Here is a 121,666-nt window from a genome sequence, read left to right as displayed (position 1 = left end):
ATCAACGCCCATACGAATTTTTTTTTAATAAATATGGTTTTATCAAAACGTGCAAAACTTTTTTTTGCTAAAAGATGTGCATGTTTTTATGATACTGAAAATTATACGTAGTTTCTACATTATTTTGTTTTTCGAGCTGAATTAAGCCTGCAAACAAACTGAACTGTCTAGGACAGATGCGATTTCATTGAACCCCCTTATAAAACTCAACCACTGTTAACAATATGACGTTTTAGCACGTTAAATGCCAAGCTGGGGCATCAGGGGCAACGTGATGGTACAATTACGTAAAGAATCACTGTGCTCTGAATATGTCCTTTTAAACGAACTGTTTGAAAGAATCGATTCGTGGAAATGAATCGGACTTCCCAGCAACTACTCTCTCGCACTTCTAACCGCCCGTTTCCGGTGTTGTTTCCCTGATGAGAGAGTCGTTTATGCAAGGAAATGTAAGGTAAGGTAAATGTACAATAGTTTGCTATAGTCGTCTATAAGGCCTGTGCGAACATTGATAGGTGAATTATTAGTTTAGATGTGCAAAAGGTCTAATATGAGCGCTGCGTTACGGGGGTGGGGCTATAAAATATAAAGACGGTTAGCGAGCGCGAGGACTGCTGGTGATAGGGCATGATCGGTACGCGTGACTCGAGTCGAGCTGTCTTGGGCTGAGTCTGAGGAATATAACCATAACGCGGGAAAAAACGGTATATAGAAAACCTGTAAATATAGGCTAAGGCAATGACAATTGTGCTCAGCCTCTGATAAGTCCTGGAAATCCATAAAATCCTAAAAGTAATGGAAACATGGAAATTGAGGCTATTTAATGAATGTGCAAATGTCTTATAATTCTGACGACCATGAGAGTTTATTGTCAGAAAGTTAACCTTCAAATATAGGCATATTTAGATATGCCTATATTTGAAGGTTAACTTTCTGACAATAAAATATATATATAATTATTAAAAAAATATATATATAGCCTATATATAATTTTTTATATAAATTGGCAACTATATAAACTTCTATAATGGGAGTTTCACTCCCTCATAGGCCGTTTTAATAACTTGGACGTTTTGTGGGCGTGTAGCCTAGTTTAAAATGTCACACAATAGCCTAATTATAATGCAAATATAATACAACAATAATGGCAAGAGGTAAATCTTTCTATGTAGGCTATATAGCACGTAGGCGTGCTTGAGTTTAAATGGATTCAGTTGCGAGCTCAGCACTTTTAGCCGGCTCAGGAGAGCGTGGCTCTGGGAAACGGCCAGATCTGGGAAAAAGATCCACTTATGGCGACCCCTATTTCTCCTGTCCCCTGTCTTTTGAGGACGGAGAAAAAATATGTCCGAGGACAAGTGAGACTGCCTGACGTGAACGCGGACCCAGGTTGAACACGCACGCAGCTTTGAGATGGACGCAAACTGTGATTAAAAGGCAGCGGATATGTTTTGCGGTTTAGACGAGATGATAAAGAGCATGATTCTTGAATACATTATATCTGCAGGGTCGTTCTTTACGTGCTTTAATTAAAACGGGTGCAGTTGCATTAGCTCACACGCTAATTAAATGAGTGATTAATTGAGTCGCATTCAGTAGGTCATTATTGCCCCCTGCTGGTTAAACTATATAACTACATTCACAGGTATAGAGGTTGATTATTATTGTTCGACTTGGCCGAGTGAACGGTAGACAAGCACATAGTATAGGCTTATGGTTGAATTTTTAAATTACATTTTAAGGTAAGGATCGAATCAAATAGCAAACATGCCAGCTTTTGAGTTTAACAATACAAATATCAGCTGCAGTATGTGAGAGTGAGTGAATGCTGGTCAATACTATTGTAAAAAACACTTTTCTCTTTTTGCAAGAAAGCTACTAAGAAGAGTTAATAGGCTCAAACACAGTTTCCATTCAGGTGCAGCAAATATACAACCTACACTGGCAGAACTCCGTCCTGGCAGGATGAAAACACAGATTCGGCATATTCTCTCTCTCTCTGAGGTGGGGGGTCCGGGGAATCAGAGGGCATATAGATTTAGTCTCCTTCACCCAGAGTGTATATTATAAGGCATATTAAATAAAAAGTAAACTTTGCATCTGTTCATCATTATTTGAAATTCTCAAATGCAGCAATCTCTTTCAATCTAAATATTAAGCATGTGCATGCATTTACACATACACTCCCCTATTAATAAATAGCAGTTAATTAAATAGCACTGTTTAATGCCACATATGAATGGGGCTCATGAAAAATGGTAAATGGTAAATGGACTGCATTTATATAGCGCTTTCACAGACCCAATGGCCACCAAAGCGCTTTACAATATTGCCTCACATTCACCCATTCACTCACTCATTCATACACCGACGGCGGTGTCAGCCATGCAAGGCGATCCAGCTCGTCGGGAGCAGCTGGGGTTAGGTGTCTTGCTCAAGGACACCTCGACACTTGGTCAAGTGGAACCAGGGATTGAACCACCAACCTTCCGGTTTGTAGACAATCTACATGAACCACTGAGCCACTGTCGCCCCAAAGATATTAATATGCATAATGCAACAAATCCATACTGCTAGTGTTACTAGCAGTATGGATGATAGCAGCTATGTGTTTGAGTATTTTGGTTAAAGAAAAACCTCTTTAAATAATTCTTATGTCTTTATAATCAAACAATCAGTTTCTCAGAGTAGCCAATATAACAGCTTTATTTAAGAATGGAATTTGTCTCTGCAAAACATATTCAGTGTTAAATTATTTGTTTCTACAATGCTTATGGTGCATTGCAATATGATGCATAATTGTAATGTGATGCATAATTGTGGAGAAAAAAATATACCGTAACATTTACAATTATACAGTTACTCCGTTATTTTATATTATCATGGAAAATGACATGAATAGAGCAGAATCAATATCTTAAAAAGATATGGAAGCAAAAGAACAAAATAGCAAGGATTGTTATTAATGGCACATCCTTTATGTAAGCTGGGAGAATATTTCTCTGTAGTCACCACGTTTTGCTGCTTTTAAAAGAGATTATAGATTAAATTTCAGAATGAGTACAGGTTTACATAGAGCTTGTCAGGAATGACATGTACTTGAACAAAGGCCATAATGCTGTATCATGGAATAGGAACAAACAAAGAATAAAGTAACAGTGCAAATAAAAATCCTGTTTTTGCCTCTTTGCATAAAGACAACACAAATTAAACCAATGTATTGTGTCTCTCGGATGTATTATGGAGTCACCGGTCTCCATAAAAATGCAATTCTTTGAAAGTAGAAACACCATTACTGCAAACCTAACAAACAACAGGACGTATAATTAAAGAACCTTGACGAAAGGTCAAAGCACAACGTCCGATGCGGGGTCTCTATCTCTCTGTTTTTAACCTTTACAGCAGAATGGCTGGGGTAATGACGGCTAGACAGAGAGATAAACACTCAGTAATTACCATTTGCTTAAAGGCAGATGAGATTCATTCAGGAAGAATGACCTTTAAATATCCACTGAAACATGATCACTTCATTTTGTTCCACTGGGTCTGAGATAAAATGCCCCTACAGGGCAATTATACAGGGGCATTTATTACAGGGACACCTTGTAAAAGCCAGTTCTGATTTCAATAACTGTAGTTCTGGTCATCTTTTTTTTTATTAGTTCAGATGTTATGGTAGCTGAACATACAGCGTGGTGACACTACTGTTCAAAAGCTTGGGGTTGGTGTGATTTAAAAAAAAAGTAAAAAAAAAAAAAAAAAGTACAAACTGAACATTTGATTCAAAATTTGAAGCTGAAGACTTTCTCATCAAAAATGAATTGTACAATAGAGAGAGTGTGTGTGTGTGTGAGTACACTATAAATTGAGAGTAGCAGGAAGGATACACAGACTGGGAAACAAACTCAGACTGACAGATGTTTAAAAAGTAGTTAAACAATGAAGAAACATTATTTTCCATCATATTTCTGTTTGAAGCGCTACCTTGCATGACAACACAACAGATCAGTGAATTGAACAAAATTATAAATATCTTTATATATGTGCATGTATGAATGTCTCTCTCTACATATAAGATTCACCATCTAATTGTTACAATTATAGTGCAAGATTTGCTTGATATCTAAGTATATATATATATATATATGTATATGTATATTTATATATATATATATATATATATATTTATCTTCTTCCATTCACTTCCCATTAGAAATCCAATAAAAGTCAAATATTTTTCAGTAAAACATTAAAATACAGTATATTTATATAAACCAGAAGCTAAAATGGACATTATAGACCTGCATGCACAAACTTATCATCTGACCATAAATGATAATTCTGTACCAATCCAGATTTGAAGTTTATGTTCAACACGAGTTTTGGCAGCTTTAAAGTACTGCTTATCAATACTACTGTAAAGTTTACTTCCCTTCACACTCATTTCAAAAGATCAAGATTTCACTGGCCATATGCTATGCTAATATGGTAACAGATCAAAATACATTTCACGTTTACTAACACCAGTGGACACAGCAATACAAGTGAAAGTCATGGCCAAAAGTCTGCAATTAAACATATTGAAAAACTTTTATATAACCTTTATATTAACCTTCTTTGACAAAGGCCAAAAAAGCGAAAAACTCCTGTTATTGGTCTTGAATGCCTCATGCTCTTGTAATAGAAGACAAAAAAAAAAAAAAAAACTTACATCTTAACCATTTAAAAAAAGAATGAGTTCAATTCAGTATTATCAATGTTGATATGAGAATGAAAAGTTAACTTTCTAGCGCGTTTGCACGCTTGTGGCTATGCCAGTAAAAACTGAAAAGAAAAGAATTGGCTCGAAGACAGAAAAGGGCTTCAGCACCTAAGCACATTATATACATGACAATTCCCTATGTAAATAACTAAAAAAACAATAAAACGTTGGAAACCTAAGCATTTCGGCAGGTGTCCATATCTGAGATTGCTGAGGCTGCAAACCCTTCTCTCATGGGTGAGGGATGATCGGAGCTCAACTCCATGTCCAGAGTGAGGGATTCTGGGTGGGGGACAGAAACACTATTAAACAGAAGTATTATGAGATATTAAAATGTCTGAAAAAAACAGAAGAAAAAAATCTTCAGTATGCATTAACACCATGTTGTAATTACCATAATTACAAAATCTCAACCTGTAAAATGCGCTAACATCCTCGTAAAGCACATGATTACAACTTGTAGGCTGGGAATTTTCGGAGAGCTCCTATTTGTGCCACGTGACCACAGTAGATTCATTTAGGCTTTGATAGTGTCGGCATAAAAATGCTGAATTCCCAGTCCGAGAACGTCACTTGTCGTCAACTCGAAATTATGGTAATTACGACAAGGCGTTAACGTGCAGCACATGTGCAGAAAGCTGTTGAAAGGAGTCATGTGACTCACCGAGCGGTCCCGGATTGGCCTCCGTGGCTTCATTGTGCATGAGAGAGTCGAGTGTACGAGGGGACATCGGGAACAAATCACTTGTGTTGCCAGAGTTAGTCCTGCAGAAGAAAGGCAGCGTACATTAGACATGACACACAGGCAATCATTACGTCTACCATCACATATAGACGTCATGATTTAGAAAGATCTGAAAGGTCATTGACCACATCATCAGTTAACCTTCACTCCAATATTCACATGTATCATAAACACACACATACCCACACTCAAAGTCACACACATCACTTGCGTAATATTAGGTAACTTAAAGGGATTGTTCACCCAAAAAAAAAATGAAACCTCATGTCGTTCCAAACCTGAATTACTTTTTTAATACTGTGGAAAATAAAATATATTTTGAGAAATATGTCTTTTTGTCCATCCAATGGAAGCCAATGGGCTCCACCGTTGTCATGGGGTTGGAACCACATAAAGGTGAGCAAATGATGGAATTTTCTTTTTAGGGTGAACTATACCTTTAAGAGATTTTTGACAACTCAGTCAGGTGTTAGAGGCAGTGGATTCAACACAGCGCACTGAAAATGTACAGTACTACATAGTTGACGAGCTGTGATGTAATATGAATCTGGAGTTGTAGTTGTTGCTTGTCCACTTTTATTTCCCCGTCCTTTTCACCTGAGCCGTAAATGCCGTGATTGATCACTCTATATTAGAACATACTATACTAACATTACATTTTTGCCATTCATATGTTTGAAAAAAAAAAAAAAAAAACATTTTTGGTGAATACATGGCTACTTTATAATGGCCATTGATAGAGGAACATGATTTATGCTTTTCATAGGTGGCTGAATTTACTCAATAAATACTGACATACTGTATATCATAGCCTACTTAAAATCTGACCTCTTCTATGGTGTTCTGCTCGGCTACCCATTGAAGCATCAAGTCTTAACCTGGCCAATGGTTTACCAGAGGGCAAAGTTCACCCATGCCTATTTGTTAACACTACAAACAGCTCATACGGGCAGTTTGTTTTGGTAAAGCTGCATTTCTACACCATTTCCTGCTTGTGTTGAGACAAGAGAACAAGCACAAAACCTCTGAACCTGAAGTCTGCACTTAAAACACTAGCAGAGGTGCAGAAGTCTGATCCAACGGCAATGGAAAAGGCAAGAGTTCATACTTGTGGGTAAGTCATGAACTCACAAACGATACACCAAACTAATCAAATGTTAAACTGTAGTATTTTCAGATCACTCAAGACATTTAGTTGTTGATCATGTCTAGTATGTCAGGTTGATGGGAAATTAAACCAGGCGTTGTTAATATCATGGGATCGATACTTGATGCGTGTATTTTCTGTCTAGACGAGATCTCAAACAAAAGTTATACTAAAAACACTTTTTTTGCTCTAATTTTGGTTTAACCAAGTGTAATTTAAAACAAAAGGTGGTCAATTTTCACATCAAATGTTATATAAATATACCAGTCCTGAGATGCATGCTGCCCAAGAACAAAATCATCTGTCTTAAAAAACATTAGGCACATATTATATTTTCAAAAAGTGCTACGTTCTGCTCATATTGCAAGTATGAGAAAGGGTATAAAAGTTGTGAGGGAGATTTACAGTATTTTTACACTAAACCATTGTAGCCATATTAGACTTTGTTAGTGTTTTTCCAGAAACACTTTCTCACGCCAATACCATTACCAGGACCAATCCGGAGAACTCGCTGTCAAAGATAAAAGAGCACTAAAACTTGTTTTGCTTCCTGGATCATGAAGCCCTGACTATCTTACAACATCCCGAGCAAACGCTAGATGATGTGGTCATCTATTACCACACAAGGAAAGAACATTGAAATTTTAACTGTACCAACATTCAGACTTAGCACCATGGGGGCTAGAGCCTACAGCCGTTCTGCCCCACGTCTCTGGAACTCTCTCCCACTTCACATTCGCCAATTGGACTCTCCATGAATTCAAATCACAACTTAAAACACATCTGTTTAGATTAGCTTATCCTACATACATTTTATCATTCCAATTCAACTTACTGGACTTAATGGTTTTTAGCATCAAGATCGTACATATTCATTTGATTTTACTATTGATATTATTGTTGAGCTTGTATTAATGTCTTGTTTATTTTTTCTGTAAGGTGTCCTTGGTTGTCTTGAAAGGCGCCATCAAATAAAATTTATTATAATTATTATTATTATTAACATCTCCAAATTTCATTTGTTCAGATTTTGACTGCTTCTTTAACCTGGAGTCTCATAAAATGTGAGTTTGCTAATAGAGATGTAACCCATTGGGGAAGTTATGTCAGTTATTGTTGAATTCACCTATCCTGAAAAAAAGGTGAATAATCTCTGGATGCGGAGCACAAAAGAGTGCAGATAATATTCTTGCAGATGCTGAGGTTTGGTTAGCATGGTCCAGTTAGCCTCTGTTGGTAGATGAGATATCACAACTAACTTTCTCCATTGACACCCATTCAGAAGTAGCAAGCAATGCATGTTTTTTTTGCAAGCAAAACATAAATCACAAATAATAGAATTAATGTTAAATAATGTGATAAAACTCTCCAGATGGTCCTGTGGCCAGCAACATAGTCACAGGTATTATAGACCTCACTGGTTCAGAAATTCAATGTGATGATGTGAAATAAACCGTGACAACAGTTATGAGTGGATGTGCTACATCTAGTGAGGTCATTTGTGTGGTTGTTCCTCAGTATCATTGTCTTCTCTATCAACAGCCTCACTGTTACTTTGACTGATATTTTGGGTTGAAATGGTGTTTTCATCATATTGGGGATACATAGAAATTTTCTGTGGACACGGCCATAATAAGAGTCAGATGTGTGACATGAGTCTCGGAGACATCATTGTTAAACATACTGAGGGACCAAACCATTTATACATCACATAAAATGCAACACTCCATTCATAGCACTGTCCTCTAAGGGGGTAAAAAGAAAAAAATGGAAGATGGGGAAAAGAAATGAACATGGGAGAGAAGGTAAACACTTTTTTAGTGAAAATATTTTACATACTGATACAGAAGAGAGAAAAAAATCCCTTGTCTACAGCAGAACTAGTTCACCAACACAAAACTGAGATTCAGAGACATGAACAACAGCCATTCCAGCCTTTTAACTTGTGCAAAAGTACCAGTGACATCCAGACCTCTTGTTATAAAGGGATGAAGTGAGTAAAACAGAAACCCTTGGTCAAGCTCTAGAGATGTTAAAAGGAATGATCTATGTTAGCAGACAACTACAGGAGTGTGTTTGACCACAAACGTTCACGTCTCATACACACACATAGAGCAGCTCCCTAGTGCCTACCCAGGGAAGCCGTTCCCAAGCAGCTCACTGTCCGGGAAGTCCATGAAGACAGAAGGACACCTATGGAGAGAGGTCAGTTTATAGCCTGCCTAACACACACACACACACACGCGTACATACATGACCTCCAGTAAATCCAACCCCTCTATAAAGACAGAAAGCATTTGTGATTCAAGTAAGACTGAGTTTGAAGCCGCTTTTATTCCATCCAAATGTTTTTCTTGTAGCCAAGCATGTTACCTAACATGGCATGTACATGTTGATGTATTACAGTTTATATACCATGTCCATTAACCATTGCTCTCATTATCTTAAAGTCAACATAAAAAAAAAAAACATTCAAAAATCTGGTGCCATTTCAGAGGCAGAGCAAGTTATATTTTGAAAGTCTAATATGGATATAAATATAAATATAGGAATATGAACGATTACAAAAAACAAACATTATTTGGAATAATCTACACTGAAAACAAGGAATGGTTGAAAATATCGTCCAGGAACGCATATTAAGGTAAATAGCGTAAATTGTTATTTCATGTTAACAGTGAAAATGTATTTCTTCATTTAGATTTTTTTTCATTAGATTTCTACATTATTCTTTTAAATGTATTAAATTTAAAAACTAAGTCCTGAAATCACATGGCTACAAAGTGTTTCCACAACAGTTCACCTCAAGTTGTGCGCTTAATACATGTTAATGACAACAGTAAGCCTGAACCTCCTTTAATTAGCGGTTTTGCTGATCATGTGCTTTTTAAAGCATGGTTTCTCTCTCTTTCTGTCTTCTTGTGCAAGATTGTGGTTTAAAGGGTGGTGTGAAGGGTCCTTGGAGGATTCAGTAGTGGCTACATCCCAAATCCATGTTGAAAAGAAAACTGAGAGGAGTACTTTGCATGTGCTCCTGCCTGAAGAGTCACCAGAGATTTCAAAGTTTACAAGAGGACAGAGAGAGAAAACAGAGACCATCATTCACACACATACTGAGGTGAGGAAGAAAGGAAAGCTACTTACGGGGTGACACAGATGAACTTGGTCTTCAGGTAGGGCTGAATTACTAAAAGAAAAAAAAACAATCGCAGCGTTATTAAACAGGGAGAGTGAATGGGATTTTTTTGATGACTAGGAAGTTCAAAAGAAAATAAATAACTATGTAAAAGCCTTCACTGTCACTTTTGATCCATTTAATGTGTCCTTCATGAATACAAGTATTTCATTTCGTACACTACCATTAAACACAAATTAGGATCAAAATAACCAAAGAATAAAATCCTGCTTTTGCATTCTCTCTTCCCTTATTCTTAGGCGATTTCCTCAAAGGGAGAAAGTTTCTGGTAAACCACACCCTTTCAGTGCACTTCCAATACAAAAATAGTCTCCAAGATAAATGACAATGAAATGAGACACACTTTTGCCAAGCAACAGACAGATGTTATTCTATTCCCGCAAAGGACACTCACCACATCCAGGGTCAGGGAATTCAGTATCAGGCTGGGCCTCGGGGCGGCAGTACTTGCCAAACGCCTCCTCTTTGGGGATATCGGGGTAGAGGTAGACCAGCGGCGAGACGAGGATGTTGGTGGCATCCATGATCTTGTAGCCCATGATGATCTCAGCGAAAGACATGCTGTTGAGCTGCTGCTTAGTGTACGGTTCAACTGACTGGATCTGGGTCTTACCTGCACATACAGGAGCACAAATGCCTCACATATTCAACTATACTACAGAAAAATTAAATAAAGTAAAAACATTTATGAATTAAAGTATACAACTTTTATTTCAACATTGACTTGGTACCGAAGTACTGACACTTTTGACGTGTACATGGAAATGCATTCACCATTGATGTCCTTCTCAACCCAGGTGAAGGTAATTCCTCCCTCTTTGCTGCTTTCACTGAAGCGTAGCAGGAATGTCCCAGGAGGCTTTGGACTCAGGATTGCCCTCTCTCTTTCTTTACTGATGAAGCCCATAATATACCTGACGCACACAAGAGCTTGATGTAACCACCCAAGCAGTGATTGATGTAATGAACTATAAATACCGCATGGACGCACACAATGAGTGCAGCAGGAGTTCTCACCCTTCATTCCATAGAGCCAAAATATATTTCTTCACTAGGTCAATAATGTTGTCTAGCCACACCCAGAATGAGAAACCTTTTCCTGCCATGTTCTCCTGGGAATCACAAACAGAAACAGAACAGCAATGTTTACGCTCTGATTTGAACTAAAATTAACTCAGGACAGGGAACAAAAAGTTGTTATAGAAACATACTTTGCAGAACTTGGCCCATGTGATTTGGCAACCGGAGTAGTTTACACAAGGACCTAGACAAAAATCAGAAATGCGTAATTAAACAGATGCACAAAGAATGTTAAAATATATACTGTATACACACACAAAGAGAGAATGAGAAAAATAGTTTTGGGTCAGTAAGATATAGTAAGATATTATATTTTTTTATAATAATAAGAAATGTTTCTTGTGCATCAAATCATCATATTAGAATGATTTCTGAAGGATCATGTGACACTGAAGACTAGAGGTAATGATGCTGAAAATTCAGCTTTGACATCACAGGAATAAATTAGATTATAAAATATATTAAAATAGAAAAAAGTTATTTTATTGATATAATATTACAAAATATCACTATTTTACTGTATTTTTGATCAAATAAATACAGCCTAGGTGAACATAAGAGACGTATTTCTAAAACATTGACAAATCTTGCCGACCCCAAACCTTTGATCTGTTGTGCATGTTCAGAGGAATATTTCAGCCATTTAAAATCATGTGATCAATAATACAGAAACCACTGATATTTTATAAATATATAAAAGTTTCATATAAAAGTATGAAAGTTTCTTTCTTTTTTTGTCAAAATCCTCCAGCATATTTATTCATTTATTGTTTATTTATTTAAATAACACACACACATACCCAAAAGTTTCTCTGCAAGTGTGGTGAGCTGCTCAATTGTAAGTCCTCTTTTAGTTGTGGATGAAAACTGCCAGCTGAGCACCTCAGCCACCTGATCCCACGTTCCCACTGGAGGTTTGGTGAAGAAATTCACATTCTGTGAAAAAAAAGGAGGGAAAAGAAAATCATTCTTAGTCGCTTATACTGAAAAACCTCTTGTGCTAACAGTAAGCATGTCTTGCTGTGGATCCATTTCAAACCTTGGGATGGTTGGTCAGCATGTTGTACCACAGGATGGACGCCCATGCATTTGGCATTTGACAGATATTAGAGATGACCACCACTGGGAGAGAGTGCGTCTGGACAGAGATAAGACATTTATTTATAATTAAGAATAACAAATCCTGCTATCTTTGTACAGCACGCTCTGTTAGAAATCTGATTAGTGCAAATAGAGACCTGAGGTTGAATAATTAAGCAAACTGAGCTGAACGGCTTAAATGATCTCGTTTTAATTAACGTGTGTAGGTATGTTACGTGACCCTATTGTGTCCATCCACAGAAAAGGAATGATTTTGCTTGTACTCTTATCAACTCATAATAAGGATCTAGGCAGCGCTGTGTGCGGTTATGGGTTTGATAAGAGACAGATTACCCAAGAACACGCTGCCTGGCAACACATTAATATCCTCCTACTGCTGGCACCATGGCAACAGCCTATTACAATGACCTTATTGGCTTTCAATACACTGAATCAATCACCAGTAGCAGTGTGATTGACTTAATCAGTAATGAGGGTTTAATAATATTATCATCTTTGATTTGATATACAGCTCAACAGGACAGCATCTTTGTGATAGGAATCCTGTCACGATAAGACATGTTTGGCATTTTATTTTCCTCTCAATTCTTGATAAAAATGAAAGAGTCATTTTTAGATGAACTAATCCAGTGCTGCCACCAGAAGTGTTTATGTGTAGTTTTTCACCTCAAGGTCGATCTTTAGTCCTTGGTGGTAGACCTCTGTCTCGAATGTGATCAGGTGAAGTTCTTCAGTCACTATCAGAGACGCCTGTAGTTCAGAGGGCAAAGCTTAGGTGCTTTCACTGACTTCATCAATAGAAGCCCTAAATCCAATACAAATACTTACGTCACTGTTGGTTCGGCCTCCGTTGCCACATCTCTGCTCTCGTAGAGTCTGAAAGACAGAAGAACAAGTCAGGACTATAATGCATTTCAAGCAACATACAGTCAACAGCTGATCCAGTCTTCTTGAAGCTTGTATGGCACATTCAATTACAGTGCTATGCATAAGTTTAGACACCCATGCTAAAGTTGACTAAAAAGAGGAATAAAAAATCATCTTTTGGAGATTGAACTTAATGCCTTAATTAAAAAAAATAGGAAAAATCTAACCTTTAAGGACACCAATTTTCTTTGTGAATGAATAATGTATCGTAAATAAATAAATGTTCTTCCTTAAAATACAGGGTGCATAAGTTTGGACACCCCTATGTTAAATTCCCATAGAGGCAGGCAGATTTTTATTTTTAAAGGCCAGTTACTATATGGATCCAGGATACTCTGCATCCTGATAAAGTTCCCTTGGCCTCTGGAATTAAAATATCCCCACATCATCACACACCCTTCACCATACCTGGAGATTGGCATGGAGTACTTTCCATAAGATCATCTCTCAATGCAAATCAAACCAGCTATTAGGCTAACTGAAATAAAACCATGCCAATCTCTAGGTATGGTGAAGGGTATGTGATGATGTGGGGCTATTTTAATTCCAGAGGCCAAGGGAACTTTATCAGGATGCAGAGTATCCTGGATCCATGAAGTAACTGGCCTTTAAAAATTAAAATCTGCCTCCCTCTATGGGAATTTAACATAGGGGTGTCCAAACTTATGCACCCTGTATTTTAAGGAAGAACATTTATTTATTTACGATACATTATTCATTCACAAAGAAAATTGGTGTCCTTAAAGGTTAGATTTTTCCTATTTTTTTAAAATTAAGGCATTAAGTTCAATTTCCAAAAGATGATTTTTTATTCCTCTTTTTAGTCAACTTTAGCATGGGTGTCTAAACTTATGCATAGCACTGTAATTATATTTTATATTACAAAATTTTGTTGAGGCACTTTATGTCCCAGAAGTTGATTCTTATGAAAGAGCATATTTTAACTATGATTATCTAAAGAAAGAGTGAAATAAGCCGTTTATTGAGTGTGAAAATAATTTTTTATTGCTCACGCAAATTATGACTGTCTCACAGTCAACAATCAATTTAGCCTCTAATAAAGTTGTTTCAAAAGTTAGTGTACTTATTTTTCTGAGAATAAAATAACAGCGTAGAGCTTGAGATGAAAGACATTCAATGCTGGACTAATTTGAGTTAATTTAAGTGTGTTTTAAGGGAGTTTACTTTGGTTCAGAGGGCCAAACAGTGTCCACAGTTGAAGAAACACACAAGTCCAGAGAACATTCGGTTTTGAAAACATATTGGCTGAGCTTACCAGATGTTTGAACTCTGCTGACAAGCTGCCATTGTTGGATTCCTCCATGTTCATCACCTTCGTGTTGGTGCCAAGGATGTTGAACTTGCGTGAACTGGTGGAAAAGAAGCAGAACAGTACAATATAATTTAATGATAGGAATGAAACTTCTACAAAATGGCTCAAATATTTATTGTACACAACGGTTTACTTAAAATAAGCTGATAATAATAATACTACATGAATTATCCATTAATAATGTAAAAAATCTGGCCAATTAATTCGCCAGCCCAACATAAATTGGTCTAGAACTACAAATAACCATGTGAAAATGGTAATGGCATCTTTTTTAACCTCAAAACTCACCCTCGAATGGCTGCCACGTCACCTGACTCCCTGCAGGACATGGGTGTAAAAAAATGTCAATTGGCATGTCAAAATACAACTCAAAGAGTCATTTCGTTCTGATGTCATAGACAGGAAGTGAGACGTACTTGTCAATGCACACTTTGATTTTCAGCTGGTAATTCAACTCCGGGAATTTCACAAGTAACCTGAAAGAGAGGAGGGGGAAAATTTCACAATTTGTGTCTAGACCTCCTTCCTTTATGACTCACCTTTGTGTTTACCCACCTGACTTTGGTGGTGAACTGAACTCCTGTTTTGATGACAAGGGGTCTGTCAGGGTGCATGGGCATGCAAGGCTGTCTCTCAACAACAAATGCACTGCAATTAGACAAGCGCACCACAGAAAACATCATTGATCAGATCCTGTTTCAGTTGTTTTTACAGTTTAACACATGAGTGGGTGATTTCACACCTCTTCATAAGGTTGCGGAACAGGTCTACGATCTTCTCTTCCAGAGCAGGGCGGTGCTGAATAATTGGATCTCCTTTGTACGAGACCTTCTGTTGAAGCTCCTCCAGTTTCTTGATCTGCTGTCTTATCTGCAACTGTGACTCAGCCAAAGAGGTGATCCTGAAAGGCAAAGATTGAAAAGAAGGAATTAAAAAAGGTGGGATTCAAAAGCAGGACTGTCTGTGAACTGACTGTGTACCATGTCTCTAAGCGGTCCAGGCAGATGTTCGGTGGTCCTCCGATGCAAGCGATCTGCTGTCTCCTCTTCCAGTCAGCCAGTTCTTCATCTGTCAGATTCTTTTGCACAAAGTCCATGGCAGACAGCAGCCCTGCCATCTCAGTCACTATTTGCTGCAAAACAGACAGCAGACTTTTGACACATTTGTAAATGCTATGTAAAAGTTACTGGTCATTATTTTCAAGATTCCAGAAGTCAAGGCCGTATTTTGTGCAGTATCTCACCCTCCTCAGCTGATCCAGAGCGCTCAGCATCTGCTCCAGCTGAGACATCTTCTGCCTGGTAGCTGCTGCCTGGCTGTTTCCATTCAGGTCCTGGGACAACTCTGCATGGTGACATAGATTTTAAGCGATTTTATCAGTGATTAAGACTAGTTAGGAGACAAAAAAAAGACAGCAACATGTACTCATCATACCTCCAGCACTCTTTAGAGTTTTGTAGTTGAAGTCAAAATCATCTTGCAGATTTTCCAACATCTTCATCTTCTGCTCCATATCCTGTATAGAAAGAGTACGGCAGCTGAATGAGTGAGAGGGTGTACCCCAAAAAGGACAAAATATGAAACCCTCATTTTATGCTCGGGCAATTTGTTAAATAAAGGCCTTTTAACCTTGGGCAATAAAGGGTTTAGGGCTGCATAACGATTAATCGCAACTAACCGTTTGCAGAATAAAAGTTGTTTACATCATATATGTGTGTGTATTGTGTATAATAATTATGTATATATAAATACACAAACATGCATGTATAATTTTAAGAAAAAAATCTATTTATATATTATGTATTTATAATTATATATAATATAAATTGAAATATAAAAATGTATATAAACATGTAAATATTTTTTAAATGTATTTAGCATGTTTGTATATTTATAAATACATAATTATTTTACACAGTACACACATATATGATGTAAACAAAAACTTTTATTCTGCAAACGATTAGTTGCGATTAATCGTTATGCAGCCCTAAAAGGGTTGCTAGATGGTTCGTGGAATGTATGAGTAACTGTAATTGTGAACAAAACGAACCAATGATTTTCATTTAAAGTGCGATTTTATGTACTAACCTGTACTCTCTTCCTGATGTCCTGCAGGTTGTGTTCCAGAATCTGCTGTTTTTCTGTCACCACAGTGCCTGTGGGATGGGCAACCTGGCCATCCTACAGAAGAGAAAGAAATTGGAGAAACAGAAATCTAAATGCATGTCCTTACAAAGCAGAATCCATTTCCAACCAAAGTGTGTTAGACTTGAAAGGACCTGAAAACTGGCCTGGTGAATAAAAATATAAGGACACTATGTGTATTTTAACAATTTATTTATTTATGAATGAAATCTAGATGGAACCTTTAATAAAGTAAACTAATTTTCACTCTTTGTATGGTGGAATTAATTTATTTACCATAGAAGTGCAACAAATCTGAAATCTCACCCATGAGTAAATACAGCATTCGTCTGTGTGTGTGCGTGTGTGTCTCTACCTGCTGCACAGTGGTGGCCGTCTGCAGCAGACGCTGCTCTTCCCACAGGCAGCGGGCCACGATGCGGGCGATCTCCATGGGCTTCTCCAGATACTTGCTCTGCAGGTGCTGTTTGATGCGCCGCAGGTTGTGCTGGTACAGGACGTTGTTCTCCTGCAGGAAGCGGCTGTACTGCTGATCAATCTCACCCAGCAGGTTATGGAACACAAGCGTTGCGTGAGACTCCTTGTTTGCTGCATACGCCCTGTGGCGGACAGAAGAAAATGGCTCATGTGATAGGTAATGCACAGCTTCCTCCATTCCATTCATGCATTCATTCCAATTGATAATTAGACGTGCCATTATTTATAGAATAAGCAACATCTAATATGGTATTTTCCCGTAAATAAAAAAATACGAACCCTGGGTTATATTGCAGTTCGATAACCAAGTCTTTTCGAGCATGTACAACTTCAAACTAGGATAGGGTTTTAGTTAGTGGATGGCCAATATGAGTTTAATATATATTTATAAATCATTCCAACGCTATGCTAACCAAAGCTTTATTCAGACATTGTATTTGTCTAAAGATGTCAAACTGCAAAAACGGACAAATAGTGAGTATTCTGAAAGTCCTATGTAGTCTTGTGCAGGTGTGTGACAGTGCAGCTTGCTGTCATCATCAGACACATGATCTCACTTGTTCTGCTGTTAGCAAAAAATCCAAACTGATGACCTCATCCCGCAGCAAAGAAACAAGTCATCGCTCTATCCACTACGCATTGGCAAGGAATTCAAAAAGATCAGGATAATGTCCTAGCACCAAAAAAGCTATGCTTTGTCCGAGCAGACTAAAATGTTGTATAAATAATGTCTAACGGCTAGTTCAGTCGCTTTAGCTTTTGCCAATTTAGCATTATACACATTTGCCAGTGCCAACAGTAGCCCTGCATAATATCCAATTATGTGCCTAAGGTAAGCAATATAACATTTTTATTTGATATTAAGCTATATATATATATATATATATATATATATATATATATATATATATATATATATATATATATATATACACACATACATACATATGTATGTATGTTGTGATGCAGTTATTTGCAGGAAATGGGATAAATAAATAAACATGTTGTAAAAAAAAAAGATAATCCAGTAAATTAAATAATTATATGCGTATTGCTTTACTTAATTCTTTTTTCCTCTTGATGTGCACAAACCACAGGTAGGATTATTCCAACCAAATAAATAAGGTTGTAATCAGTGCAAAAACTGATTTTTATTACATTATATTACATTACTTTTTCCACAGGTATCTATCTACTCTGGTATAAAAAAAAATACATCAAAATCTATTGGTTCTTTACTGTCAAACAGTACCGTCATACAACCCAGGCATATATGTGCCACGCTTATTTTAGCTTCTCTTTGACAACTGCAAATTTAATGATATCACGTAATGGGTGAGGACTGTTTCTCAATATCTACATAAACAATGGTTTGTTTACAAGCACAACAATCGCCAGCAGTCGTTGACCTGAAGTTTTTAATCAATAAATTACTGGCTTCATTATACCACTGATGTTTGTCCCTTTGGGCGATCAAACAAATTATCTATTCAGAAAGTTCTGTGACACTGCCAGTAATGACATAAACCAAACATGCCGAGGGCTATTTGTATTGTTGTGTGTTTAGGCCTACTTCGTTAAAACTAACTAAAGAAATTAAGTGCATGAGATGGCCATGTGAAGGACAAAGACTTGGAATTTCCAACTAACAGCAAACATTTTTTTTAGCAATATTCAGTTTAGAAAATTTCAAAAGAAAGGGAAAGAGACATAATTAATCTATTAAAATAAAAAGCAGTATGCATTAAAGCAGTGTTTCTCAACTGGTGGGTCGCGGGACCATTTTCAGTGGGTCGCGGAGTGTGTAGTCACTCAAGAAACAAACTAAATAATGTTTTTCTGATGCAAGACTTTTATTTTAAAAGGCGTGCATGAATGCTGACACAGTTTGTAAGTAAAGCATGCCAGAGAAAAGCGCTTTGTCCTGATTCAGTACAGGCGGTCAAATGAAATGTCGTCAGGCTAGATCACTGTCATTATTCTGACATTCTTTTTGTAACTTGTTACAAAATGAAAAGTTTCTCACTTCAGAAAAATGAACTTTCGTGTCCTGTCAGATGTTATACTGTGCTCTTAATTTGCAACAGCAAAGTGGGTCCCATGGCCAAACCAGTTGAGAACCACTGCATTAAAGTCAACATGAAACGAAGTGGCGATCATCTTGTCTTCCCTATTGTGATGTATATTTGAGTGAAACGGCTTCTCGAACAAGAAAAAGAAAAAAAAAACGTGGGGCAGGACTTGACTTTATCCACTGGTAATTGACTGAATCATTGTCATTGCCATATTGCTGTGATCTTATATGAGTGACAGGTCGTCCCACCCACGGGACACGTCAGAGAAGAGGAGTGATGTCACTGCGGGGGAAGGGGAAGTTATTTTGATTAAAGATTACAAGGTCACATGGATTTAATAAAATATTTAAAACGCTGCAATAATCCAATTGTCAATTTAGATTTTAAGGTGACTTTAAAGAGGTACATTTCGGCTTCAGCATTATATCACTTACACTTAATACACCACGACTCAAAGTGTCTTTAAGTGCAATGCTGTCCCCTAGGACTCCTCAGAGGCATTGAAAGGCGGTATGGGATAGACTACTTCACTAGTTCAGTAACTAAATGTACTGACACAATTTCATTTCCTTGACTACATTTACCTCTCCATTTAAAGATGCACGCTGTGATACAGAGACTGGGAGAATGAAACCGGACATGAGTCATTTCAGAGTAACATGTTATAGTCCACAACAGAATCATAAAGAAGCCATTCACACTGATGCTGTGAAAAAACTCAGAGAACAAAAATGGCACTGGTTCTTGTTATTGTTCACAGCAGACTTTTCCTGGATCACTTTACGGGCAGAGGAGTGACATCACCACAGATGATTCTAAGAATAAGGAAGTTGTAGGAAACACCGAAGCGAAGACCAGGAAGCTCGAGTGTATCTTCAGCAGGACTCTTTATTGAGAACTGCAGGCATCAAGTCTAACAGAGGGAGCTATACACTATTTTGTGGACATTCGATGGGCTGACACAGTACTCAGGGGTGACATCTTTAGATCAAATTAACAAAAGAAGAATGCAGGAAGTTACCACCGAATGTAAACTCCAGTAGAGCCATCTAAAAAAAATATTATAATGACTATCAAATGAGTTCCCCCAGGTCAAGGGATCTAAGATTATGTTAACATTCACACATAGTTTGACTCTCAATAGTAAGATCAGACACAGGCAGAAACCCCTGGAAACTCTATTCAATCTAATCAGAAAACTGATGCCATCATGTTCATCTTGAATGCCCAATTAGGGCTGTGCGATATAGCTAAAAAATGTATCACGATATAATGTTTCATATCATTCGGTATCGATAATTATTGACATTTTTTATTGCCTTTTTTTTTTTTAAGACAAGTAGAAAAGTTTGAATTTAAACCACAGTTTTTTTTGTTTTTTTATCCACATTATTAAAAGGCAAACAACAAATTATATTCGTTTTACCAGTCAAAAACTAAACAAAAATATAAACAAAAATATCTTCTTTATGTCTTGTATTAAGATAAAAAAAAGTAGAAAATGGCAGAGAAATTTTCTTGATTTAAAAAATATTTATATTTATTAAAAAAAAAAATATTTTAAATAAGCAGAGTTAGTTGATCTTGAAACTTGAAAATGGAGGTAATCTGTGAAGGATGAACTTCAAAGTATGCTATCAAGAATGCTTTGGGCATCACATAAATAACATTTAAATATAATAATATTTTAGTTTTGAAGCGCTGGAAAAAGATGTGTGACGCACTTAGACCATTTAACTATTCCTGTCAAACTGACAGTTAGTGTTACTAGTCAAGTCAAGTCATCTTCATTTATATAGCGCTTTTAACAATGTAGATTGTTTTCAAAGCAGCTTTACAGAGATAAATGTATAATTTAAGGTAACAGAGATTGTTTTGGCTTTATAGAGGTTCTTTAATAATGTTATTTTCCAGCTACATTAAATTATTAATGTACTACATTAAATCCATGGAGAATGTTGCTGATCTGTGGACTTAAAGCCTATAAATAGTTCATTCATGGCACAATGTTTCTTCTGGTTTCCACGTCAGCGCTGTTTGATACATTAATAACGGAGAAATTTGAATGCTTCTAGATCTCGCAGCGATGTTACTACTCAGTACTCAGTGGCGAATTCAAACGCCTACTTTACTGGATCTCTTAGTGCTGTGTAGTAACAGTGTCACTTGATCAAGATCGGCTTGAGCTGTATTGACATTGGACTCCAAACTGATAAACGGTCTGTGAAGCACAAAATAATGAATAGCGCAGTTTCGTTCCGCTTTCATTACATTTGCCATTTGATGTTGGGCAAAGTCGTGGTGGTCGCACCAGCGACGCACGCGCATTTTAATGAAAATATCGAGCGCTATATCAAAAATGTTTTATATCGTTACCAACAATAATGTACCGTTGATAAATACCGATACCATTTTAATCGCCCAACACAATGTAGTTCAACTTAGTTTTTCATGTGATGTTATGTCAGGAGGACATAGGATCAACAGATCTCAAACAGATTCTTAAATTTGTATTCCCACAAAGTGCACTACCAAACACAATATTTAGGAGAGTGGCCAAGCGATTAACATCTCGACTCTTGGTGTCTGAAAGTCTGTTGGCTTTAAAATCATTCTGCGAGAAGCAATCATCAGGAACCGACTCTTTCAAAATAGCACTCCTAAAAGTCAGCATGAAAATAATATTCACTATTTTGTAAATGCATGTTATAGATCTTATTGTGAACCGATAAACTTAAAACGTATCTTAAAGGGGTCATGACATGGTTTTTTTTATTTTATTATTATGTTCCCTTAGGTGCAATTATAGTATTACTATAGTTTTTTTTACCAAAAACTTTTAAAATGTAGTGATTTATGACCTTTTCCCACCCTGTTTCTCATCCTCTGATTCAAACAGTCTGTTTTGGGGGTGTTTCCCCTTTAAGAGTTCACTGTTAACGCCCACTGATATGATTGGCTAACGTCAGTGCCTATGCATCAATATTAACGCCCCCAGCCAGAACATTTGCGGATTCGGCGCAACTGTTTAATAGCGGGTGATGCATGCGAAGCGATGGCTCTTGCAATGATAAAACCTTATTATGTTTGAGCCGGAATCAGAGGAAAATGAAGCATCACCACAACAACGAAGACTGGATCAGCCCGTGTCCACATGGAAAGTGAAACTATTTTGAATTAATAAAAAAAAATTAACACGAGACACTTGAAAACGGATTATTGTTGCATAATTATCCAATAGCTTCATTTGCTAACAGTTTAACATTATTTAACTAATTCCAATGAAATGATAGGGTGTACCACGGACAAAAATGCATGCACAGACAGGCCATCTTAGAAGATGCAGCATTGATAAAGGCAACATTTTTAATTTTCTATCACATGTAGGCCTACTAGAAAGGCGACATATTTGCAAGATTCTCTTATACAAATGTGTTTATATTAGCCATGGTAAAAAGTAAGTTTGCGTCGTCGTTATTGAGCCCATAGTCGGCACGGACTTATCTTTGAGCAACCGTTTTCTGGCAAAGCCAAGCATCATATTGGGATTTTTTCCTCAAAACAGTCATCCTTAAATGTATAGAACAAACGCTTAAACTAACACTGCCGTGACTGGGACGTCCGCAAAAAATAAAGTGCATCCATTTTTCCCTGACGACTGGATCTTTCAGCGTATTTAAAAAGTAGTTTAAAGTTTTAAATACATTACTTACAGTTTGCGTCGTCGTTGTTGAGCCCAGAATAGACGGCACAGACTTATCTTTGAGCAACAGTTTTCTGGCAAAGCTCAAAACAGTCATCCTTCAGAACAAACGCTTAAACTAACACTGCCGTGACTGAGACGTCCGCAAAAAAATAAAGTGCATCCATTTTTCCCTGACGACTGGATCTTTCGCAGCGTATTCAAAGATGTTGTTTGTCCACAGCCAGGAACAGCACATCTGCGGCGTCGTAATCTCCCTGTACACAGACCATAGACACAGACCCACTCGCTGTCCGTCCACTGAACACTTGTGAGGCGCGCGGCGCGCGGGCGCGACAACGATATACGAAGTGAGCGTAGTTGCCTTGCGCTTTAAGCGTAACTGTCTTCTGCTGGAGGCGGTCATTATGCAAACGCTGGTACGTCACTTCGTACCGTGACGTCACTTCTTACCATGGATCCAGAACGAGCTGTATTTAGAGCTTGATTAAATAAATGATTCGTTTATAATGGGGTGGACGTCTTAAGCTATGAAACTTGCAGGACGTTTTAATGGTACAAAGACCTCTTATATACCAAAAGATCAAGGCAAATTTGGTTTCTCATGTCATGACCCCTTTAACACCAGAGTAAACAGGACTTAAATGTATTCTCAATCTGCAGACCTCTCTGGGGACAATGTCGAATTTCTCCAATCATTTAGTGCGCTTAAACCCAACCCCTCCAGAGTTGACTGCAAACTCGCACTCATTTTTGAGTGTAACGCTTGCATCTCAAAATCCAATTAACAACTGATGCATACAAGTCCCTCTGTCCTAATTTTTTTAATTTTTCGATAAGCCGTTAAACTCGGATGTAGATCACAACAAGGAAAAGATCTGTCGCTACTTCAGTTTCATTGCAACTTTAAAAATACACAAAAATAATCAAAACAAATGTTAAATCTTGCAACTCAAAAAAGCAGACCTCCACATTGCCAAGGTCCTTCTCTTTTATGTCACATGCTGTCTACTGCTGGCAACTCACCAGTCCTGGCTCTCGATCCAGGGGGCCAGGAACTGCCGCAGCTCCATGGGGAAGCTGTCACTGTACAAGTGATACAACTGCTCCAGATACCGCGTCTCCAACTGCTGTAACTGATTCCACTGGGCCATGTTGACCTGCAGGACAGAAAGAGAGAGGGAACAACTAAGAACTCATTTGACAAAAGGAAACAAAAGCAAACAAAACTGGTCCGTTCAGCTCGTCAAGATTTTCCCCCGATTGTTACTTCCTCATAAACAGTTCAAAACAAAGGCGAAGTCAAAGAGTGAAAGTACCTCAGCGGCTGTTGAAAACAGACATAAATATCACACATCAAAGAATACTGCTTCTATATGCAGTTACATTCACAAAAAGAATACCTAGCAGATAAATGTTTGGACGACGGTCTTTGCTAGCAACCCAGTCTTATCAACAAAAACAGACAAACATCAGAGATGTCAAGGAAGTGAAAGATCCCTGTCTGCTACCAGCGTGTCAAGGCCACAGAAATCAGTGGCTGTTGATCGTAAAGCAGCGAGAGCATCCGTTCAAAGAGGAAAACCTCAAAAGCCCATGGACACCGTGTCTCTCTACATTACCTCAATATGCTGTGGAACACACACTCACAGTTTACCACATCCACACACAGAGGTTTGTGCTGACAAACAGCCTAAAAAAGACCAAAACATATTTCTTTACACAATATCTCTCAGGTTTGCACACTGAATAAGGATAGAGAAAAAGGACACAAGAAAAGGGAAATGCCTCCTCAAGTCCGAGTGAAAAAAAAGACCTCATGAACGAAACTTGACTGCTTTTCTTTATTTCACTTCTCTTTAGACTTTCATTCCAACACTGAGCAGTAAATTAACCAAACAAGAACTGTAAAACTTATGTTTCCTTATAAAAATGTATAATTCAAATTTACATAAAGTACATACAAATTAATAAATAAATAAAGGACCCAATTATACATAATTATAATTTATATTTAATAAATAATACATCAATTCTAATCCAATAATTAATTTATCTATTACATACCCAAACTCATTCTTTATAGAGTATATATTTAATAAACTACTAAAGAGACTATTTACAAATTTTCATCAGATAACCTTTTAAATAAGTATAAATTGAAATATGAAATAAAATAACTGAAACAAAGCAAACTTACATTGTTATCCACAAAACGAACTGCAACCGTGCTTGCCATGTCTACCTGCTGTGTGTGCAACAGGGAAGTGAACTACTTTATTCATGCACAGGTGAAGCTATAAGAGTATGAGGTGGAGGGTTGGACTTGGAACCATATAGAAATACCAGATATGTTGAAAGCACCGCCATCTTGTAAAAGTATATAGTTAATAAAGGTCAAACAATCCACTGTATTTACAATATAGTCCATCATAAATAGTTTGTTTTGGCTGGATAGACTCATTTATGCTTTACCTTCTCTAGGTTACCCGTTGCATTTATGACTGTCATATGTGATAAGGTTATTTTACTGGGTAATCGGGAAGTGAACTACTTTATTCATTGTACAGGTGAAACTAGAAGAGTATGAGATGGAGCGGTAGGACTTGGACCTATAGATAAGAATGCACAAACGCAGCATTGAACACAGACCAATTACCAATGTGACGCCTCATTAAGTACACGCTGGTTAGACAAAAGACAAAACTGGACATCTTTGTCTGGATCAGATGAAGAATGAAGACGGAGTGCGCAGGGCCAGTTGGCAGGACTGTCGTGTCACTTGTCCTTTCAGGTAAGATCTGAGTTGCCACTAAAAAGTTAGCATTCATTCATACTGCACATTCATTTTTATGCCTCATAAACAGACATTTGGATTCATGTGCTGTATTCTACACTGTTATTGCAAACTCTGCTGATTTGTCACCTAATTTATTATCTAGTTAGTTAACATAGGTTGTCAAAATTACTTTTAAAATAACAGTATTGAAAGTGTCTGAGTGGTGCTATATAAAATGTATTAATATTATTTATTACTATAATGTTGTTTTGTTTTATATGCCACCATTATCCAGCAAACAGGTTTATTCATTTATATAGTTACATTATTACTGTATAATATTCAACTTCTTGTATTAATAAATAAAATAAAAATTATATATATATTTCTTTAAGTATTAATATGAAAATTCTGTGTTCAAAATATATATTATTTTTTTTGGCAGAGCAGGGTTATGGTTTATTACAAAAGGCATCAGTGTTTTTCAGGAACACTGCATATTGGATTAGGCCTATACACATCATCTTGGATCATATTTCCAAGAACTTTAAGAGTATAGGAGGAAACCACAAAGCTTAAGATCGATGTGCTCCCTGAGGGAAGATTCAGTTGTCTCCCACCACCTGGCATCCGTTCTCAGTTTACAGCTACACAATGCTCCCAAGAACCATAATAAGGAAAAAAATTCCCAGGAAAAATAGTGATGATGACCCAAATGATCTCCTGGAAAACAAACAGCAGTCAGAAGGCTTTAGATAAGTGCACATTAACAATGCTCTTACTTCCTGTATCAGCTCTCACGCTGCAACCTAAATGTCAGCTGATAACTTATGCAACCTGGGAGAGGCTCAAAACAATACCATGGTGCTCAATTTTGGTTAGCCTTCCTTCCTTGGTGTGCTGAGTAACTAGATGCTTTTCTCAGAGCTAGTGTGAGCTTAAATGATGTTGGCTGGTTTTGTGGCTCAAAGTGCAAAGAGAAAATGTCATAGACACAGAGGATGAGTCACAGTGAGATGAAGATTAGCAAGCGTTCAAGGTTGAGCTGAAGGAGACGAATAGGCTCAGAGATGGGAGCAGTAAAGTTTGGAGGAAGTTTATATTTCAGCTCTCAAATTAGTTACCATAAATGAGAGTGTATGCAAACAACCCGAAACCCCAGAAGGTACACTAAAGTCCAACCCTGGAGATTAATAGCCTGGGGTCTCGAGGTATAAAGATGTATTAAAGTGAATTTTCATATCTATAGAAAACAACTTCCTGTTATGTCAAACAACTTCCTGGTCGACCTGGCCACACGTACAGATTTTGTGAGTATTGGGCTGTAGGGCTGTGCGATTAAGCAAAATTTGATTTTGATTTTGGCTTTCAACCATTACGAAAGTACAACAATCCAGATAAAACGACTATTGTGTCCCATTCCATTCCTTTCCTTAACAGCGGTGCACTTTGGCTCCTCCTTAAAATTCCGAACTTAATGTGCAAATCAGTAAACTCCTGTACCATTTTGTAAAATGGAACGTGATTGATATTAAAAGAGTTATTAAAAAACCACAAAACTCACGCTGTTCCTCAGGCGGCTTTCTGTGCGCCCTCCAAAACGGAGCGGAACACGGACCAAAGTGAACTTCTGAGCTTCTGGAGTGCGCATACATACAAACATGTGTCAAAATGCAGAGCTTGATAATAATTCACGTAAACCCAGTCATTTATGTCCTTAGTCTGGTCATTTATGTCCCTAGAATTTTGTATCAGTATATTGGATCTGTGCATTAGGTCTGAAAGTGACAGCGGCCGAATATACCTGCTGCTATCTGTGTCAATGTTAACCAAACAACTAAAGAAAATAAGAAAATCACTCACTGCTCTTGACTAAATGACTGCTGTAGCAAGTTTAATTCTTATAGTGAAGATATGTTATGTCTTATTTTCCATTTATTTATTAAATATCTGTGGAAGGCTGTTAGCCAAATACTTACAAACTTGAATGAAAAAGCATGTGTGTCTTCATTTGTGTCTTTTTCTATTGTATTTGTGCTATTGTTTATATATATTTTTTTTTTATTATATTACTGACTGTTTAATTACATTAGTTAGCCTAATATTCTGCTAGCATTTTCAGCAAATGAATATTGCTATCGTTAACTAAATTACTTTTATTACTTTTTGGTTATATGGTCCACTAATAGTGTTAATTGTGATTACAATACTGGCCAAAATAGTCATGATTATGATTTTTGCCTTAATCGAGCAGCCCAAGTATTTAGCCTATTAAGTGCTACAGAGATGACATTTTTGTCAGCCAAAACCCCAAAACTAGTTTTCAGTGCTATAGCATTTCTGGTTCCATCAGGTTTTTTTTAAATTGGCTTTTGGTTAGACGCATGGAATAAGCTCTGTGGTGAAATGTTTTCATGCTTTCTACGACATAACATACATCAGTAATACCCCCTTAAGATTTTACCAAAGCTTTTACATTTCTTGAATAAGGTGGTTGCTATCAAGGGGCTAAATGGGACTATAAAGGTTGCTGGGGACATTAAGGGTGCTTTCATATTATAGGGAGTTTAGTTCGAAACAGGGCATGGTTTGCATGAAAAATTGGTAATGTGCAAGCTGTAGGTAGGGACACACCAAACCGACATCAAAGATCTAGCGCTGAGGAAAGCCGACTGTGTTGTCGCCCCGCAGTTGGGGCAAGAAAGGACTACAGCGACTGTCAGCTAGCTAGCTCACATGCTCTGCGCCTGCGTATAAAGGAGATAAATCATATTTCTGCAGATATATATATTCACCTATATTCGTCATTCAAAAAGGAAAACTGACGCTGCAGGCTGCAGATACACAAACCCACCGTAAACAAAGCAGCGTGAGCTTAGTTTTGAATATTAATCATGTTGATCACGTTCTTTATTCCACTTAGAACAGCCTTCTATCTTCACCGTTGAGTCCAGACTTATTTTACTTTTTTGCTATTATTCTTATTCACTAAGCTGAACAGCCAATCAGAGTTCTCTCTCATCTCTCCGATGGCCCGATGCAGATTCTACATGCTGAATCAGCCCAAAAAACACCCCAACGCCGTCCGACTGGAGCCAATGGTGCGGAATACACAGAGAGAGATAAAAACAACAACACACAAACAAAACAATTAGCCGAACAGCTGATTGTCGGCTTGGTGTGTCCATGGCTTAATGCAGACCCAGGAGCGCACCAGGGTACCGAACCTGAGATCACCTGAATGAGGTGGTCTGAGTTTGGTTGCATTGGAACTGAGGCGCGATTCACGTGATGTGAAAGAATCTCATATTCGGGTGAGCACTTGTTCAGGAAGTAAAATAAGGTAGACTTTTTAGCTGATGACAACATCATTAGTTCAACAAAAAACATGTAAGGGATGACAGTGATGATCGACCTTGGATACAAGCAAGAGTGAGCGTGAAGCGTAACCGCGCACACTGAGTGCAATCACTAGCTGCAAATGAATGGCTCACAATCAGCTGTCTCCTAAAAAGAGTCTGTTTCCAAGCAGCAGAAAGCCACATTCATGTGACGCACGTAGCCTACAGACGCAAGTGTTTCTGCGTCACTCTGCTGTGCATATTAGCACCAAATTAATTTAAAAAACAATATATTGACTCGTGACCTGTTTTTTTTCATGCACCGTGCATGTTTCCAATGACAACATGAGAGCAAATGCACCAGGGTTCGATAGAATTAAGAGAGTGAAGCCAGTCATGCGATCATGATGTAGTTTGTTTAGCCTACATGTAGCTTTTAAATTCTGGCCATTGCATTTAAGCTTTAAAATACATCAAAGTTGTGTTCCATTATAAAGAACATCATGAGGAACAAAACAAGCAAGAATCATAAACTTTTGGTGGTCGGGTCACAGAGCTTATTTTCTGCAATTATCCAAATGCCAATGGAAAAATCTTATTGGTTTTTTGTCGAGGGAACCAGGGTGATGCTACAAATATATGCCATTACTGCAGGACTTTATACTGAATGAATAAGCCACTTGTTTATATAATGCAATAGCATTTTAGAGATCAAATGATGTAACACTCACAGATGAGGCCAATATTCAGACAATATTAAAAGACCCAGACCTGGCTTTGAACTTAGCCTCCTTTCCATTTCCGTGGAGGTTGAGGAAGGAGCGAGCTGTCATTCGATCTCTGTCTTTAACAATGTCTCTCACCTCCTACCTGCCTCCTACAACACATTCATTCAAACTTACGGGGTATATGTGAAGAGATGCACAGTTTAGTTAAGTGGCATTTCCTGCTGTTTCCAGTGAATGACATTGATTTTATGTTATTTCGAAAAATGTCCACGTCTGAATTTACCGTAACACTTGGCACAGGATCAAATCAAAACATTCAAAAGGAGGTAGATAAGCAATTGTGATTTACCTACAATACAATATACAAACACTCATTAAAGAACACACTTAAAGAAGCCCTATTTCCAAGAGACAGGACAATGCAACTTTTATCCAAAGTGCCATACAGTATATTTCCAGTCGGTCTACTGGGATAATAGGCTAACCCAAAGTATACTTTGGTTTTGATGCAAATGTTTAGCATATGCGTGCAACAAAATCTAGGTCTAGTCTCTGCGCTATTCCTCTCTAGAAGTGACTTCAGACCTTGTGGACCAACTAATTAGTTCAAAACAATTTTAGGCTCATGCGCATTCAAAGCGGATGATGAAATTAAAAGCGGACCTATTATGCAAAATTCACTTTTACATGGTATTTGAACATAAATGTAAGTCTAATTCGTATTTGTTTGAGTGACTTTGTATCATTTGGACACTGGTCTGCTTGTTAACGAGGATCAGATCAACACTTGATTTGCACAAAAGTTGCTTCTCAAAGGCTGCGTTTACACTTTGCATTGACATGCAATCAACCATGATCCGATCAAGCATATCGGATCATTAGCCAGGACACCGTGCGTTTACATTTGTTCATATTAGGCTAAGTAGCCTCTGTATCTGGATAACCGATCGGATTTCTGTTTCCTGCATAATATTTAAATTAGGCTAGGTCTGTAGCACGACACCAATAAGAGTAAAGATTATACAAATTAAGCAATGTCCCAATTGCTTTCACTCACTTACTCAACTTTCCTGTGCAATCTCCATCCTTAAATCAAATTACGTTTTTTGAATGAAGGAATATTTCCATACAAAAAAAAGAGTTGATCATACAAAAATAACCATGGTTAAGTCACATCATCGATCATCGGGGTTTAAGGTTATAGCGTGCAATAACTATATGGGAGATTAATAACCATGCTGAAACAATAAAAACATTCAACATTTAAAACATAAAAAAAAGTTTATTCCTATTGTTTCTCTGGCAAAGCAGCGCACACTCTTCATTACTGTACGTTCACACCGCAGGCGGCGAGAGCGTCAAAGTGGCCAGAAGCCATTCATTTTCAATGAGAGCCGGCGGCGAGCTCCGGCGAGAGCGGCGCGGCGCGTCTTGGACGGCGAGAGCGGCGAGAAGAGTTGAAATCAAGTCAACTTTATGGTAATAAGCTATGACGCGGTTCGGCGGGAACCAGCGGCAACCAATCGGAATGTAGAAGTCCTCCGCCTGAGAGGATACCAGACAACACAATCCTGTAAACTTTGGTTCCGACCACATTAGTTCCTAAGCAAAATGGAGGAAAAGTTAATCATTTCTGTTGCGGGTTTCCCTTTATTGTACGACTTGTCCCTGTTTACATACAGGGACATTAATAAAAAGAACGACGCATGGAAAAAAGTGTCTGAAATTGTTGGTGTTTCTGGTGAGTTGATGATTGGCATTAACGTTGTTATATATTTTCAAAAAATATATAGTTATCTTGCATGATAACTTTAGCGCCATATCACGCAAAACAGTTGTTTATGCAAATCAGTCAGTAAAGTTAATTTTACGATTTTTACAAGATCAGTTTTTGTCTCTACATAATTAACTGAGCAACTATGATATGGCAATTTACTGATGCTGTACAATAGCCTACTTTAGCCCGCCAAATTTCATTAGATATAATTATCAGCTGTTATAATCATAGTTATCTCATTTTGAAGTACAACATATTTCTTACATATTTTAAAATGAAAGCAGTCAGTTCTGCCAGAACACATATATTTGTTTTGTCTATAATTGTTAAGTTCTTTCAATCTGTCATTTTGTTACTTTCACATTTAAAATATATCATAAGGTTAACTTATACCCTACGGGTGGCCAGTCTGCACAAAATAGGATACTGATTTATATTCAGTTCTTATTTGATTTGCGGCTCCTTTAAATACAGTTTTTAAAAAAAATCACGCATTCTAAAATCTACGTCAGAGCGTCAGAGAGTCCCCGAATCTCACGGCGTCGATGGCAGGGTGGCGAGAGCGAATTTTGCCGCTCTCGCCAGCGGCGGTGTGAACGTACAGTTAGGATCTCATGACTCACAGCTGTGATTGTACAGGCGATCGCCTCGTTCAGATAATGTTGCACAATTAAAATGAAAAATGACACACAGTATCATGTAAGTCTAAATAAACTGTTTTAATTATGAGAGATTCAACCCGGCGCTCAGGTAAAGTTAAGAAGTCCGTGATAGTTGCTCTTGGGGTAGGGAAAAAAATAACAGGAACAAAAAGCAGGTCCCAGGCACTCAGTCAAAATAAAGATGAAGAGAAGGAAGTTAAAAAGCCTTTATTAAATATGGCTTAAATCATAATAAAAATTACACGAGCCAACATGTTTCGACCAACAAGTGGTCTTCCTCAGGGCAAGGTAACACAGAGAATGCAAGTGACACCAAATTGTAAGTTAAGTTCCACCCATAATCAGACAGCATTCAATTAGCCTAATGAGGCCATCTACACTCAATTAATCCAATAACGCAATCAAGTCTACAGGACAGGGGAACAGACATAGGCCCCGTTTACACGTACATGGTTATTTTGAAAAACGGAGACATTTCCCTTTGGTTGTGCCCCTCGTTTACACGCAAACGGAGAATTCTCCTCTGAAAACGATTCTTTCTAAAAACTCCGACCAGAGCGGAGATTTTGGAAAACTCCGTTTGCACGTTTGCATGTAAACTGAGAAAAACTGAGTTTTAGGCAGTCAGCGTCACAGTATGCGACAGAACTTGCACTGCGTCAAAAGTGCGACCTATATTTTCGGGATTCTGATTGGCTAACGTGGGCTTGAGCTTCTCGTTACACTGCCACCTATAGGTTTGGCATGCTCTTGACGGCATATACACGGGTTCGTGTAAACGAACACTTTTCTGAAAACGGAGAGGGTGAAATGTCCGTTTATGAAAATAACCGGCCACATGTAAACGTAGCCTAAATGAACAACACCGTAAATAAAGACAACAAAGAAACAACAAAGATAAATAAAAAGGAAAAGAAAAATATCTCCAAAGAAATCGTCCTCAACGTAGGTTAACTGGAGAGGAAAACAAGACAAACTGTTTTAATTATTGAGGTTTATTGTAAGGTTCAAATAAATTTAGTTTATTGTCTAAACTGCGTCTGGGCATTATTTTCTGACAGCACGTGGGGAGACTAGGCAGGGATTTATATGACGTCCACCTGTGAATGCAGACACGATGGCTGGATTGCGTTTACATTACACTGAGATCCGATCACAATGCGTCCTCGACTACCTCCGAAACTGCACACGCTGATCGGATAACATTCCGATCAGAAGCGTGTTTACACTTGTCTTTTCAATGTGTATGTGGACAACATCCAGATACAGGTCGCATGTTAATGCCAAGTGTAAACGCAGCCAAAGATGGGTCTGTACCAACTGTTTGTGATCCAAGTATCCAGCCTTTCTGAATGTGCTTTTTAACACATTGCACAAATCGATGTCGTTACTTTGAACCAAAAAAACGCTCACCGTATAATTCATTCAATCTATTATGCACAATTCAAACTCTGTACGTTTTCTGTATAGATAAGAGACTTGTACTAAGAGTGGAATGTTTATTTGCAAAGGCCAGCACATCAACACATTTCAGTAACACGAGTGATGTTGGTTGCCAACAGCGTGTTTTTGTTCCCACCCATATAGAGGCATTTAGGGCATGCTATAATAAATGATCTGTAGGGTATTTTGAGCTGAAACACATTCTGGAGACACCTGAGACTTCTATTACATCTTGTAAAAAGGAGCATAATTGGTCCCCTTTAACGAACAGTATACTTTGGGCTTAACCTAAGTTTAGGTCCCTTCCTCATTAGCATAGGCCTATACTGTAGCACCCCTTACAAGGTTTGAACACACAGCATTTTAGCAAATATCCATAGTCATGAAATCTACAAAAGTAGGAAGGAACTTTGCGACATATAAAAGCTGCTGTACTGCGTTAAGTTTATTGCATTTAATTTAAATGTTGCCCAGCCAACATTTTTACTGGCCCCACCAGAATAAAAATGATCACTGTTTATTTTTAGCAATGTCATTTATCTTTGCTAGATATATGTATACTTTATCAAATAAATAAAAAATTCTCTACAAATGTATTTTGTTTAAAAAAAAAGTAAAGCTGTAAAACAATATAGCTGTAATGTAACATCATAAATCCATAAAAATAATTTTGCTGAAAAACAATGGAATATAATACAAAACATTACTAATTGGTTTGTATTTTAACACATTCTTACTGATGCTTTCAAAACCATCACGATCGAGTCTTTTTGCAATTTCGACAAAACCTTGTCTGTTAGCCAGTTAGGCCTAGATAACATTATCTTGGTGACAAATCAGCAGAATTTGCAACAGCATTGTAGAATACAAAACAGAAAACCAAACGTTAAGTTTGCAAGGCATAAAAAAAAAGGTTGTACCAGATCAATGAAAGTGATTGTTCAGTCAACTGGCCCAAAACACTCATTCGGACCATCCTTACTGTCGGGCCCTTTAACCAACTTTAATCCAAAGTAATTTCCCTTTTGATTTCTCCTGAATGTTTGTCTGACTGCGGTTTATCACTTCTGCTGGAAACAGAATCATGTTTACTGGCCAAGTTGGAATGGATCCCAGGATCATAAACATGATGAAAGACATATATGTCAAAGTCTGAAGAAATCATAAACTAAAGTCAGCATAAGGAAATCTGTAGAATTGAAAGTTCCTGGTTCCTTACAATTGTGCATGGGATATGTAAATAATCTGAAAAATGAATGCAGTATGAAACTGTTACATCTGTAATAATGTGGACAGTCATCTTGACTATTTGCAATATGGTCCAAATATTTAAGGGGATTGAGGGGACTTTTTGAATTTTGAATGTTTACAACTCTCATGCCCCTCCCCCACTACCACCGAGCAGCCTCCCATCGAGTTCGAGCTCGTCAGTGCATGTGCACTTTTTCTCTCCACCGTCACGCTTCGTACAATTCAACACACCTGCGAACTTCAGGCGTGTGCATGTGATATTGTAACGTGCGCGAGGAGGGATCTGTGGTGTGCGCACAAACTGTGATTGACAGTCAGATCTCACACAGCCCTGCGCTGATTGGACAAGAAGAACCGGGAGTGGTGGATTTTTGCAAAACAAATAACAGGCTCTAGGTGGAGGTAGAAGCGCGGGACTTTTTTCTAAAACCGGCTGATTTATGTTGTTCTGTCGGAGCATAGTGCTGGTTTCAGTGAATATGATCAAAAAAATCTTGCCGACTTCAGCTTTAAATTATCTGAAATTAAATTATTTTTAGTTAGTTTGTAAAACAGCTGATGGAATCTGACCTCTATCTAATCAGTCATATTTCACCATCCAGGATGTGAACCGTGTCTGACTTGGCCATTTGTAAAAATTAGGTTTAGAAAAAAAGTTTATCTGTTGCAGTATGAACAACCTTTGAGTTGTTTTAAGCACGAGTCAATCGGGTCTCCAGACAGTCTGGTGAAAAGCAAGCTCAGGGCATAAATAAGTAATATCAGGAAAAGCTGACAGCTGCTGCCTGCCTTTCGATGAAACTAACAGGGGTTTCACATAAGCATGCAAGACTGAAAACCTGTGCCATAGCAAACGAAACATGGAGGCTTTAATATGATGATCACAATGAGAAGAAAGTATGTATCATACACTTTTGAGGTGGCAAAAGCATGTCATATTCTGACTTTCATCTTACATCAAGTCAAATGGACACTTTTGCATTAAGGCATTTTAACATTGGCCTATGAGCCTCTTTAAATCAAGTTTGCACAAAAAAGATATCTGACTGCTCTTAAACATCACATAAAATGTAATTTAGATCCACCTAAAAGAAGAGAGTAGGAGGAAATTCAAAGAAATGACAGAACTCAACTGAGAAACTGTCTCAAAGATCTTGTCTGCAGTGCAAGTTTTTCCTTTGCAAAATTCTAATAAATATTAATTGTATCGTTTTTAACACTGATAGTAGAAAAACCGGTTTAAAAAAACCTGAAAACCCAGCACAGCAGTTTGGCATCAGTACAAAAAAACAAAACAAAAGAAATCAGTGTATACTCACTATGTATATTTAGTATAAAACAAAGAAACACTGACAAACTGGAAATAACTTGCACTTGGTCTTCATGTAGCCGACACTATTCCGTTTATTTGGCACAAACCAACCAAAGCTTTACAATTTAATGAGGGCAGCTGAACAGCCAGGTTGACATGCTGACCAGTTAGAATGGTTGAAACTTCTCAGCTTATTAACTTATTCCTATCAATAATAATAACAACCATACTGTATGCTAATTAACGGACTGAAAGAACATCCATCACATTAAGAGAGACACTCTCACATTTACACATCTATAGGTTCACTCAGAGAGTTTCCTGCATTCAAAAGTTTTACGTTATCTTGGTTACACCCCAATTATTGGACTGGGGATGCGTTTTCATGATAATCGAATGTAAAGAGTTTTATCTCTAAAAACAGCTTATAACGCTAGTATATGGGGCATCGAATACAAGTAAAAATAAATCGCTAGTTAATACTAGGGCTGGGCGATATGGGGCAAAAAATATATCTCGATATATTTTGCTATATCTCGATATACGATATATATCTCAATATCTTTACAGGAAAAATAACCCCCCAAAAACTACTGCAAAAACAAATATGCCAAATACCACACAGTCTTTTTTTTATTGAAGTGCAAAGAGGTAGGCAGTTCATGTAGGAACAAAGAGTTTCTGCAACATTAAAAAAAAAAAATCCCTGTATACAAAAATAATAATTTAACTGTAAAATAAAGGAAGAAATAATACATATTGCCTTTTCATTCAAAAATAAAACAACTCAACTCAAGGTAGGCAGTGTAGGGTTTCCCGCAGAAAATGTTTTGTCATAAATGTTTTTTGTTTTTTTTTACCTCCATGTTATAGCCTACCTTCAAGTCACAGCCTACGTGCCACCATATAGGCCTACACATCAGCATAAATGATCCTGATAATTATTTTTAAATAAACAAAATAATACATTTGTTATTAAAGCATTAACATTCACAAACCACTGTTAATTTAACATAAAAGCAAGCAGGCTGCGTGCATGGTTTGCCATGACTGAATGCGTGCAAAGTGCGCTCCCTTAATAGTTCCTAAAAAGCTGACATCGCGATCTCATACATCATTATTATCATTGATGACTGCACAATGAATCTTCCATAATGTCTACACTTTGTTTGTTATAATCAGAGGATTTGCCAGCATGCAGAATTCAGCACTGAACAAAAAGTCCGTTTTGAGCGGTGAGAGGTTTCTATCTTAAATGCTTCTGATTGGCCATTGCGTTCAAGAAATCAACACGCATGTCTGTGATTGGCTACATTGCTCAACGCTGCAAAGATGCTACAAATAGAAACTCTGGCCTGTAAATCGTTTCTATTTTGTTTTAGTTGTTCTTGATGAATAACAATTTATTAGTTTTTTATGTGTTATTCGTAGATATTTATATTTAATCGTTTTATTCTCCCGCACCCGCACACACAGAGTGAGTGCATTAGGCTACCGCCCGCGCTGAGTAACCCCAGAGTGCAGTCTGGACGATGGGGCGGGGCGACACTTTGGGGCGGGGCGACACGTGTCGCTCCGCCCACTAACAATTTCATTGGTTTATAATACAGCAATCTTATTGGAGTAGACACTTGAGGCATGAGCATGCGCATTCCTTTATGTACGAGTTTATGAATGATCTTCTACGCAGTTTGGCCGTAGGCTACTACGCATGGCGATTTCAGGGACGATCAATTAAATAATGTATTTATTAACTTAATACGAGTTACAGTTAATACGACTTAATAAGTAAAATTAAGTTACTGTACAACAAACAATCCCTTCAAAGGCAGACCGCCGTGTAATATAGCCTATACGTGCTGCTAAATCTGGGGAACGAATTTTTCATTCGTGGCCACGATATACCTAGGTCTATATCAAGTGAAGTCAAGTCAAAAAAATGTGTAGCGCTCAATTCACATCGTTTTATAGCAGCTTTACAAAAAGTAATATAGGCCTAAGCATTGATATTGAGCAGTTTTAGAGCTGGGCGATATAAAGAAATATGTTGCTGATATAGGCTACGATGTTTTAGATTTAGCTAAATTATATTTATTAATTTACCCAGCAGATAAATCATTGGCACTTTAAGTGAGCAATGATCATGACTGCATTAAATTACTAGCATTGCAAGGAGAGATAGCCTATTAAGCTGATAGTAGACAATATTTTCCGCATGTCATGCAGGGCTGCGTAATTTTACATCCTTAATTTATGCTTCTTCATTTTTCCATTAAATTGGTGAATAAAATAAACTCGGGGTTGTAGGCTACACTACATAATGATATAATTCACTGTATTTCAGTAAGACACAGGTCCGAAAGTGACAAAAAAGACAATAATAGGCTACCAAATAATACAAGCCCTGGCCATTGTTTTTTTTGTTTTGTTTTTCTTTTTTGCGTACAATGGGAATTTAAAAACCTGCAGTGCTGAAAAGGGGAGAAAAAATTCTACTAAAACAGATATTATTATTTTGATCTATAGCAAATATTATTATTTATGTGCTCAATTTAAATAAGTAGGCCCTAGGTATAAATAAGTAGGTATAAATAAGTAGCCTAACTATTTGAAGTAGGCTACTGTTAGGCTATAGGCATATGCACAGATTTACAGCGGTGATTTTTTTTTTTTAATAGTTAGGCTATAGCCTATGCCAGTGTTAATATTTGAAACTATTTTAACAGGTAAACAACATGGAAATATGAGTTTGCCATTAAACATTTTATTTACACTTTGTGCCAAAAAATGCAAGCAGAACAAATCTCGTTAAAAAAAATCAACAAAAAACGGTCGTTTTTAAAATTTAAAAAATGTAGGCTACATTTAAAAATTTAAATCAGCTGTTTGCGTTCGGGTTTGTCCGATGTCTTTCCTTTAATACAGCGATTTATCATAATTTGCGTAAAATCCCGAGTTTGATGGAAATATGAAAACAGCTCTAACGTTAGGCCTACACTGGTGCTTTCACCAAGCGTTCGTTTTTAAACTTTGTCTATTCTGTGTCTTAACAATAAAACATTAGCCAATAGATCTTAACTAAAATTACCATGGTAAACCGATAATATACGATTAGAGTTAGCATTTAATATTTCTTTAATATGGACAAATCATTCACAAAAATAATACATAAAGAATGCGCATGCTCAGGCTTGAATCGTCTAGGCCAATAAGATTGCTGTATAATAAGCCAATTAAATTGGGGGTGGTCGGAGCGACACGTGTAACCCCGCCCCAAAGTGTCGCCCCGCCCCATCGTACAGACTGCACTCTGGGGTACTACCCCGCGCTCGCACTCGGCCATCAAATCTAGTCCCGCGCCGCACGTCTCTAGATCACGGGCCCGGCCCGAGTATAGCGGCAGGAAATATCGGGCTCGGGCAGAGAATCTAAGCTTTAAACAGGACAGAGTAACACGGCGGATATCGCTCATATACATTGTTTTGACGACGTAGTTAAGGCGGCAGGCGTGTGTTGCTTAGGCGGCCGCCTTTAGCACAGCACAGAAAGCAAACAAGCAAAGTGGCGAAATCAGAATTAAATATAAAAATATATCGATATATACGATATGTCAAAATACATATCGAGTTTAAAAAATATATCGATATATCGTAAATATCGAGATATCGCCCACCCCTAGTTAATACCACTACCAAGGCTCAAAATAGCCTCACACTAACATGGTAGCATAATGAGGGTCCCTACATGCAAACCGAAGCATTGAGAACTTTGTAAGTGTACAGACAGTTTAATAAGAAGATAGGCTACTTTATAAAGACAGTACATATCGCGTATACAGGCAGGAGCCATCTTGGAAAACAGTCTCGACTAGTCGAGCCACGAACGCCATGCTACGTTAGATTTCACAAACGTAATTCCTATCGACCAGCTCACTTAGCACAACGTTCGTGGCTCGACTAGTCGAGACTGTTTTCCAAGATGGCTCCTGCCTGTATACGCATACTGTATACTGTATATATGGAGTCAATCTAGAGTGTTATTAAAGCAAGTATGGCTGACTTCCATGTTTTTCTTAAGGACAATTTCCTTCTTGACGGAAAAAGCTTCAAAGGTTCAACAAACAACTGCTGCCTGACAGACCTCTCAATGGTTCCAACAATAACTGCTATGAATCAACCTCCCCACCCACATATCTTCAACTGTGAAGGTGTGTCTTCAACCACAGTTTCCCCAGAGTTAGTTTTGATTGTTGCTAATGTGACAACAAATGTGATGCCAATGAAATGAAGTTTCCCTTTCATCTTTACCTACTGGAAAACTAGGAATATAATAATGCCTGGAAGATATGTTATGCTAATGGCTCAGAAGGAGCACTTATCTCATACAGCAGTATGACCAAATATTACAGATGCTGGAAGCACTATGGCAAAGAGCAGAAGCAGAACTTGTTTTGGGGTATGTGGGTGCAAATAAGAAAGCTACAGAAATAGCATGATAAAACCTACAAGAAAATTCTGCAAATAAGAAATCAATTTGAAATATTACGACGTTCCACTACTAGCAAAAGGTACAAATGGCCTTCATTAGATCAGTGTACTCAGTGATAATGGTGTTAGTCATTAGGGACCCAGAAAAAAAAGAACAAGTTGTCTAATGTTGTGGTCTGAGTCCCTGGAAAAACGAACTCAACACCCTTCTCTGAAGCACATTATAAGTGAGAACACGAGATAGAGGAACTTGCTTTGTCAGTGACAAAGTAAGGGTGATGATGATATCTACTCGTCCAATCGTACTTATTAGAACTGATACAGACTTGTACTCACATGAAGATGATAATCTAGTACTATTATAACAGAAATAAAACATATTGACCATAAATTTACAGTTAGAAACACCTGCATGTTTCATCAGCTGTATACACATTACATTAATGGTGAACATAACTTATTTACTAAAGTTTCCATTAAAATGACTAAAATCTGATTATTTTACGTTTATAATGCTGACAAACACAGGGGTTAAAGAGAAAGCCACATGATGAAGTTCATCACAAGTAGCTTTTCCACAAGCGGAAGTAAGAACTAGGCCTAGAGGTTGCAGGCAGCACACAAACACAAAACAACATAATACACATGATGATATGACACTACAATAATGCAATAAAAACATTACTTTATCAGGATGTAACATAAAACCCTAATGGACATAACTGATAAGAGAAAACTATTAAGAAACATAGTTATATCAATTACGGTAAACATCAATGGTGAGGTGTCACACAGACAATTCTGGGAATGTCAATGTATGGTTTCCTGCTATTGAACTTTCTAAACAAAAGAGGAAGATCCACATGGCTAGAGAAACAAAGTATGAAGATATGGAGCACTAATTATTGCAAACATGACGTAAATATCATTAAACTCCAACCCTTGTAGAGAGGAAGTGATGCGGTACCACGTAATACCATCATATTATCAGACGGTAAAACCAAAAGTTTGGACACATATGACTAAATATACAGCATGTTTCTTGTGACCTTATACAATTAAGAACAATTTGTAATGTTTTGGGCCAGATAGTACAGGTAAAGCAGTCATCAAGTGTGCACCACACATGGGAAATGTACCTCATGATGTTAGTTAAAGGGACAGTTCACCCAAAAATCTAAATTCTGTCATAATTTACCCTCCCTCAAGTTGTTCCAAACCTGTATGAGTTTATTCTGTTGAACACAAAATTAGATATTTTGATTTGAGGAATATGGGTAAACAGACGATTGATAGTCCCCATTGGTTTCTACAGTATGGGCAAAAACACAAAAACACAATGTAAATCAATGGGTTCCATCAACTATTTGGTTACCAACATTCTTCAAAATATCTTCTTTAGAAAATATCTTCTATCTTTAGGTGAACTACCATTTTCAGGGAATATATCCAGTGTGTGCAGATACTTTGGAAAAGCTTAAAAATATAATGTTTTGATTAACGTTAATGATGTGGTCACTACATCATTCCCATAATTGAATTTATATAATACCGTAGTTTGGTGCCTTTACTGTTACTTTAAACTGTAGAACATAGAAATAAATAAAAAATGAGAAGTTGTATCCAAACCATTCATGAGGACTGTTATATATACCAAGGTAAATTACCATATATAAAAATAATAAAGTAAAATAATTATATATATATATATATATATATACACACACATATATATACACATTTATAGCTATACATAATATAACAAATCTCGCAATCAATAATTTCGGTCATAGTAGCCTACTCATTTGGCGAGTAAAAGCCATGAAAGGCATAAGCGAGGATTCCCTCGGCCATATACTGGAAGAGGTGACGTCATGGCGCAGAGGTGGGGAATCCCCCTGGAGACAGCGCGTGAGAAAAGAATATAACCTTCCAACCAAACACTAAAGCATTAAAGATGCCAGGACTGGATAAAAAGCTGATTTTATTTGGCCTAATCCACTGACAGCAACAATAATGAGAAATGAAATCGAGAGACTTTTTTTTAGGCGACTATTAATAATAATAATAATAATAACAATAGGCCTACGTTTCATTTATCATTTCAAATATGTATTTTGTTTAACCTTGTCTCTTTTCGTTAATTTTCACTTTCGTTTATTATGCATCTTAGTTTACGTCACCCTATTTATTCTCTGTAGTGCCTAATTAAGAAATGCAAGTAGGCTAGCCTACTGATGATACTACAAATGATGACAATCATTACAGTAAAGCATCGACTCTGGCTCTGAGTATTAAGGCCTATTTATTTTACTCTTGTCCCTTTCTGACTTTATTTAATCGATTTCTTAATTTACCTCGTCCAAAGTGATTTCAGCATTGTCGATTGGGTCCTATAAGTAGGCTACACTTTAGCACTATTGTAAATGCTGAGAAGCACACAAATAAGGCTTTACTGGCTGACTCTGAGAAGAAGAGATCAAGGCGAGTGGGCTCCACTGACAACATGGCATCCATAAATGTGCCATACCATAAGCAAGAATCTGCATTTATGAGGAAATGAAGATATAGCCTACAGCAAAACAGATGGGGGAGAATATCAGGTTACAAAACAAAAAAACTTTGTTTCTTTAAACTCTTTGTTTTGGTTATGGACTTGGCAGCATACTAAGACGTGTTTGTGAAACTAAGTTCTCCAAGTAGCCCCTGGACTACTACTGCCTTGTCAAGTCACAGTTACATTCTTCTAGCTTCATGTAACGGCTCATGTGAAACAATGTGTTCATTATTTCCGTCACGAGCGCATATCCCGTTCTCTAGCGGTTTGGATTGTGATCGATACACCAGCACAGCCTGAGCTAAAGCAACACTGCAGAACACAATCTGACACAGAAACTGAAGAACACATCTTCACAGAGAAACCAGCCACAGAACTGCGTCAAAACGCGTTACTTCACTGCCTTAAAAAGCAACTTACCCCTCTATGTGTCGCTCAAGGTTTCTGAGAAAATGTCCCCCGCCGAAATAAGCGTAGTCAACACGTTACTGACTTTAATAACTACCGTTTAAGAGATCATACGCCGTTTTAAAAATATATTTTCAACTTTTCCGTCACTACAAACACGCAAGCTAAAGTGGACTATGCGAAAACGGGCTGCACATTTCCAGTTTCTCCTTGATTGACAGGCCTTTGACGCTCTCGTGAACGAGATCAGAATTATGTCCAATCACTGAACTCGAATGACACAAAGAGGCGGGTCATAGAGCCAGCGCGCTCGAGAGCCCCTGTGTTTATATGGTTTATTGCCCTGGCTCGACAGGCTCTTCCGACAACTCTGTCCTCCCTCGTGACGCGCCGCTGTGAAGCACCGCACGGCGGGGGGAGAGAGCGCTGCTAGAACAGCGCGCCTGGAAGTCATCTGAATTACTGGCAGTGCTTGCGTCATCTCAACTTTTAATTCAGTGAATGTGAAAAGTGTAGCCCACTGTCGTGATTCTGCCCTAATCAATTCCCCACCCCCTCCTTTTTTAATAACAAAGTGTATGTTAAAATGTGAGCACAAATCACAAGAGCGAAACTATATTAATATTAGGCCTACCTTAAAGCGCATTTTATTAATTTTTACAGAAAATTATCATAGCCTAACAGAATAACGATATTTAGAACCTAAGTGTAAGAATGGCACAATATAAAAAGGCGTTTATTTCAGAAACAATATGACTTAGCAAACAAATTTCAATAAAAGTTCTTGACTGGACTATTTGTAAATTGAGACGTTTGTAGCCCTAAAACCTGGAATAGTATTAGCTTTTTACAGCTTAGGAATTTATAATGGGATTTTAGATTATCATTTTTTTATTTATGTATAAATGTGTATGTTTAATATATATATATATATATATATATATATATATATATATATATATATATATATATATATATATATATATATATTTTTTTTTTTTTAAGTTTATTTTGTGTTCTTTTTTTGCACAATGGTTTCAAAATTCATGTTTCAGGTGTGACTTTCTGTGATTTATTTATTGTAGAACAAACAATTGTCAAGTAATGTTAACCACAGTCATTTCTTACTCAGAAAACTGTGTTAGAAACCCCTTTGGAATTCCCTAAGGAAACCCACACTGAATTAACTTTCTGGGTAACTTTCATTGACATCTTGACTGAGTGACTCTGCTGTTCATTTCAAATTCTGGTTGTTATGAACAGTTGTGGTTGATTTAAAATAAACGTTCCCAATAAAATAAGGTCCCTTGTGTTTGTACCATTATTGGATATGCATTGTTTCATTAAATAGGCCCTTCCTATATTTCCTTATTGGAGTATAAAAACTGGGTGTTACCAGGTCAGAGGACATCTGGACATGGCTTCCAAGGAAACTTCAGAGGATGTTTTCTACAGTCCAGTGGTTCCGGTCCAAGTTCAATAGGCTCTAGTTTTTTTCCTTCACATCATCTGGTCTCTCAGTTCTGTCTCAAACAGAAACTGTTGCTGACAACAACAACAACAAAAAAATTCATATGTGATGCTGTGTTAAGATATGATTCTGGAAATTACACATCATTAATGCTGAAATAAAGGTCTCATGATGTACTCAAGCTTTTACTTTATTAGTTTCTGTTTGTTAAAATATCACTTGGGTTAAAAATATAATAGTATAGGCTATATAGTGAATAATGTGCAAAATTTCACTCTTTCTCTAATGACAGAATTTTCATTCCTTTAACAAAATACAAGGACTGCACTTTTGGACAGATCTGTTAGCATGTAAAGATCTAAAGAGGCTCAAGAGTCCTGCTTCAAACAGGCCTGATGCTCAGTGAATATAGCACTTCCTCAAGTTTTATTTTAGGAAATGCAAAGTCATTTTTTGTTATGTTATATTAACCTTTGCAGACGATGACAAATATGATGGAAGAGGAATAAAGAACAATGAAATAATGCTATCATGCAATCAGTGTAATGTGCACTGATGCTTGTCAGCACTGATGTCGTCTGCATGTCACATTGGCACATTTAAAGCATTTCTGCACTTTTATCCGCACAACTGATACAACAATTTGCCATTTTCTGCATATGCATATTTTATAATGATATATGTAGTAGACTATGTGCATTAGAGACATTTCATGGTCTCAAAGATGAAAATAGGCCAGAATGCAAACAGAAACAAGATATGAATGATGTAATTTTCCATTTAGATCTAGGCCTACATGTTTGACTTCAGTTAATATGTTTAAGTGAAGTCATTCGGAAAGTCACACATGTGATTAATAACCAAAATATGCGCTTCCCACATGTTCAATAATTTTATTTATTTACACAAGAGGAAAAAAAAAAACATGCACACAATCCTCCCTGTCATTACAAGCCTCACCTAGTGCTATCCATGTTTGTCCTGGTAGTTCACATACAGCTTATAGTCCAGAAAGTCCAGATAAACATCAGCTCAGGTTCTTGTTTGTTCTCTGCAAACACACAACCATCTGTTCCCCTGAGACTCTGATGGAAAACACAGATGTGCAGTGGTGTGTATGTATACAGGCTATATGACTGTGTGGTGCAGTGACCAACCCATGCATCTCATACATCACTGACATTGACTTTTTCTTTTTCTTTTTCTGCAATTTTACAACAGATATATCTATGATACATCTCCAAAACAGACTATTATCTGTTTCAGTGATATTTTATCTGATTCAGTGATGTATGTAGAGCTTGAAGTGGCCTTCATTTTGTTCTGCTGTCTTCTGCCTCCCTTTTGGAAAAGCACTCTCCTTAATCAGATTCCTCTCATTGATTATTTAATGTATTCCCTCTACAACCAACATGACACCACCAAGGGCAGAGAAGACACAGAGAGAACATGAGGGGATAAGAGAGAGAGAAACGAAGACAAAAACAGGGCAGACACCAGCCTGTGTAGCAACATCTAAAAAAAATCTAATGCATCATGCAGTATCTCTGTCCAAACATGGCTCTTCTAACTTCCGAAAACAAGCTTTTACTTTTAGCGTAGTTCATTTCATTAATAACAATGTATTTGGATGCTTTTAAAACCTTTGAGTAAAAATGTATTTAATCTCTGGTCTAAATTATATTATATATAAATTATATTACATAACTGACTTGATCAAAATTTAGTTGTTTTGTGTGTTTTTCCCCCAAAGCTTTTAAAGTCCTATTTAGTCCTAAAGTGGGGACTAAAGTCCTAAAGTGTTTGTGTAAGAAAAAAAAATCCATGTTTAAAAGGTTATAAAGTAAAATAACTTCCAGCCAAAAGAACATACACAACTTATGCGAGTAATGCGACGTACTGCTGATATTTACGCTACGCCATGGCGCTATACGCTACTTCCGACATCACAACTTGCGCAGGTTGCACTTTAGGCGTAAGACTGTGTATGGCCATTTTACTTTGTAATGTGGTAAATATGAATATTTGTCTTACACAAACTCATGGCTTCGCTTCAGAAGGCCTTTATTAACCCCCGCAAAGCCGTGTGGAGCACTTTTATGATGGATAGATGCACTTTTATGATGGATAGATGCACTTTTATGGACTTCAAAACAGAAACGTCCAGTAACTCCCATTATAAAGCTTGGAAAAGCCAGGACATTTTTTAATACAACTCAGATTGTATTCGTCTGAAAGAAGAATGCCAAATACACCTAGGATGACTTGAGGGTGAGTAAATCATGGGCTAATTGTCATTTTTGGGTGAACTATCCCTTTAAGGGGCGTTGATGCTGACAATAATTACAATTTGACTGCAGTGTCCAGCCATATTCAGGCTAGAATTGTCTGTTAATTTGACCATTTTAACGCTAAAGCCTACTGTATCATATTTGCTATGCAAATTTCTAAGGCCTCAAAATTATCAGCATGATCAAAACTGAGGGGAAAAAGCTAAGGAACATCTTGTACGCAATGTACAACATGCCCTTTGTTGTATGATTGACAGTTTATACTTTTTAAGCAACTCAAAGAGCATTTTATTTTATTTTACAGAAAATAATAATCATAGTTACATTCTGATTTGGCGTTAGAATGTTGGAGAAGTGACGTACTGTAATCTGGTGACTGTCGGTGCAGTGTGAATTGGCCTTTAGTTTGGCTTTTGCTGTCTTCCTGTCCTATATTTGCACATACATATTCATGTCTTTTTCAAAGCCCTAACACTGAATTTGAAAGATGTTCTCATGATACTGCAGATTACTTGCTGGTACATCTTGATATTGGTGTGTGTGTGTGCAGTATCTGTATGAACTATCACTCAGTAGGCCTAGCCTGTGTCTGCTTTACCACAAAGTCCCTTTAGTCTTTGTTCACCATCATCTTCAGTGTAGCTTTTCACTAATGCTCACCAGAGCAATTACACCGCAATGATGCAGAGTGCAGCTGCTGCTCTCTCTGATAACTGTAAATAGCTTTGTAGGGACAGAGAATGAAAACAAGAGAGTGAAAATATGGACACTTTTATTTGTTTATTAAAAGCAACCTACACCCAATCCATTTATACAGCCACAAATCTCACAAGGACAACAGCCAATAAGTAGCTTCATTCAGACCATCACACCTTGAAAACTACTGCCCATATGTGCAAGGAACACTGCAATAGCTATGTATTTTCATAACACAAGATCATAAATAGCATGATACAAAATGCAAGCTTTCAGTGTATTTTTTGTAAAAATGTGACTATTTATGCGATAATGTGGGTTGATTATCTGACATGAAGGCACTTTAAGTACAATGAAAGATCAGTGACTGATCTGAATATTCAAATATTGAATAGAAATAATGATATATTTCAATTTACTTCAGTAAGCTGAATTACACAGTTACTTAGATAGATCATATCAGTAATCATGTCAGTTAACTTTTTTTCCTGTAACCCATATCAATAACCTTTTCCATATAAGCCCTGGTTTACCTAATACTGTATTTGTGTGTGTCATGTGAAAGACAAAACATAAATCTTGCTTTAAGCATGATAAAGGTTATATGTACAAACAAGGTAAACAGTCAAATCATTTCACCTCAGAATAAATAAAACTGAATTCTCAAAAGCAAACTGTTCAGAGACTGATATTCTGCTGGTTTGACAGGTTTCTAGAGCTTCTATTGACATTTACATATCTAGATCAAAAATCAAATTATGCCATCTCTAGATGTCAAATGCAGAAACTACAAGTCTTTTACATTACATCTGAATTAAAGAGTGAAGCATTTAAAACATTTGCCCCCGGTTCCACAGACAAGGTTTAAACTAGTCCCAGACTAAAATGCATATTTGAGCTTATTTGCACTGACAAATCTCAAAATAGTCAGTGCCGTTGTTTTGCCTGAAGATGCACACCAGTAATGTTTTCTAAGGTAAGTTTATAAAAACTACTTAAATGTCCTAATTGAACTAAGGCCTAATCCTGGCTTAATCTAAGCCCTGTCTGTGAAACCGGGCCCTTGGAGTGGCCAGACCACAAAACAACTCACCATAGTTCTTAATCTAAGTGATAAATCAAATTTTCAAAAGACAAAAAGTTTGTCGTCAGTTTATATTTGCAGTACTTTCTTTCCCCCCCTTTTTTTATTTTTATTACATTTTCAGTATGATTAGACTATCTTTATAATTCACTTTCCCTCAAAACAATATTTCCATCTGACAACATTCTCTCTAGCACCTCAAAGTTTTCACTTCCAATTGCTTCCAACAGTTCTTTCACTGCATTAAAGCACAAAGCCCAGACATTCAACAAGACGCATAGGGCCTGCTAATAATGTATACTGTTGAAATCAGTCACATGACCATCGTCACATCACATGATAAAGAACACAGGGTGTTCATTAAATATAGGCACTTCAATATAAACATAATTGGCTGCGACCGGGTAGCCTTGATAACAAATTAATAAGTTAATAACATCTAAATGCCATGAGTATTTATGAAAATATTCTTCCGGAGCACAAACCTCATAACATCCACCTTTCCAGAAAATACTATTACATTCAATTGTTTTGAAGATTTTAAATGTACATTACAGTCAGTCTTAGTGATCGAATTAAAAATTGTTAACTTTTTTTTTTTTGAGTATTATACATTTTTCCACACAATAAAAAGTGATCATTAGTCAATTTGACAAATTTGACTAATGACCCATTCATTATGACAAATAATGAAAACAAAATAATAATAATAATAAATAAGCAACCTTTGGGTTGAGGAGATACCAAGAAATAAAGCAAACCAAATGTTCAGCAAAAGGTCCAGGCGACTCCACATTCATTTGCTTTTTAATCCTCCATCAGCACATCTCAGTTCCCTTCATCCTTATTTATCTCCAGACCTCCACACTCATTTTCCCCCCCTGTGTTGAGCTTTTTCCAGGGCTTAACATACTGGACTTACTGGCCGGCCTTCTCCCTTGGCCTCACCGTCTCCTGGAACACCAGCCGTGAGTGATCAGCTGCCTCTAGCAAGGCCTCCATCTCTGGGCTGTCAATATTGACCAGTTCACCTTCCTCCACCTTTGACACTAGGCCTCCTTCCTGCACCACAAGCCCCTCATCCTGCTCCACCTCCTCCTCCTCCTCCTCCTCTTCCTCTTCCTCTTCCTCAGGCTCGGGTGTGGGTTCAGTCGCACCCCCACGGACCTTCTTGACGTGGAAGGTGAAGGGCGGCACGCGGTAGGTGGTGGATTTGGAGCGGGCGTAGACAGTGTGTTCGGGTGTCAGTGTCTTCTTCATCTTCTCTCTGGAGCTCCGGATCTTCTTGCGGCGCTGGGTGTTAGGGGTCATCTTTGTTCCCAGCTTATCCATCTTCTTGCTCAGGCTCTTCTTGGTCTTCTCAAGGTTCTCTCGGGTTCTCAGACGCGTCTTCTCCAGGTTCTCTTTCGTTCTCTGTCGGGTTTTTTCCAGGTTCTCCTTGGTCTTCTGCCTTCTCTTCTCCATCTGCTCCTTGCTGAAGGCCATCTTCAGCTTGTCCATCTTCTGGAGGCCGCTGCGCTTGATGCGCTCAGCACGAGATTCCTCAATGATCTCCTCAACCTCCACTTCCTCTTCGGAGCCGTGTTCTTCCTCGCCTCCTTCACTCAGCACCTGCTGTCCTTCCTCTTCTGCAACCACTGGCTTCTCAGAGACCTTCACAGGTTTCACTTTGTCCTGAGAGAAGAGGTGAGAAAAGTTAAGGAATTCAGATTAGATTAGGAAAATCCGAATATTCTTGAACTTCTAGATCTGAACATAAGCAGATGATATTAAAGTGGGCATGAAAAGCACCATTTTATATAAAGTGAATCACAGAGCTGTTCATTTTCACTTTCAGTATGACTAAAGGGTACTGAATATAAAAAGCTATGTGCAAATATACATGCTTCATAATAGTGTACTCCGCAGGCTTTTTTCCTGTCCACAATGCTCAGGGGCAAAAAAATCGATTAAGTATTAATATTACTGTTGTTTTGTTGTTAGACCGATTGCTTTACCGGTGTAGAATAGATGTAGTCCCATATTACCTTGACTTTGTATGTATGTATTGACATGGGATTATTATTTATTGAAACAATTTGAACCCAAATCAATATTTTAAGTCCATGTATCCGGCTGACTATACACAACCCCTGTTCTGACTTAAATTTAAACACTGAATTTCTTGTGAGAAACCAATCATCAGCTTAATAATTGTATTTAGGCTTCAACCAGTTGGACTTCATTCGTCTCAAGACTTATAATAGCTCTATATTGTCACCCCTAAGCCTGGTCTTAACATGATCACATTGAGTCATTCAGTCCTCATTTGTCTCATGCAGATAGACCAACATTTGGAATTCAGGACATGCTATGACTTGTCTAAGCACTGGGATTGATAATCATCATGATTACATGGGTGGAGGAGTTTTGTAGTAAGATAATGAACTGATTTTTATGCAACAAGGATGAGAAGATGTCAATGAGATTCATTTGAACTGTGGACCATTATTACCGAAATTATATTGAGCCTACAGATGATGAGTGCAGCACTCCCTCTATAGGGCACTGGAAATGCGGTGGTCTATTCATGTAAATTAATAAATACATTTTAAAGCAAATGTGTTGCAATGTTTGTTTGGTTAAAGTTTTGTTATAAGCCTATACATGTACATTTTTAACAATGTATAAAATAATATATAATGCATACATAATTCTATTATTTGAAACAAAACTTTTTTTGTTAAAAATTATATATATATATATATATATATATATATATATATATATATATATATATATATATATGCTATAATTTTATTTTTTTATACAAATTTAGCTTGATTGAGTGCTGTCAATTGATAAACCATTTTTTTAAACAAATGAATCACACTTTTTTCTTTTAAACATTAATTTTTTGCATTCCTCATTCATTTTTTAAAGACATCAACCTTCTAGTTTTCTTTAACCCCAAGCGGCACCCCCCCTTTTTTAATAGACATGAAAATGCACATTCCGAACTTAAATGGTTGTAATTCAAGTCATGATATTTTCAAAACCTGGTGGACTCTAAAAATGCAACAACAAAAAAATTAAAAAAGCTTTGTTTCAAATTTTAGGTGATATCTAAAAAAAAAAAAAAGCTTTCAGTGAGATTTTGTTGGGGCGCAGTACCAAACTTTTTCACTGGTTGACATTACTGCCCATATAAGGGCGCCTCCATTTCCATATGTTGTTTGAGTGATCCGAACCATTATTTTTTTTAAATTTTAGACAATTTATGAAGTAGACATCCTTTTCAGAAGTAGTATTGTAAGTTTGGCAGATTTTGAAATGAATTCAACCTCTAAGAAACACAAAAAGAACACATATGTACTTTTTTGCTCGCTGCCACACCACAAATGGTGAATCTATTATTTTTTTCTTTATATTCAAAACATTTTCAGACCTTTTTTTCTAAAATAATTGAATGGATGCTATCTTTTGAACTCTTGACATGAAAACAAACTGAGGTTTCTACCATTCTTTCATGATTTTTCATGTTCATCACTATTTCAAAATAAAGGTCTGAACACGCTTAGAGTATGAAAATATTCTTGTTGCAAATTCATAAATTACAGCTCCTCTGTAATTTATTTTGAAAATCAGTTACCAAACATGTAAACTAGAGATTGTATGCTTTCAAATGATATATAGTTTGTCAAGATTAGTTTAGGTTTAGTATAGGATATTATTACTGTTTTAAATATGTAATGGCTGTGCCAATATAAGGGGTTAATCAATTAATTATAAACAATATAACATGAAATATATATTATTTTTTTTGTAAACATTGTATAGGGTCGCTAACGACCTGAGGCGTGTAACAGTGTTCATATTGAATTTAATTTTGAATATCTAAATTTATGTAGAAACAACAAAAAGACGGTATATTTTAAATAGTTGTTTAGTAGCATGTTTTGAATGAATGTCATCATCGATATCATCCTGTCTGTGAGTATATTACATGTATAAATCATTTTTCTTGAAAAGTGTTCATTTTGATTTTTTATTCATTTAAGACAAATGCAACTCTTTGTTATTGTGTGGCCTTACTTGTCTGCTGTGATACTTTTAAACTCATGTAGACCTAGTAGTAATACATAACACTGGATCACCTATGAAGCAAAGTACCAAAGTCCTCTTGAATAAATAAAAAGTTATTATTCCGTCTTTCTTGCAAATTCAACTAGGACTGTTTAAGTAACCCAACACAATCATGGGATTAGTCACCAAAATAGACTCCCAGAATTGCTTGCAAAAAAAAAAAAAAAAAAAAAAAACTCAATTGAACACATGCATGCAGGCAGGCACACAAAGCCATCTACATTTGATTGAGACAAAAAAAAACATATCTTAACCACAAACATCATTAAATGGGGATGTCAGTGGATACTTGAACAGTTCAACAAAACTAAACATGAAGAAGTGAAAAGATATTTCAATAGCCTACTTGGGGCAAAAAACAAAAACAACAACATTCCACAACAAAGTGAACCGAATTTGTTCTACCCATAAAAAGATGCAAAGCATATTTACATGTTCCCAACTCTCCATTCAGATTGTAAGTTGTCATATAATGCTATTAAAGCATATGCTAATAGAAAGCGTTTTTACATAATGGCAGTATCTAGAAGTATAACACACCCTCTGGTGGTCTAAAAAAGAATTTATGCTTTGTGTTTTGTTTAAGCCTAAACTAATATGGACCCAGGAGAGTTGCATAAAAACATGACTCTCTGTATCTCCTGATAATTTCCAAATAAATATTCTATTATAACTGAATCTGTTCGTTTTTCAACCTCTAGCCCTGTGCCAATGGAAGTCCTCATAAACTTGCATGTGTTTCCTTATTGTGAAGGCTGAAGATGTGTGTGCGCTTATTTTAGCCTGGCCTTTCTTCTCATTTTCATTCCACCAGCCTCATTCCCTGAACAGTGCTCATCCATACACTCCATAACCATCGCTATTCCCTCCTGCAGAATTACTGATGCTGTGCACCCGTATCACTGCTGACTCACGGCTACTCAGAGACAAGAGATGGGACAGAAGATCTGTAGATATTGTGCTGTGTGTGAGAGAGACAAGAGACACCTAATAAACATCCAAGAGGAACTGCACAGTCTTGGATGAGAGCTTTACTTTATGCCTTGGCTGATTTAGGTGATGCCTTCATCTGAGTTTTAAGCGCAATGTCAAAAACAAACCATTTCTGTTTTTTGCTATCCAAAAAAACGTGTCCTCATGTGAACCCCAGTTCAATAAACAGCCTAAAATTCCAGCACAAGCCAGAATGTAGAGGACCAGAGATATTACACAATGCTCAATCCAAACAGCCAAAGCTAACAGAGAGAACTCGGTGTCAACACACAGAGAACGAGTGAGTTGGAAACACTGGGGAGGAAATCACATATAACTGGAAAGACCTTTTTCCCCATAACAATTTGCCCGACCACAACAAATTCCAGTAACGGGCTGGCAAGTAATTCAGATTTTTTTAAAGGGAATACCGAATGGATGTATAGTCTGCATGTGGTCAAGATCCACCCGTAAACATGAAAATAAAGTAAATTGTGTAAACACTGACTATTCTAAAAATCTGAAAAAAAAAATATATATATATATTTTTGTACACTTGCAATTAAAGTTTAAACCAGTTTAAACCAGTAGGCCTACTGGTAAAACACCTGAACCAGAATATATTTTAAATTAAATTTTTTGATGTATATTATTAAAATCAAACAATGAACAAATCAGTATATTTTATACAGCAGCGATTATTTTCATAGCACCATGTTTTTAACTAAATTCCATAAAACTGAGCTCGTATTAAACTGCAAATGTTAAAATAATTACAGTGCAGAAAAGAACTGTTGGCAGAGATTAATTGACAATTGTCATGACTTCTCTCATAAAACAAACTCCAAACAAAGTTCTCAACAAAAAGATTACTAACATTGATTATATGATGAACTGAGCAGTAAATTCAGGAAACCAAGGCATCTTCTCAATTGATTTCTATTCAAAAGTACGTTCTCATTCCAAGATGGCTGAGCCATCTCTCTCTTGGCTGAGCAGGCACCTTAATGCAGCATTAAGGTTGGTGTGTTGGTGTGTAAATAACATGTTTGCCAGTTGGCCGTTAACTTGACACATGGTTTCAATATTAACTAAGCACCAAGCCGCTCTTTTTTAAAGGCAACGTTTCGGTCACATGATGCGACCTTTCAATGTTTCTCAATATTTTCTTGGCAAAACACATATCATTGGAAAGGTCTGAGTTTCAAGGTTCCATATCTGCCCACTGTTTTGTGATAGAAGTGATATTGTGACAGAAATGTATTAGATTGTCACAGGAGAACGCATCAAAAAAAATATTTTTTGGGTGTCAACCGGTGGCTATTTTTGGTACAGCGCCTAAGCAAAATCTTATTTTATATTTGTGATATCAACTTCAAATTTGGAACTAAACTTGGTAAGACAATTGGCTTTGATTTTATTGCAATCATTAGGACTGTATAGCAAAGCATTCATGAATTACAACCATTGAATAGTTTGACCATTACAACCCTTGAACCAACCGTCTGAATAGTTCATTTTCACGTCTAAAAAGTGGGGTGACAGTTACGACTAAAACAATATGTGACCAGCAAAATGACAATATTTTTTTTTGTTGTTGTTGTTATATTTTGTGACAGATAGAGCTATAAGTAACTGCACTATTTCCACTACAATGCAAGGAAAGTGGCTATTTAATTCCATTGTCTTGCAGTTTTCATTGCTGGTAAGAAATATGTACGGCCAGTAAATTTTCTCAATTCACTCACCATTAGCAGCCAAAAAGTTCATTTTGGACCTTGATTGCAATTATTTAGTGCAGTACAAATACAGTAACCATAAACAGCACATTAATACTGCTGCCAGTGTGTCTGGTGCTGAATAATACCCTGAAACTCAAAAGCTCTGTGCTAAAAAGATAGACGGATCCCTATCCTAACCCCCTAAAAGAGGCAAACAATTACACAGATTAACAGCTATCTGTGGACCAATGCACCATGGCAACCGTTACCAAGACAGCGGCAAAAACAGTTGGCGCAGTAGTTTGCATGACACATCCAGCTAAACAAAATCAGCCGGTGATGGGTTGATAACAGCTGTGTGTGTGTGTGATGTCGAAAGGCATGTTAAGGTTGAGACACTGAGCAGCTGTTGAGTTCTGTTGGATTCAGAACAGCAGCAGAACTCCCACTGAGAACGTGAAACAACCATGAGTTTAGTATGGGTTTCATCATGACAGATATTACAAAAATATCATCTCTCTCTTGCATAAGAGTCCAGATCTGTGTTATGTCAGTCAGGACCCCACATGCACTTGTTTTTATAGGGGCCAAGACAGCATTAACACATGAATCCAAAAGTCACAACCACACACTGTTTCTGTCTCTCATTGGCTGAAGGCTATATTAAACTACTCCGGCTGAAACGGGAGCCAGCGGCTGTTTTCCTGCTTCTGTATCTGACAGCTTCATAATGTCAAAGAGGTAAAGGCTTTTCACCTAATAACCTCCTTTACCAGCCTGTCTGTACAGATTCATAATACATATATCCTTGCACACACATTAAATATAAATGAGCAACAGTTTTACTTGTATTTACAATCACGGCATTTGCTGCCACCATGACACCAGGAGTCAGTATAATTGGCATAAGGATTCCTAATTCAGGTTTATTATAACTGAAGGGGAATAATCTTCAGATTTAAGAAGTGCATTTCTGCTGTGTCTGGCTCAGGCGCTGCTACAGTATCAAGTGTTGCTCCGTCTTCATCTGCAGCCCGGGCCATGCAAGCGATACGAAAGTATGTAGTAATTCCAGGACCTGGTAGAGAACACCTGCGATGTGACACATGCAGTTATCATTTCCTGTATCTCATATCTGACATATTATCTAACATGTAAAAAAAGAAAGAAAAAAAAGTGACCAGTGTCAACCTCTTCTGATGGTTAATAAACACACACACACACACACACACACACACACACACACACACACACACACACACACACACACACACACACACACACACACACACACACACACACACACACACACACACACACACACACACACACACACACACACACACACACACACACACACACACACACCTCATTTATCCTCAGCCCATTCATCAAGCATCACATTCAGGCCTGGACTAACACGCAATACGCAGCCTGCCTACACACACACACACGCTCACACTGAACACACACTGCTGTCTGGGTAAATATGATACCCTGAATTCAGTGCAAAAATAGAGCAGAGGCCAACAGTAACGCTGGAGATCACGCAAACCCCTATAAGTCACAGCCACACCTCATCATCTCCCGCCTAGCAAACCACCATCCAACAAACACCTCTTAGCATTTAGCATGTTCTTACCAGACTGCAACAGAAATGAATGGAAGCCCACCACATAAGATCATGCTTTTGAAAATCATAATTCCATAAAAAGTCACAATTATGACATAGGAAGTCATCAATTTGATTGTTTTTACGATTTACCAAAGCATGATTTTTTTGTTTTTTGTTTAGTGGAAATAAGCTTCACTAGAAATGCCACTGTTACAATATCACTGTCTGTGTGTGCACAAGCAAGCTAATACCACTTAGTTGATGTGTGTCCCAAAAATAGTAGCTTTTGCTTGACATGCATGTTCACCACAGGTGCCGAGCTGCAAACGGAATTACCATTTTAAACAATGCAATGAAAATGTCTTTTAAGAGGCGCTGGTATACTGAGACGACCAAGAGGTCAGTGGCCGTATTTTCACCCCACAAAGCTAAAAATAACTATAAAATAAAAATAATGCAGTTTTAGTTGTGCCTGTAATTACTATTCTGGTACTGACTTCCAACATTTCTGAGAATATGTCAATGTCAATTCTGAATAAATCAATTAAAATGTCCACTTATTTATACCTTAGGTAGAAATTTAATGTGTGTACCCTCTCTCTCTCTCAACAGACAGACAGACGCACACACGCACACACACACACAACAGAGAGTTTTACAGGGGTAATTTATGACCTCAGGGGTCTGTGATACGATATCTGATAAATGCCAGTAGTGTAACCTGCAGCTTGAGTGGACATTCCATCAGGGAAGACTGAAACTGAAACTTCACGAGCAATTAAATCCACACACACACATATGCAAATGCACTCACACACATATAGACTCAAACACTACTGATCGGATGTTTGGGGTCAGTAAGATTTTTACTGTTTTTGAAAGTCTCACCAAGGCTGCATTTATTTGATCAAAATACAGTAACATATACTGTAATATTGTAAAATATATAATCAATTTAAAATAAGCTATTTTATGTATTTAAAATAAAATACATCGCTATTTGGATGTAAATAGGATTTAGATTAATCTTGACATTGTCATTCTGGAATATGGCCATGATGTGTCTTCCTACATGAATAATTAAGAAATGAAAAGCTACACACTCCAATTAGGGTTAGAAGAACGGTCGGACGGTTTTGTCGTCGAATGTTCCTCTTGTGTCCTGCCTAAATCCTGTTGCCAAATCCAGTCCAAGTCAAGCAAGTCAGAAGGTTTCCCCTTCTGGGTCGTTTTTTGTTGTTGTTGTATTTTGTTTAATCTTATTATTATTATTAAAAGCCCATCAACTCTGCACTTGAGTCCTCGCCCCTTTCACCACCCCAAACCCTGACACAAATATGCATATCTACGCATGCATGCAATTATAATATTTAAATATTTACATGAACAATATATGAAATAAAATATTAATAAAAACAAATGTCTTATTTTTTTCAGCTAATGTGCAGCAAATGAGTTTGCTCATGAAAGATGAATTGAATTGACTGAGGCATTTATATAGTGCTTTCATACTGTAGGCTACCCCCAAAGCGATATACAATCATATCAGGGGGTTTCTCCTCAACCACCAACAGTGTCCAGCATCCACTTAGATGATGCGACGGCAGCCACAATACAACAGCGCCAGTGCGCTAACACACACCAGCTATAGTGGAGAGGAGAGAGAGTGATGGAGCCAATTCAATTATTATTAGGAGTCCATTGCCAAGGGCCAATGGGTGGAATGTGGCCAGTGCACCGGGGTTACACCCCTACTCTTTACGAGAAGTGCCATGGGATTTTTAATGACCACAGAGAGTCAGGAACCTGGGTTTAACGTCTCATCACTATACTGGGGCGTTAGGACCCACACAGACCACAGGGTGAGCCGTACCCCCTACTAGCCTTACTAACACCTCTTCCAGCAGCAACCTGGTTTTCCAATGAGGTCTCCCATCCAGGTACTAACCAGGCTCAACCCTGCTTAGCTTCAGTGGGGAACCAGTCTTAGGCAACAGGGTGACATGGCTGCTGTCTTGATTATCCCTAAACGACCATTATGATCCTCATTAACATCTGCCTTGAGAAATGATGGGAAATAGGCGCACAAGCCAACAGAACACTTTACACATAATATACCAATAAATGACCTCACTGACTCCTGTCATCTTCTATCTTTCAGTTAAAAAACATTAGAGAGCAGTTACATCAGCAGTGTTCCCCTCTCAGAGCAGCGCTGGAAGGAAACGACTCGTTAGTGAGGCTAAATGCAGTACGCTGGTGTAGAGTCAAGTGCTGGAACACACCGAACCTCATCCTTCCTGACTACATGTTACATTCACAGGAGACGCTTCTGTTTCACTGCAATGATGTCAGATCCATAACACATTCACTGGCACAAAATGACATCAGTCATTAAACACAATTATATAACGGAGACATATTTAATACCATCCACTGCACTGTCAATCACGATCACTGTCAAGTGACGATGACTGATATCATGCTAATTTATTGTATTTAATACTGTAAAATGTAATATTATATGTAAGATATATTTATTAGCAAATGACTTGTCTGATCTCTGACAAAGCTCGTTGCAAATGTCCGGCGGTTCTAGAACTGAAAGGTTCTGACGGTACGGTAGTGTCATTATGGTATCCTTGCGGACATTACCGAATTCTGCACTATAATTAGAATGTAAGGGAAAGTTTCAGGGGGGATGGGGGTCTCAGAGGGAGTCTCTGTCCATACTGCGATCCAGCACGCTCTGAACACACTTAATACACAGCTTGCACAAGACTCTTCACAGTGAAATGCTTTACCCTACACACTGATCTAGCACTTTAGTAAAACACTAAAGATAGAATCTTTTTACATATGAAGTGTCTGGTGCTATTTTCGGAGCTTTTACACAAAATATTAAGGTAACACTTTCTGTTGACTAGAAGTAGCCTAACTTTAAGTGCATCAACTTATTCTTAGTGCTTAGTGCTGCGTTCGACACTAGATCATAAAATACTCTTAGATCGACTTCAAAATTACACTGGTGTTCAGGGACAGGCATTAAGCTGGTTTAGATCGTACCTATCAGACCGTTACCATTTTGTCCATTTAAATGGGGAAAAAATCAAAGATAACGTCAGTAAATTATGGATTGCCGCAAGGATCTGTATTAGGCCCTCTGCTATTCTCAATTTATATGCTGCCACTTGGTAATATTATAAGAAAACATGGAATAAGTTTCCACTGTTATGCTGATGACACTCAATTATATATTTCATCACGACCAGATGATAACACTAAATGATCTAAAATGACAGAGTGCGTTAAAGATATAAAATATTGGATGACGTGTAATTTTCTTCTATTAAATTCAGAGAAAACGGAGGTATTACTGATTGGTCCAAAAAACTGCCCACAAAACCTCTTACAATACAACCTTAATCTAGAAGGATGTCCTGTTACTTTATCCTCTACAGTAAAAGATCTGGGTGTTATACTAGACCGCAACTTGTCTTTTGAAAATCATATTTCAAATGTCACAAGAACAGCCTTTTTCCACCTTAGAAACATTGCTAAGCTACGTAATATGCTATCAGTTTCTGATGCAGAAAAGTTAGTTCATGCATTCATGACCTCGAGACTAGATTACTGTAATGCTTTATTAGCTGGTTGTCCTGCATCCTCCGTAAACAAGCTACAGTTAGTCCAAAATGCAGCCGCTAGAGTTCTTACTAGGTCAAGAAAATATGATCATATAACACCAATTTTATCATCTCTACACTGGTTACCTATTAAGTTCCGTATCAATTACAAAGTTTTGTTACTGACCTATAAAGCCCTAAATGGTTTAGCTCCTGTGTATTTAAGGGATCTTCTATCGCCATATATTCCATCGCGCTCTTTAAGATCGCTAAATTCGAGGCTTCTGGTCGTACCTAGGATAACTAAGTCCACTAAAGGAGGGAGGGCGTTTTCACATCTAGCTCCTAAACTCTGGAATAGCCTTCCTGATATTGTCCGAGGCTCAGACTCGCTCTCCCAGTTTAAAACTAGACTAAAGACGCATCTCTTTAGCCAAGCATTCACATAATGCATCTCATACCTTTTATACTACAGTTAAATCAGATCAAATGCATTCATATTATGAACAGCAGCTACGCTAATTATTTCCCATCTGCCTTTTTTGTTGTTATCTCGGGACGCCTGTCCTCAAATAGAGTTCGTCAGCTCCAGTTATGTATCCAGCCTCTCATGGAGACTTCAGATGCCCCAACGCCTGTGAATTAACTAACTGTATTTTTGTTTGTACATTTTTGAAATGCATTTTCTGTAAAGCTCCTTTGAAACAATATGTATTGTGAAAAGCGCTATACAAATAAACTTGAATTGAATTGAATTATTCTTCTAACCCTTATACGATACTCTAATGATGAATATACTCATAGAAATGTAGGTGCAACGTTACAACGTAGCACATAAACATTTTGCTAACCTTATTCACTTGTTGCTAATCAATACAAAAGTATTTTTTTCTGCAGTGTGCATGTAGCCATTGATAGGGGGCAACAAAGAGTCATCTGCCCTTAAAACTGTTTAACTGTAATTTTTAACGCTAAATGTCATGAAATCGCACTGCTAGGATTAGCTATTTAAATTATGATCCGCTCAAACACTCCTCATGTCTATGTAAATTAAACTTATAAAAGCCTTAATGGAAAAAAAAAAAAAAGTGGTGCAGGATTTAAACAATTGTACTCAGAAATTAGTAAAAAGAAACGCCAAGTAACACATTAACAGATTGAGACAGATTGAAATACTATTTTCTAGTAAAACATACGTACATAATATTTGTTATTTACAATATGAAAAAGGTACTTGTATAATATAGGCTATTAGTATTATGCAAATTGAGCAGTTACCTGATTTGCATAATTCCTTTGGTGAATCAGTTGCTAAGACGATTCAAATAAATGACACCCGCTCTTCCTAGTCAATTCCCCTCATGAGTAAACTAAACATACAGATGTTCATGTAGAAAACTCTTTCATATTCTATTGAAGTATACAGTAATATTGTACCATATTGTATTGAAAGATATCAGACTGGGGTGTAAGATAATACTCAAATCTGCAGAAATCAGCAAATCTATCTTAAATTACAGTATTATAATTCTATGGACGGGTAAACAGCAGTTAAGTAGAATATATATCCTAAATATAAATCTTAATGTCTTCATTCTATACCCTAAGACACCAGCCAACAATCTGCCAACGAGAGAGAGAGAGAGCGAGAGAGCGAGAGAGAGAGAGAGAGAGAGAGAGAGAGAGAGAGAGAGAGAGAGAGAGAGAGAGAGAGAGAGAGAGAGATTAAGGAAAAAGTATAGGCCTTCTCTTTGTGCAGGCAGTGTACAATTACCTTTTCTATTTTTCCAGTACATGTACGTAGCTAAGACATCTGTTAAAAAGAGTGCAGTACATAATCTGGAAAGCATTGCAGTCTATTATAAGCATCATATTTTGTGAATAATCTATAATAGTATTATAAACGTCTTCATTCTTATAGACTGTTCAAAACTTTGATTGAAGAAGAAATGAATACATTTATTCAGCAAGAATGCGTTAAATTAATCAAAAGTAACATTAAAAACTTAAACATTATGTGTCAAATAAATGTTTTAATAAATGTTTCTTGAGCATCAAATCATCATATTAGAATGGTTTCACATAAATTATTACATTATTTTAAATAATTAAATTACATTTCAAAATACATCGAAATAGAAAACACTTATTTAAACTGTAATAATATTTCAAAGTATTACGATTTTACTGTATGATCAAATAAATACAGCCTTAGTGAGCATAAGAGACTTATTTTAAAAGCATTAATACATTTTACTGTCGTGAGCCCACATTTTAAATCGTGTACATAATAACTTAGTTACAAAAAAGATCCACTCGGATGATGTCTCCGCAGTAGGTTTGGTGCAGGAAACAAGTTACCAAATTTCTGAGGGAACTAACAACTACTGTATATCCACTGCTTTACAAGAATGTAACTCCTACACAGGATTCTGTCTGAAACATGCTTTATCACTCATCTCTCTGCCGTGGTGTGTGTGCGCTTTTGAGTTCTATTACATACATTTCTACAAACTTCCGCTAGTTTTGACATGCATGAAGGCATTGACAGCATTTTCAGAGGTTGCTGTGAGGTGAGACAGGAACCTTTGAAGGTTCACTTAGGAGTGAACTGACACTTTATGATACTGAGTGGGGAATTCAAGGCCAAGCCTTGCAAAGGAATCCATGTGTAGGCTACTCTAAAAGAAACCTGGGAAAGAGGATTGCAAATACACTCATGCACTCAAAGCAAAACAACATGAACATGCTTAAAACACTTAACTGAAGTGTTTAATTGTGTTATAAAAAGCTAACTCCAAGGTAACAATTTAAGGTCAAGATATACATTAAGGAACATATGGTGGTCTAAGGCACTGTCATTTTTACTATGACAAGCAATGAGCCCATGCTAGTAAAAACAACTGCAGTCAAACAATGAAAAAAATCAGTCAGAAAATGCAGTTTCTACAGCTGTTCTAAAAAAAAATGGGTTACCTAGACAAGAACAGTGAGGTAAAGACCACAGAACAGCTGGACTCAAGCTTTTATAACCAATCAGAATTAGTTCCAGTTACACAATCAGAGGGTACCCCTTTAGTTAGAGTTGAGAATGGTAACAAAAATGCTTTGAGTTCAAACCCTGCATGAAGGGATCCCTGCAATTGAGCAGGTCAAATAATTCCAGGTTGCTCAAGGGTTCCTTTAAGTCACTTTGAAAGCAAGTATGTGCTAGTAAAGACTAATTAGTACCCATTAGTTAAGACAAATGAAAGGAGATGGAATGCCATGTCTGCAATCATACGCTCTGTCATGCACTCTTTACTCACCTGGAAGATGAGCACTTTGAAGTTCTTCCTCTTGAGGAGCTCGTGTTCATTGTTCTCTAGTTTTTTGATCTGTCCCACTTGCTTCTCCAGATCCGTTCGCACGCTCTTCACGTTGACGTTCACCTTTCGCACCTTGTCCAGGAGCTTGTTGACTGTCCCGGCCGTTCCAACGTGACTCTTCGCCAGCTTGGCCAGCTCCGTCTGGACGCTGCTCATGTTCTTCTCCATGGTCTCCTGCTTGGCCTCGAGACCTTTCTGAGTGTGCTGGATCTGGTCCACCACACCTATGATTTTGTCTAGGAGTGCCAGGACCAACATGCCGGTAGCCTGGGCCTCAGACTTCTCGGACTCACCAGTGCCACCTCCATCGAGTCCCGGCCCCAACACCAGGTCCACCTCCTTCGCTGGGTCACCATCGTCATCATCATCATCATCATCATCGCCTCGTTTTGATTTGAACGCATTGGTTGTCGTGGCAGGTTTGGTGGAAGCCGGCACCAAGGCGACCTCCTCGTCATCATCATCAGAGATTTCGGCGAAGATGGCACGCTCCAGTTTGAAGTTTGTGTCGGCCATGGCTCGGATTCAAGTTTACACTGATGAATACGCACACAAGCTTACTTGCAGACAGAAAGCAGAATCACGCACACACTTGGCCCGGTGTGAAAGAATGCAGTCCCAGGGTAAAAATAAAGCACTAAAAAAAGACTTGAATGACAGTAGACACCCAATGATCAGAGTGGAATGACTCCAACTTGCAGGCAACAACCTTCGGCAACTCTTCAAAACTTTTCTTGACTACTTTAAACCAATCTTTTAACAAGTCTAATACCTGTACTACCTACTACCACTACGTACTACTCTCTAGGTTTGCTAGAATGCCTCAAACTTTCCCTCAAGTCTACTCTGGGACGTCAGCCAGTCGGTGGAAACAGACTCTCTTCTCCAAGGTGTGTGCGAGTGTGCATGTGGTAAGGAAGAGTGTGTGACCACAGCTCCCTGTGAATCCCGCCCGTCAGGTCTTCCCTTTCCCTCTTCAGTCCAGCCCCCTACCAAGATCACTTACTGTAAGGTCACACCCACACTGACCCTTTAAGGGGAGTCTCCACCCTCCCTTTAGAGCCTGGCAAGGGACACACATACCCACCCACTTACTTACTCATTGATGCAAGGGTATGAGACAAACAGCTCAAATCGAATTATGAGTCATTAAAGCGTAAACCTGATCCTGAAAATTACAATCAAAGATACGTGTTATTGGAATCACCTTAGGAATTACAATAAATGAGGTAGATAGGACACACTTGTAATCGTAGCACAATTATGTTTTAAACTTTGTGTTCCAAGAGTGTTGATATTTAGTCCAGCAGCACTGAACGTTATTGTTTTATCGCTCTGCTCACATTTGCAAAGTTCCAGACCAGAGTATGCAAGCGGTGTGGATTAGAGGCGGAGCTTTCTGATTTTTAACTGGGTGTTTTTGTTTGAAGTTTGCGGATTTTCCTTTCTAGCAAGTAGGAGTGATTACAGAATGCTTTAGGAAGGGAGAGGGGAAACTGCTGTTGCTCCACTTACACATAAAGCTTGGTACTGTGTCTTTTGTTCAAGTATTTTTGTTTGCAGAGAAAAAAAACAGACAAAACAAAACTGGTCAAAATTTGTCTGAAATGTAATTAAGCAATTTCCCAATCAGAGTTTCGATGCTGTTGTTCCAAATATCAGCTCGGCTGGCATGAAACTCCTCAAAAAATCATGCTATATATTATCAATAATGATTATTATATTCATTTTATTATACATTTAGATACGATTTTTCAACAGATCTTTTCTCACACGCATACAAAAAAGAAAAACAAAATCTCAAGTTCATATCCAGTTCTTCTTTATTGACAAAAAAAAAAGACAATCACAGCTTCACTGGCTGCTTTTACTTGGTATAGTTAATTTCTCCAAGACTAAATGGACTGCCTTTGACATCTAGCAAGCAAACACGGTTTCTTCAAGAGCCATAGTATGTGCATGTTGTAAACTCAATTATAAACAACAATCAAAAAACCCAGACCTGGGCACTGCAAGGAAGAGATTCATACGGTTAACAGCTTAGATGTGTATTTGTCTTTAATTGTCCTAAGACAACAGAAAAATACACACACACACACAACAAAAAAAACGGCAACCCAGTTCAAGACCAACTAAAATATAACTACTCTTTACTTGTGTTTGCAAAGGAATGAAAAGATCTGCAATAAATCTGGCTATTCTGGGGGACTGTGCAGCTATTATTCTGATATGCTTTATGAGGAAATTCTCCTCTCTGCATGACAGAAGATTGTAAAACGGCATACAATGGAGCTTGCTTTGCTGCATTTGAAATTAGGTCCCTTTGTATGAAAACTGTTTTAGAAATGTGTTTAACAAAGGATAAAAGATACATAAAATAAAATAAACGAATAATTTAACAGGGAAATTAGGGAAACTTTAATGATATTGTGCATTGATTAAAGAGTATGTACACATTTATGAGGCTTTTACGACAAAAAACAAGATGTTCATACTCCTGTGTGCTCTATGGTAACAGCACTTGAGTTTGTATTATTACATTATCAAGTGTTTAAGAGTAATGCAATCGTTGCAAATATGTTATGCAGTTCTAGTTCAGATTATTTTCAGCTCAGCTTCTACTAAAAACTTCTAGCTTACTTTCTTGAAATGTATTCCATTAATGTATTGATGTAGAACACCTGAGAAATGTAGAGCCTTACAAAGTCACAGTGTTCACACAAATCATAAAATCTCACGCAAAATCTGATTGGCTCCTGTTGTTTAGAGGTGTGGCAGTTGGGGAAAGGAGAGAATGTGGGTGTGGTTTAGTCTTCAAACTTGCCCTCCAGAATGCTGTCAAAGGTGAAAGGCATGAACTTGAAGCCTTGTCCAGTGTAGAATTTATTCTGAAACTCCACCCTACAGAAATAAAGTGGGAAACAAAGTCAGTGAAAATTACAGTTCTGGATGAAATTAAATGATAAAATGTGTTTATTTTCTAGCACCACATTTCAATTACTACGATAAAACCTGTTGGAAAGCATCTTTTGCAGCGATTTTTGTGTGAGCATATCAGTGAACACCCCTGACCACTCGGTGAGTTTCACGTCTTTGTAAACGAAATTTTAATGCGTTTTAGAAAGGATTATTCCAGTGCACTTATGCAGCCATTGTGCTACCACAGAAACCGAAAATTCTCGGGCCAGAAGCATGTGTCCAAATTTCAATCTTAACCGTTCTATTTCATCAGAAACGATCTGAAAACAGGGCTTTAAGTGTAAAATACCGAACTTGTCCTTTAATCTTTGTGTGTACAGAATAAGACTAAGCACTTAAAATAATCAATACTACGTTATTTTTTTCTGCAGTGTGCATGTAGCCATTGATAGGGGGCAACTAAAAGTCATTTGCTCTTAAAACGGTTTAACTGTAATTTATAAAGGCAAGCATAGTGTGTGTGTGTGTGTGTGTGTACGTACCAGTGCAATCTAAGAGCATGAAGGAAGGCAGACAGGCCTTCCATGATCAACAGAATAAACACTGTCAGTGTAGCAAAGAAGGCAAAGATGATTGACAGGGCAAAGGATCCACCAATATTCCTAGAAGAGAGGCCCATGTGCATCACCATTGACCACAAGACCTCAGAGAGCTCTGTAAGAAAAGAGAAACACATTTTAAGAAAAACATTGTAAACAATTACTTTATTTCTCTACATTGCATTTTAAGAGGAAAAGCATGCAAGTAAATGTGTAGAGGGTTCCCATTCATGACTTTCCCATTCATTACTTGTTGGAATGGGATTTTATGAATTAATTCATAACTGGAGGAAGGAGTTTACTTCTTTTACAGGGGCTTAAATGACCAAAGTCTTTGCCTACGGCTAAGTTTATAAAGTAGAGCTGAGCAAAAAACAAAAAAATCTTATATTCACTGCAGAAATTTTCATTTATTTCTCAGGCCCAGATATGACCAGGTTTCAGTTTGTATTTAATACAATAAATGTGCATGTGTGTGTGCATTACTTACGTGCATGGGCCAGACTCAACGCCCAAAGTCGTAGATAAGAGGCAGTGTTTGAGATGCAGCCTAAGCAGTATTCTATTGTGTGAATGGCCTGATGCACTGCTTCATCTGCAAAATTAAACTAAAGAGAGAGAGAAAGAGAGCAATAAGACCAATTCAGACAGATGAAAACGCATGAATCTAATCCCACTCCCAGCTCAATCACAGCTTGATTAACAGCCCTGGATCTCATGGTCATAAGAACAGAATCACAGCGCAGGGCCTTTCCGATCATCAGCATCATTTTGAGTGATTTAAATCAGAATCACGCTCCAGCACGGCTCACCAGATCGTTCCCATGTAATGATGACGGCTAAAACTAAGGAAAATGGACGTCTAGAAAATAATCTATCTAGTTGTGCTGGAAAAGAACCGAACACCAAAAACAAAAAGGAGACTACCAACACTGAAACCTGCAGGGATACACACAAGCCGCAGAGCAAGAGGATTATACGGGAGATGGCGCACATACACACAAACACAATCACACACCCACACACAAATGTAAAAAATGAGTCGAGAAGGCTGTCTGCTCTTACCACTTCTTCTTCTGACTGCTTGAAATGTAATCAGAGACATGCACAGACAGACACACAGGGTTAAAATAGGGTTAATGACAGAGTTAGAATCTGATGAAGAGACAGTGGGGGAAAAACTGTTAAGTTCACAGAAAATGCAAAGATCTAATGACCGACACATTTATTTTCCGTCACAGCTAAATACAGTGGCCCCAAAAAGTATTCAGACACTTAAGCCACACTAATACAAATGCATGAATGCCTTAAATACTATAAATCAAACAAATTGGCATTTATTTTAAAGAAACACAGCACACTTAAAAGTACACATTTCAGAAAAAAAGACTTGTTAGGTTTAACATAACAGAGTTGATTTAAAAAAAAAGAAAATTGTCTGGGCAATTTGTCAAAATTGGAAAATTGAACTACACTCTACTGGCACATTTTTGTGAATTTGAGGGAGGAATTAATTTGTGATGAATTAATACATCCTCTAAAATCATATTGATACTGTATGTAATTGCAAAATAGTTGGGGAATTTAAGCTGTTTACGAGAAAAGGTCTAGCGTCATTTGTTTGCAGATACCACTAAATTCATACATTTTTAAGTGCGGCTTCAGTAACCAAATACTTTTGCAGGGTCACTGTACACACCAAAACGAGAGATATCTGACTTCAGTCTCCCGTAAATTGTGTCTGACTGCGTTTTACTGACAGGCCTGTTTGGAGCGGAAAGAGGAAGATTAATAGCACTAATGTACTGAAATGACTGCATCTCAAACCTTAAAATAAAGCAGGTAATTGTATAAATAGTTTACTATCTTCCTCCATTTTATTCTCAGAGAAGAGAAGCGCAATTAGTCGGGTGCGTGTTTGTTTAGTGTTTTGAGACTGGTTTCCCTGGGATACAGTGGTCAGGGGGAGAGATAGTGCTTTTAAAAGTGGAAGACCCAGTTTAGACCAGCGCTGGTATGCAGATCACAGATCCAGTGATACACAGAAAGGAATGCCCACTGCCAACTGCAGCAGTTTTTGGTACCCTGGTGTAGCTTGTCACCGTGTGGGTGGTAACAGTTGCACATAGACTATTATGAAGAAGATCAATTTAATTACGTTACAATAAAATGTTAAGCTATTCTCAGAATCAAAAGATGTCATCACACAGAGTGTCGGACAAAAAACCCGACCCAAACAATTATCCAAATAAATATGCTCTTGGGTCGGCAGAAGAGGAGTCATTCTATAGAAAGACTGATGTAGCATTAGTTTGTGAAGTCTAACAATAAAGCATCTTGGTAAAATAAAAAGGACACAAGCATGGGTAATCTATTTAATTAGTACGACAAAAAGTATTATTTCTATGTTATTCTATAGCCTAGTTGAGAGAGAGAGACATCGTCCAAAAAAGAGAATCTTCCCTTACCTCAGGTTCTTCGTCTAAGTTTTGGGAAAGCTGGTCATGTTGGATGATCTCAGCTTCATCGTCTGTGGGGCCGTTACCCACACGGATTCCCCCAAAGTTTTGTGTTCCCTGCAGCAAAAGTCACACTAGGTCATAGCTGAGCCATTATATAATAATCTAGCATATCGGTTATCAGGGTTCTCGCGCTAGCTGACCAATGAATTTACACGATTTTCTCATTACATTTTCATGAGTTATTCAGTCATTTATGATAGAATTTGTAGTGATTGCACTCAAAAATACTTTTTAGCTGAAGAAATACTTTAGAACTGAGCATAATTAAAATAAATACACTATAGCTCTTTTTTTTTTTTTTAAATAATACTTTTAATGAGCTAGGACAAAATTGATTTGATTTCAACTGAGAGTAAAGACACTTATATGAAATACACAAAAATATATATTTCAAATAAATGTTCTTTTGAACTTTCTATGCATCAAATAGTGCTCAAAATGAATCAGTTTCCACAAATATATCATGCAGCACTGTTTTCAATATGATAATAATAAGAAATGTTTCTTGAGCAGCAAATCAGCATATTAGACAGACATCTGTGTGGACATTATGTTGAAGAGCTTGCCGACTGATGTAGCAATGATATTTCATGTTTACAATCTAAACACATCCCACAAACGTCTCACTCTGGATATGGAAATTACAAGATGAAAACACAAAATCTAAAAATAAACTGGGTATGTAAGAATCTTGAATGTGGTGTGCGTGTGTCTCAAACAGGTCCTTACCAGGTGTCTTCTCCAGAGGTATTGCCTGCGCATTACTAGGGTCTTTATTATAAGCATACATGGTACACAGGCGAGAGCTATAACAACTAGCAGACACTGAATTACCATCTACAGAGACAGAGAAAGAGAGAGACAAAACATCAGTTTTAAATGTCACACCATCTCACCTGCCACATAAAATGATTAAATCAGTATGTGTCGGTAATGTGTACCTGTCCCGTGTATAACGGTTTGTTAGTGGGATCGTTGTAGCTGAAGAGGCACATGTTGATGAAGGCTATTAGAAGACTGGGGGCATCTTTTGAGGTCTTGGCATCATATGCCAACCACTTATAAAAAATGAGCAGCATCAGGTAGCCAAACAGACTGATCATGAAGACTATCTCAGGAATAAAACCCAGAAAGATGTTCAGAGGTTTGTTGAAGTACCTTCAAACATAGACAAACAAACTTAAATTAGCATACAATATAAATTTAAATATAGATCTATTGAGAGTAATAATGAACAAGTGCATACAGGTGATTGAAAAGACTGAGAATAATTCCAAACATCATGTGGATGACTCCCACAATTATTGACATCTTCATCTTGAAGGAGTTCAGAAACGTCAGTTTGTTGGTGGCAATGTTCCAGATCTGTGAGAGGAGAAAGTAAAAAACCTTTAAAAGGACTGAATTTACATTATCTTTGCTACAGAACCGTTTAGAAACTAGGTGCTTACTGGATCAATGCCAATTGGATAGGGTCCATTAAACACTTTTGGCACAGCAGGGTTCAGCTGTAAAATCCGGTTTTCCTGCAGTGTTTTAAACCTGAATGAGATGATGGAAAATTCCATGTTAAAAATAGTCAAATTAATAGCTATGCATGAAGATCTGACCTGAACGATATTTAAAGGGGTGGTAAAGTATGATTTCACTTTTCTAACTTTAGTTAGTGTGTAATGTTGCTGTTTGAGCACAAACAACATCTGCAAAGTTACAACGCTCAAAGTTCAAAGCAAAGGAAGATATTTGCTTTTAAAGAAAAGGACAACAAACGGCCGGTAGGGACTACACGACATTCATCCCGGGTTAGTGACATCAGCAAGCCTAAAATGTACATAAACCCCGCCCTCAGGAACACACAGTCCATGTTGAGAAGAGGAAGAGTTGTTGTAGTCGAGCACATATGTGAGTCCGCTCAAACTTTAGCATCCATCTTTTCACATGCAATAGGAAGTCACTCTGTGTGCATCTTACAACAGTTCCTATACGAGCTATTTATAGATTACCATGACAGAATATCCTAATTGAAGATAGTTAACTCCACATCAGCAACATAAATTCATCAACTAACCATTCAGAGACGTCCTCCTGTTGCATTCTACATGTTGTCACTTCTTCTTGAGTCTCTCCATCTTTGTCTGACTCCGTTTTAACATTAAAGGCAGAACAGTTTCTGTCATTTTAGGTTGTCTGCGTGAGGTAATCGCAGCTGCTAACCAGGGCCGGATTAACCATTAGGGCAACTGGGCAATTGCCCAGGGGCCCTGGGCACCGTCAAATGTTATGTCAAATATTATGATTAAAATGTCTCCACGATCTGCTTTTAAAGAAATATCGTAGGATCGCGCATTCTATCAGTTTGCAGTTCTGGCGCCTCCGTCTCAACATACTACAGCGCGACGTATATTCACATGAAATGCAGAGGAACGGGACACTGTAGTTCATAAAAATTAATTATTTGCATGTGCTTTAAAGCCTTGCCGGTTAAACATGTCATTCGCTGCTGATGAGCTGTTCTAACGGGCGCTTTTCTGAGCGCAATAACGTTACACCCGCCGACGCGCACATGCACTAAAGCCTGTCTAACAGCGCCTGTTACTGGACTAAGTTATCTTTCGAGTCTTATTGCTCTAATACTGTCAAATACACACAAGGTTTACATAAACAAAGTTGGTTATGTCTAAAGTGAAAGAACAGTAGAAAAAAAAATAAGAAAAAAAATCTGCTTGTCAAATGCGTGTATATTAGATTCGTCGCGGGCAGATCTTAAAGAGACAGTAGCCCTAATAGTAAACATGCAGCCGCTTGTCCTTAAAGGGATAGTTACCCAAAAATAAAAATGATGTCATTATTTACTCACTCACTCTAATGTTGTTCCATACATGTATTAATTTATTTCTTGTGCTGAACACAAAAGAAGATATTTTGAGGAGTGTGGCTAACCGGGCGGTTGCTGGTCCCCATTGACCATAGGAAAAAACTATTATGGAAGTCACTGGGGTACATCAACTGTTTGGTTACCCACATTCCTCCAAATAACTTTTATTTTCAACAGAAGAGGGAGACTTATTTGGGTTTGAAACGGCTTGAGAGAGTAGGCTAAATGATGACAATTAAAAATTTCCCTGTTAATAAAACAACAAAATACAAAGAGCAAATCCCTCACTCTTGACTGAGAACTTTAAAAGTAGCTTTAATTAGAATCAATGTACAATTTATACAGTGTCTATGTTGTGTTTTATTTGTATATTTCATATCATTTAATGACTTTCTTCAATGCTGTTAAACATATTGTAGCTGAAAAAATAAATATGTTTATTTCATTCGTATATTAAGTTAAGAAAGGGGGGGGGGGGGGGGGTTCCTACAAGTCATTGTGCCCAGGGGCCTCTGAACTCTTAATCCGGCCCTGCTGCTAACACACATGAGCTCTTGAAACCCCGCCATCTGCAGCAGCTCATTTGCATTTAAAGGGCCAGACACAAAACGGTGCATTTTCTCAAACCCTCAAAAAATGACAAATTTAACATGATATATAAAAATATCTGTGTGGTATTTTGTGCTAAAACTTCACACACACACTCTGGGGACATCAGAGAACTATTTTTCCTGTGAAAATGGCATTTTACCACCCCTTTAAATATTAAAATATATTCAAACCAAGTGGCTGATTATGAGTTACAAAGTTTTTGTAAAATCAAAGGGTTGGAACGAACAACTTACGTCCAGTTGTCTCCTTTCTCTCCAAACATGTGTTTGACGCTCCAGCCTGAGCCAAAGACATTGAGGGATTTGGAGAAACAGTCGTTGTAGATAATCCCAGTGTACACTGAAAATAGTCCCATCAGGAGAATAATGTAACGTCCCGCAAATACCATGTTAAACATCTAGAGAGAGGGGGGGGGGGGGGGGGGGGGAGAGAGAGAGAGAGAGAGAGAGAGAGAGAGAGAGAGAGAGAGAGAGAGAGAGAGAGAGAGAGAGAGAGAGAGAGAGAGAGAGAGAGAGAGAGAGAGAGAGAGAGAGAGAGAGAGAGAGAACTGATTTGTGATGGTCCAAATTTTCACATATGTATAATAGACAAAGAAATTATATTTTAAATAATGTTTGTAAAATTACATCTTTTTACCAAGTACTATCAAGAAATAAAAAATAAATACAGATCCCAGTATTATTTTTTAATTTAATTATACTTATAAATATAAATAAATTATAATTGAATAACTATAACCATTTAAAAGCCACAATTTAGGCCTAAACCAGCAATTTTTGAACTACGTTTTTTTTTTATTGATCATAAACAAAAGAAAATTATCTTATAACAACTTTTAACTTGAACTTAAAACAATCATCTCATTAATACTAATTGTCACATTTAGCTTTGCCCTTGAATTAACCCACAATTTTTCACGTCAATAATTAGATTTTCATGCTAAATTAATAAAATTACTAGTTTAACACAATTATGCTCAATATTTTCTATATTCAGGACCTATATATACACATAAAGGCTATATGACATGAACAATATTTGATATGAATAAGGACAAACATCAATAATGAGATGGGTGCATAAATGAATTGGTGGATGGATACCTCATTGTCGTTTTTCTGGGCAATTAATCGGCTTTCACGCAGTACCAGATAAAGTGCAGCACAGGTCATGAGTACACCGTGACCCAGATCGCCAAACATGACCGCAAACAGGAAGGGGAAGGTGATGATGGTGTATGGAGCTGAGCACATGAACACAAAAATGGATATTGTGACTCTTACAGAAAATACGTATGCTGATCTGAAGCCCATTTTAATCACTGCAGAGGACTTTGGGACTTGCGACGAGACTAAAGGTTAAAGTTCAGGGTTACCTGGGTTGATCTCCCGGTAGTTGCTGATGCCGTAGGCATCGACGATGTTCTGAAAGCCAGAGGTGAACTTGTTGGTTTTGTTGAAGGTGGGTGGGGTCTGCTTGGTCTGCATTCTGTTCAGGATGGAGGGAACAGTGGATCCACTTTTCTCCTGCAAGAAATAGTGGAATTGAACACAAACAGCAATGCATAAAAATAAAAATGCTCCAGTTTGCTTCCCAGTAAATAGTGGTGCAGTTGTATGAATGCCCATATTTATAAACGTTTCACTTTTTTTGCAACTCTACATTGCATTTATGTAACACTACATTATGCAAGTGTTAATATATCTGTGAAAACAGTGTCACTCGTTTGCATAAATTTGAAATAGATTCTGTATATCCTAAACTGAACTTGAGTATTAGGTGAAGTCTAAGTAAGTGCATGTGGAGGCAATGTGTAAGACAGCTGATATTAATAGCTGCTAGTTAAATAAGGCATGAGGAAGAATGCCATATGTAAGGACAGGCTTTGAACTAGCACGCAAGCACAATCCCTCACATTTCAACACACTGCCTACATGGACTTAACACTATTACACTTCTAGTTTAGGTTCAGAAGGAAGCTACTTTTTTGTTACTAAACACAAATTTACAAATGAGTCCATCTGTAGGTTGCTGCCACTGTATAAACTATGTATAACCTTGTTTTAACCCTATAAAGACAGAGAGGCAGACAGAAGAACAGAAGGTGAATTTGTGTGAGCAGTTAATCCTCTTACGATGTGACTATTACGAGGTTAACATTGCAATGACCTTTGACCCTTACACTACAACCTCTCATCGCAGGGATTACAGGTATTACACCCACCCTGCCCTCACTGTCTTGCTGTAAGGCGTGAGAATCCGGACCTCAAGGGGCATCCTTAACTCGCGCACACACCTTCTGCTGTGAGTAACTATGAGAATCTAGAATCTATCAAGGGATCTTCAGCGCACATACTATATCATCCTGAGACCAACCAATTCATTGTAGGTCATGCGTAACACGCATGTTCTAGTGCATTTTTGTCTGTTTACACAAACTGTATAAAAATCAGCAAATAAATACTATATTAACAAATCACTCTATAATATCTGCCATAAAAAAAGAACAGAACATGCAGTGTATTCAAGTTTGGTTCATGTAGGTTTAGTGGAAGTTCAGATTTCTGTTCCAACTTGCTGACACAATCCTTCTGACTTAATGCACTGTATGCATTCAAAGGACAAGGAGTCTTTTAAATATATTTCATCTTTTTAGTGAAAAAGATGTATGTATTTCCCAGTTAATTTAGTTTAAAAAATTATTATAAATTTATAATTTACTATTTACTACTGATATAAAACACATACAAGCATTCTCTCTTTCTTTTGCAACGCACTACAAACTGAGGGAGTGGATGACCATTGATAATCTCGCCCATCGTTTTATAGGGTTTTTTTTTCAACAGGGCAGAGCAGAAGTGATTGACAGAGTCCATTTGTGGCACTATGGGAGGAGGATCAGATTTCAGCTGCTCTTGACCACAGGAAATTTCAAACTTTGATCTGAGGGGTCTCATGACTCAATGTAAAAACATCTGAGCATTCCGTCCTAACACTTAGTCCCCTGTGTGCATGTGTCTGTGTCCTGGGATAACACAAGCTAAAGTCATGTTTACAAAGTGTGAGTCATTGAATGTGATGACAAGAACAAATAGGCTACTCCTTAGAGACAACACGCGTGTGGTGATGATAATATATGTGATCTAACATACAAATGTTAAATGGACTAAATTCATATGTACAGAACAAACCCATACAATCTCAAAATAAATATTCCAGGCTGAGGAACACATTCAACTGGAAAACAGGGTAACTGCAAGTTTAAAATACACACAACATGTTTTATTCAATATATAGATATATATTGAAATTAGTTTATACTAATATATCAATCCATACATTAGAGGTCAATCGATATTGGTTTTTGCTTATACGATAATATGCTTAAAGAAAAGAAATAAACATATTATTGTGCTGATAATATACTATATAATGAATGTTTTAAATAATGTTCTAAGTGTTTTCTTCCTGTTACAGGGCGGCTCAGAAAGCTGCTGGCTACTGTAAATAAATAAATATAAAAATAAATGAATAAAAAGGACTATCGCTTCAATATGTCCCGCAAAAATGTTTTATTTTAACAGGATGTCAATAATAACCCATTAAGCCATATCATGTTGTCAAAAGTAATGAGCCTACTGTATATTATTCCTCAAATTAGTCTAAATACGTGACACAGGTCAATTGTAACAATTACGATGCAGATTTGAGATCAGATATCAAAATAAAATGACACTGAATGTTTTCCTACTGTAAAGGGAATTCAATTATTCTAGCAGGCCCCTGATAGATCAATGATGATGTGCTCATTACAGAGAAATTTAAATGTAATGAATTATATCGAGGTAAAGTTTTGTTGCAATTTGATTTGGTGGATTCAGTTATACTGGGTAACAGCCTGAAGAATCAGATGCCAACCTCCTCTGGCTCAAGATTTCAGGATGTTTATTAAAAATTAGGTGTGTAACAATATTCAAACCGAACCGAAAAACTCTCATGGCGTACCAAATGGCCCACGCCCTCTGCTGCACCGCCCCAGCCCTGGCCCCTTGTTGAGGTTGACCTTACTTTACAAAACAAATTTTTCTTCTTTGACATTTGAATAAATAGTAATTAGGGATGTAACAGTACATGTATTCGTCAGACTCGACAGAGACACAATTTGATCGGTTAACCACTGTTTAATAAAAAAAAAGAAGCAATATTATGTTTAGTTTTCTCCCCCTTGCTGTACCGAACCGTGACTTCAAAACCGAAACCGGCAGTTTTGTGTACGTTACACCCCTAATAAAAACATCAAACAATGTGTGCGTGTGTGTCCTCACCGTGCCCCGACGGAGCGCAAACTGAATGGAGTCTAGATCTGACACAGGGCACCAGATCTCAGCGATCAGACACTTCTGAGTGACATCGATGTTGCAGAGGTTCAGAGTGTGATAAATGGCTTTCATCTTCCGGACCTTGATGAACCACACTCGGACAGTCTTGGCAGCCGCCTGTAAAACACGCTGCCTGTGATCCTCCGTCTGATTCAGCACCTAGAACACAAAGCACAGAGGAAGAGGAGGGATCAAAACAGGAAATGTGAGATCACTGGACAGAGGTAATATGGTCACAATTAGAGCTGAAAGAGCAGTGGTTGGGTTGAAACCTGAATCTCGGTAGATTGCTGTCGAGTGTCTGACATTGCATGTCACTCTTTCAAACATGTGATGCCGTGTTTCTCATTAATTGCCTAGACTCTTGCGGCCCACCATAGTCTAATCTGTGCCGTCAGTTTTATAATAAATAAAAAATACTTTTAAACTTCTCATAAGACATAAAAGTTTCTAACGTTGTTTTGCGCCATTGCTTTGGCAAAGTATCTGTCAAATGATCTAAAATATAAAGCGCAATATGACTTTGTGTCCTTATCAAATCGCAAAAGACTGCGATTAAATTTAGTGAGTATATAGCCTGTTTGTGCTGTGTTTCAAAGCGATGATCCAGTGTTTTCCACGTCTCAGTGAACTCCATCTTTGCATGTGCTGTGAGTTTAGCTTGCATTTGGGAATGTAGTGGGCATCATTATTATGCATTATTTATGTTCACATGTGCATAATTTCCAACATTTTGTGGGAAGGTGAGTCCCCTTTAAATGCAAAGATCGCCAGGGGCCCCAGATTATTGTTGAGCAACATTCACTGCAAGTTAAAACATCACACTCTTACTTGATTTGGACAACCTAGTATCATTAGAAAGATTTAAGACTCCAGCTTCGATATTTGACCACTGTTTAGGATAAAACTCGTTTGCAGTGATATTAATTTCTTAATTTATGTCAGGAGTCCAAAATAATCCATCTGTAATTTTTTATATTCTGAACAGAATAACAAAACGCATTCATATTCAGTCACGTCTGCTCCGGTTTATTTGTGTTCACATAGCTTCACTGAACATCCTTCATTAGGGCTTTTAGTCCAAAAGTGCTCATATCTGGAAATATTGATATATTTACTTCATTGTTTTTATAGACAGAATAATTTCTATTAATTTTCTATTAACACTTCCACGGTCAGTTCCATATACATGAAACCCAGAGAAATGTTTCTACACGTGAAACATGAAGTTATAAACACACGATTAGATGGCAAATGATATTATGTGATTTTTATGCGATTTGGCTTATTTTCATTACAATAAAGGTAAGTGGGTACAGGGAATTTTATAAAGGGCTATAAATAACATATTTCAACAATATAATATGACCAAAAGCCACATTAGATCGCAATTGGAAATGATTGCAAACACTCTTTGGTGGTTTACAGTGAGTTTTGAGTAAAAGCACAGTATTAATAGTATAATCGTATAAATTGTCCTATGTACTGTAGCTTGATGCTAATTGTAGCTCTAATTTTATCAGTTTATATTTCATGACGTTTGACATTGTCAAAAGTTCATAAGAAAAGTAAAGTTTTGTTTTCTAGAAAGACTATTTATAATAGGTATTAGGTGGATAAATATATATTGATCAAAGCGATGTGAATGGGAAAGCCATAATGCTAGAAAAAAGGCCAACCGATTCAACATATCATCTTCAAAAAAAAAATTGTCTTTTAGAAGGATCCCAGAATAATCTGCTTCCCTAAACTCAAATGTCTTAGTTCTTCATTTGTCACAAAAGTACAACAGCCTGAAGTATATGAATCAAAAATACCAAAAAAGTATGCATATCAAAAACCCAAATTGGACTTGGGTGCAGGATAACAAAATAGCAATAATGAACAAATAAAAATAATGTCCAAACACTGAAATTGTAGTTCCAAACAATCTATTTGCCAAACAGCGCAACGTTTTGACCAATCAGGTCTTCATCAGGCACAATCCCCTTGTGGAGTGAGATGTATCTCTTTATAAGCACAGGTGATAAACACACAGAATCATGCAACAAATGATTAGAAACACAAACAGTTATGCAATCGATATGTGTAAATAAATGTATAAACTTTACTTTACATTACAACTGTATTTTGATGTTGAGTGTTCCATTGGCCAATCAAAAGTTCTACACACACACACACACACACACTTGCTGTCTTCATGGCCACTTAAACACTTTGGCCAAATACAGGAAATATGTTAGTGGTCTAGTGCAAAGAACGCAAGTGTGGGGATTATCACGTTCTGTCTGTCAAACTGTTCTCACGCTCATGAGCTTGTGAAACTTTTTGAACGACCATAAGAGTTGTTTGTTTGCCAATCGAACATCAGACCTCAAGCTGTGTTTATCGTTGCATTGAACAAGAAACATGAACAAGTAATTAACCAACGCCACCTCACAAGTCTCAATAGTTACAAGTGTTATTCACAGCTATTGCAAGAATAGGGGCTTACGTTTAGTTATTTGTCCATACAGAAAGTATACGAGCCGCTTCTTTTTTCTGTTGTATGAACAGATCTTTACACCTGCTGGTAAAGATGTTTATGAATCCCAAACCCTGGTTATCTGAATATAGCCGATGTATCTTCTAATTAGGTAAAAAGAATTTCACAATCATTTAGGAGTGGCCAAGGAAGTGAGCCAGCATCTGGTTGTCACGTTAGACAGATAGAATGGCAACATTAACGTCCAAATGGGCATTCTCAGTCACTTGGGTGGGACATACGCAGTCGCTCACTGTGAAATCAGACACACTCACCCACACTAGAATAACCCACATGCTCACCCACGCTGGAAACATGCAGACTCACCCACACTGACAAATAAGACAAACTCGCACACTCTGGGATTTATCTAATCCTCAATAATGTGTCCAGAAGACCTTCTGTCTTTCACAAACAGTAACAAACATAAACAAGGCACATGCATCAAACTAAAGGAAACCCAATTCTCTTCAAAGCTGGGAGAAGAGCACAGGGACATTAATGATTCATGCCTGACTGAAAGACACACACAAGCATAGTGACCATTCTCTCTCACCTCTGGGACAAACAGGCCCGCTAATAGCTCGAAGTGAGTCAGTGACATGGAACTCGAGTGTGCGCTTTGTCCCGGTCCTGTCAGCACTCTTGTGCTTGGACGTGTTCCTTCATTTCTTTTGAAAAGTCCAAGAGCAAACAGATGTGTAGTTTTTTCAGGGGGTATGGGATGAGAGCGAATCAGCGAATAAGTGTGGCGAACATGAAGAACAAACTCCCTCAGTATGCGGGTATGCACAGACAGGAACACACACTATGAGACAGCCGCTGCAAAAGGCACCTTACAGTTGTGACAGCTTACTGTATGTTTTTGGGCCCAAAACAGATTTTTGTTGATCGATTTCTGAGTTGTCTCGTTTTATAGGTAGTCCCGTCTACTGAGAAACCTCAGAGGCCCAAAATCTTACTTCACATAGCTTTCTATCAGGTTAGAGGCCATATTAAATTTAACAGATGAAAACGAGGCTGTGAGGGATGGACTTACAGTCCTTACTGTGTAAAGTCATGTCATTATCAAAAAAAAATTCTACTAAAAATATTTTTCGTCAGCTGAACAATCGGTATGTTGTTAAACAACAGCACAATCCACTGAGCGCACTACTTGTATTTCTCACAGCCTCGCTTTCATTCCTGACTAAATTAAATATGGCTTTACCCTGTAAAGGTCTATTAAAGGCCAAATTATGATTGGCTGTGATTTTTTGTTGAACGCAGTATATCACTTTCAGCAAGTGCTGAAAAATGACATGACGCTAGAAACTTGTATGTGCCACTGTGCAGACACTGAAATAAAATCGAACGTGAGAAGTAAGCAGCGGTGATAAACTGCCATGCCATGTGCTGAAGGTCCAAACTGTGTGGGCGGGAAGGTATGGGTACTATGTAAATGTGCGAGGACACACACCCAAAGTTTTCCTTCCCAAATAAGGCAGAGATTTGAGAGATTCTCTCAAAGACCCAGAGCTGTAACACCATCCAGCAGTCCCCCATTAAACCTAGTAGTAGCCTCTAATGACTCACTGAGGGAGATTCCCTCTGCCGTACGGGTCGACAGAAAGTGTGTGAGTGCTGATCACATTATGAAATAAATGTTTTTCTCCTAAACACATTGGGAACAATTATTTGCCCCCTTTTATTAATTATGTTTGCTACCATCATAAAATCATGTGTTTTAATGAGGCCCAATATCCGGTTAGGGTTACCACTCAAGACGAAAAAGATACGAGGACATAGAGACGTTGGTCTTGCCATTGTGTTGGTGCTTACTGTACATCATTACTACAGCAAACCGACAAAGATAGACCGGTTATTGACAATACCGTCTGAAAGAGCAGATCAGATTTCATCATTTGCAAAATGACAGTGCAAACAAGTCAGTCCTGCAGGACTTGAAAACTAAATTGGAATGTGGGCAGAGTGAACAAAGCAACAACTCTGACAGCACTAGACCAGGGGCCTCATTTATAAAACTGTGCGTAGGATCCTTACTAAAAGTGTATGTGCGCCCAAAAGCCAAAAATGGCGTGCGCAAAAAAATATTCAGACTTATAAAACCGTGCGTACGCCAGAACCTGAGCAGGATTCACTTTATAAATCCAACTCAGCGGAAGATTGTGCGCACACGCGTGCGTCTCCTCCCCGAAATAACCATCTATGGAGCTTACAACGCCTAGTTTTACTATGCATATCCTCATCTGCATATCATTTGCATATGATTATTCATCCACGTGATAACATGTTTAACGGTACAAGACATTAGGAAAATATGAAATATGGATGTGCCGTCACATTACATTAATAAAAATCATTTAGTAGCCTATCCTTGCCTTGTTTTTGAATAAATAAATCAAATATGTTAAATACATTTCAGAGAAAGTTTTTCTCAATCTTTTCCACTGGCCAAATAGTATTTTTAATTGATTTATATATTTAATGGAAACAGATAGACCTTGTTGTGCATTATATTTGCACAATCTGCTATTATCATGATAAGCAATCTCTGTAGATAAAACATTGAATTTTTCATACCAAAGGAAAAGTGTTCAAAAGCATTGCATCCACAACAAATATTTATAGGCTATTTTTTTTATATATATATTTATTTATTTTTACTTTTCAGTAAATGTCATGTAGGCTAGTTTAAGTGTTTAACTCCGTTAATGAGAATGGCATATTTAATCTAAATGTTTATATCAGAAATAAAACATAGTTTAAATCATTGTTTTATATAAACTGTAGCCTATTTATGATTAGGACTCATAATGAAGATTTACAGTAGTACTTCATCAGCCGTTAGATATGCGTCAGTTTCACTAACGGCCCAACACGCTCGCTGGCGCGGACATTTAAGATGTGGATATTTGCTTCAAGTGATAGGCTTGGTGAGTGAAATTATATTTGTATTATCTTTCTGTATATGTATAATTTTATTTTGATTTTCTGTCTAAAAGTGACCAAAAAGACATTTAACTCCAGCTCACCATCGGTGTCGCCAAACTGCTCCGTCTCCAAAACGTTTGTACGCATGGGTTAGAGTTTGCGTGCAGGTGCGCACATTTTCCCGTCAAGTTTGTTTTTATAAATCACAACTTATGCGTCGGAAGTGGCGTAGGCCTCTTTCGGGGCCTGTTTTGTGCGTACGCAATGGTTATAAATGAGGCCCCAGATCTGTACTCATAGGGCTGTCACTTTACGATTGCACAATCGATCGGACCAACCAAAACAAGTTTCGAAAACGAAAATAGGGAATCGATTTTATATATACTTTTTATATTCATTTTAAACGAATAAAAAAAAAATAGATGTAACAAAACTCACAAACAAGCAGAAAAAGAAAATAAATAATTCCGAAAGTGCAATTTTACCCTAATAACTTGAGAAGTTCGATATAGAAGCACTTCGGGTTTTGGACTGTAGATCCAACTATGAAGAAGGACGAAGTGGTATGCAAACTGTGCGATCGTGAGTTCCCATATCATAATAAGTGTCGGCTACGTTCAATTAAAGAAAACACATGGCCTGTTCTCAAGTGAGTCCATTTAAAGTTTCATTTTTGAACAGTTGTCTATAATGGATTGAATCATTACTTAAAATAATTTTGGAGATTTTTGAATAGCCTAAATGATAAATGCAGCCCTGTTGTAGACTGCGACAGATGTTTCTAGTCCACTGTCTGATTTGGAGAATGTAGCGGCCCTGCGTGTTTATCCTACACAAACTTCACGGTCAATGTAGGCTAGTCCTTCAGTGAATTTTAAGTTTTATTTTCAACTTCTTTTCATGGGCTACAATCGCCTACGTTGGCAAAATTTGTTTGACATTTCTTATGGTAAACACAGAAATGCCCTCTTTACGTTCATCCTAATGGCTGTTAGTTGTCCGTGGATTGGCCTATATTTGGCGTTGAAATTGGAAACGTCTTTAGACATGGAAAATCGATTTTACAATCGATTCAATGAACACTTATGTCTCAAAAATCGAACAGGGTTTTTTCACAAAAGTGACAGCCGTAATAAAAACCCTGATCAGTCTTTCACCTCATACAATAATAAGATGAACTTTAGAAAAAAGACTTGGACTACATCTACTTATTTTATTTTTAGAGAATGTGTGTGTGTGTGTGTGTGTGTGTGTGTGTGTGTGTGTGTGTGTGTGTGTGTGTGTGTGCGTGTCCTCACGTCTTACCATCTGGAGATCATCAATTCGAGAGTTGACTCCGGCTGCCATTTCTCTCCTCTCTTGTGGGGTCTCAGGACAGGGGTATAGAGATGCCCGAAACCTAACATAGATATATTAGTAAAATACTGCATTAGATATTTATTGTGATTGTGCAGAGTACACAAAAATAGTGGGGAAAAAAGGAAATAACACAATGCAATATGTATGACCATGCAATTAGATTTTATGAATTTGTCAAATATTTGTCAAAAGTTTGTAGAGCCCTGCATTTCAGCCCGAGCCCGACGGGCCCCGACTTATTTACGCCCCTAGGGCCGGGCTTCGGGCCAATTTTCACGTCATAGTTCACACGCGGGCCAGGCCTCGGGCCTGTTTTAGGCTTATCCTTCTTTTTATAGCCTATTTCAGACATGTATTAAAATTAAATATGAGAAATTGACGATGGAAAAACAAACATAGAAAGACGTTTTAAACCTATCACACTGACATATGACTGACACATGACAGTCTGCTCGCGCTCACGCACACACACACGCACGCACACAGGTTTCCCGGCGGCACGACCCAAGATTTGCGCGACCGGCTCACTCTGTTTTTAGTGTCCCCGCCAGCAGCAGAAGTATAGCGAGCGTGACTTCAGCGCAGCTGGAATAGTTCAAGAAAAAAGTACGACTGGATTAAAACCATCCACTGTGGATGCTGTGATTTTTCTTCACGATGCTCTGTAAGAAACTGTTCTTAGCCATGTTAGGGGGCTGTCTTGTTGGTTTTCGTTTGAAAAAGACTTTATTTTTATCAGTCTATTTTTATCACTATTGGAAATAAGAATGGCCATGTTCTGTAGTGAAGACTTGATTTTTGAGGTAAGATAATCTGCATGTTTGTTTTTAATTTAATGTCATTTATTTGATTTGTTTAGATTGTATAGCTTTCGTTTGCGAGCGCTGTTGCGACTGTGAGCAGCAGAGCAGAGCACGGGCCGGGCTAGGGCCTGAGCGTCTCGGGCCAGGGCCGGGCTAGGGCCTAGATTTGAGGCCCGTGCAGGGCTCTACATGTTTGGATTCATTAAGATTTTTATGATCAAAAGGGGCAATAAAAAAATGATAATGTTGCAAAAGATTTCTATTTCAAATATATGTTGTTCTTTGGAACTTAATTTTTTATCAAAGCATCCTGAATAAGCAAAACAACTGTTTGATCATAATAAGAAATTGAGCCCCAAATCATCACATTAGAATGATTTCTGAAGGATCATGTGACTGAAGACCGATAATGTAATGGGAGTATTTAATGATGCTGAAAATTCAGCTTTACTATAACAGGGAAAAAATTACTTTTAAAAAAAAAAAATATACTAAAACAGAAAACAATTATTTTAAATTGTAATAATATTTCACAATATTACAATTTTTACTGTATTTTTGATCAAATAAATGCAGCCTTGGTGAACATAAGAGACTTCTATCACAAACAATAATAATAAAAAAATCTTATTAAGTCTTATTAAGTCTACAAAATCTGAGAACAACCTCATGTTTTTTAAATCTCATGTAAATATGGTTTTCTTTTGTTTCGGTCACTATGTTGTGTGACTTCTTATTGGCAGTGATGCTCTCGTACCCTTCACAAATCTTCTTGACTCTGTTCTTCAGCTGGTCTCCCTGGAAGAAAATGATGAACACCGACTTGTGCACATGGTCTCCCTGAAAAAAAGAGGAAGTTGCCATTAAATATGCAGTTTATTTAACAAATAATCCAAAATGAAAATTATATTTTTAGCTTGCAAAGTTATCTAAAAGTTATTTATTTTTCTCTCTCACAGGGCAAACTTACTGTGGCGGGGTCCTCAAGTGGGTCCTCGATGTCTGCCTGCCGCAGGAAGACGTTTCCACGGCAAACTCTCCACAGCATCCTCTCGAAGGTGGGAATCCTCTCTCTGCCTATCACCCCTGCAACAAACCTGCAACCAGAGTCAAACATGAGTGAATTATATCATTATCCACCAACAGCAGACATCTGGATAATCAAACTGATATTCAAAACAACAAACATTTGCTGTACTTCAAAAGGTTTAATATTAATATATTTTCAATATATTTAAAATATTATTTTATTTTATTTTGGTGGGTTGCACCAATAACAATGAATCTTAAATCTGAATTAAATCCAGTTTTATTAAATGATACTGCAACACCAAACTTCTTGTTACACATGTATAATGTGTAATCAATTACATTTAACCAACATTTTGATCTTATAGCCTATTTTATTTTTTTACAGTAACCCTAGGTTAACTTCAATTCTGTTTTTCCATTACTTTAAACCTAGATTGAAACGTCAACTAGAGATTCAATTTAAACTTGCAGCTGAGGTTGTGCTGGTGAGAGACAAATCTCTGCATATAAAGTTTAATATATTAATACAAAAGTTGCATATGTCCTCAGGAAGCAAAGCACTTGTATCTGATATTTTGGTTTCAGATCAGAGAGAGTTATTAAGGGCAATAATAAGCCATGAAAAAAGATCTCAATGCGTTACTCGTGCTGACTGACACACCTGTCTTTAGCGAACGTAAAAAAAGTTTGAGGGGGGGTGGGGTGGGGTGGATCTGATGTGTAACATTATATTAGATCCATGCATAAGGTCTAAATATAATAAATCTGCTGTCGTGAATCATTAATGCTAATCAATCAACAAAAGAAAAGAGGAAATTACTCACTGCTCTTGACTAAATAGCTTCTGTAGCTTTATTATACCGTAATCTGTTTATTTGTAATGAATAACCTAAAGACAGCGCAATGATTACTTTTGATTATTCAATTTCTGCATTATTTCTTACCTGAATGCTTCTGTTACCCATTAAAACCTAATCACACATCTATGTGTGTTTACCTTTAAGACCTGATCACACATCTATGTGTGTTTACCTTTAAGACCGGATCACACATCTGTGTGTGTGTTTACCTTTAAGACCTGATCACACATCTATGTGTGTTTACCTTTAAGACCTGATCACACATCTGTGTGTGTGTTTACCTTTAAGACCTGATCACACATCTGTGTGTGTGTTTACCTTTAAGACCGGATCACGCATATGTGTGTAGTCACCATTAAGATTTTTTTTTAAATGCAGTTGAAGATTATGGCCAAGCAAGTCAGTCAAGTTGAAAGCCAAAGTAGTAAGGTCTCAAATGCTTTTTATTCCATGTTTTTATCTACTATAGAGCCTGAGAAATTAAGATTTTAGTAGGCTTTGACAAATTTTGACAAATATTTCTGGAAACCCTTAGGTTTTAGAATGGGGTTTACAGGAAAGTACTTAGGCATTAAAAAAGCCTTTTTTAGCAGGTGTTTTAGGCCTAAATGGGTTAAATAGATGTCAAATGAAAAAAATAAAAAAGTAAAGCACTATTAATTTAATTTGTTTCTTTCTTTCTTATATTGTTTTTGTTCTACCGTTTGTTTTTTGCATCTCTGTTCTTATTTTTAACTCTTTCAGTCACCATTTTTTTTTTTTGCCACCCACTGACAACATTTTTGGTCATTTTCACAAAACTTTCATGGTCCCCATGCAATAAAATAATTATTTCATTTGATACATTGCATTTTTAGATATTCCTTCATTTCTTTCTGCTTTAAGGCGAGACACTACAGGTGAATAGGGTACAATTTTTAAATAATAGATATCACCATGAAACTTCCTCAGTTGATTACTTACACAAGTTCATAAAAAAAATGTATTACAAGTTTTTGAAATTTGTATGTTTAATTATGCAAATTAGGTATTATCTCATTAAATATGCACACTTTTGCATATATTTTCGGTAGATAGATCTGGACATATGATAAAGCCAGGTGCAAAATTCTTTTTTCATTTTGTTTACACACAAGATGAAAAAAGATGTTCAGAGGGATTTCAGGATATATGCTTTCATTACCTAGGAAATCAAAATATACTGTCCATAGCCTTAAAAAATCGATTTTTGCCATATTTTTTGGATTAAAATGTCCCATAAATCAGGCCAGGAATGATTTATTAACAAATCCCTCTGAACATATCTTCAGAATACTGCTAAGTGTATAACTGGAAAATTTGGTGTACATGGGTGCTACATAGGCTGAGATGTTTCTACTGGAGGATGACAAAAAACCCATTTTGAGAAAAAGGCATTTAAAGATTTGTAATGTAAAAAATCATACTTTTTTAGTAGAAACAACAATTTACTGACACAATATCTTATCAAATAATTAGCAACAACAATACAAACCACCTTAATCACATCAAAACTTATAAACACAGCATTTATGGCCTTTAACTGAGCAGAAAAACAGTCAAAAACACACATCTGAGTGTCAGAGCGCGTCACGTGATGCATCTGAACCAATCACGTTGTCAGAAATTGACATCAGCCAATGAGATTTCGCTTTTAGGGTTAAATGCCCATTTTACTTTCACGATTGGTTGCTGATTAAAAGGAAATGACCATATTTGGATCCGACAGCATTGTACAGAAGAGAGAGAGCTTTTCAGACGTGTGCGTGATTAAAGGAAGAACACAGAGATCGCGGAGCAGCGCGTTGATTTAGAACGCCAATTTTTGTTGAATTTCGGAGAAATCTACAGACGCAAATAGACAAAGTGTAGTGAAATAAAGACCTAAATGTGTATTTTTGACTTTTTTTCACCACAAGTCTGAAAGAAGACATGTTATTGAAGACAAATAGCCCAAAATCTCAAAATTGACCAGTGAAAAAAAAACGATGTTTTTGCCTGCCGTGTCTCGCCTTAAAAAAAAAAGTATTCTAGCTTCATGAATTCTTATTTTATCAACACGCAAATGTGGGTAAGTTAAATAAAAAAGGCAACATTTTGAACAGAAAGCTGAGAAAAAGCGTGTTTATTTCAAAGACTACAACACGCGCATAAGAAAATGCTTCTTTCTGCTGCTTCTTCATCTGTGTTTTGATCCAGAGATTCTGTACTCTTTCAGAAGATGCGTAATGGTGCCCTCTACCGTAAAACAGTAAAAACATGTATTGCCGGAAAGTTCCGTCAATGGCAAGGAAGCATTGTCAAAACTGACGAAAAATAATAACAAAGATAAAATAATAAAAATAACTATATTGTGATTATTATTATAGTAATTATTATAAATAAAAGAATTGGAGGAAAAGATGCATCGATAATTCTTTTATAATCGAGTAGTTACCCTCTGAATCGTAATCAATTGAAGCGTGAGGCAAGTGAAGATTCACACCTGCCCATGGACAAAATCAAGTCCTGCCCTACTTTTTTTCTTGTAGTTGAGAAGCCATTTCACTTGGATATAAAATCCTTGCTTTGAAAGGAAAGTGCTTTCCTTTCATTCAGTGCTCGGAAAGGAAAAAATATGTTTTAAAGGTATGCCAGGATTATTGATCATAGATCAAAGACAAACCCTGCTGGCATTGGCAGCCGTTACATAAGACTGTGTGTTAAATCCCTCTTTATTACTTCAATCTCACTAGCATAAATCTATTAAAAAACAACCTCCCCCATTGTATTGAAATTTTTACAGCTCAATCCAGAACAATACGACCATATGACTACCATTTAAACATTTGATGCATTTACTATCCATACACCCTTAAACTTAGACCTGTTCTACATTCTTCTAGAGCTATGGCAAAGAAAAAAATAGGCAGGCAAATCAGAAAAATCACAAAATGCACAATCCCCATTAACATCTATGTTTCATCCAAGCATATGCACGCATACACTGCCCGGCCAAAAAAAAAAAAAAAAATCGCTGTTCAGACTTAAATAGGCAAATACTTGAGAGTCTATAACTTAAAGTTGATCATTATTGCTGTGATTATGTTACTAGCATGTTATACTTTTGGCAACCATTCTTCCAACTCTAATTAATGAAGGGCGTAGCTTTTAATTTTTTTAACAACCATGTAGGAAGACACGCCATGGTCATATTCCAGAATGACAATGTCAAGATTCATCAATGTCAAGATTGACTCTTGCATTGTCAATACAAGATATTGACCAAAAATGTATGCATCTCTTCATGGAAATAACATCACAACATTTATTTCCATCAAAAGCTGCATACAATGTATTGACAGTGCAAGAGTCGAGCACTCTGTAAAGTCTCCTCCAGCACATCCCAAAGACTTTCAATGAATTTAAGGTCTGGACTCAGAGATGCCAATTCATGTGTGAAAATGATTCTTCATGCTCCCTCCCAACCATTATTTAACAGTTTGAGCCTGCTGAATCTTGACATTGTCATTCTGGAATATGGCCATGATGTGTCTTCCTACATGAATAATAAATAAATGAAAAGCTACACACTCCATCAATAAGGGTTAGAAGAACTGTTGCCAAACATATTACATACTAGAAACATAATAATCACAGCAATAATGATCGAGTCATAGACCCTTAAGTATTTGCCTATTTAAATCCAAACAGTGACTTTTTCAGGCAGAGTATATAAACTTATTTTTTTCTAGAGTTTAAGCAGTAACTGTGAGCTGTTATCTATAATCTTTAAGGGATACCGCTTACGAGGTAAAATGATGTGGAAATTTACCAAAAGCAATTCAGAAAAATGAATTCTAGACACAGTTCTAGATATTAATATCTAGAACTGCGTATGAAGCATCCATGTTTCAGCTGTCTATTTAAAATAGCTCACTAAGACAGAGAGATCAAAACCCAGTGACAAACTCACCCAAGCCTGAGAGGAGCGACGCGTCCGACCTCTTTCGGTTCCAGTAGATTTGACGACTCTTCCAAAAGAGAAGGATCTTCCATCTAACAAAAAGAGAAAAAAACAATTCATTAAGTTATTCATCTCTTTCTGTAAAAATTATCTTATCTGATAATTAAAATTACAGATTTTCTCGAACTAGAATCTGTTCTAGATCTGATGAACTAGAAGTTCATTCTAGTGTTGTTTTAGGAAATAGTTTTCCAATAAAGGTTGTAGTTAAGTAGTCAAGTACTTCCTTCATTTTATACATAAATAACACATTTATGTGACCTTATGTCATCGTAATTCTTCAATGGAATAACCATGAAAAACATGTATTTCACAGCCAATCGTATTATTTAATAATCCCCATTCAGCCGATGCACTTATTACAGGGATAACCAGAGGTGATGTGCCTATCTCAAGTGCACAGGGATGGTATCACATGAATGAGTTAATTTTAGGGTTTGAAACTGCTATTTTTTCTTTTAGATGTTTAACCACTGAGCCACACCATCCTCACACCACCCACCACCAGTCTCTGTGAGCACCCAACAAGCTTGTGTAAGAGTAAAGTGAATGATTAAAAGACAACTTAACTGCATACTCTCAAATTATATTTTACAACTCGTAAAATAAATATATCACAATAGCATGTTAGAGTTCAGATCAGTGTTCAGGAAGCAGAGAAATGTATGGTCAAAAATTTCTGAAAGGCTGAAAGATAGAAAAGAAACACCCTGGTAGGAGCTAATTATCACGGGCACAAAAGGCTGTTTTTTACATTTTCAAGGAGTTTGTGAATAGGGAGTCGAACACCTTGCAGAACTGGTCTTGGGAAGGGCAGTTTGACATCATCATCAGCGGCTGAGATGTGGCCAGGAATTCAGAGAATGGCCTTTCAATCTGTCAGACATGCATCTGCCTTTGTCAGCGCGAACATTATCACAGACATATGGAAAAACATGTTTCGGTTCCTCTGTTTGTGTTATTGTACTTCTTCATTTGACTATTGAATGGTGGCCATTTTACACGGTAAAGGGGAACACTAAGTTCCCAATTCAATTTAATTGGAAAAGAAGTGGATTCTTATAACCAACTGCTAGCAATGTCATCTTTTGACTCATCAGAGGTGACTTCATTCAAAACGAATTAAATAGTATTTCGCTTTTATTTGGTCAAAGAACAACATGGAGGATAAGTTTATGACAGTCTTTTATGGCTTTATTGGCCATTACTTACATGAAACATAGGACAAAATATTACAGTAATCTTCTCATTGAGCTGCAGCATATTTTTGCTCGAGCTGAAGCAGTAACAGAAATAATTGTGGTTGCACTGACACGTTTCACACCGCCTGTGTGCACAAAGCCTGTGCACAAGAGAGTCTGCAAGATCATTAGCAAAGCTCTCTGCCTGACATACCGTGTAAAATGCCTCTAAGACCACAGGAAACTCTAAACGCTAAAGGTTTAGTAAGAGATGAGATGAGATATTGCATATGAGATACCTCATCAAAGAACTGCTGTGTTCGTCTGAGGATGTGCTTGAGCTCAGTCAGCTCCAGGAAGTTCTTCTTCAGAGCTTCTTGGTTGGTGTTGATCTCCTTCAGCTCATTCTCTAGCTTTTCAAAGGTGGCCTACAAAAGGACAGAAATTATTTGGTGCACTAAAAAACGTTTACAGCTGTCAAATTCACACAGATTAGCTCTACTGTTCCAAAACCTAATAATTAGCTAATAAGCTCAAATAGAGGCAAAATAATAAATTGTGTGTGTGTGTATTAGGGCTGGGCGATATGTAAAAAATATGTTATCGATAATCGCCTAAAAAAATATCGGGATATCCGATTATATCGTCTACCCAAGCGCCGCCCCGCCGGACACGTCACTGCCGACATATACAGTTAACACAAGTCATGTTGAGTTTGGCTGCACATTATCTAATGATAGCCTGCGATTCAGTTAGTTTAATTTAATAATTGAAACGTTAAAGGTTTTACTTTGGTTAGTTTGAGCTTAAACGAGCATGAAACATTAGCTTTGTTAGTGTTGCTAATCATTTCCACACTGTTCTCATCGCATCTGTGTTTGAAACAAATTTAGTTTCGCGAGAAGAACTGTTAAATACAACTGAACAAAACAGAACACAATTTGGTGATTGTAAGAATGGTGAATGCATGTTAGCAAGGTGTCTTGCTTCTTTCTTTTTTTTTTTCAGGTCCGATATTTCGCCTGATTTAATGATAAGTTTAATTTCCTAATATTGTGTTGCCCAGTTTCTAAACTTGTATTCAAACTATAATATATTTGTTATTTGTCTAAAATTAGGAATTAAAAACAAATTGTTTCGTTCTGCATGAGCAAAAACGTTTTTCCTCCTCCTTTTTGGGTTTAGATTTCCAAGGTCACCAGCCGCTTACGAAATAAAAAGTACTGCTTTATTTATTTAGAAACAGAAGTCATTAAAAATTATATATTTTTTATTTATTTTTTTTATCTAAAGCAAAACTATAACGCTCCCAATATAGCCTACTGTAACGGAGCTGCCAACATTGTAAACTCCGAACGCGTGCATGAGATAGCCTATAGCCTATTCAAAGCAACGCAATTTCTTCATCCGTTTGCAATATAACGAAATTTAAATTAAAAATTTAATTACAATGGTCATGTTTGTGCTATTTGATGTGCAACATTTAAATTAATATTCAGAAACGGGTAAAGTTACTTCTAACGTGTTTTTCTGATGAACTTTTATTAGCCTGTAAACCAAATTAAAATAGGCCTAGGCTACTTGATTATATATAGGCTCATCTGCAGAACAAAATTGTATAAAAAAAAAAAGAATAGCATACGAATAATAAAAAAATTATATAAAGATCAAGAAATACAGAAATTTTTTTTAACAAAATTGCAAAAGTAAGGATAAATGATGTTTGACAGAGAACGCATCTCAAGGTCGCATACACAGACTCATGTTGCAGTTGGAGCAGTCAGCACCGAACAACAGGCAAATCAAATATTAAGCTCATTATAATTTCGGTGGAATCGCGGCTTACTATGCTGAATTGGTGCTCATGAAACATTTCTTAATATTTTTTTCTGGATGATTTGATGAATAGAAAGTTCAAAAGAACAGCATTTTTATATAATTAATTTAAATGTAAACACTTTTCAACATAATTAACTACTTTTATCAAAACTTGTCAGTATTGAATTAAACATAAGACTGTTTGTAATCAACATTTCTCTCTTTCCATCCAGCATCTCTGATGTATTTTTTAGCACTGTGTATGTCACAAGGCATTAAGTGATTTGTCTTCTCAGTGAAGGATACTTATCCAAAATAAGGTCTCTTAGAAGGCAGCATAATTACAATTTCTACCTTTTGGAACAACCTTCACAACCTTGACATACTGCCACTTTAGGCAGCTCTATGTTTGGGAACAGAGCCATTTTAATTATGGGTTTTGATTTTCTGATTATGATCATTTTGAGCCTTATTTTGAGTTGCGCATAAGGTTTTTTTATTTATTTTTACCTCCAAGTCAATCATGTCTCGTGGAAAAGGGACCTCTGGGTTCTCCCCCGTGTCTACAACAGGTATGTTAGCCTTTTTGATTTCCTTCTCAACAAATCCTTGAAAAGAAAAAAACAACTGATATAAAGCAGAGAAAACAGAGCCAGAAAAAAAATATGTTCTTGAACTTCTTTCCACAGAATTTAATCAGAACACAGGATGCTGTGTGAGCAATGATTTCAAGCTCACTATGTCAGCAATGCTGACTCAATAACTTACTTAGTTTGCGGTCCATCTCCTCACAGCGACGGACTTCATTCACAAACTTCCTCTGGAAAACGTTCACATCTGGGTTCAACTGCAATATAAAAGAGAGGAAAAGTAATTGACAACTACCATTATTTTAAAGACAACAATAACACTGTTGGCCGATAATAACTAGAAGAGGGTCCAAGGAAGAGTGAAAAGTCCTGAGAACTCTTAGGCCACTTTGAGTATAGTTTCACAATCACTTCCTATATGATGTCATAACGTCTGTGTATCTGTTTGCCACTTAAATCTTCTTTGAGTGTCTCTGTGTGAAAGAATGGCGTTGTTTTGCTGATACACACTCACACACACATGACACTTACTGTGTTTTCAGTATCTGACGTCCTAATATATATACATATATATATATATAACTGTATACTAAAATGTACTTCTCAAAGTAATAATAATATTAGCCTATTATTTCTAAGCTAAGGAATATTGTACAACCAAGATATGTTTTAAATTTATACAGTTCTGTTGTACAGCATCTTATATGACAACAACAACAAAAAAATGTTGTTATAAATTAATTGTTAGGCCTATATTTTCATTTGACTACATTTTAAAAGCGTGATTACATTTTTAAAATTTATATAAATTTGTATTTAATCATAGAACACAGAATCCCCCATAAAACACAGAATTTAGGGAAAAATAAAATGGATTTTACGGGACCCTAAATTAAAAGGATGCTAGTTTAATTGTGAAAAAACAAGTTTACATCTTTTCATTCCTTCTCAACAAATAAGTGGAAAGCATTTCCTTTACCAATAATGGTAAATGAATATCGTGATAAATATCGATATCGTATGGAAAAAAATATTGTGATCATATTTTTGGCCATATCGCCCAGCCCTAATCATAGTTGATCCATGATCCTTACAGACCAGGCCTCATGGTTCAGTATGCATGTGATTTGCGGATTAATGGCAAAGTTTAACCATCATAGAGTGAAAGTTTATCATTTGCATGCGTTTTGTCTTGCCAATTTAGTACTAATGCACTGTTATGCACTGTGCGTACACACCCGAAGCTTGCACTCAGAGAGGCGGATTCTGATTCGCGAACAGCGAATTGATTCCCCTTTCGCATCTCCTTGCGCTTGAATGGACACACACACAAAAATGATGTCAAAATACCTGTCTCAACAAGTATTCTCGAAAACACAGGATATTGTCATGGATATTTTTCTTACACAAACGCATCGCTTTGCTTCAGAAGGTTTATTATTACACACACACACACACACACACACGGACCCGTGTGGAGCACTTTTATGATGGATATAGACATACTCTTATGAACAACAAAACAGAAACGGCCATTCAAGCTTGAAAGAGACAGGACATTTTTTAATATAACTCCGATTGGATTCGTCTGAAAGAAGAATGTCATATACACCTAGGTTGACTTGAGGGTGAGTAAATCATGGGCTAATTTATCCCTACTATCCCTTTAAGGAGTTGCAGTTATCATTGAGTCTATTTAGTTAAGTCATTTCATGTTTATTCATCTTCGTGGTGTGAGTTTCTACTACAAAACTATTGCGTTTGTGACACTACAATTGTCTTACTGCATAGCCTATTGATTCTCTCTTAAATCAAAAAGCTTGAAATTTCCTTAGTTCAAGCATCCTTGGAGCATTCAGCCACCAAATTACATTTTACACACAATGTAATGCTGACATTTGCTGACAATGATGTCAGTGTTATTGCTATGAGTCACTATGAATGAAGCGCCTTCTACTGTTGTTTGACAATGAACCAGAAATGTTCCAGGAACAAATATCAATATTTAATGGTCTAAACTTACATCTCTAAACTGCACCATTCCAATCTCCCCCAGCTCACTGACACAGCAGTAGGCGGACTCAGACTGGAGGAAGAGCTGGGCCAGGGTCATCTCCTCACTGCGGAACAACTCCCCCATAATGCACTGCTCTCTACTCAATGCACTAAGGGGAGAATGTCTGGGGGAAGAAAAGGAGATAACAAATTGTAATAAATAATATAAAGACAAAAATGAAAAGAAAAAGAGTAAACGTTGGGGAATATTTTTTGTTTGACAGCAGACAATTGATTAAGCCACATTTGCTGTGCAAATGCAGAATATTTTACTTTGACCAAGAGGAAGGAAGGAAGACAGGCCCTTAAAACAGTACATTGGCATGTTTAACCTCAGTTATACACAACTATAGCTACACAAACAATCCTGATCTCTTTACTGATTTTGTTATGCTTCCAGACCTGTGAGATGATGATGCCACAGCTAAATGCTCTGTCACGGCGAGCTAAACTTCATTGGATATGGCAGATGGTTCACAACAACGTCAACAAAATCATGTGAATGTTCTGTTTTCAAGGCTTTAATATTCAATGGTCATATGGCAGTACTGTTCTTTAAATAAAATTCAACTAAAAAATGAATTAAAAATTTGATAAATATAATATCATTATGCATGGCAAAACCCTAATCCAAGCAGTTTAAATGTAAAACTTCTGCCTCATTTCATAACACAAAAAGCACAATTTTCCATCGAGACTATGTAAAAAAAAAACTACACAACTTCTTGAACTAATGATTGCTTAGAAACAATAAAAAAAGCTTCCGCAATGAATCTTGTGCCCAGAGGACACCCAAGGAATGTTATGTTCCTGTGCCGCTACACCATTCTCGTGGCATGTGATGCTCGAAACAGCTGTGGGAATAAGCACATGCCATCTCAGAGGAATGAGGAAAACACACAGGAGCATTCAGCGATTACACAGAATAACCTCATGAACTTAACTTTCCCTGGACCTACAGCTACAACCGCAAAGAATGTGCTCTCCTAGGGCATCTTCTCAGTGCATTGCTTCTGGTGCTCTCAAAGCAGTGAACTGTAAATTGTAGCCCATTCTTCAAAGCAGTCCTTCACTTTGTGTGAAAGAAGTTTACGATTCATTAAGAACGATTGTACGATGGACTCCACTCACAGGGAGCGGATTAAGGATTAAGCTGCACCATGTGACTCTCCGTACTAAACATTACCGACACAGAGGCACTTTGTGGCATGTTAAGACAGAAATAAAATCGATAGAGCACAAAAAGCCATGTAATGCTTTTGTTAGGTCCATTTTACAACTTTTAAGTGCTCCAAACGGCACAAAAGCTGTCTTGATTTCATGGGTAATTCCACACGTGCTGAATAATGCAACACTTTGGGTAATTATCAAGATGCAGATACTCTTTCAGCTGTCTCTGTGTATCCTTCTCTTTTTTCCATTCTCCTGTACAACTACATACAGCTATCCCAGCATCATCAGGTATCAGTGCAGTGGACCAAAGCAGTCTCTGAAAAATAGATCTGCATATTAATAATGTGAACACCTGTGGTAGGGCTCCTAATCAGGTTTAATCTGTACTTCTATAATCTGACTGACTAAATCAACGGTGGCAGAGCAATAGAATAGAACAGATTGGACCAGAATAGAATTAGAATAGAATACTATATGGCCTCATGAAACCATGAAAACTGTTGATGGTACAGTTGTCTAACAAGAAAGTCACATTTATTTTTTTATAGCTCTTTATACAATAGAAATAAAGCTACAAAGCAGCTTCATTGGTGCAAACTTCATTCAAACATCAAATTCTGAAGTAAAGCAAGATGACTACATCAGCTCAATAAAACTAAAACTATAAAACTACACAATAAAACTACAAAAACTACATAAGCACAATATTGTACCATACAACAGGGGTTTTCAATATTTTAGATGCCCCGGACCCCCAATATCCACGTTGAAGGGTTGGACCCCATCCTTATCCTTAAATGGGCTATTATGTTACATTATTACGTTTTTTTTCTTCTGTTAGATGTATGTTAGATGTACATGTATATATAAATGTTATGTTAATTACATTACTGCCTATTTATTAGGTTTAATCTTATTTTTTTATTATGTATTTATTTTCAGATCGGTTTTACTGTTTTCCCATACACAATAGAATGTCATACAGATATTACATTTATACATAGAGATTATATTAGCAGTAAGTTACATTAACGTTAGCTGCTTTGCTAAATGAGCGATCCAAAAAAAAATGTAACACTTGTTTTTAGTTATACTATAGTATAGCACTACTACACCCAGCGGAAATGACTTGCAATGTAATGCAAAATCGCGTATTTTCATCGTTGAACTGCAAGAATGAGTAAACACAGACACCGGCTTATTAACTAACGTTAGCCTGACAGAGGACATTAGTGTAACGTAGCTGTCAACCCAAGCTTATGCGTCGTCAACAAGTAGCTAACGTTAGTGGGGCAAAGTGCCACTTTATTCACTTCAGTATTAACGTTATGCTATGAAAGATGGCAATGGTCTCTTCTAAAGTTCCAACTTAAACATTAAAACACACAAGCAGCCATATTAAAGAGTTAAAGCGCTAACGTTAATGCTAATGATCCGGACCTCGACAGGTTGTTACCTCAGATAACTTTTACACTCAACAACGTATCGCAAAAACCTGAAAGAAAACACGCTAACGTATTCTGTTCTAAATTCAACTCACCGGGCGTTGCAAAATAGCTAATAAGTGAGAATAAAGTTATTTCAGTAAGAACAATGTAACTTACTGAGTTTAAACGGCTGAAATTGGAGTGCTGTAGTAGTCTCTGAATCCTCTGCGTCGTAAGCATCAGCTGACCAGAACGAGGCAGAACGAACATGACGTCATGAACAGCCCAGTCCTGCTCACGTGACCGAGGTTACCTGGGCAGAGGAGAAGAAGGGAGGTTCCGAGGACAGTCTGAAGGTGGAAGTGGGAGGGTATCTGTTTGTTAGATGGTGCTTTCTTGCCGTTTTTATTTCTTTACTTAGCATATTTTTTATTATGTCGATAAATATTTCCCAGCAACACTGTTGAATTGTAAATTATTTGTTATTTTAGTGCTACAGTGATGACATTTTCAAAGGTTAAACATTTTGTATATTTTCATATGTGTTTTTCTCTCTCGCTATTTTCACTGTTCCTTGCTCCCTTTTGGTATCTGTGGTTTGCTTTTTGTATGATGGTGGTTACCTTGGTAAAGACCACATCCTGTCTGTCTCAATAACATTGACCAAATGCCTTTGATCCTACAGGACTACTTCACTAAATAAAGCACCTCTGTAGAAAATAGTGATGTCATCAACCAGCTCAGTTTGCTAAATATTATGTTCCCACTGTAAAAACAATTGTTTGGTTATCTTAAAAAAGCAAGTTACCTTGTTGCCTTAACATTTAGAGTTTGTAATTAAAAATGTGACTTAATACAATGAAGAAGAATGGTTTAATAAACAGAAAATCAAAATAGCATGTTATCTTCACACATTAGTTATCGAAGTTGATTTGACAAAAGATAAAAAGTTGTGATAACAAATCATGAAAATATTTTTTTTTTACAGTGTATGGGGGGCAGTTCTCCTCTGGCCAAACAAATCTACTTGGGGTGAATATGATTCCCGGCCTTAAATTGATACCAGAGCAAAGGAATAGAATAGAATAGAATAGAATAGAATAGAATAGAATAGAATAGAATAGAATAGAATAGAATAGAATAGAATAGAAGTTATTTATGTCATCACAAACCCAGAAAACTGTTAAAGTTTCAAAATTGAGCTTGATGTAACCCTCTTCTATCTCAAACAGTGACTTGATCTTGAGAGCTCTAATGCCAAGAGGTCACTCTCTGCCTGTAGAATCTGTCACTGCCTCTTTAATGACACACAGAGGAGGATGGGTGAACAAGCACCAGTGTGAGAATTTAGAGTCACAAGGTTGACAGGACTATTCCAAAGTGCTGTGAGCAAACAAACCACAAATCAGAGAGTTTAAATCATTCAACCCGATAATATATGACGTATGGGTTATGGAGGTTATCAGGGAATGCTAGATTTAAAACAAGTTTAACTCAGCTAATCTCAATGTGAAAAAAGTGGACCAATTTACTTGAATTCACAATAAAAAATTATATTCCAGTAAAGAAAATAGTGCTTGTTCTTCATGGACATATTATTAAAGGATTCATTCAAAACAAGAAATAAATAAATACAATTCTGTCATCATTTACTCACTCTGTCATTCCAAACATTCTTTCTCGCTTACAGCAAAAAAGGAAGAACAAATATTAGCTAATATCCATCCATTCTCCAAACTTATTCTAATATAATGTATATTTATATAATTAATATGTTTATCTCACAAAACCAATTATTCATGAACTCCTTAATTCGTAATGATCCGTCTTCATCTAACTTATATTAACTTATATCAGCCATAAATGTCAGTCGGTTTGATATGGCTTCAGAAGATACATACAGTTCACAAGTATAGCATGGACTATTTTAGGTAGCCTAATGGTGCTATACCCTTTTTGAAGTTTTAATCCTTCAAAATTGTAACTGCTTGGAAAAGAGCAACCAGGACATTCATAAAAAAATGTAATCCATAAATGATGAGAGGGCATTTTACAAGTGCACATATAGGGTTAGAGATTATTTCTCAGTAGTCATCATGATCCTCCTTAACATGCATTGAGGCCTCAAGTGTGTTTAGTGCAGGGCAGGCTATGTTGGTAGCAAAAACCAAACAAAAGCATTCACCATATGGAATACTGTCCTCGCTGGCTTCTACTCTTCTATGAAGAAAGTGTTTGTAGATCTGCAGCATGCGGGTGTTCTTATTGTTTTGGAATGTTTGACTTAGAACGTGGTAGGCCTATTGTTTTTATGGCATATAATGGTCTTATTATGTAAACAATAGGCCTATTTCTGTTCTGTGCATTCCCAACTATACGTATATAGCCTATTGGGACTTCTAGACCTTAGAGTTTTATTAACCGTTTTTGAGTGAACGTGTGTTAGAAATTGTAGCGCAAAATAGCTACACAAGTGTGAAGAGTTATAAAGGACAACTATTTATTACGATGACACACCTTTGTTAAATGCTTTCAACATTTATTAGGTAACATAATATGACTGCAAATGTTTTTTTTTATTTTGAGTGCAGAGAGTGCCCATGGCCGCAATTTTAATTATATATTTTTTTACAGTCTATGATGCTTTTAACAGATAAAGCGTGACCTAGAGGCTACTGATGGCATGTGTACTACACCCTCAAACCACCAGGAGGCACTAATGAACAACACATTAGCACAGGCCAAGAAGAAACTACACCGTCACCCTACCTGAGGGGCTGAGAAAATGAAAACACACCTACTGTAGATGTTTAAAAGACTCGTTGGTTATCAAAAAATAGTTGCACCATACTAGTTTTGCTAACAACACTTTTAAAATGAGGACACTTGAGTTCTGGTTTGATGCTATCTCACTGGCCTAGAACAAATATAACTGTGATGCCTGAACAAACGCATTTTATTCTTAGATAGAGCCAGGACAGATATTTCCCAAGATACAGAGTATAATGTGAAATTTTGAAGTCCATTAAAAAAGAAATAACCTATATGAAGTGCGAAGAAAACACCTAGACTGCAGGGAAATGAACCGTGCAAAAACCGCTCCAGGCTGCATGAGCAGGCTTCCTGTCTGAGGTTTTTCACAAGTTATATTTCACTTAACTGACACTGAGATTATTTTGTCTTTGAATTATAGTGATATATAATTTCCCTAACTGCCAGAAGCTCTACTCTCTTGCCAACTTTTTAGCCTGTTTTATGTTTTCTTATAAATGTATTATTATTATAAAGGTTTTTATGGCTTTTTCACAGTTATAAATTCCTTTTCATGAACAAAATGTGAGCATGTCTTTGACTTATCTTATAAATAAGCAATAATATAAACACAAAAAAGACACAAGAGGTTAATACAGCTCAAGAAACCTCAGAGAAACTTATGCTAGTGTGCTGTGGTGTTTATTTGTACAGTACGAAGGCCCCGGGAAGCATAATAACACACAGAAGTAGACCAAACAAGATTGAAAATACCATCCTACTGTTTTTATGGCTAAAAACTAAATTTGTGTGCCTTTTTAGTTGCATGCTTTGGGAAGGAAGGTGTCAATGTGCTGTCCCACAAGAGACTGCATGCACTTCTTATTGCAAAAGCCTCTGGTTTCATAACATTACCTCAGGCTCTTTGATCTCATGTGATGGTTCCCATGTGACAGAAGCATGAAGTACAGCCGGTTTGTGTAAGAGTTGCACATTTTGTTGCTTTAGATTTACCTATCAGTCTCCCGGAACCTCAGTTTCACTCTTCAATAAAAAGATTCCAAAAGGTTGTTTTTTCAAACCATTTTTTGATGCCATAAGAACCATTTTTAGTTCCGACAATTGAAGGTATTAACTTCCATAAATACTACAGAAGTCAATGATGACTGTAAACTGTTTGATTAGTTACCAACATTCTTCAAAATATATTCTTCTTTTGTGTTCAACTGAAGAAAGAAACTCATACAGCTTTGAAATAACATGAGGGTGAGTAAATGATGACAGATTTTCATTTTTGGGTGAACTATACCTTAAGAAATTCCTTTAAAGCTTTTCGAGGAACCATTGATGGCTGATGCCAATAAACCTTTATTTTTACGAGTGTGTCAGTCTCATATATTCTAGTTTCTCTCATTATCTAGTTTCTCTCTTATTTTTATAACCCTCCCCAAATGCATTTTTTGTTCCATAGTGACATCATTACAAGTCTATAACATTCATTACATTACACTCATCAACTGGATTGTACATGCTGTTCTTCAACATCCTTATGATTGACAGGCCAAGAGCAGGAGATGTTTAGAATGAGCTTCCTTCTCACATTCCTCGCTCGAAGGCACACAATTCTATTGATCTGTTTTTCAAACTTTGTCGTGATTTAGTGCCCACTGGAGACAGGTTTAGTCTAAGAGCTGTATCTTACTTCACCTTAGGTCGCTCATATTTCAACCGAATCACCACTAGACTATGTCCTGATTTAATCAAAGGACTGATCAACTGAAGCTAGATAATAGTTATTTATGGACACACACACACACACACCTCCAGCACACATACACACACAAGAATTTCCTGGTTATTGTTGTGTTTTCTGTGGGCTGATGGAACAGAGTACAGATGATCTCCCTTTCGATAAAGCAGTATCGGCTATTGGATTCTACGGGCTCACTTTCAAGAGCTTTAAATAAATAAACTCCATTAATGTGAAATTCTCCAGCGAAGAAGATGGAACGAAGATTGACAAAAAGATTGTGTTCCCTCATGTCTATTGCGACCTATTTCATCTCTATATGCAAATAGGCTATTGATGTTATTTGCTGCAAGGCTGGAATCTTACGCAACTTTTAAAATATGTACTGATTTTAAAACACTATAGGCATCATCATACACTTGTCGACTTTCAAACTAGTCATTATACTATACATCACACATTACCAGACGATTTAGTCGTTATTACTAATATATTATTATGCCAAATTACTTCTTAATACTTTGGAGTGTAGAAAATGAAATTGTGGTCTTGACAAACTACACTGTAAAATCATTTTCTTAATCAATATTTAGGTCTTGTTTTCAAGGAAAATAATCGAAAAAATGTTGTATAAAAAATTATATTTATAGCATTCCGCTTGACAGATTGACAGTTAAATCATGGACATCCAGTATTTTAAGGCCAAACACCAGCTTCTCAGTTCATCGCTCCTGTATGTAAAAAATTAAATTAAAAAGGTTTATAAAATGAATGGGCGTGGCCTGATTATATTTGAGTGGGTGTGGTCATGATTCATGCTGTACATCTGTACAAACGCTACACAAGGTAATTCTGGAGTAAGAGGTGGTCTGAGGTAATCAATTGGGATACACCTTTTCCTATCAGCCTTTTGAGTAACCCTGCCTCAGTGATAACATTGTTTCTCACACACATCATTATGACCTGCCATCCCCTTTCCATTGTTCTCATAATAAGAACATGTCCGTTTATTTTTAATAGTGAAAGATTTAGTTGATTACAGTGAGAAGTATTGAGCGAAATGTGAAAAACTGGCAGAAACTCTGAAATCCACCAACACAACCACACTGATCAATAACAATAAACCATAAAATGAATTGCATGACCTCAAAGGAAGCTTGAAGTACAGGCAAAATTAATTTTAGCTGGCAGTCCTCCTGCAGAAATGGAGTAATTCAGATCCATTTTGATGTAGGCCTACTGATCAAGCAGCTGCTAAAGAGATATCATACCTTTAATTCTTCATTCTGCATGCAGACACACAGCATGATCCCTTAGAAAATAGATCAGATATAACGGAACATAAACACACACAGATTCTCTCAGGCATGATCCTGGAATGATGATCTAGATTCCTATGTCACATCTGCTCGCCCTTACAGAGAAAGAAAAACAAATATTACATTGAGATAAAGAAAATTGCAAGGAAACAGGCAGAAAGTCTATAGTTCAAGTTTGTTTTGATATTTTCTAAGTCATTTTTCAAGGATGTAGAAAAAAAAGCTGAGAATGACCGAAAATAGCTGCGTATTGTGGGAAAAGGTGGTTGTACAACCGGGGACAAAACACAATTAACACAACATAAACTCGGAAATAGAAAGTTTCGGGTTTTGAAAACAAAGAAAGATTATGATGTAAACTGAATAAGAAATATTTCACAAAAGTCATGTTTAAGTAAAATAATGTGTGACTTTGAGCATGCAAATTCTTTACAGGTCAGATGTTCTTGCTTCCATTGAAGAACTGAACAAGATGTTCTCATGCTGAAGAATGTGATCATCATTTTTCATACAAGCGTGAATTTCAAGTACTGCTGTCATTCAAGCAAAAAAAACAAAACAAAAAAACACTTATGATGAATATGACATTCATTATATATTTTCAATTAAACTTCACACAAACCATTTTGCTGATAATAGAAGATGAAGATGTTAAAAACTTAAAAGATTGATGTCAAAAGCTTTACTTTTTCAAAAAAAAAGCATGACATATGAGACATTAAATACATTTTTACAGCACTTACAAAATATAGAAAACAATAAAAACTCCCAATCCCAAGAGTAATTAGTTTAATTTGAAACAGATCTGGACAGGAACCTATTTATGTGGGCAACCATACAACAAATTACTAAACCATTAGTCAAAACAGATATAGCAGAAACAGAGACAATACATTTATTTGACATTTCATGATTGATATATAAAATGATGTTATGAAATTACCAATTGCATTTTCTGCCATTCAGTTATAGTACAGCTGAATACTTTCTTGATATTATGCTAATTAAATCCTAAAATATTTTTTTTCAGCCATATAAAACACACCATATAACATTTAAGTAGGAATAATTGACTCCGGGAGAGAGAGAGATTTAGTGTATGTGAATAACCTGAGTTTGTGTGTCTCTTAACAGTGTTCGGCAGCAGTGTCTCTAGCGAAACTGTAAGTTTATCTGCTCCAAGAACAGCACTGTTATCAGAATCGAGCATTCAACAGCCCCAGTATAATGGAAAATGTACATGTACAGTATAACAATATAACACATAACATTTAGCTTTTTTTGTGGTGGAGTAAATGACAAAATTGTCAATCCAACTACATACTTGAACTGATCCGAACAAACCATCAGAAATAAATATGATTGTTGAGCCCTGCATGAAGTTGTTTTCTGCACCCGATGGAGTAAATCCTCCATAAACAGAGCATGAAATAAGTTTACAGTTTGGATTGTGCGAATATTCAGTGTTATGAAGGGACATGCAGCATACAGCGAGCATCTTTTTTTCTTTCTTTTTTAGAATATAGTGATCTGAAAGGGAGGATATGTCAAACAGGATGAACTTAAGGCAGTGGCTAGAGAAAACGTTATATTCCATCAAGATATATGATATATTACCCTGCAAAAAGTAATTTGAAAGCATGACAAAGGTAACTCTCTCTCACACACACACACACACACACACACACACACACACACACACACACACACACACACACACACACACACACACACACACACACACACACACACACACACACACACACACACACACACACACACACACACACACACACACACACACACACACACACACACACACACACACACATGAACACTTGAAGCTGAGATGGCTCCCACCTTTCATCTTTCAGTGATCATTAATGTGATCATCACCATGATCACTTCTCGCTCTTGTTCCCTTTCCACTGTGAGTCTCACCTTAATGAGCTCTAATCGGGTCAGAGGCGTAAAGGAATGTCCTGGTTATGCAAGAGCTCGCCTCTGCCTCCAGGGAAAGTCACAGAGGTTAAAAAATGAGACGGTGAGAAAGGAGGCTTGTCATACTGTCACAAAAAAGTCAAGGGAGACAAATAGAAAGCAGGAGATTGCATAAGCATGCAGACTCATTATTCATTAATTGATTATCTGTCATTATTTTCTCACCCTCGATCCATCCGCTCTCAAGGCCTCTTACACCAAGAATGCAAACTATAACTATAACTGTAACATTTCAATAACTGTATGTATTGTGTATAGTTCACACAAAATAAAAAATTCAGTTTCAGAGTTTTAGTGTCAGTACGACATTAAACTGTTGAATATGCTGTATAATAATGCAATGGGGGAATATTTGTGGGTCCTGATAATGCCAAATGTCTTATGTTACCAGTAAAAAGTGGCCTAGATTATTTTAAACATATCTGTGAAAGAGGATGAGATTGTTTCTCATCCAAAATTATCATGTGATTTCGAACATTGTTAATGCATGGAAAAGAGTGATACAATTATTTTGTGTTCTATACTTGAAAATGATGAGAGAATATGTATTTTTGGCTGAATTATTCCTGAAAGGTTTGACACCTTATTATTATAAAAATAAAATAAAAAGCTAAAGCACTGATCTAGCTTGTTTTGATTATACAAAAGTATTTAAACCTGCAATTGAAAACATTACCTGCCAAAGTCCGACAGACTATATGTTTCAGAACTTGTAAAAAAGGTTATGCTTCATCAGCTTCATAATGCCCTTCTGGCATCCACAGGTTATGTAACTCCAAAGGTGAGTGAGTCAGACCACTGATCTGATGGATATTATGAGATTCCTCTTTGTTCCCATATGTTTTGAATTCCTGATCCCTTTCCGGAATTTTCCTTGTTACTGCGGCCCTCTGCTGTGGGGAACAGGAGGATGAGATTAGAGATGACATTTCAGAATGAGTTTCAGTTGCACCATAATCATGTCACAGTATGATGGAGGACGGGGAAACTGAGGAAAGTTTCAGAGATTAAACAAACTCAGGGCGGCCAATCGTTGCAGTGCGGCTCGTTTCATCAGTATCAAAGATAGACAGTTCCTTTAAGGACATTGAGAAAACACTCCTAGAAGAAATGGTTTTTAAAGTGGAACCTTTAAGTGTCCTGCAGCACTTCCTTTAAGCCAAGGGGTTCCCATTATGGGATCATTTTATGGATTTAGTTTTTTAATTAATTTGAATTAGCCATCCATTTTAATTCAATTTAATGAATTAAACAAGCTTGTAAACATTTCATCAATATAGAACCTTGTTGTCATAAAGGGTTCTTTAAAATTGAGTGAAGATTGAACCCCAGTGTTTTTTTTTTTTTAGTAACTAAACGTTTTTATAATGAAAAAGCAGTTCAATTTCAGCATTGCATATCAACAATTTTATATCTGTATAATGCATACTGTCATTATATTATGTATATGATATTGACCACCACATTGGGACCCAGCAAGCAATTTTGCGTTTAAAAGACGTCTAATAGCCGTCCAAACATAGCCCAGATGTCTAGGCTAAAACAAGGCTTAATTTAGCGGGGCTCTCTGTGAAAATTTCATAGACATTAAACCAGAGCCCAAGATTAGACTAGTCATCAATAAGATTAAATTCAAATGAAACACCAAATCAAATTTTGTAATCATCTTGTAATCACTGTTGACTTTGCTTACATGATGTAATCTCATACATCTCGCAAGTTATTTTGGTAATAACCAAATTCAAGGTTATTTTGGCTAGAAGTGTGTTATTCATAGCCGGACTATATCTGGTCTATAGTTAACCTAGTCGGAGAAATGACGGCTATTGCTTGCTGGGGAGTGAGCAGAAGTAATGCAGCATGGTTAGAAGGCGAAGACAGAAACAGAAGGAATGTGAAAAGAAAGGATAGGAAAGAGAATCAGTTCATCTGAAAAACAGCAATCCGTTCCTCTAATTCCCCAGGGAAACGGGAAATCCATAGACCAGGGTGGGAGTGTGTATATGCGTGTGCAGGAAGAATGCTAACATGCAGAGGAAGAACACATTAAAACAAGAATTATTGGCAGATGTCAATGTTGTCTAACCTGTGTGTGTGTGTGTGTGTGTGTGTGTGTGTGTGTGTGTGTGTGTGTGTGTGTGTGTGTGTGTGTGTGTGTGTGTGTGTGTGTGTGTGTGTGTGTGTGTGTGTGTGTGTGTGTGTGTGTGTGTGTGTGTGTGTGTGTGTGTGTGTGTGTGTGTGTGTGTGTTTGAGGAATGCAGGAACATGCTCTCTTCTTAAACACAGACTGGCATTTCCTGTTTGCGTGTTTGAATATTCAGAGTAAAAGGCATGTGTTGTAAAGAAAAGTTAGCTTTCAAAAACAACTTTCTTGAGAGTCCGGTATAGGTCAGAATAAACAGCACTATTTTTTCTATGTACTTCCAAAGCTCCCATTGTATACAATCTGTGACTGAGAGATGCGCATAAGAGTGAGTCCATTCAATATGACAAGCAGAAGAAAACACCAGAGCAAATTTACTCAAATGAAAAAAAAAAAAAAAAAAGTGTTATATTTTCCAGTTAATATTATACATTATCCCTTTCCAGCAATTGTTTAAAGCATGCCAGATGCTTCAGGGTGAGCCGAGTTCATGTCTCAACTAATAGTGATAGTAAGCTTGGCATCCAAATGCAGAAACTACTGCCTCATTCTGAGGGAACACTGGCAAAGAGAATCCCACGTTTCAATGAAAATGATGGATTTTTCTCACAAAGTCATTTCAAGTGGTTACCTCAGCCTCACAAGGTTAGGAAAACTACACTGAGGAGAAATATTTCATATGTTCCTGCAACCTTGCTGGTTGGAATGTGGAAACTTGATGCTTTAGTCCAATAAAGGAACATTTTGTACATTTTCTTTTGTTGATCGATCAAGAATGTATCATGTATATTTCTAAAACAAATAATAATACAAATCTTGAAAACATTACATTACAAAAGTAAATCTATTATACTTTTGATATGGCTGGGTTTTCAATATACACATCTATATATCTATCTAAAAAGAACTGAAAGCACTAAAAGTTTTTTTTTAAAATAATGTACGTAAACGAAGGACACATTAAATAGATTATGAATGACAATACTTTTTTACTGTTCTTTTTCATATTTTGAATTTTGGATTTCTTGAGCAGCAAATCAGCATATTAGACTATTTTCTGAAGGATCATGTGAAGACCTGAGTAATGATGCTGAAAATTCAGCTTTACCTTCACACGAATAAATTACATTTTAAAATTGTAATATTTCACAATATTACCGTTTTTACTGAATTTGGTCAAATACATGCAGCTTTGTGGTGCATAAAAAACTTCTTACAAAACACAAAATATTACCAACCCCAAACTTTTGCACGGTGTATATTAGAACATAAATAAAAGGTAAGCAAACAAGATTCCTCAAGTTTAATACAAAATTATCATTTATTTTCTTCAATATCTTGCCAGGCATGCCAATAATACATATAAGTAGTCCGACTGGACACAAGTGCAAACTTTAAGCACAACTGGTTAAAAAAAAAAAAAAAAAAAAAAAAAAAAATTATTTTCTCATATTTATCATAAAATACAGCAACAGTAGAAAAATACTTTTTTTTTTACATTCTTTTTTAAAATAAAAAATATACAATTATCAAAGCCTTTTGTTATGTTGTGCTCTGCTCTTTTCAAAATGCAAACATCTCCCACAACTGTCTGAAACGCACAAATCCCAGAAAACCTTCCAAGTGGCCCTCAGGTATAAGCCCCACTCCATCACTGACGACTTGGAAAATTTACCTCACAATACCCATGATGCCCTACCAGACAACAACATACAGAATATATTAACACGGCAAAAATGCCCCTCGAAAACAAAACAACGGTACAAGATACAAATGGTACATTTGTGCAATTATAGCAAACTTGTTATGAATAACAGAAAAAGTGGTACAGAAATGGTGTGAGAAACCAAACAAACAGTGGTTGAAGACATGTACGACCACGCCATCTTGAACTACTTAAATGTGCTTGTTGAGAAATTTGAGCATACATTTTTTTTTTTTCCCACCAAAAGTGCTAGAACATAAGTAGTCTCTGTGAATCAGTTCTTTAAAATGCAGATGCCACTTCTAAAGAAGCAGAGTGATGTCAAATCTACTGTTCTGAAGAAAGCAGCAGCGTCAGTTTTTCATTTCATAAAACGTTGATCCAAACAGCGGCGATAAATAAAACATCAGTCGATTCATCAGAGCTTTCCATTTCCTTCCTACATGGCAGCAGGCGCTTCCTGGGGAGACTCCGACTTGAGTTTTGGACCAAGTACAGACAGCAGAAAAGGTTCAGTCCACTCTAAACGTATAAACAGTTTGTTGCTGTGCACTGATGAGTTAAGAACCTTGACCAAGAGCTTAAGTATGCTTTATTAAGGGCTTATAAAATCTCATTCAGATCTGTTGTAGACACACGCGCACACCTCTGTGGTCATAAGGGAGGTTGACTCGCATTCACGTATCCTACACAAGACAACACAAATACTTCACACGCACATACAAAAAGGTGCTGCAAACACTTGAGCAGAACGCCGCTGTCCAGTCCAAACTAGGCCGCACCGGCTCCAGTTCAGATAAGTCTTTCGGTCGTTAACACCGTGGCCCTCCGATTGGGCAATCGTGTCGGTCACTTAACATATGAGCTCTTGTTGTATCTCTGGACGGGATGGAAACGACTCTGTGAAAATGAAAGTGTCCCGTCCGGTCTTCAGCTCCCCCTGGCCTGGGCAGGTGGTATATGAAGGGATGACAACAAGTTCTGGGGAAGGGACGGGACTCTCAGGCTCTGATTCGGATTGGCTGGCTTCTTGCTCGTCAACAGTGTGGTGATGAGGGTCGACCCTTAACCAGGGATGATTTAAACACTGTTCCACAGTTGCTCGTTTTCTAGAGTAAAAAACAAAACAAAAAACTGTTAAACACTCAGTGATTTTCAGATTGTGTATGTGTGTGAGACAGATTGTACAACATTTATCTCAGGACTGGTGATAGACATGTCGATCAGGTCACATTCTGGCACACAAAACTGAAATGACACTGTGCTAATATTGGGAGAAATGTTTTGCCAGAAAAATAAAAAAAAAGTATATGAATAAATAGAATAAGCATAAAATGTATTAAAAAAAATAAAAAGTAAAACATTTCTTTATGAATAAATAAGTATAAGGGGGAAAAAACGGGTATATTCATTTTATTTTCCAGAAATAAACAAACTAAATAATATATATGACAAACAAATTTTTTTTAAATATACATGCAAAGACTGCAGATGTAGCCCTGTGGTGAAAACATAAAAGAATGTGCTAATTTGCACAATGATTAAAGCACATTAAAGTTTTCATTTGGTTTCTCCATCAGTTCTGCAAATATGAAGGACTATCGTTTAGGTTCCCAGGATTTTTCCTTTCCCAATTACTCACACACCAAGGAATTTTTCCACATAGCTTTAAGCTCTCTTTTTTCCTCTCCTGCTTTCTCAGTGACTATGATCTACAAGCATTACATTTTATGGGGTGCAGATTATGGTCCTGGATCAGAGACTATCAGTACGCATAGAGCCATGATAGCGGCAGGTCTGGACTGCCATTAGTTACACCAACGGATCCCCCCCAAAAAAGCTTCCACCGTTCATCAGTTGCAGCAAAAGAGCCCAGGGATGTGGGAAACCAGTAAGACTGCAAGGATCATTTCACTGTATATTCTAAACCAAGAGGTCATTACACTTTAATGAGAGATTGAAGAGTGAGATTACATGTCTGGGGCAGAGCCAACTAAAGCCACTACGTCAATCAGGCTAGGCAAGTTTCCCTAAACAAGACTGGAGTGGGACACTGTCATTCCATATCCACACTGACGAATAGCAGCCAACTTCTCCTACCTGGGGTTTTTGAGGAGCAGTGACTGGATGAAATCCACGGCGAGGTCAGAGATGCCCTGAAAGACGTCCTGCGAGTAGTCCACGTTGACCTGGGAGATGTTCAGGAAGGTCTCCTGCTTCTCTTCTCCCAGAAAAGGTGACTCGCCTGTCAGCATCACGTAAGTCAGTACCCCAATGCTCCTGTAGGGGTAAAGCAGCAACACAGATCAGTATGGAGGAAAAACACACCATCAAATTTGACTTCACCCATTTCATCACCTGAGAGTAATCGTAAACCTAAAAATTAATTATAAATTAACCAGCCTGAAACCATAAGAGCTTAACCAATTAACTGGTTTGCTAGTTCTAGTTGGTCTCCTAGCCTGGTTCGGCTGGTTTTAGATGGATTATGCCCATTTCTCAGCTGGTCAGGCGAGGAGACTGCGAACTTGTTCACATCTGCCTCGATCCAATCAACAACCAACAGATAGAACCAAGTCCCGCCCTTTACTTTTTTTCAATAATCAGTGTGTCAGACGTATGTAAATATGGAAAATGGGTCACTACTTCATTTACCTCATGACCTTAAAGGTTGTATCAGCGATTTCAGGCCCAAAAATAAATGACCACATTCATCTAATCTTTCCTAACGATCCGCTAGCTGCCCGCCCCATAAGCAGGCCGTCAAAAAAACACGTCTCTGTAGGCAGCCTAGGCTCTGAGATCTGCACACAAAAACAATTGGTTTCACCAACCACTCAAAACCTAAATAAATAGTGTTCCAAACAATCACGACAGGGGCTGGGTGTTGTGAGGTTTTGCGCTCGTGCACGGCTGTACGCGAAGTCGGAGCTGAAGAAGAAGCCGAGCTTAGAAGAAGCACGAAGCCGAGCCGAGAAGAAGCAAAACCTCACAACACCCACGCCCATGCTGTCTATGGTGATTGGTTGGAACACTATTTATTTAGGTTTTGAGTGGTTGGTGAAAACAATTGTTTTTGTGTGCAGATCTCAGAGCCTAGGCTGCCTACAGAGACGCGTTTTTTTGACGGCCTGCTTATGGGGCAGGCAGCTAGCGGATCGTTAGGAAAGATTAGATGAATGTGATCATTTATTTTTGGGCCTGAAATCACTGATACAACCTTTAAACTAAGAAAAGAATAATTTTTATTTATGTTTACATTGGTAATTTTGCTCATACTTGGTTTAGAAGTTTGTTCTAAATACTATATGTTGTTTAAACACAAAAGCAGAATGATGCAGAAAATGGAGACCGTGTGAGACGACCACCTTTTCCATCAGTAAATGAGTATAAACGTTCTAGAGACTGTTCTAGATTTTCAGTAGATTGTAAACAGATTGCACACGTTGACTTTCCCATGCTGATAACACTGACACTTATACTACTGGATTACAGAAATGCTTCATGGAACTTATATCTGCTTTTATCGGTTAATTTATCTAGATGTCGTCACAACGTTAAATTGCCTTTATATAACATTCATATGCGTGTCAAATACCATGAACAGATACTCGCACACATCTGGACTCTGGACACTCAATAAGCTCAACTTACCACATGTCAGTAGCTGTGCTGATGGGCTCATAGTCCAGGATCTCAGGAGCTGAAGGAAAGAGAGAAACAAACGTCTCATAACCCTTCACATCACAGCTACACACACCAAAAACAAAAACAAAAAAGTCAGGGTCCAAGCACTCCCATACAAGTGTCAAAAACATCCTGCTGACACACTGCTTCATGTTTGATCTTTCTACAGATTTTTTTTAACTGAGGTTTCGATCACGTGAAGTTTTACTAGTCCTACACAAGCTTTCATTCTCCCCCTCTTCTTCACTATACTGAGCTGACAAGTCTTCACCTTTACTCTGCATCTGGTTTTGCAGAAACTACGCCGTGCATGGGACGGTTTGAGGTTTGCAAATGAGGGATGTCCGACTCACCCACATACTCGGGAGTGCCCAGGATCTCCCGTACCTCCGTCACGCTGTCCACCCGCCGAGACAAGCCAAAATCCACGATGCGGATGTCACCTAGAGGCTGAGCACTCGTCAACAGGATGTTCTGAGGCTGGAGAAGACATTACAAGTGTGAGAGAAAGGAAACACTGAATAACACTTCAGACATGGGAAAAAAAAACATGCACTATAAAAAAACATTCTAGAACTAATCTGTTATTTAATTACTTTTTAAATGGATCTAAGTAGCATGTGAACAGTACCCTTCTGTAACGCCCCATTAACAATATTTATCAAACAGTTTCAACCTCAAGTACACACCCAATAAGTTCACTGACATCAAACAAACTTTTATACTGCATAAAACTGCATAAAACTAGCAGGTGTGATGCCAGATTAGAGCCGTTTAAAACTTTTAGACACCAGGATGGGCATACTTGATGAAATTAGTAACATTACAATTAGTTTGAACCAGTGGGTGCCATCAGTAAACAGTGTGTTTAAACAGGTCTGGTTAGTTAAATTATGCATGATGTCTTATTTTAGATAGTCACATTACCTCTGCAAAGGATATAAAATATTTTCACCAACCTCCACCTCATGTTGTTACGCAATAAATGTTAACCCCCCCCCCCAAAAAAAAAATCCAACTCATCCTACTTTCTTTGTTACACCCACATACACAGACATTATACAGAAAGTTATTTACTGAACACAAATATATTTGTATTCGCTGCATTCACGTTTTAGACCATGTAAGGGAGTCTAAGTTACAACAAAACTGTGTTCTAAAGTTAGTCAAAAAGATGTCGGTTACATCATTATGATCAACATGCAAAACACGAACATGCACATAGTACAATGCCTAACACTCACCTTAAGGTCCAAATGAACTACGTTGTTTTGATGGAGACAGGCCACGCCCTTTAGAATCTGCCTAGCCAATCGGACGACATCTTTCTCTGTGAAGGCCTCATCATTATCGGCAACACACTGGTTAAAAATTTCACCTCCTGCAGCACTGAAAGACAAAGATTGCGAGTGTTAAAATTTAGATCTCAAATTTTACGCTCACACACATTACATGCCCCAATTGATTCCAATTCAAAAGTAGCATTTTATGGAAAAGATTTATCCTATCTATGATTAGAGACACCCTAAAAGAGAACCACACCCTCATGCAACCATCCTTAAAACGGTCTCAAACATGAGGGTGAGATGTGTCATTGGCCCATCTGATATCAGCATTTATGACAGATCAAGCATCTAACTGAGCTCAATTAAACAACTCCTCTCAAAAATCACGCTGAAATCAATTCAACTCTATGTGGGTTGTGTACTTATGCCAGGTGTTTGCACTCATTTCTATACATAATCTTCTTGGAGAGGCTCAATTATAATGTTAGAGGAGAGGCCCAATTATAAAGTTAGAGGAGACTTCTGGGTAACAGCAAAGGGGGTGGAACTTCATCCTTGCGTAACCGTGGCGAGGGTTACCATGACCATGAGGATTTGCAGGCGGATACTCCTTTGGGCGATGAAAGACTGGGAAAATCAGGACCATGTGTAGTGAATTTCAGGCCGCACACAAACGCTCTCTTCCATAGACACTCATGTAGATGCTTTTCATCTACAGTGTAGAGTCTATGTATTCGTTTGTGTGGTTTCTATTACATAACAGTTGAATCCAGCTGTATAAATAAGGGATTCTGGGTATCGCTTATCAGATGAGCCACTAGAGGCTTATAAATTGAGGACACTGGGATATTGGGAACCTTTCAGCCCCCTTTAAAATCAAACATCACAAAAACTCACCCTCTTCACTCTAATGGGATAAACCCTCCACTCTAAATTCCCCCGAAGTCAACGTCTTCTAAAGTAACATCAGAAAAACAACCCAAAGAGGTCTGTTAATGCTCACATGTGCAGGGATCAAATCCTCACTGCCTTTCATGGAAGGAAAAAACATGTTTTGGTTTCGTAGTGCGTGTGAGACAGAACATTTTAAGCATCTATAAAGTGGCTCTGTGGACTGACGCAGATTTATGATTGACCCAAGAAGAGCAGTGGTTGAGCAAATCGCACGCTTACAGGCTGGTGGATGTTGACGTCCCATTTTCATTCACTTCACTTGATCAAACGGCTGCTGCTTTTGTAAATTAGATGATGAAAACCAAGACTGAACGCTTGACAGAAGAATTGCAAGATTTACTCAGAGGTTTTAAGCCATGAGAATGTGGAGCAAAGGCAAAGATTCGTTGCTCAAATAAACTTCCTTTTCTGGAACAGAAAGGAGGACAAAAATATGCTCATCTACAACCCATGACCACCAAGAGCACCGTCCCCCTCTCATGAGAGGATGAGAACTAGAACTCTGACTTGAAACGACTTGCAAAATATGCGAAGAATGCGCTCCATCGGAAATGTATCTAAATACAAGTAACTAAGAAACACATTTGTAGAAAACCGTGATTCACTTCTATGATTTAGGATGGCTTGGATACATACCTAGTGTGGACTGCAGCTAAGCTTAGAAAACTGCTTTCGCACCAACCAACCGAAACAAATTCGACAAACGGTCCAAAACAAAAGCTCTAGTGAAAAAGCTCCTTTAGTTGTGTAACGAGGATATAAACAATTATTACTACCAATACCAGATACACCATAAATTAAGGGGTTTTAAGGATGATATCCCTTGATAATCCCTTAATTTATGGATAATCTGGTATTGGTACTAATAATTATTTTGTTTGGGAAGATCAGAAAACCCTCACAGCAAATGAAGCATGTGCTCAATATCCTTATTTAAAAAGTAAAAATAAAAACACTTTCCATGTTGCTCAAACTGTATCTCAAAAAGCAAAAGCTGTCAAATCTCCATAAATGCCAGATGTCTTGTCTCTCTGGCTTTATTGTGGGGGGATTAACAGTGGGCTGAACCAGAGGCAGTGGGAAACTGTAAATCTGCATCTGTCAAAAGGACTTAAGCCATCACTGAACGGTCCATTTCAGACTCCTGAGGGCTTTTGATCAAGCAGATGAGGAAAACAAAGAAGCAGGTGATGAAGATGAACACTTGCAACAAAGAGACTTACATAAGAGCTTTCCTAGAAAGATGTCAAACGCTGGACAAAGGGAGGGCCCCCATTTCGTTTCGTTTAAAGAATGAAAAACATTACGACAGAGTAACTCAACTAATGTTTCACATTTTCCCAGGACCATCACTTCCGAGTGAAACTCTGCTATGTTGTTGTAGATGGATGCTTGCGTGTTTTTATGGCCCCAAAAAACACCTAAAGTCTCTATATCCTTCAATGTAAATGTAGACTGCTTAAAAGTACAAACAATAGTCAAAACAAGAAGAATCTATAAACACTGCATCATATCCTCTTCCTGGCTGCTTGACTTCTAGTTAGGCCTGTTACTTGATGACTGGCCTTAGAAAAAGCATTGGTTACTGCGTTCATGTAAGAGTCCGTGCTGACATTTAACCGCAAAATTTGTGTGGGGTTTCTGTATGTTTGTTAAATGTAATTGACCTTTTTTACTGTCAGTCTTACAATAGCATGGGTTTTAACTTTAAATGGCAGAGAATGGCGAGAATTCGGTTTGTTTCTGACAACAGAGGATGTGGTGATGCATTGCACATGCAAGTGCGAGTACGTCGCAGCTCTGCTTTTAAAAGAAAAGCCACAGGAAATGGAAATTGAAGTGTCTCTTTCTGTCTGTCTCTTCGGTTTAACTGGTGTCTACTGCTAAACCTTCCCACATCAAGTTTAAGGATTTAACTAACAACAGAAAACCAGAGCAAAAACAATTACCCTACCAAACCAGACATACTGTTCGAACACGAAAGCACTGACTTTGCATGCAAAACAAAAGAGAAAAGTCAGGCCATTTTTTTTTTTTTATATTACAATATTTTATAATAAATATACAAATAATTTTTATAGAAACAAATAGGATTTTTATATTTATTATTTATATATAAATACTATAGTTGGGCCTATATATAAAATGTGTAAACAGATCAACTAGACCATGACTTCACGCAGACCTTAAGTGAGCTTGCACAACAATTAAAACAAGCGTTCCCTTCCTTATAAGGTAAACTTACTCCACAGGTTGTCTACACGCACGCTCACACAATGTGGTTGCATATGATAGATTGATATACAGCTGTCTCTACAGAGGAAGTTGCTTGTGTGTAGCAAGTGGGCTGAATTTTCTTTCTTTTTTTGTGGCAAGTTACCTTTGTGAGAGAGAGAGAGAGAGCAGATGTAATCTACCAATTCTCAAAACCTCCGTCATTCGACCCGTCAGCATCCTGCCTTGCTATACCGATCAATGCACACAATGCGCAAAAAACAGGCTGTTGATTTTATGCAGAATTTGCAATAAGACAGTCAGGGGAAAAACCATGAAATGCCTTCAAAAAATAAAGGGGAAAAACTAAGGGAGATTCAAATGATAGAGCTCAAGAAAAGCATTTCAAACTTAACGACCTGTCATTTGCTCCTCAGTGAACTTTATCAGCTACTGTGTTACTGGAAAAGCTCAAATAGTGTGATAACACTTCAGCTGACAATATACAGTAAGCCCAATAGTTAAATGAAAAATTCATTGACATTTCTTCCCAAATGTTGTTCCAAACCCATATTACTTTTTATTTTACACAAGCAGAAATTTGGAAGAACGTGCTGGTTGCTCTTTTCCATTTAATCACAGTGAATCAGGACTGGAGATTTGAAGTTTTAAAAACTTCTTATTTAGTGTTCCACAATGAAAGCCATATGGGTTTGGAGCAATGTAAGGGTGAGTAAATCATAGCAGTTGTTATTTTTGGCTAAAGTAGTCTTGTGGAGGAGTAATTAGGTGAATTTAGGTTATCAATGCTTTATATTAAAAGCTGTGAAACTCGCATAGCTTGTCATCTATTGGGTCAGGCCTGCTGAACTTAAGCAGAAAATGACCAGGCAAAGGAAACAGCTTGCCAGATTTTGGCAGTTGCAGAGTGGTCAGAAAAACTACTCTCTCCTTGGGATAAGCGTTCGGAGTTGACATTTCACGAAGGGGCAAAGACAAGAACACCACATTCTCACTTGGGAAATTATACATTTGTTCATTTTTTTTTATTGTAATGGAACTTTCAGCTCACTCAATTACAATAACTACCTCAAAGTGGTCTGTGGTAAAAGAAAGGTACAGACAATCACAAGCTACAAATATAAACGCTTCCAAACAACAGAGTTATGAAAAAAAAAATCCTGTTTTGATTTGCCTGCTGGGCCATTACTTTATGACTGTAATTCTAATCTTCAAAAGCCCTGGTGACTTGGAATAACAAAATTACAGTGCACAACGTCCAAGCCATGATAAAACACTCCGCATTACGCTTAGCTTTCACGGTCAGGGACTGTGCGATTATGTGTCTTACCACTCTAATACGAGGATGATCTCTGTGGTGGTCTCATAGACCTCGTGCAGTGCCACCACATAGGGACTCGTCTCCGCTGACTCCAGCACCGCGATCTCGTTCAGAATGTCGCTGCGGCAGTCCTGACCCTTGCGCCTTTTCCTCAGGAACTTTGCAGCATGCTCCTTGCCAGTCGTCTTCTCCACACACTTCTTCACTACTGCAAACTTGCCCCTGCGTGCACACAAACATACACACAAGAGTGATTAAATAAACAGCTTGGGGAATGTTTAGGGAATGAGAAGAGGAAATCAAAATATAAACACATTCACATTCTATTAAACATGAGCTTTTATTACACAGAGCTCCAGGACAATCCGTTCTGATTAGGCATTTGCAAAAAAATAAAAAAAATAAATAATAATTAATTAT

General features: G+C 37.3%; 4 protein-coding genes across 17 annotated transcripts in view; all 4 read right to left on the bottom strand.

Annotated features, from left to right (window-relative positions):
- Positions 1 to 4,148: 4,148 nt before the first annotated feature.
- Positions 4,149 to 43,737, bottom strand: stat3 (signal transducer and activator of transcription 3 (acute-phase response factor)). Of its 5 annotated transcripts, none has more exons than XM_079624069.1 (24): positions 43,452 to 43,737; positions 23,721 to 23,854; positions 16,795 to 17,038; positions 16,383 to 16,475; positions 15,726 to 15,807; positions 15,535 to 15,635; positions 15,272 to 15,423; positions 15,034 to 15,192; positions 14,847 to 14,939; positions 14,708 to 14,767; positions 14,580 to 14,609; positions 14,235 to 14,328; positions 12,860 to 12,907; positions 12,698 to 12,781; positions 11,970 to 12,068; positions 11,731 to 11,866; positions 11,062 to 11,114; positions 10,868 to 10,962; positions 10,625 to 10,764; positions 10,245 to 10,463; positions 9,799 to 9,841; positions 8,788 to 8,847; positions 5,427 to 5,527; positions 4,149 to 5,044 (listed from the first exon to the last, which is right to left on the bottom strand). In XM_079624069.1, the coding sequence occupies exons 2-24, from the start codon at positions 23,846 to 23,848 to the stop codon at positions 4,938 to 4,940; spliced, it is 2,421 nt and encodes an 806-aa protein (XP_079480195.1). In that variant the 5' UTR covers positions 23,849 to 23,854; positions 43,452 to 43,737; the 3' UTR covers positions 4,149 to 4,937. The 5 variants fall into 5 exon arrangements, with proteins under 5 accessions (XP_079480195.1, XP_079480194.1, XP_079480196.1 ...); XM_079624068.1 differs by lacking the exon at positions 43,452 to 43,737 and adding an exon at positions 24,895 to 24,962; XM_079624070.1 differs by lacking the exons at positions 8,788 to 8,847; positions 43,452 to 43,737 and adding an exon at positions 24,895 to 24,962.
- A 4,225-nt stretch (positions 43,738 to 47,962) lies between these two features.
- On the bottom strand, positions 47,963 to 65,359 carry cavin1a (caveolae associated protein 1a). Its single transcript, XM_079636379.1, has 2 exons — positions 64,349 to 65,359; positions 47,963 to 50,655 (listed from the first exon to the last, which is right to left on the bottom strand). Exons 1-2 carry the CDS (start codon positions 64,922 to 64,924, stop codon positions 49,900 to 49,902), a joined length of 1,332 nt encoding a protein of 443 aa, XP_079492505.1. The 5' UTR covers positions 64,925 to 65,359; the 3' UTR covers positions 47,963 to 49,899.
- An 849-nt stretch (positions 65,360 to 66,208) lies between these two features.
- atp6v0a1a (ATPase H+ transporting V0 subunit a1a) lies at positions 66,209 to 100,439 on the bottom strand. Of its 9 annotated transcripts, none has more exons than XM_079630688.1 (23): positions 100,272 to 100,402; positions 97,463 to 97,619; positions 95,618 to 95,696; positions 95,360 to 95,457; positions 93,331 to 93,459; positions 92,640 to 92,726; positions 91,800 to 91,882; positions 86,905 to 87,031; positions 86,692 to 86,774; positions 85,078 to 85,171; positions 78,261 to 78,473; positions 75,311 to 75,461; positions 75,039 to 75,178; positions 74,169 to 74,332; positions 71,900 to 71,990; positions 71,695 to 71,813; positions 71,390 to 71,606; positions 71,178 to 71,285; positions 70,395 to 70,502; positions 68,992 to 69,009; positions 68,417 to 68,534; positions 67,870 to 68,041; positions 66,209 to 67,309 (listed from the first exon to the last, which is right to left on the bottom strand). In XM_079630688.1, exons 2-23 carry the CDS (start codon positions 97,577 to 97,579, stop codon positions 67,216 to 67,218), a joined length of 2,610 nt encoding a protein of 869 aa, XP_079486814.1. In that variant the 5' UTR covers positions 97,580 to 97,619; positions 100,272 to 100,402; the 3' UTR covers positions 66,209 to 67,215. The 9 variants fall into 9 exon arrangements, with proteins under 9 accessions (XP_079486814.1, XP_079486816.1, XP_079486815.1 ...); XM_079630690.1 differs by having other exon boundaries at positions 68,992 to 69,006; XM_079630689.1 differs by lacking the exon at positions 100,272 to 100,402 and adding an exon at positions 100,208 to 100,256.
- Positions 100,440 to 111,355: 10,916 nt separating this feature from the next.
- The window catches only part of stk17al (serine/threonine kinase 17a like), a 16,715-nt gene continuing 6,404 nt past the window's right edge, over positions 111,356 to 121,666 (bottom strand). For both annotated transcript variants that reach the window (XM_079618146.1, XM_079618147.1), the window contains 6 exons: positions 121,256 to 121,468; positions 116,695 to 116,839; positions 115,804 to 115,930; positions 115,418 to 115,466; positions 113,864 to 114,043; positions 111,356 to 112,872 (listed from right to left, as the gene is read on the bottom strand). In XM_079618146.1, coding sequence (XP_079474272.1) covers positions 112,617 to 112,872; positions 113,864 to 114,043; positions 115,418 to 115,466; positions 115,804 to 115,930; positions 116,695 to 116,839; positions 121,256 to 121,468 — 970 coding nt within the window. In that variant the 3' untranslated portion in view covers positions 111,356 to 112,616. The remainder of the gene's footprint in view (positions 112,873 to 113,863; positions 114,044 to 115,417; positions 115,467 to 115,803; positions 115,931 to 116,694; positions 116,840 to 121,255; positions 121,469 to 121,666) is intronic.

Source organism: Phoxinus phoxinus, assembly GCF_949152265.1.
Source record: "Phoxinus phoxinus genome assembly, chromosome: 1".
NCBI lineage: Eukaryota > Metazoa > Chordata > Actinopteri > Cypriniformes > Leuciscidae > Phoxinus > Phoxinus phoxinus.
The sequence above is the reverse complement of the archived record's forward strand: the minus strand, read 5'-3'. Positions and strand labels throughout refer to the sequence as shown.

Bases quoted from the DNA above. Each gene is read 5' to 3' on its own strand.
- stat3 (XM_079624068.1), bottom strand. From the start codon at position 24,933: ATGGCAAGCACGGTTGCAGTTCGTTTTGTGGATAACAAT. The intron at 15,193-15,271 runs GTACACAGTCAG...TTTGCCTTTCAG, and splicing joins CTGGACCGCTTAGAGACATG to GATCACCTCTTTGGCTGAGT. The intron at 9,842-10,244 runs GTGAGTGTCCTT...TTTTTCTTTTAG, and splicing joins ATTCCCTGACCCTGGATGTG to TAATTCAGCCCTACCTGAAG.
- cavin1a (XM_079636379.1), bottom strand. From the start codon at position 64,924: ATGGCCGACACAAACTTCAAACTGGAGCGTGCCATCTTCGCCGAAATC. The intron at 50,656-64,348 runs GTGAGTAAAGAG...CTCTTCTCTCAG, and splicing joins TCAAAGTGCTCATCTTCCAG to GACAAAGTGAAACCTGTGAA.
- atp6v0a1a (XM_079630688.1), bottom strand. From the start codon at position 97,579: ATGGGGGAGTTGTTCCGCAGTGAGGAGATGACCCTGGCCCAGCTCTTC. The intron at 92,727-93,330 runs GTATCTCATATG...CATGTCTGACAG, and splicing joins CACAGCAGTTCTTTGATGAG to ATTGAAAGGCCATTCTCTGA. The intron at 71,607-71,694 runs GTATGCACTTGT...CTATGTTTGAAG, and splicing joins CTCAGTCTTTTCAATCACCT to GTACTTCAACAAACCTCTGA.